Source organism: Xiphophorus couchianus, chromosome 13 (assembly GCF_001444195.1).
Source record: "Xiphophorus couchianus chromosome 13, X_couchianus-1.0, whole genome shotgun sequence".
Taxonomy (NCBI): Eukaryota; Metazoa; Chordata; class Actinopteri; order Cyprinodontiformes; family Poeciliidae; genus Xiphophorus; species Xiphophorus couchianus.
In genome coordinates this window covers 3487754-3602824 of record NC_040240.1, presented here as the reverse complement: position 1 = coordinate 3602824, position 115071 = coordinate 3487754, and the positions used below count along the sequence as shown (strand labels likewise).

The 115071-nt window shown below is 40.5% G+C and overlaps 2 protein-coding genes across 3 annotated transcripts; one reads left to right on the top strand and one right to left on the bottom strand.

The window, feature by feature from the left end:
* The first annotated feature begins 19307 nt into the window (after window positions 1-19307).
* slc66a2 (solute carrier family 66 member 2) lies at window positions 19308-57987 on the top strand. 2 transcript variants are annotated; one of them, XM_028036872.1, is made up of 5 exons: window positions 19308-20392; window positions 20907-21040; window positions 24480-24530; window positions 33013-33229; window positions 52218-57987. In XM_028036872.1, exons 1-5 carry the CDS (start codon window positions 20190-20192, stop codon window positions 52426-52428), a joined length of 816 nt encoding a protein of 271 aa, XP_027892673.1. In that variant the 5' UTR covers window positions 19308-20189; the 3' UTR covers window positions 52429-57987. The 2 variants fall into 2 exon arrangements, with proteins under 2 accessions (XP_027892673.1, XP_027892674.1); XM_028036873.1 differs by lacking the exon at window positions 24480-24530 and having other exon boundaries at window positions 19314-20392.
* Window positions 57988-60626: 2639 nt separating this feature from the next.
* On the bottom strand, window positions 60627-111650 carry kcng2 (potassium voltage-gated channel, subfamily G, member 2). The gene is made up of 3 exons (XM_028036964.1): window positions 111153-111650; window positions 93185-94062; window positions 60627-65734 (listed from the first exon to the last, which is right to left on the bottom strand). The coding sequence occupies exons 2-3, from the start codon at window positions 93965-93967 to the stop codon at window positions 64907-64909; spliced, it is 1611 nt and encodes a 536-aa protein (XP_027892765.1). The 5' UTR covers window positions 93968-94062; window positions 111153-111650; the 3' UTR covers window positions 60627-64906.
* Window positions 111651-115071: the final 3421 nt, after the last annotated feature.

Genomic DNA, 115071 nt, shown 5'->3' with positions numbered 1-115071 from the left:
TAACCTGAGAAAATATTTTAAAAAGAAAAAATAACTGTTTTCAAATTATTTTATTTATTAAATTTGTGAGGAAAACGGTTTAAACCAACCTGACTCCATGTGAAAGAGTAAATACACCTCAAAATATATAATTGTTTGTGTAAAGAATGGCTGCAACCAAGCACCAATAACTGCTTATCAAGGTCTAACATCGCTGTGGAGAGATTTATGTCCACTATTCTTGTAGAATTGATCAAATTAGCAATCTTGGAAGGTTTTTTTAGCACTAACACATGTTCACTAGAGAATGAAGGTCACCTTCAACAAAATGACTGGCAGCTCAATGAGATTTAAGTTCTGACATGGAAGACAAAACCACTGGAAACAGGTGGACTGGTATGGGGTTTCATTTTTGCCAAAAATATGCTTATTTGTCTATGCGAGGTGTGTATGCAGCATGCTTATGTAATGTAACGTGTTTATGTGTAAGATGTACAGTAAGTATGTAGTGGGATTATCTCTATGTGTTCACTGAAAAAAAGAATGGAGCTCCAGCTTAAAAAATAGTTAATTTGCTACATGTAATCAAATTAAGTTTGTCAACTTAATTTATTTACATTTGTTTAGCATTACAACTTAAGAAGTTTGATATATATACTTAGATAAATTTAATTTGATTACTTGTAGCAAATAAATGAAACCATAGTACTTTTTCACGCTATTTTGTCTTTTAAAATTGATTTGATGACCTTAGACATTTAAATGTATCTACAACACAAAACCAGAAGAAATCTAGGAAGGAAAAATATTTCACTCATCTCTGAGCGTCATTAGTAATGCGCAATCTGCCGCATCCACAATTTTCACCAACTTTTCCTGCTGCTTTTTTTTTATTTCAAAAGCAAAAATCGATTTACGAAGTATTACAAGTCATATTTTTTACAGCATTCTTTATTCTTATACAGTAGTATTATTTTACTAGAGAATATTCGTGATCTTGAAGAGACATGCACTTAGTTTTTGTAGGAGAAGGCAACTTTTTTCCTTGCCATCATTCATATACAATCTCATTCAAAGGGCAGAAAGAAGGATATTGAAGACGAGATGTTTAAAAGTGATATTACATTTGTACATGCATATATACAAAGAGACAAAGTAATAAAATGCATATTTAAAACACATTAGCAGCTAATAGTATCTAATAGAAGTCTGGTTACCTGAGGGTTACCCGTCTTGTCATATCTGACAAGACTTTTCAGGAAAGAGTTTCAGTTTCTCAGATGTCAAATGGTTTTTTCTTGTAGTTCGAACTATTGTTAGCATTCCTGACTTTAAAAAGTGTTCTTCTTGTATTTGCAACTGGAAAATCCGACAGTAGCAAGAGCATTTTGGATTTCCTGAAGCCTTGTTGACCCAACCAACCTAAAGCGAATAAACAAAAACACAAAAGTGTTTCGTTTCCATGAAGTGTTATAAAATATCCGACGTCTTTCACTAGACAGATGCCCGCATTTTCCATTTTTGAATTCAAAGATCCATATCAGATTTGATTCGAAACATATTTTGGCGCTAAGGTAAACAGGAAATACACAAGAGGAAATCTACAAGTCTTCATGCTTGACATAAGAAGAAATGTACGGAGGAATAAACTGGGCCACTGGCTGGCACCAGGCCAAGATTAGTAAAAGCTTCTTGTTGGGAATGGTGCAACCTTCAGCACAAGGTTAATGTCCATCACGCTTCAGCAGCACTCCGGTAGTGTGTGTCCTTCGGTCCAAGGTAAGCAACAAATCCCTCTGCAACAGAGTCTGATGATCAGCCACAGCAAACAGTCTCACTAATATGAAATATCAGATGGTAGAAATTAAAAGGACAGTGAACAATATGGAAATATGTGACTTTCTTTGTTTGCATGTGTGCACAGTTATATGAATAAGAGGGACTATTCATTTTTCAGCGTATGTTTGTAATAAAAAAATTGTCCTTAAGAGGAATATAATATATATGCAGGAATGAGTTACAACTGAGTGTGTAAATATTGAATACTGTAAAGCAAAGAAAGTCCAGCTCAGCTTTACTTTAGATTTATCCAAATCTGAATGCAGATCAGATTTAAGTAGGAGTATTAATTTCTTATGTTTTTCTCTTAATTTATTAGTTTCTTTCAGGACAGGATACAAGTTTCTTTGAAGTGTAACTAACACAGTAACCCCCTTGTGAGAGTCTAACCCTCACCCCCGACAAATGTTGAAAAATTCCAGCAAAGTGGACGGAGCAAGGAGACGCAACGAGGCGCGGCTTTATGTGGGGCCGAACAGAGGAGGTAAGCTAGTACTCCTAGTACTCCTAGTGTTAAAGCTTTGTAGCTATGTTTAGCGACTTTTTATCAAAAAACCAACAAGTGACAAATCTAGCATCCCGTCATCTAGCAATCCAAGCAAAGCTCCAGCACGTTTGGTCAGCTGGTATGAGAGCTGTATGCGCTGTACAATGGCTGCTGGAAAAAAACAAATATTTTGTTGTTGACTTACCATCCTGCGACAAACTGGCGACCTGTCCAGAGTGACCTCGCCTCTTGCCCGAAACGTTAGCTGGATATAGGCACCAGTACCCCTCCCGACCTCACTAGGGACAAGGGTGTTAGAAAATGGATGGATGGATTGATTGATTGACCATCCAGGAACCACTTTCTGCACTCTTGTTGGTTGAGCAGGAGGTTCCAATTCTGCCTTTCAAAGACATCTAATTGCGCCTCCATTTGCAGCCGATTTCACGTGCGAGTGTCAGTTTTTAGTTGGGGGCGTGGCCACCAGCAGCTTACCTGGATTTAAAGTGACAAGAGGCCCTGAAATGGTTCAAAACAGGCAGAACTGACCAGACTAACATCTCATCATCTAAGAATGATGTTGTGTAAAAAAATATAAATAAATAAATAACAAATGTGTTTGGCATAATAGGTCACCTTTAAACACATTGGAGAATTCAATTGCTTTGGTACAATTTGAGCTGCATTGAGATGGCTTTAGGCAAAATAATGCATAATTAAACAAATTTGCGCAAAAATGTCAAAATTCGCACAGAAACATAGAGAATGATCCCGAAATGACCCATTAATTCAGTTTATCAGAAAAAAAGCAGTTTATTTTGGGGGTTAGTTAAACCTTTAACAACCATGTGTTCTCCTTTAGCTGTACCTTTGTATTTAGTACATTAACACTGAAACAAATGGCAACAATTTATTCACTAACAGAAAGCAAATTATCCATCTGCATATCCAGATATGCAGATGGAGCTCTGGTTTGTAAGGCCAGAGCTCTAGCCTTATGAACTCTGGCAAGAAACTTTTTTTTTCTTTTTTTTTTTGCAAATATTCCAGAAACCAATCCTTCCTGTTCAATTAGTCTCCATCTGTCTGCCTTTCCCTCCCTTTAATTCAAATATCTATTATTGAAACCCCAGTAATTGATAAAAAATGAACCCCCTCTCTCTCTCTCTCCTTCTCTCTCTCTCTTCATCTAATTAAAATATGCTTCATTGGAAATGGCATGAATATGGCATAGGCCGCTCCCTCTTTTCCTCGTATGAATATTTATGGTATTCAGCAACAGACGGTTACCATGGGAGACAACCCCACTGAGCATGTGCTCGTCCTCTCATCCCTCTGTTCTCTCTTTCATCTCTGCTGTCCTCGGTCACCATCCTGCCATTGATCTCGTCGCTTTGGCAGGGCCCAGCGTTGGTTGGAGTCCTGTTTTTTTTTTCTCCCTCTCTCCTGTTGCCGCATGAAAAGTAGAATACTTTGGTTTTTCAGTTGTTGCTTTTTTTTGTGTGAACAAAATTAGGCTGATATCATCTCATTCGCGCAAACCGACAGGCAGGTTGGCAGCCGAATAATGAAATCCAAGCCTCCATTTGCGTACCAGGCTGTGTGTGTGTGTGCGTGTGTGTGGGGGTGTGTGTGTGGAGTGTGTGATTGTGTTCGGCGGCGGCAGCGGCCTGTAAACTGTCTAATTGACCTTTCCGCACTCCACAAAGGACAGCTACGCTGCCCGTCTCCGTCCGTCCGCCCGCCATTCCCCCCAATCTCTCCTTTCCTCCATCATTCTCCCCTCGTTCCACCCTGACACTTCTAATCTTGTCCTCCGGTTCTTCTCACCAGTTGTTGCCATTCCTCGTTAGTCATTTATTTGCGCTTCTGAAGGTTGGGTGTGTAGCGTCGCATTTTAAACCAGATGTTAAGTCTTCACAGTGCTTCTCCTTTACCACATTTTGCTGTGGAGACATTTTTAATTTTGTCTCATTTCGCCACTTTAAATTCATTGTGCGTTCAAAAGTCTAAGCACAACACCTTGTGATATCAGTAGGAATATTTTTCTGCATCCCCAGAACCAAAAGTTGAGAAGCAAAATTCTGTTTTTATGCTCTACAAATCTGGAATAAACTTCCATATAGCTACAAAACTGCTGAAACATTGACTTCATTTAAGTCGAGGTTAAAACCCCCTGCTGTTAAATGTTGCCTTTGATTAATAACAACTTGATCAACGCATCTCCTTGTTGATTTTTGATGACAGCATTTGACAAAGTTTGATTATATTGCTTGTTTCATAATTGTTGACTGTATTATGACTGCAAAAACACAAAATTCTACCAAGTATTTTTGGTCTAGTGTGCAGTGTAAATACTTTAATGCACCTGAAATGAGACAAAACTAACTCATAAGCAACTTTTCAGCAAGATGTAGGAGCTTTTTTTAAGTCAACAATTCCTTAATGTTGATTTTTTTTTTTTTTTTTTAAAAGCACTAGGTTCCACTGGCAGATTATTTAACTTATAACAAAACATTTTTCCGATATTACAGGTGAAATAATCTGCCAGTGGAACTAGTACTTTTCAAAATCAATACTAAGGAATTAATTACTTAAAACAAGTGCAAATATCTTGCTGAAAAGATACTTGTAGTCCAAAATTACTTGGAAAGAGTTTGTGTTTTTGCAGTGATGTTTTTTTATAGTGTGTAGCACATTTTAAATCTTCTGAGAAATTTAATTAAACATTTTAATCAAAATTACAAGTAATTAAGGCTTAAAATATTTCACTCTATGGTTAATGAATCAATACAAGTTTCACTTTCTGAAAGAAGAGACAGAAATGTTTACTTTTTCACATAATGTATACTTATGAGCTCTATTTGTAGGTGTAATGACATAAAAATGGGTTTTTCCAACAGAATCTCTCCAGAGCAGGTCAACATCTGGCATCTGGTTTGAAACTGTGACTGTGGACAGGTTATTAGTCTGTCTTCAGAGCGTGAGACCAGCTGATAAACCTAAACGCATTATGTGTAAAAGGAACGCTTAATGGATAGAGAATGTCAGAGCTGAGTGGGAAAACTGTTCTTCATGCCAGAAGATCCCATTATTCTGATTGAGTTCAGCCACCTTGTTCAGAATGGGAGGGAGCCATTTTTAATTAGCTGACTGGATGAAGAGTTAATCATCCTTCTGAAGGGACAAACTCAGTCTGTGTGAAATTTGAAAGCGTTTATGACGTCTAGCTTGCCTTTATGTCCCCCCCGTAACATCTGGAGTGGTCTCAGAGAAACCATGAAAATGCTGAATCAGCCTTACAAAGAAGCCAGTCACCAGTGATGCATTTGATGACAAAATGATACACCAGGAAGTACAGTTGGGACGAGTTTTTATGGGCAGCTTTTATGCTGACGTTCAAAGGGGCAGTTTTATGTGAAATTGACTTTTTTTTTAGCTTTACATCATGTTATAATGATGTTAATCTCTCATCGAAAACATACCTGGTGTGTTGATTTGATTTTTTCCTCCATGTTTGAGAAATCATTTAATCTTCTGTATAGCAACCATCCAGCTGTGCAAAACGCCTGGATGGACGTAGCTCCGCCTTCGAGCATGGAGCTCCTCCTCAGAGATGCAGTTTCCAAGCTTCCTATTCACAGAGCAGACCTCCCCCAACTTAACCTTCTGCTTCTACACTTGGCCCTGCTGTTTAACCATGTCTCTCTCCTAGACAAAACTATTGGCTGAGCTTTTGCTGGAACGAAATTCTTTAATCTTGAAAACCGGCCCAGAGCTTGTTTATTAAAGGGACATCAAAAGACATTTGACTTTGTAATTTAACACCTTGAACACCTTTTGGGCTCTGTCTCTTTAAGAACCTCCTGCTCTTTCTGAAACTCCACCTTCAGGAAATCATCACAACATCGCCCCTCTATTAGGCATTTAACAACTTTTTTACCTGTGTAGCACTGAGAAGTAGCTCCTATAATGAGATCAGCAGATGCTCAGCTCCACCAGGTGTTTGCTAATTGCTGTTGGCTAGTCTGTAGGAGCTGAGTGGGGCAGGGCCTCTCTGTGAGGCAGAAGCTTGGAAACTGCAGCTCCAAGAGGAGTTTTGTTCTTGAAGGCGGAGCTAGGTCCAGCCAGGTGTTTTGCACAGCTGAATGGTTGCCACGGGAGCTTAAAGGATTTCTCATGAAAAAAATCAAAGCAACTCTCCAGCTTTGTTTTTGATGAGGGGATAACATTATAGCATGATGTAGAGCTCAAAACAAGTTGATTTTACATATTACTGCTCCTTTAGGTCATATCACGCCTATGAAGGAAGTCGCTAAAGCAGCAACCACTGCTATTACTTCTTACTTTTCTCCAATGTAGAAAGTATTCCTGGGTCAGTACATCTGTTTGTTTTTTGTGTGTACACTCTGTATTCTCAAACCCCCAGCCAGTCGTGACAGACAGACACTCACACTGAGCCAGGTTGTGGTTCTGCTGGAGGTTTTTTTCCTGTTGAAGGGAACTTTTCCTATTTACAAAAAAAAGGCTTTTGAAATGTTATTGGATTTCATTTTGTTGTTTGTGGATGTGAACGTAAACACTGTGGACCCCCGTGGCTCCCATACCAACCTGAACACACATGTTTCTGAGCATAGCATCCATTTCGGATGGGAACACACACGCACGCGCACACACCTGTTGCAGGTGAACGCTAGCCTTTCACTGTCGTGGCTAGCGTTAAACCGGCCCAGTTTCCATAGCGACAGAGACCAGGCCTGTTGCTGTCTGCCAATCCCCAGGGCACGCTTGAGTCTCCCCTGATGGGCAGAGAGGAGAGGGCGCGTGCAGCGAGTAGGAGGAGGTGAGGGGAGCAGGAGGACGGAGGGAAAACACTACAAAAAACCAACTGGTATTATTATCCAGGGGTAGAAAGAACGAAGAGAATGGAAATAACTCACTGATTTTACAAGGTTCTTACTTTTTCGTCCAAAAGTTTGAAATGACCTCTCTTCACCACAGAACTTATTTCTCCGGTATATCTGTTCCCACTATTTCCAATCTTTGCTTCATGCTTGCTACCTCCAGTGTGTGTCCCCCCTCCTTTCCTGTAATCTGCTTTGACCTAGATGTTGGTTCACCTGGGTCTCCCAGTCCCCGTCTGCCGGAAAGAAAAAATAACATTTCAGACTCCATTTCCTTCACTAATTTTACCCACAGAGCTGGCACCTTGCTGTGTTCTGCATCTATGTAACGCTATCTACATCTTGCTAAATAGCAACACTCCAAACTGACGAGGGCACACAAACACACTTTGACCCAAACCACTCCATCATAGTTCTGGCTGTGGGTCAAGGTAGCAGTTGTGCAGGTAGGTGAACGTTCTCGAGAATCTTGTATCTTTTCCAGCTTCTAGCAAGCATAGGCTACCTGTCAAGTTTTGAATATGGGAAATGTTGCCATCCAGTGCGAGGGCAGCAGGGCTGGAAGCAAGGGGGGTGAGACCGCAGTTGGGCATTTCGAAATTAAGTTTACTTAATAGAAGCTTGTAAATTTAAAAACACTCATTTTCCAATAAGCTCTTATTGAAAAAAAAAAAGAGGATTTGGCGCCAGAACGATGTGTGGATTTTTTTTTCCCGCATCACACAAGTCACATGATCAGCAACTGGATGTTGCTACCGGCGCAAACCATGAAGAAGATGACAGGAAGTAGTTGGAGGATGATGGCACAGCATGTTTCTGAATTATTGCGTATTCCCATGTGATTTTGATTGTGAAATTGTGGTTTTTGACATTAGCAGAATATAGGCCAAGTTTTGCACATTTATAATGGAAACGCAGTTAGTCTTAATTGAGTTAATGAAGCAAGTCTAACGTAAGTGGGAGAAATGCCTTGTGGTCTTTTGCCAAAGACAAAATATAAATCCTACATTTGCTAAACTCTGATGCTATTACATTTTAATTTGTATTTTGTGAAGAAGGAAGTTGTGCTCAGTGTCTTCCTCTGAGACCTTTGTGTTGTTTTCTTCAGTGGTTCTTTGGTGCAGCGCCACCACAGGCGAGGAGGTGAACAGCGTCATCAAAGGTTTTGGTTCGTTTGACACAGATCAATGTGAAAGCAAACCCCACCAGCTGAAAATGCAACATATATTGTAACCCTGGTATCCAGTCAAACCAAGACCACCACCATCGGTTCCTCTGGCACCTTGTGCAGTCATCCTAAAAGATCCATGGAGAAATTTCTGAATATGAAGATTTCAGCCCAAACAGTAGCGTCTTCAGTCTCCCCAGATCCGAAACCGCTCTTGCAGCCGCCCAAAGTTGTCTGTTTCTATTTCTGTAGATATAAATGTTTCACAGCAGACAGAGGGTGATATATGTTACAGCGGCTCCAGTTGGGCTGCTGGGATAAATTTAGGCCCCGGCTTGCCTCTGCCGCTGTAAAGTAGAACAGAGTTTATGGATGAGTTTGGTTCTGAGGAGAGCTGGAATTGCTACTGTAAAGCTAACAGGTGGTCAGTAGTGTTTTGTGGTTTGTGTTGACGTGTGTAGGGGTGTGTGTGTGTGTGTGTTTGCAGGGTGAGTTATTGAGATGGAGAGGTGAAAGTGACACAGATTTTCACTTCAAAGGTGGGCCGGAGCAGAGCTCAGATTAAAGCCCACCAGGAATCAAAGAGCTGCAGGCCGTAGGCAGCACACAGGTGTCTCCTGTATGCTCGTGTTTGCGTGAGTGTGAGTGTGCCCACTCTCATTTCTTGTTGTTTTGTAATATAACAGAGGCCTCACGTCTATTTTTACCCACCAGCTCTCATGGGACCTCTCTAGTCTAGGGTTTTTCTTTTTTTTTTTTTTTTTTTGCGGTCTTCGGTTCGTCTGTGGAGTTCAGGTCTTGTGGTCAAAATAAGGACTCTCCACGCTGAGATGTGGGAAGTCTGCTGTGATGTTTGACAGAATTCTACTTCTTGCTCAAAGCCTCTCCTCACTCCCTCACGGTTTTATTCAGACGATAAGAGGTGTTGTCTAACGCTGACGTCAGCTCACCCACCTCCTCCTCGATGAAATCCGGAGGACAGGCCAGGAAACGAAAGCTGTAAACAAAATTTCTGACAGAGCCGACTAACGTCATGGCCAATGAAACAAACTCACGTCCATTGTTTCGTCTGGAGCGGTGCCATAAAGAGTGTACAGTGTACAATCACTGGATCACACTTGCAGTCGGAGCTATAACTGGGAGCCTGCATTCAGAGCTCTCAGAAAGTTTCGTCTTTGCTCGTCGGATGCTCGTCAGACTTAAATGTTTCAGATAATTGGCCAGATTTTAATGTCAGACAAATGTAACCTATCCAAACCAAATCCCACTTCAGTACAATTCAGTTTGAAAAATACTTTTTTTTCCCCAAGGGGAAATTAAGAGTTGTTGTAACTAATGCCAAGTGTCTTAAAAGAGTTGATGTGATGAACTATGTTGCCCTAAAAGTGTCTATCAAATCAACCACCTATGCTTGCGGTCCAGATTTGCTCCCGATTCCCCCACTCAGCTCCTTCAGACTAGCCAGAAGCAATTAGCAAACACCTGGTGGAACTGTACATCTGCTGAGCTCATTATAGGAGCTGCTTCTCAGTGCTATACTGGTACAAAATGTTGTTAAAGGGTTAAAAGAGGAGCAGTGTTGTGATAACTAAAGTCCTTCCACTGGCATCCTGTAGCTCAGAGAATAGAGTTTAAGATACTATCGTTAGTTTATAAATCACAGCTTAGCTCCACAATGCATTAAAGATCTGCTGTTGTTGTATCAACCTTCCACACCTCTCAGGTTTTCTGGTTCTGCTCTGCATCCCCAGAACCAGAACCAAACGAGGAGAAGCGGCATTCAGCTTCTATGCACCACAAATCTGGAACAAAGTTCCGGAAAACCTCAAAACAGCTGAACCACTGAGTTCCTTTTTATCTAGACTGTTTAAAGTTGCTTTTGAACCACAATAAATTAAACACTAACCAAGATTTTGATTTTAATCAAGATTTTAATTGATTGATTAAGTCAAGTCACTTCACTTGTGAAGTGAAGTGACTTGACTGTGCTATAATTTGCCTGGAAAACACATAACACTGCTCCTTCAAAAGCAAATCCGACACATGTATAGGTGTCTACCACTGAGTTGGCATTTTGCTTGTGTTTCACCTTTAAAGTGAAGTGTGTCAAAGCATCAGGATGGAGAAGGGGGGGTGGGTAGAGGACACACTGCTTGAAGTGTGTCCTCTACCCACCCACCTGTGAGGTTCCTCCTCAAAGCCCCCCCCCCCCGATCCAGTGCAGAGTCCTATGGAGGCAGACAAGCCACTAAAACACCCAGCTTCCATCCCAACGTGGGCCGCAGAGCTGAACCTCTCTAGCTCACCTCGCCACCGGCTACAGCTCTCCACACGCCCACTCACCACTCCACGGTGAAGAGAAGGAGAGAGAGGGTGTGTGTGCGTGTGTGTGTGAACTCTCTCATTTACCGCCCTGACTCCTAACGAAGCATCACGTAACGCTGGAACGGCGCCTCGCGCGCCGCTCAGCATCATCATCATCATCATCATCATCCTCTCTCACCCCACCCGCGTGTCTGCTTTTTGCCAACCCGGCGAAGACACACGTGGCTCTCGGTGCACATACGTGCAAAAACACGGTACGCTGGTACTCTGTTGCTGGTTGCCATAGCAACGCGGTCAGCGGCGTTCATGCTCTTTTGGCTTGACCCGAGCATCACAGTGGGGCCAGGTGGTATTTGAAGTGCGCCGAAGCACACAGAGCTCAGCTCACGCGGTGCGGCCACACAGACTGAAGCAAACACGAAGCCAACGCTGCTGTGTGTGTGTGTGTGTGTAGGGGGGTAGAGGGGTGTGTGTGTGTGTTTCACTCTATTACACTGCTACGTTAAAATATTTCTTACAGGTGATGGAAAGCCAGTCAGAGAGCAGAGGTGACGAGAATAAAGGTTTGATAAATACTGACATCTATAGGACAAATTACGCAAGTGCACCAACGAAGAAACTACTGGGGGGGGGTTACTTTCTTTTTACATCACATGGAAAATAGAAAAGTATTGATAACACTTATTTTGTAACACAAACTAAGTTATAGCTGTATTCATTTTTTCCAACATAAAACTTTAATTGGGGCCTGCCATAGCAATGCACAGGAGAGCATTGAAATGCCTTGCAAAGCAACTTCAGGTAACCAAGTGCCTCGAAGTAAACATCTGATTTTTACTTTTGCAAAATTAATCAACTGTAAATTTTATGTGTCTAAGCAGACAAGCAGTATTTGAAAATAGTTTGTGTTTTATAAACAATTAGTTTGGTGTTAAGAGATGAGCGTTTATTTTCTTCTTCTGGTAACGAACTGCCATGAAGTTTAAATCAGATTTTTAGTTTTTGTGTTGAATGTCTGTTTTATAATATATTCTCCACCATTGACAAAAAAAACTTTTACTTCTGAAAATTTCACCAAATGCACAATTCTTGTTATGTAGTAAGTAGTAAGTAATACACTGTAAGTAGTATTTCAAAAGAGCAGAGGAAATATTGTCTTTTGAACAATAACAATATTTGTTGTTAATCTGTTGCTAAGAGACGAGCACGTTTTCTGTTAACCAAGTGCCACTAAGTAAACGTCTGATTTTTACTTTAGCAATAGTAAAAATCAGAAGGCAGTGCATTAACATTAACACCAACATTAGCAGTAACTACTGTCCACATTAGCAGTAGCCTTTTCCCTAAAATAAGCGTTTTAGCTGTTTTATTTATTAGCCATGTTTAGCACATTGAATGGAGGAAGTCAATGTAAGACAACATGCTAGTCATACCCCGCTCCACTGGCAGCATTTAGGCTAACATTAGCATTTTGTGTAATTTTAGCTTATACACAAATTTTAACATAGTGAATGGAGCAGGTCCATGTTGCTCAAGTACTCACTCACATGCTATTGGGTACATTACAACTTACTTTAGCACTGATGCTAATATTTAGCATCAGAACGCTGGGTTCCAACCGACGGGGACACTTTGGCATTCCCCATTTAAATTTCTTCCAAAATGTTCAAGTTCTAGTTAACTATTATTTAAAGACTTCAGCACCACGGTCAGAGTCAAACCTGTAATGACAGGATGCGACCACTAGAGGGAGGTGTTGTACTCTAAGAAACAATCCATTAACTTGGGCACTTAATTGTTTTGACTTTAATGTCTTTCCATCGCTTGCATATGAAATATTCAGCTTCATGTGCTGAATATTTGATTTAGCCCTACCAGGAATCGGTTCTCCGCCCGTAATTGCTTCATAGTTTGTTGCATGTATTGTTTTTTTTATCACTTTACATAAAACTAGCATCACTTTTTCATGAAGATAAACATGCCGTGGCAGATGACACATTCATTTTTAATAAACATTACTGAAATTAGCCCCATAAAAAATGCATTGTTTCACAAAGCACAGTTGCTTAAGCAATGATGAGGTAATCTAAAGAAAAAAGGAATTGGGTAGGTTGGGGTATCAAATGATGTTTGGATGTAAATGGATTTATTTTGGGGGAGTTTGTGACAATAAATTCACAAACTGAGGAAAACATTCCAATAAGTGAGGCTGTGTGAGTGGAAACACTGGCAACAGAAAAAATACCTTAACACACTAAGCAGAACAAAGTAGATTAAATGATGGATCCACATTTTGTTAGGTTCTCTGCACAATCAACATTTTAGACTTCAAAAAAGTGTCATATAAACTTTATTTCACTTAGTAAAGAAAATAATATAGCAATGTACAAGAAAACGCATTCAATATATCTTGAAATATATCCAAATAAAGTGGAAGCAGTAAAAACAAAAGACCTTTTAATGAAAGTCCATTCAAAGCAGGACTGATAGAAAGCACCAGTGTTACTGGAGGTTGGATTAAAAGGATTGAAGCTGATGAATCTCCTAACTTCATCTAGACACAGGAAGTTGGAACAGTAACGGTATACTGCTGGTACATAAACATATACAGAATATATACTTCTGGTTAGTCTAACACATAGATTTGATGCCACATCAGCTAGCTTTAGTTCATTATGAACTACTGATTCTGATAAATCTCCACAATGTTCTTTGGTCTCTCATTTAGCTGCAATCTGATTGGACTAGTTTTGAAAACAGGTGATCACAGTGTGGAAGCGCCTCAAAAAACAATGGTATATCTGGTTCAACTTCAAAGGAGGCTTGAAACAGGTCAAGTCACATGGGGTGGTCTAAGAGCCTGATTCAGGATCTTGAACATCACCAGCAAAATGTTGTAAGAAGTTTGTAAAAGGCTATGTAGGGAAACACAGCAAACATGAGGAACAAGGTGCTCTGGTCAGATGAGAACAATCTACAATCAAAACAGTGTAGGGTGAAAAACAAACGTCATCCCCACTGTGGCACATTGTGGAATGTGGGGATGCTTTTCTTCTTCGGGGATATGGAAGTTGGCAGAGTTCAATTGGAACCATTGGAAGATGGTTGAAAATCAGCCTGGAAGAAAACCTAGGAGCAGAGGTTCACCTTCCAGCACAGCAATGACTTTAAATATCCAGCCCGACTAGAGTCACTTTGGACTGGCCTTGTCCTCCATGCCAGCTTGCGTCATCAGCTCAGTTACGTTCTTCTCCAGGTCGTCGATGCGAGTTCCCATCTGATCCAGTGTAAGAGTTAAAGACATCTGCAAACCTTTATCAGCTGAATGTTACAAGAAATCAGTTCTCAAGACAATTAAATTGGAAAGACTTGAATGACATGATCTAATAAATAATTACCCATAATAAAGGTTTGTACCTACATTAGTTACAAGCATAGTAGTTTGTAACTAGTAGCAGAAGTTTTTTGGGAAGTTCTGCAACCTAAAATTACACCTGATTTCCTTCGAGCAGTGCTGTCCATCCTTGTTTGTCTCTTGTGGTTGGTCATAGCCCAACCAAAATGTTCAATGTCATCTTCAATTCTTAGGAAACAGATGGACGCTGATCCACAATTGCAGGAACAACCCCTGTTTTGCTTTGGGTGCGTGTTGTTCCACACACCATGGTTCTGTCTGGCTTATGCTTGACTCGTCCGCGAGGTCTCTGCGGCACCACGAGGTCAAGTTACGGCATTTCAGCAACCACGTCTCTCTGTGACAAAATTTTCCAAGCTGTACACCTCTAAAACTACATGGAGAGTTCAGTGAAGAAAAACATGGCGGACGAGCAAAAGCTTTTCTTGATGCATTTTTGCAAAGAGAGATATTTTCCCCCTAGAAAATATGCAGAATATGCGCTTCAGGGCAGCCAAACTGCATAGAGTATAAATGTTACAAAAATTCCGTTAGCCTGGTTCCTCACATCAATTTTCCACTTCAATTGTTTTCACCACAAAGTGCATCTATATTCATGAACCCTTTGTAAAATGGATATAAAATGTAAAAGAAAAAAAGCTAATGCACGTCCTTATTAGATTGTATAAATCATCTTAGTTCAAAAAGTTAACCATTTTTCAGGGCGTGCCGTGGTGGCGTAGCGGTTAGCGCGACCTGTATTTGGAGTCCTCGACGCGGCCGTTGCGGGTTCGACTCCCGGACCCGACGACATTTGCCGCATGTCTTCCCCCCTCTCCTTCCCCGTTTCCTGTCAGCCTACTATCATATAAGGGACACTAGAGCCCACAAAAAGACCCCCTGGAGGGGTAAAAAAACAAAAAAAAAGGTTAACCATTTTTCTTTGAAACCACACTTCTTGGCATTACAACTTACACCACTGAAAATTCTGTTTATTTCCTTTTTGCTGGTCAAACACTGCTGTGGGATGGCATCCCATTCTTCCACTATGACAGGTTGTGTTGGCACAAACAGCAAGCCCAACAACAACTCCCTGCCACCTTTGGCAAGCTTATTATGCATCCAACACAAACCTGCATCTTCCCTACAGGTACAGGTTTAGGTGCTAATTATTTAAAACAATGAGTGCTTTTAAATAATATTTTCTGGTCATAATGGCAAAAATAATTAAAAGTTTTTTTTAAGTGCGACTACCCTGTGGTGGTCTTCGAACTTCCTTTAAGTTAATAAAGTAAATAGTAACTTATTTACTTTATTAGTAAATCATTTCAAATGTTCCACTTGAGTGAAAACAACAAGCTGTGTCACCACAACTTTAAAGAAGGAAAACAAAAAGGGGACAAACGAAGGATATTTTTTGACTCCAGCTGTTCAGACATAGCCAGAAACCTCTCCTGAAGTCGCTGCATCGTAGTTTCCATCTGAAGAGACAGAAGAAGTAAAAACCAGCCATTGAAATACAAAGTTAAACATGTTTAACTGAAACTGAAGTTAAGGAATGTTTTCAGAAGATTTATGAGTTCCGGTGAGCAAACTTACCGCCTCTGTCATCTCTTGTGCAGCTTTACAGTCTGTTTTGGACATTTTATTTTCTCCAAGCCGCACAGTCGCGTTTTAACTCAACTGAAACGAGTCAATGTGTACGTATTTAGCTAAACGGAGAGGTTAGCACGACCTTAGAAATGGGTTTCGCCCCTGTAAGGTTGGCAGTGGCTCCCTTAACTTTGCGGCATATCAGCTGGAGCGACGAAAACTCCGACTTCCGTTTTTTGCTATCACTACTTCAAAATAAAAGTTGTTCCCTTATTTAAATCATTTGTTTAACCGAAAGCGGACTCCATTTAATGGTCCGAGCTCAACGGACGGATATCATTTTTACGACGTCGTTTTAGGGCCATTAAAAAAAATAAAAAACACCCATTTGTGAGGACGAGAATCCCTAGTTGAAATCGGAAGGTCAATGAAATGATAAAGAAAACAGTATAAGACAAATCTCTGTGTTTCTACTTTTGTAATGTATGCAAAGTTCTAAAAAGTTTTAGAATACAGTGTTTTTTAAAATAATTTCCAAACGATCCATATATATATATATATATATATATATATATATATATATATATATATATATATATATATATATATGTATATATATATATACTAGAGAAGTGTGGTCGGCTGATCACAAAGAGGGGGAAGGTCATCCGCACAGAAGGGGTCTCACTCCCAGAAGGAACAATAGCAGACATAGAGGACAGTTACAAGTACCTAGGTATACCACAAGCAAATGGCAACCTCGATGAGGTCACAAGGAAAGGAGCCACAGCTAAATACCTCCAACGAATAAGGCAAGTCCTGAGAAGCCAGCTCAATGGCAAGAACAAAATCCGTGCGATAAACAACTATGCCCTGCCAGTAATCAGATACCCTGCTGGAATAATTAGCTGGCCAAAGGAGGAGATAAAAGCCACGGATATTAAGACTAGAAAACTACTAATAATGCATGGAGGGTTCCATCCCAAATCCAGCACCCTGAGACTGTACACGAGCCGCAAGGAAGGAGGCAGAGGACTAGTGAGTGTGAGAACCACAGTCCAGGACAAAACAACTAAGATCCATAAATACATCAGGGACAAAGCCTCAACAGACAATGTGCTCAGTGAATGTCTCAGACAACAGGGAACGGAGGTTGAGGTGCCAGAGATACCATCATGGGAGGACAAGCCCCTACATGGGATGTACCACCAGCAAATAACCCAAGTGGCTGATATCAGTAAATCCTACCAATGGCTGCAAAAAGCTGGACTCAAGGACAGCACAGAGGCCCTCATCCTGGCCGCCCAGGAACAGGCCCTAAACACCAGAGCAATAGAAGCCCAGATATACCACACCAGACAAGACCCAAGGTGTAGGTTGTGCAAGGAGGCCCCTGAGACAGTCCAGCACATAACAGCAGGGTGCAAGATATTGGCAGGGAAAGCGTACATGGAACAACATAACCAAGTTGCAGGCATAGTGTACAGAAACATCTGTGCAGAATATGGACTGGAAACCCTGAGATCAAAGTGGGAAACACCCCCAAAGGTGGCGGAGATCGCCAGAGCTAAGATCCTGTGGGACTTCCAGATCCAGACAGACAAAATGGTAATGGCGAACCAACCAGACATTGTCGTAGTGGATAAACAACAGAGGAAAGCCGTTGTGGTAGATGTAGCAATACCAAGCGACTGCAACATCACGAAAAAGGAGCACGAGAAACTAGAGAAATACCAGGGCCTCAGGGAGGAACTGGAGAGGGCCTGGAAGGTGAAGACCACAGTGGTGCCTGTGGTCATCGGGGCCCTCGGGGCAGTCACCCCCAAACTGGACCAATGGCTACAACAGATCCCAGGAACAACATCAGACATCTCAGTCCAGAAATGTGCAGTCCTTGGCACAGCCAAGATACTGCGCAGGACCCTCAAGCTCCCAGGCCTCTGGTAGAGGACCCGAGTTCAGAGGATAAGAACCACCCGCGGTGGGTGAGAAGGGAATTTTATATATATATATACAGACCAAAAGTTTGGACACACCTTTTAATTCAATGAGTTTCCTAAACATTGTAGATTCACACTGAAGGCATCAAAGCTATGAATAACACATGTGGAAATATGCACTAAACAAAAAAGTGTAAAACAATTGAAAGTACCCCTTATATTCTAGTTTCTTCAAAGTAGCAACCTTTTGCTGTGATTACTGCTTTTCACACACTCTGCATTTTCTTGATGAGCTTCAAGAGGTAGTCACCTGAAATGGTTTTCACTTCATAGGTGTGCCCTGTCAGGTTAATAAGTGGGATTTCCTGCCTTATAAGTAGTCATGAAAATAAAGAAAACCCATTGAATTAGAAGGTGTGTCCAAACTTTTGGTCTGTACTGTATATATATATATATATATTTGAACAAATATAGTAATTTGAACAAATAATTATTTTTTGCCTTTATTTTGAAGTTAGATGTTCTCTCATTTCCCGTTTCATATAGTTTGAGTCTTCCTGGTTTGACTTTGACATCCACAGTGATTTGTGTACATGGGGGACAAAAGAAATGCACTTTATTAACTGTTTGTGAACCGATGCAGTGAGATAGATCAGGTCATGGGGGCTTTTTAAAAAATGTATTTATTTATGTCTTGATCCGTCAGAGCTGTAAAAACTGCTCCTCTCTGTCACTTTGGTTTTTATATAAGACTTTGCCCTTCTTACTCTCACAGATCAAATGTAGTGAACAGACTGCAAACAGGGTTATGTAATTTTCGTTAAACCCTATAAAGCTTCATAATCCAGACTTTGCGTGTCTTTCATCTCCGTTGCTCAATGGGATGAATTTATAATGAGGACCTAAAATAGAAAGAGCAGTGGAAGTGTACTGGAGCACTGAGTATAAATCGAGACGACATGATATGACGAAGAACTACAAAGGAACTAAAATAAACCCTGAAAGATGAATTATTGACGTTACCTCTGCGTTCCATGCTCTTCAATAAAATATTTCTGGTTCTGCTGCAGGGCTGCATAAAAAGTTTCAGGAGACCCAAGGTGAAATCAGGGGTCCTACCTAAATATTTGGTTTCCTTGCCAAAGTAACACCACCAATATTTAACCATTTTTTGTTATTATTACTATTAATTAAAATAAACAGAAATCTGTTTTTAAGAAATGTAAGCTTTCAAGACCTGTGGAAAATGACCTGTTTTAAGAGAAGCATACACTGTCTGTTGCTGTTTTTAAAAACCTGGTGGGCAACAAATCAAAGCAGCGTGTTATGGATTTCAGAGTTTCTATGTGGCAGCAAATCATGAGGTGTCTTAATTATTCCTCACCAGAAACTGTATTCTTTTTACTACATTTGACTCTGTGGTGGCATCAGACTTCTTTTATGGTGTTGTCTGTTGGAGCATCTAAGGTGCACAAAGGAGCGTTACCATAGATTCTTGATTCTTCCTTCCAGCAGATGTTTTTTCCTATGTTGTGATAAATTTGCCTTTGTTGTACACTTGAATTTCCCCAATGTGGGGCAAATCTATTCTAAGAAAGGTACGTAATTATTATAAGAATTTTTTTTCGCATGTTTTTTTCTTTATTGAAGGACTTGTCAGACAACAAGGCAGCAATACAATTAAGTATTCAAATACAGATAAGAAATTAGAGGCATGGGTGCAAACCCACAAAGGAAAAGAATGAAAACAACAAATAAATAAAAAATCTAAAAACACGCTTTCGGGGCACAAAACAACTAAATTATGTTCTACAACAATGTTGAAAAATTTATTTGCTTTAAGACTCGCCATTGCTTTAAAGACTTTTACATAGCATAGAAACACACTGAAGAAAAACACAAAACATAGGCGACATTTTCTTCGGTGATAATGCTTACCTAGCTTTTTTTTGCCAATCGCCAATAAAAAATAAAGTAGAAGACCTTTTCCAGCATTTTTATAATGAGATAGAAGTTATTTTCTTTTCACAGCGAGAAAAGCGCATCATCAATTTGGCGAGTGAAGCATCCTGCCTGAGTTCACCATCTTCGTTCGAGTTTGTGACGTTTCAGGAAGTGCAGAATGAAGGAATAAACTGACTAACCGGTTGAGCTGCACAGCGGAGGAATGCTCGCTATGTCAATGCTGTACTTTTCTCTTTTTTACAGTTAATTTTTAAGATTATTTCACTGGGTTCTTAAAAACCTAGGTTTATCATCATAATTATTTAAATACCGCAACTCTGACTAACCTCTTGCTAGCATCAACACGACAACAAATCACTCCGCTAATCAGATCCTCGCTGATTTCCAATGCTGTAACACAACCTTCCGGTTTATCGTATCGATGTCGTGGCAGTAGAGGTTCCATTGTTTGTACATCCTGTGCGAAAGAGCAACCACAACACGGATGTTACTTCTCGCGCACACTCCCGAGGCATCATCATCATCATCACCAACAACTGTCAGCCCCTAGGAGCTTTACCACCGGGCTGGCTTCACTTCAGAACCGCAACTGAACATGGAGGATGAGGTGTTCCAGCATGTTGTGTCCGTGTTCAGCTCGCTGGTGTCGTGGGTCGCCGCGGGTGCCATCATGTTCGGCGGGGTGGTGCCCTACATCCCGCAGTACAGAGACATCCACCGGACCCAGAACGCGGAGGGCTTCTCCACCTACGTGTGCCTGGTGCTGCTGGTGGCCAACATCCTGAGAATCCTGTTCAGGTACGGCTGGGTCCTCCACAGATCTGTGGTCATGTTTTCTGCCTGTTGAACCTTTTTTACTCTCAAAACTTCAGTATCAAATGGAAGGGAATTATTATTATTATTATTAGAAATTCGTTTCTATTTGTGTTTTTCTATTTCCTAAAAAAAAGTTTGAATGTTTTTTATTTTCAATTATTTAATTTCATGCATTTAAGTTTAGCCCAAACTCTGAAAAGTGTGGCCTGCATTTATGCTGAATTCAAAATCTGAAAAGTGTGAAATGCTTTTATGTTTAGTCCAAAATATGAAAAGAGCAGACATAACACCAGGCGTCCCCTACCATGGGAACAGTTTAGATCAAGGCATACATGTGTACTAGAATGGCCCAGTCAAAGTCTAGACCTAAATCCAGTTGATCATACAATACCCTAAAACAATACACAGAAATCCGGGGATGTAATGTGACGAAATGTAAGAGACAAATTTAGGTCACTGTGTGCTTAATCTTCTCTTCTCCATTTTTCCTTTCCAGATTCGGTCGCTATTACGATGATGCGCTGCTGTGGCAGAGCATCATTATGATCTGCACCATGCTGGTCATGCTCAACCTGTGCACCAACGTCCGCATGGCCGCTGAACTCAGCACCAAGAGGCGCTCCTTCTTAGGTCAGAGGCATCTAGATAACTCAAATACTGTGTGTGTGAGAGAGAAAAAGAAACTGAAACCCAAAGAGAAGGTTCTTCAAATGGATTAAAGGCATTCAGAGAGGAAACAAACCTTTATAGCAAACCTCAATGCCAAGCATTAAACTGGCGCTATTAAAGTTCTGCAACAACCCATTGACATTTAATCCTCCATGTTGTCCTAAAGGTGTGTGAAAGTTATGGCTGCATATTAGAGACATTGTACGCAGAATGGGGGTGGGGGTTGTAAATTTCCACCAAAAAAAAAAAAAAAAAAACTCAGAACAAAAACTTGGAAATTTCTGAGCTCGAAAAGTCAAAAAGTTGCTAGAAAATCCCCCCAGAAATTTTCTTGAAAAAAATATAGAAATTTCTGAGGTTCAGAAGTCAAAAGCTTTCAAATTTGGGAGACTCAACCTTTGAGTTTCAAAGGTTGAAAATTTCAACAAAAGAAATGTCTAGAAAATTTCTGAGAATAATCTCAAAATTTCTAAGTTTTTTTCTAACAATTTGTTAACTTTTGAAAATCAGAAATTTCCAAGATTTTCCTAGAAAATCTCTGAGATTAGTCTAAGTTTCTGAGTTTTCTTGGTGGAAATGTACTCCTTTTTTTGTCCCGCTGTCTACAATTGTCCTAACATGCTGTCGTAGATAGTTACTCAAGACGTATAGAAAACAGAATTTCATATTTTGCTCCTTTTCAACCACAAATTCCAGAGTCTTTAGTTCTGTTTGTGTTGAATTTTTTCTAATAGCAATAATCCCATAATTCCCTTCAGCAGTGATCAGCTTCACTATTTCTGCTCAAGAAAAGCATCACCATACTACACTGTGATGCTGCTACTACCATGTTTCACCATGTGTGAAGTTTTCAGGCCGATGTTCGATGTTAGGTTTCCACCATACATACCATCATTTTTACCATTTTAGGGATTAAAAAAACTTTAACTTTGTTGCATTTGCTATCCCTACCTAGCTAACTGCTAGCAACACCTCACATGACTTTCTTCTTCACACTCTACCATTAAGGCCGTAGAAACGTTCCCTTAAATTTGTGATTTTAAGGCAACAAAATGTGGAAAAGTTCAAGGAGAATTAAAAGCTTTTGCTACACATCCTCATGTAAAAAAATGACTTGGTGACAAAATAACTAAGGCGCTCTGACTTTGTCCTGGTAAATAGAGATAAAAGGCCATAAATCTCCCAGTTGTAACAGGACATAATAGGAGCTGCCTTGAGTTTGTCTGATAAGAACTGCCGCCTATTTACATTCAGCCTTATCTACATTCAACCTCTCATATTACATTCAATAGTGTTTGACTATTAGACACTATTATGTGTCTTATAGTAACTTTACCTTACTTTTAGCTTACTTTCAAAGGGCCTCTCGGTGACACACGCAACTTAACGATCTTGGACATACGTCCACCATTAGACAATCTTTAAATTGATGGCGTTATTCTGCTCTTCTAGAACCATAATCACTTCAGATCAGTTATAAACAGGCAGCTTATCAGAACAGCTTCACAGCGATATGCATTGCATCTGGATATGATTTACAATTGCAGGATGAAACAGTATTTTGAATTTTTTAACAGTCTTGGTGTGTCTACAGTCTAACAGTGTGATACGTCTGTAAAAAGGTCACATTTCGGAGCCTTTTTGTTCCTACAGAAGTTCAGATAAACAGTTTATGACTACATCTAACCGTGTATTTTACACATTTGATAGTCTTGTTGGTTTTTGCAGAGAAACTTTTAGATTTTTTTTTATTGATACCTCCAACTTCATTGTGTGCTCCAGTTGGTTTCTTCAAGTTGGGTCCATTACACCAACAGATAAATGGTACCTTCTACTCAATGTGGCTCAGATGAACCTGAAATACCTTATGTAATAACAAAAATGCTAGCTTTTCTTTGCTCAGATAAATCTATTTTCATAAATGGCCAGTTCATAAAATTAAAAATATTTTATTTCATGAAGACTTTCCTTATGGTCCAGACCATCAAACTGCCAAAACAATTGCTTCCATGCAGGTAGTTACACTTGCTCAATAAATCAAGTGTTGTAATTAGTAGCACCTAGTTGGTAACTAAAGTCACCCTTGAGGAATGGCAACTTTTTATCTGTAATCCTTTAGAGTTTTAGTTTTCTACAGACAGAGATCTTTGTTTGTTCTTCACTTGACTGTGTGTTCCAGTTGATTTCTCCAATGTCGGGTCCTTTCCTATGAGCACCTAGCAGTGTGGCTGGACTCGGCTCTGCTCTACTTTACACAGTTTGAGCGGTTTTCCATTAGAGTTGAGTAACGGCTCCCGTGGGTGTCGTCGTCCTTTAGTCGGCGGCGAAAAGTAGCTCAATGTGGTCCATACGCAACAAAAACACGACAAAACAACGGCGGGAGCTATGTCGAACCTTCTGCTCAGTCTGAGTTTTGTCAGACTTGGTCGCTTTTGGAAGTTGTCGGGTTATTGCATCTTTCACAACATTTCTAAAATATGCTTAGTGTTTAGGTTCATTTCTGAACCTGAAGGCCCCAGACTTGCATCTTTGTGACCCCACGTGGGTCGCTGACCCCAACTACTGATCTAGAAAGATTCAGTGATTACTTGTATAATTGGAAAAAGACATTGGTCATAAATTAGGAACACTAATCTTCACCCTGTGTGTACATAGAGTTCACATAGTTATATACTTGGAGAACCAGTTCAGCACAAATGTTACAGGCATTGTATGGCTTCTGTCTTTCTTAAATCCTCTAAAAGCAACAAGGGTGTCTTTTGCTTTTGCACTGCTTTTCTGTTGGTCCCTCATCTTTGCTTTGAAAATAGTGAAAAGGTGGCATGACTTTATACTTGTAAGGTTGTGTTTAAAAATTTAAGTAAGGCGTTGTTTATTCTTTTCTTAACGTGTGAGTTTCTGATTTAAAGGAAAAAAATTTTGCCTTTTTTTCCCCCTAACACATCATCACTATAATTAATGCTACTTGTTTTGTTTTTTTAATTCCAGGAAGTTACAGTTAACAAAAAAAACACTGATAAAATCTCAAGTCAAATTTGCGTACAAAACCGACTGCATTGAGTTTACAGCATTGACACAATGTCTTAAAAAAAAAAAAAAAGTCATATAAGCAGGAAAGGTTGGCCCGATAGGTTAGGCTGCAAATAATAACAGGATGTCGCATTTTTAATTTAACGAAACAAAGCGAAACCAAATACGTTTTAACTTTGTTTTGTGAAATTTGGTGTCAACACCCAAAAATGCTATAACATCGTATCTGGTTTGGACTCCACTCGGGCAGGGCTAAAACGTAGTTGAGCAGCCGGGAGCTCCGCTGGTCATCTGTTAGTGTTGATGTAAAGACGCACAGAAAACCAAGCTGTTTCTTCTTCTTGTCCCTCTCTTTCCGTTTTGTCCGTAGCGACAGACAGTAAGGACGAGGAGGTCAGAATCCCTAAGAGGCTCTTTCTGGGTACGTACCTTGAAACGTCCGTTGTAGTTCATCCACCTCCGCTCTGTCTCCAACCCCCTCCACTCCTCCACCTCCATGTTTCTCATGCATGACGGCAACCCAGCTAACATTCACTGCTCCCCTTCCCCTCGACTAACAGCAACTCTCTCACCTGCTTGGAGTTTCGTCTGTTTCCTGCGACAGACAATTATGGCCATTGTAGATTGAGGGGAAAAAACCCCCAAAAAGCAAAGAATAAATTTCCGCCAAAAAAACTCACAAATCTTGAGATTAACCTTTGAAGTTTTCTAGAAAAGACGAGAAAAGCTCAGAGATTTTCAGATCAATCTCACAAATGTTCTAGAAAAAAAACTTTGAAAGTTTTTGACTTTTTGGGAACTTTCAGAGTTTCAAAAGTTGAAAATTTGCGACGGTTCAAACTTAGAAATATCCAAGATTTTTTGTTGAATATTTGGGAATTTTCTTGCTGGAAATTTACTCCTTATTTTTGTTTTTCTTCCTATCTACAATGGCCCTAATACGTTGTCGTAGTTTCCGGCTTTGAACGGTGGAAGTTGCTCCCGCATGTCCACCACCACTGCTGCGTCCACTGCATGTTACTGTGTACGCCTTCGTTGCAGTGAAATTATTCTTAAATTATTCTGTGTGGGATTTACATGTTCTGTTAATGTCTGGATTTCACATGGATTCACAATAGAATTTGATGCAGAAACGCAAACGTAGACTGTAGGCTTTGCTGCATGTTTATCTTGTCATGATCCGCTAGGTGAAAGTGACGCACGTTCTTTCTAAAAACTGTTGTGTTTTTTTGTAAGCTTAACTTCTGACATGCTTTGAACTACACAGAGTTTCAGCGTAATTAGTCTGTGGGACGGGATTCGAAACATTTAGCCTGCCCTGAAAGAAATGCAATGAAATCTATAGATCTATGAGATTAGAGGGAGATTTTGTGAATAAAGTACAGATATGTCTCTACAGTGGCTTAGGAAGTATGTGTACCTCTACCTTTTTCTACATTAAGTCTTTTGCAATTAGCAGAAATCGACAATTTGTTTTATTCTAATGCATAATTGTGAGTTCATTGCAAATTTTCCACAAAAACATTGAGGTTAAGTGACCGCCACCTCCAAGTACGTCATTTATTAATTGGTTAATCCAAAAAAAAAAAAAAAAAAATCAACAGATCGGCCCTACGCTGTATTGATTTTAGCTGAAGCAGAAAGAGCTAAGCTTTTACAAACAACGAAGCGTACACTAATGGAATGTTGTTATTGAATATTTTCTTATTGTACTTAGTTTATTTGCATCTTCTACTATACTTCTGATATTGTATAAAAGTTAGTTTACTACTGGGAAAGCAAAGTCTGATCATGCAGAACATACGTCCCCAAAAACACATAAAATTCATAAAACTGATCTCTAAAGAAGGAAAAGTTTAAGGTTTCATGTGTTGGGCTGTGCCTTTCAAACATTTGATCTGCAGTCTAGCAATTTCTTGTATGTTTGTTTATTATTACCACTATTAATTATTAGATTAAGCATTTTAAAAGATGAAGCTGTTGTGCAGCTTCTGCGCTGTGCTTCCAGATATGAACACTAGATGGCGGTAGGAAACAGTAAATAATTAGATTTCATACCCAGAAAAGTCCCAGCGCTCAGTGAACCCCGGTGTAAAACCAAGCAGATTTTTTATACTCCTTCCGTTGGATTATATATGTATATATATATATATATATATTTTTTTTTTTTTCATGTAAATCAGAAAAAACAGCAGAGTTTTTTCATCTCTGCTGTAATTCACTGCCTTCAGGGCCCTGGTATGGTCCTGCTTTCTTAGTCTGCCTTCACATCAGGGGTAGCGTTGCTTGGCCGGTGGTTTCAGCCATCGATTAGCTTGCTCTGCCGAGCATCATTAGGCCTGCTGGACATCATGTACTTGGAGTACAGCGTTGCGCCTGTCAATTGATCTACTCTCACGCAGAGAAATCAAGCTTTAGAGACCACGAATTGATGGCATGAAGTTCAAAAGGAAGGTCTGCGCTAAACTAGCCAGCTCTGGCTTCCCGCAGTCTTGTTGATGATATAGCCATCTTTGATCTCCAGACCTCACTTGTTTGTTCTCATAACAGTGTCATTGTCACACCGGGCCGCTCCATCTAACAGCTGGACATTTGTACTTTGAGAGAAAAAAACAATCACTAACAATTTGATTTCTTTAGACGGCCAAAAAAACCCATCTTTGTAAGAGATATGACTGACTGAACGACTTTCTCAAGAAAGCCAGCGGTATTTTGGTTTTTAATCTCTCCTCTCTTGAAATGGTCCGACAACGGCTCGGTTCGGTAGGATTTATGTGGAAAACCGCCTGCCGCAGTCCTTTATAAGGAGATTAAAAGATCTGATCGTTCAGCGGTGTCGGAAACGGCAGCGTTGGTGATCAGTCACGTGCAGGTAAAGGGATTTGGGGGGGAAAAGATGAGATGGAATATCTCTTAGGAAAAAAAAAGTTATGAAATTGTCACAGGCAAACTCTCCAATTGTTTGAGTGGTGAAAAGTTAGGACCTTAAGGCAAAAAGTGATTGGATTTGTTTTTTCAGGATCTCCAGCTGTATAAAAAATGAATTAGTGTCAGCGAGCAAACCATAAGGCAAGGCTGCACTGTGGAAACTATAGTGGCTCTACATTGTTTGCCCATGTTGTCCCACTGAGCTGCAACTCAAATATTTCTAAACCTCATTCTTATTGGTTTTTTTTAGGTTGCTGTGATGGATATTATGTTGTTTTTGTGGTTTGGATCACTACGAATCCGTCTGAAGAGAAAATATATTTCATAAAGTCACCTAAAAAGGTGAAAATCATATTTAGATTGATTATATGCTACACAGATTCATATTTTGGCTGTTTATTTCCATTATCGTTAATAAAAATCCAAACTTCAAATTAAACTCAAATTTAAAAATTCTGTATTTATCCCAAAAGGAAATAAAATTAAATATTCAGCTTAAATTCTGATTCTTTGGTAATTGTAAATAAATTTTAAAAATAACAAGCGAATAAATTTTTTATTATAAATACATTAGAAATAATATTCTACCCATCCAAAATCGGGTCGTGGGTCTGACCCTACGTGAACGAATTTTATTTTAGGGCTTGTCTCCGGGATCTCATTTTTTTGGCCATGAAATTAAATCATATTTAAATAGAGCTTTTCATCCGTTTGCTGCTGGATTGCAGCCACAGTTGATTTTCAGTTAAATATTTTTTGTTGCGATCCAGCTGCACTTTTAAGCTGGTTTTATAGTTGAACCGGGCGCAAGAGGGCACGTGCCAAACACGACGTCATTGCCCGGGCGCGTTGGCCTCGGAAGGTGCTCTTGCAGAGCAGGCTCACCTGCACTGCCATTTATATAAACCCTCTATTAGTCTATTGTTATCCCTAACCCTTAATGGAAACTTAATTCGCACCGTACCTCTACTACCTCTACTAGTAAAGCACAGTGTATTTTCATTTAAAAAAAAGTGGGGACTGGGAATAGGTCCATAAATGACCTCGATTTATTGGTAAAAACTGTGAAAGTGGTTCGCAATATGTAGTTTACACAAGTACACACACAAATTAGAGCAAAAATAGTCCCCACTGTGTTTCTATCAACATATAGTATATCGTTCCAGGTGAGTCTAACTTTAACACATGACATCCCAGCTGAGGCCTGTAGAGTCTACAATTTATCTCTCAGGCTTTGGTCTAACTTTTTCCAATTGCCATTGATGAAGTTAACACACCTGTGATGAAGTCTGAGAAGTAGATGTAATCACATTTGCTGAATGATAGTTTTTCTTTCACACTCTGGATTTGGTATTTTTGATTTACCATTTATTTGTTTGGTCTGCCATCAAACCTTTCCTTATTGTGTCCTCACAAGTATGACATAAACCTTCACCGAATCCTATCAAATAAAGATCGAATAAAGATGTAAAGACGCAGCTCTTAGATTTTTACACAGATTCACCATGAAAAACATCAACCTAATGACATCACAGCGGCGCAGGACATGGGGAGACTTTCATTACCTTTAGTCTGGGGAAAAAATGTCTGGGCTCATTTTTTCCCCACATAGTTCTGCTACAGTCACACCAGCCTTAGCCTTAGTGGTCGAGAATAGGTCACCTCACCCTGTAGGTGCAGTTATTCTCTCATTAAAGGGCTGGTGGGGATCTAACCCTTCCACAGACCTGAGGATTATTATACATAGGAGTTGCACTCATTTGAGCTGTTCCAACAGTCTCTCATAATAATCTTCTGGCTCTTACGTTTCCTCTTGAGTGACGGGAAGCCATCATTTCAACCCACCAGAGGCTTGCTGAGAAACAAGTAACTGAAATCCCAAACTTGGACCTAGCTGACACAACTCTCACAGCCGCGTGGGACTTTAAACCTCTGAAGCTGACCGACCGCAGGAAGGCGGTTTACTGTTCCGCTCCATTGTCTTCCCCGAATATGGCAGCCGTAGATGCCGTTACCATGCAGTGCGAGGACGAAAGAAGAGGAGCGTCGATCTGGACACTCTGGTGCACAGCAAGAGAGGGTTTTACGGCAAGGTGAACCACTGTGATAAACATCACTTAGGAGTCAGTGTGAAAGAATGACACACTGTTTTTAGTCAAAAAGCTTTTTAGGTTAGCTTGTGCCCAGTTCCCAAAACTGATATGTTGCTATATAGCCCAAGGATTTCCTGTGTCATCTTCTTTTTTTTTCCACTAGTGTTTTTCAGAATTGTCAGATAAAGTTGCAGCATGAAGGAAAAACATGCTGCACAGTAGCTATGTTCTTTTTATTAGTTATATGTGGGGGAGTACAAAGGAAAGCCCTACAGAGAAAACTTGTGTGGTCTGTAATTAGTTCTCACATAAAGAGGAGCTAGAAATATAATTAAAAAGTTGAGTGAATGATTTCCCAAAAACCTCCAGTGAATGTAATGGGAAAACTTCTTTGATGTGTTCTGCTTAGGTGATGATAAACAATATTCAGTTCATTTTAACAAGATGGGACAAGGTTTTACAAATTACAAACAGTGTTTTACAAAAATCTGTATTCAGTATGAAATATTCTAGTCCATATTTTTTTGGTGTCTAGTTCTTAGATTGTCCTAGTGCCAAAACAGCATTAAAATTCTCCCTTTTTGTGTTTTCACAAATGTAATTAAAGTTCCATTAATCTCATGCTGTTTTTAAAGATGTGTTCTGGGTTTGTAGAACAATCCAGTTCAGGTTTTAGCTATCTTAACACTGTTAGCAGTTTGCTACTCTAAATTGTTCGTATTTTATCTTGTGTGTCTGGTAGCGAAAAATACAATCTGTCTTGTTGGGGAAACAAAAACTGTTGACGCACCTCCTGTTGTACCTAGTTGACTTACTAACATTCCTATTCAAGTCAATGAGCAAGTTAGCAAAGCCAATTGAAGTCAGTGTTTTGACACTTCCTGGCTAAGTAAATATAATACTACACATTCCAATTATGTGGCAGAATATCGCATGGCATACCTCTACTACTTTTTAGCAGAGTTGCTAGCTTTAACTCGCAATTTTATTTTTAATACATCAAGCTAATTTTATGGCTAGTTTGTTGGTGATGTATAAGCTGTTTTTTTTTTACAGTCTGACTCAATTCTTCCACAACTGCTGCTAGCTTACTTGCCAAGAGGCTAGCAAAGCAAAACAATACAAACATCTAAGTGGAGTTTTTTTCCCCCACTGCAGCTGTAAAGTATACATGTCAATTAGGTGCCACAGTATGATTTGACTTGAAGGTCCTAGATGATGTATTATCTTTTGTTAGTAGGATTTTTCAGAATGCCTTTAGCGCCCAGATTGGCTCTAAACACAGCTCAATGATGGCCCCCCACTGTGCTGGACTGTTATCAGGCTGCACCAGCATAGTGGTAAGCTGGCTTACCCTGCCATTCTCTGGCTCTGCCGCAAATATGGCTCCACGACCACGTCAAGCATGTGTACCTGCAGGATAAACAGTGGTTAGCATACATTACACAGCCCACAGAGGAGTTTTGATGGCGTTTTGAACAGTTACTGTCCCCAGTGCCCCCTCGTTCAACTGGCTGTTGTTCTCCGTGTTTGCCTTATGTTGCATATTTCATTTGCTTGTAAGATTTTGCTTTGTGAATAGCATGTGGCAGCTTGACAGGAGGATGCGACCTGGTTTGGATGGCTCCTTGAGATTCATTCGATTAAATTTATGGGATTTGTTTAGCCTGTCTTTCAAAGAGGAACAATATGATTGGCTCAGTTTTTGTAAGTCCACTTTTTCTTCAGCTTATGCATGGCTGCCATGCGTATTCATTTAGAAATGCCACCTGAATGTCAAAATCACTCAGCAATAATTCTTGAAAGAAAAAAGAAAGATTTCCCTCCTCATGTCCTCAAGTCTTATAAACATTTGTTGGGTGGGTTTATTTGATTTTATTAGGATTTGATTGATAGGTTTATTCCGTTGAAGCATTTTATTTTAGTAGATACGCTAAGACAAACAGCAGCTGCTGTTCTGCTGTTTTCATTGTGTTTTTATTGGATGGATGTCCCTGGAGATGTGTACAGCGAGCCTGCATGGCACGCTTTCTGCAGAGGTTTCTTTTACTGCATAAGATAAACTTCATTTCAACTTTTACTAGACTCTTCTTCTCTATTATGTTTGTGGACTAAACAAATTCTTTAAAATACATTCGGTGCAGCAGTGCTCTTTTGCTTACAGCCATCATTTCATTTTTAACGTTAACCTTATTGACTCTTGGTAACGTAAAGCCAGCCTTTACAGTCTTCCGGCATAAGCCGCGTCTGCTTTCCTGTGAAGACGACTCACACAAGAAACGATGAGTCAGATAAGAGACAATGCGCTCCCACAAATGTTTTTACAACATTTAATCTTCCTTAAAACCACTGTAAAACAAACATTGCTGTCCTAAAAGAACGTTAAAGGGAACAACAAAGATTTGCTGCTGTGACTTGTCGTTTGTGTGTTTGTGAGATGGGGGTGGTCTGAGTATAAAAAGAGGTTTGTGGGAGTCATGTGAAAATCCTCAGCTTGGTTGTGAATATTGGGTAGCATTCTAACAGGGAAATTGGAGCATTCATCTGATTAAATGACTTGCTTTTACAACTATTCCTGTGTCAGTGTTAACCTACCACCCTGACAGGTAACACCGCACTTCTGAGTGAGGCTGACTACTAGTTCAACTGCAATACTTTACTGCTATAATTCTTTAAAACCATCAAAATATTTGGAGCACAGATATCTACAATTAATTAATCTCAAATTTTTTGTAACATTAAGAGAATAATGTCTTCTCTAGTGTGACAACTAGTGGCTGCATTTGAGATAGCAGTTGTCTTATTTCAAAAAAAGCTTTTTACCATATTTATTAAAACAGTCGCCATGTTGTGACGGTAAAGTATGCAGTAGATAGATTAGGACCTTCCAGAATGGCTCTTAATAACTTTGGCTGATTCTAAGAGGATAAAAAACAACTAGTACTTTCAAATATAGTTTAAAAACAAATGCAGCTTTTAGCAGTTTACAGTTTTTTCTTTGAATAATTTAGTTGAATTTCCACAACAGGATAACACTACAAGTACCAATAACATTTTGAAAAAAATTGGTTTTCCTTTGCCAATATCAACATCCCATGTAAGAATTCTATCTATCTTGTTTTGCTAACATCTTTTGTTTTTCTGTATATTAAAACCTTAAAATAGAAATAAAATGGTGGTTCTTTAAAAATAACATTTCCTGTAGTAGATCAAACATAAAAAATGTTTATCAAAAGGTCATGTAACACTTGTGGCTCTAAATAGGTTTTATGTATCTGGACTGGGGGCAAATATGGTTCTTTGAATTGTAAAGATTGCAGATCCCTGGTCAAAAGCAACCAATCAGAGCCTGGATGAGCATCTTAGTGCTGTTGATCAACCTTATGTATGCTGCTCAATGTGCTAATGGTGTAAAAGAAAAAAAAAAGTTTATCCACCGTTTTCAGTGGTTATGCTAACTAGCGTTGGCGATTGGCTATGTTGTGATGAACCAGCTGTAGCTTAACAAAGAGCAAGCGGGAGAGGGTGAGCACAAGAGTGATTGACAGCGCTAAAACCCACCTCCTCGATCTGATCGGTTGTTTTTGACTGAATGTTGTATTCCTGCAGTTGGCACTGGGAGAAGGCAAAGGAGCTTGATTTGTATTTCTTTATTTTTTAATTATACTCTCAGGACATAATGATAATTTGAACAAATATGTGAAAAAAAACATTTTTTAAAAATAAAAGTTAAATACTGCAGTTTTAATAAAGAAATAAAACAACGATAGCTAATGGGACAAAGAGTTTTAACCGTAACCTTGCTTAACACGCCATCAATACCAAGTTATCTTTTTTGTTTTGATCTCCCTCTTGACTTTCTGACTGTCTGTATGTGCGTAGACTTTGACTGGACCTACTTCTGGTCCTGGAGTCGCTTCGTGGACTACCTTCATTGCGTGCTGGCCTTCACGCTGCTGGCGGCCTACATCACCTACCTCCTCCTGGACTCGGTGCTGTTCGTGGAGACCCTCGGCTTCCTGGCGGTGTTCACCGAGGCAATGCTGGGAACGCCGCAGCTCTACTGCAACTACCAGAACAAATCCACAGAAGGCATGAGGTAGGCACTCAAAAAAAAAAAAAAAAATCAATACACAACTCAGTTTTGAAATGTAGGATAGGAAATAAAAGCTGTGTGTCGTGGAGAAAAATGGAAAGCATTTCCATGTCACATGGCTTGTTACAGTTCCACAATGCTTTCTTAGAGCAAACAAATCACAATGTAAGTGTTTTTTTCCCTTTTTCTGTTAGACATTTTTTATGATGAGCTGAAACTGTGGACATTTCAGTTTAAAAAGAAGGTATCCTGGAAGAAGAAACGTAGTGTGAGGGATAACCGTCTTCCTGTGGCGATGTAAAGAGCTCGTGAATAAATTTGTGTCAGCGTTTAGTCTGAGGCGTCTGAGATTGTCGGACGCTGATTTCTTGTTCCCGTTTGAAAGATTTACTCCATCAAAATCCCAAAACCCCACACTGGGAAGTCAGAGCACCAAAAGTGAACAGTGAGATTCAAACCTTTGCTTTTTCTTCCCAGGTTTTGGCAGATATTTGTTGTTGTGTGGACTAAATCCTCCTCAGCATTGCTTATAACCAGTTTTTTTGCTAATCCGTGGAGAGATGGAAGTATGGACAGACGAAGGGATGCTTTTTTTTTTCTGCTGGAGGTGTTCTGCTGATCCACAGTTCTTTTTAAAGCATCCCTAAGGTGGTTATTAGATTTCTGTCCGGCAATATGCGGGCAGCTTTTGTAGGATAGAAATTTTTATGGTGGAGGTCATCAGCCAAACTTGTTTAAACAAACGCTCAAACGTCTTTCTCGATTCTCTAATTCAAAGTATTTTAAACTTTGGGACAAAATGATCAAAACAGGCAAAAAAAATAAACTTAAATTATAAAAAAATACCTGTTAAATGATAAACCAAACTTGTATTGTTTTAATTTAAGAAATAATGCAGTATATGTATATGCTTCACTGCCTGTTTGACACCTCAAAAAACAAACACACCTCTGACTTCACCACTGCTTCTGTACTTCGATTAAAAACCCCACAATTCATCACGATCACTGTCACATGACCAACCTCTTAAACATCAAGCCACATCACACATACAAATATGCTTGGATGTGCTTGATGTAGCTTCAAAATGAGCTGAGGATCAAAAACAAGTGATTACTAGTGATTACTCTGTCTAGTAATCTAGTGATTACTAGACAGAGGAATGCAGACATTTTTGCTGCTTCCATGCCTTTATCTCCCGTAAACTGTAAGAGGAGAGAATAATGAGGTCTAAGATACATTGCTACCCCAACAGCTGAGTATCATCAGCCTAGCAATGAAATTACGTCCCATAGCTGCTTATAAAGGTGCCATATATAAATGAAAAAGAAGCAGTACCAGAACTGATCCTTGGGACACTCCACAGGAGACAACATGGGTCAGTGATCTGGTATGTCCAATGGAGACAAGTTCACATCTGATCATCAGGTATGACTGGAACCCAATAGGGAAGTGACACTTTTGAATTTTTGGAGAGGGCTGAATTTTCTCCTACTTACTTGTTTTGCCCTATTAAATTGTGCCAAATTGCAACTAATCATTTTTTTTACTTTAACTATAAATAACCCCATTGACTTCAAAAAAAACATATCCATCCATCCATCCATCTTCTTCCGCTTATCCGAGGTCGGGTCGCGGGGGTAGCAGCTTCAGAAGGGAGGCCCAGACTTCCCTCTCCCCAGCCACTTCTTCCAGCTCCTCCGGGGGAATCCCGAGGCGTTCCCAGGCCAGCCGAGAGACATAGTCCCTCCAGCGTGTCCTGGGTCTTCCCCGGGGCCTCCTCCCGGTGGGACGTGCCCGGAACACCTCACCAGGGAGGCGTCCAGGAGGCATCCTGACCAGATGCCCAAGCCACCTCAACTGGCTCCTCTCGATGTGAAGGAGCAGCGGCTCTACTCTGAGTCCCTCCCGGATGACTGAGCTTCTCACCCTATCTCTAAGGGAGAGCCCAGCCACCCTACGGAGAAAACCCATTTCGGCCGCTTGTATCCGCGATCTCGTTCTTTCGGTCATGACCCAAAGCTCATGACCATAGATGAGGGTGGGAACGTAGATCGACCGGTAAATCGAGAGCTTCGCTTTTTGGCTCAGCTCTCTCTTCACCACGACGGACCGGTACAGCGCCCGCTTGACAGCAGACGCTGCGCCAATCCGCCTGTCGATCTCCCGCTCCCTTCTTCCCCCATTCGTGAACAAGATCCCGAGATACTTAAACTCCTCCACTTGGGGCAGGACACCCCCCCTGACCCGGAGAAGGCACTCTACCCTTTTCCGGCTCAAGACCATGGCCTCGGATTTGGAGGCACTGATCCCCATCCCGGCCGCTTCACACTCGGCTGCGAACCGATCCAGCGAGAGCTGCAGATCACGATCTGATGAAGCCAAAAGGACCACATCGTCTGCGAAAAGCAGAGATGAGATCCTGAGGCCACCAAATCGGATCCCCTCAACACCTTGGCTGCGCCTAGAAATTCTGTCCATGAAAGTGATGAACAGAATCGGTGACAAAGGGCAGCCCTGGCGGAGTCCAACTCTCACCGGAAACGAGCCCGACTTACTGCCGGCAATGCGGACCAGACTCTGACACCGGTCATACAGGGACCTGACAGCCCGTATCAAAGGGCCCGGTACCCCATACTCCCGGAGAACCCCCCACAGGGCTCCCCGAGGGACACGGTCGAACGCCTTCTCCAAGTCCACAAAACACATGTAGACTGGTTGGACGAACTCCCATGCACCCTCCAGGACCCTGCTGAGGGTGTAGAGCTGGTCCAGTGTTCCACGACCAGGACGAAAACCACACTGCTCTTCCTGAATCCGAGGTTCGACTATCCGACGGACCCTCCTCTCCAGGACCCCTGAATAGACCTTGCCAGGGAGGCTTAAGAGTGTGACCCCTCTATAATTGGAGCACACCCTCCGGTCCCCCTTTTTGAACAGGGGGACCACCACCCCAGTCTGCCAATCCAGGGGAACTGCCCCCGATGTCCATGCGATATTGCAGAGTCGCGTCAACCAACACAACCCTACAACATCCAGAGCCTTAAGGAACTCCGGGCGGATCTCATCCACCCCCGGGGCCTTGCCACCGAGGAGCTTTTTAACCACCTCGGCAACCTCGCCCCCAGAGATTGGAGAGCCCAACCCAGAGTCCCCAGGCTCCGCTTCCTCAGTGGAAGGCATGTTGGTGGGATTGAGGAGGTCTTCGAAGTACTCTGCCCACCGGCCCACAACGTCCCGAGTAGAGGTCAGCAGCACACCATCCCCACTATAAACAGTGTTGGTGCTGCACCGCTTCCCCCCCCTGAGACGCCGGATGGTGGACCAGAATCGCCTCGAAGCCGTGCGGAAGTCTTTCTCCATGGCCTCTCCAAACTCCTCCCACACCCGAGTTTTTGCCTCAGCAACCGCCCGAGCCGCATGCCGCTTCGCCCGCCGGTACCCATCAGCTGCTTCCGGAGTCCCACAGGCCAAAAAGGCTCGATAGGACTCCTTCTTCAGCCTGACGGCATCCCTCACCGAAGGTGTCCACCAACGGGTTCGAGGGTTGCCGCCGCGACAGGCACCGACAACCTTGCGGCCACAGCTCCGATCGGCCGCCTCGACAATGGAGGCACGGAACACGGTCCACTCAGACTCCATGTCCCCCACCTCCCCCGGGACGTGTTCGAAGTTTTGCCGGAGATGGGAGTTAAAGCTCCGTCTCACAGGGGATTCCGCCAGACGTTCCCAGCAGACCCTCACAACACGTTTGGGCCTGCCAGGTCTGACCGGCTTTCGCCCCCGCCACCGGAGCCAACTCACCACCAGGTAGTGGTCAGTGGACAGCTCCGCACCTCTCTTCACCCGAGTGTCCAAGACATACGGCCGCAGATCCGATGAAACGATGACAAAGTCGATCATCGAACTGCGGCCTAGGGTGTCCTGGTGCCAAGTGCACATATGGACACCCTTATGCTTGAACATGGTGTTCGTTATGGACAATCCATGGTGAGCACAGAAGTCCAGCAACAGAACACCGCTCGAGTTCAGGTCGGGTGGGCCGTTCCTCCCAACCACGCCCCTCCAGGTCTCACTGTCGTTGCCCACGTGAGCGTTGAAGTCCCCCAGCAGAACAAGGGAGTCCCCAGGAGGAGCACTCTCCAGTACCCCCTCTAAGGACTCCAAAAAGGGTGGGTAATCTGAACTGTCGTTCGGCCCGTAAGCACAAACGACAGTCAGAACCCGTCCCCCCACCCGTAGGCGGAGGGATCCTACCCTCTCGTTCACCGGGGTAAACCCCAACGTACAGGCGCCGAGATGGGGAGCAACAAGTATGCCCACTCCTGCCCGACGTCTCTCTCCCTGGGCAACTCCAGAGTGGAAGTATGTCCAGCCCCTCTCAAGGAGACTGGTTCCAGAACCAGAGCCATGCGTCGAGGTGAGACCGACTATTTCTAGCCGGAACCTCTCGACCTCACGCACTAGCTCCGGCTCCTTCCCCACCAGAGAGGTGACATTCCACGTCCCAAGAGCCAGTTTCTGCAACTGAGGATCGGACCGCCAGGGTCCCCTCCCTTGGCCGCCACCCATCACACAGTGCACCCGACCCCTTTGGCCCCTCCCACGGGTGGTGGGCCCATGGGAGGGGGGGCCCATGTTTCCTCTTCGGGCTGAGCCCGGCCGGGCTCCATGGGTAAAAGCCCGGCCACCAGACGCTCGCCATCGTGCCCCCCCTCCAGGCCTGGCTCCAGAGTGGGGCCCCGGTGACCCGCGTCCGGGCGAGGGAACACCAAGTCCAAGGTTTTCCTTCATCATTGGGGTCTTCGGGCTGCACTTTGTCTGGTCCCTCACCTAGGACCTGTCTGCCTTGGGTGACCCTACCAGGGGCATGAAGCCCCAGACAGCATAGCTCCTAGGATCATTGGGGCACTCAAACCCCTCCACCACAATAAGGTGGCAGCCCATGGAGGAGAAAAAACATATCAAGTATGGTATTTATTATTTTTCTTAGCATCAAGTTTGAATTTTTAGCATTGTGACAACCCTGGTAGAAAACAATTAGCGATGATCACAGGTCTTGATTTCTTGACAGGCATGGGACAGAAGACTATATGACTGTCATTGGGTCTTTCTTCCAATGTTCAGAGTTGCAGGCCAATCTGAGGCACAACTAAACAACATCAGCTCTGTCTGTGATTACTGATGAAGTCATCCGGTTGATGAGAAAATGTTTTATTTATGAATGTAACTTCCAGTACCGGCAGCTCTTTGGGGTTTTGTGCTGTCACTCCCACTGAGCAGTGCCTTGCTAATGAGTATATTGTCTTTCAATTGATCATTAACTCCGACGCGTGTTTTTGAGCTTAGTGGAGCCTGGTGATCTAGAAGTAAGACAGGGAACCCTTACGGTTTGGCAGGCTTTTGTAAATTGGACCTCTTAATGGTATTCCCTAAGACTAATGCTTCATTTAGGCTTCTTAAGTTTCAGGCTGTAATTAGCTGCTTTGATGTACCGTTGATTTTATTTATTATTTTTTAAAAGCATGTGGGTATATTTGTACAATCTACAGTAATGACTCCTGGAGACGTTTGAAACTTTGAATGTGGCGCACTTTCAAATCATCGGTGAAAACTCATTATAATTATCGGATTCAAAGACTATTATTAAACCCAATCTGATTTAAATGTTGAATTTAAATCAGATTGAAATTGACTTGATCAAAGAGACGATGTTTGAACTTCCCTATGAGCTCACGGTCCTAATGAAAAGCTTTCTTTTTTTTTTTTGCTCTACATGAATGCCTCGCGCCCTTTTCCCGCCTCTCTGCTGGTTGGCTTTCAGGATCAGACGGATTACTGGGCTCCAGCAGGGCTGCCTGTCCACTTAATGGGCCACGACGGCTCCCACGCTGGGCCTATCCATGCTCTCTCTGTCCTTAGCCTGATTTTTCGTCTTCGTCTTGCATCTACAGCGCCCAGCAAAGCCCTCTGAAATCTGCTCGTCCTTGGTTTCTCAAACTCCAAAAACTGTAGCTGTTATATACAATCTGAAATGAAAATATTAGTCTCTTAGCTCATCTATAGCACACAGTGTAGTCGCAGCCCAGGCCTGGCAGGCCTAGATCTGGGTGTCGGTGGCACCGTAATAGTGTTCTAAAAACATGTTCTGCGACTTGCCCTGAGAAACTGAAAACTATTCCTGCAGACATGAATTTGTTGATGTTCCGCTAATTAAAAAAAAAAAAAACTACACACACACAATATATTGCAATTACGGTGTTTCCATTAAGTAAGAAATACAGTTAAAATCATGTCAATAAGTCATTAAGAAACATTCCACGCCATGATCTGCCTACCACTTCCTGTTGTTGTCTTTGTTGCCGGTAGTAACATCCGGTTGTTCATCACTTGAGTCGTGTGATTGCTTTGAAAATCTAAGTGCATGCAACATTTTTCTTCTCATACTTTCTTAGTTACAAAATTGACTTTGTAATGTTTTTTTTAATCTTTTCTTTTTTTAAATAAACGTGTCACAATTTAATATTTCAATCAATGGTTAAGCCTTCCAGCCATGAAAAGCCCATCTAAAAAAAAAAAAAAACATCAATGAGATTATCCAAACCTCACACAAAACCTCAAACATTACTTAGACCTTTTTTATATCGAACAAATGGTTGAAATGAAAGCAATCAAACAAAACAAATAATCTCTCTGGTGCATTGGTACTTTAAAGCCATTGTTGTGTTGAAAGGGTAAACATACAATCATTTGTACAATTCATCATTTCAACTGTTTATGTAAAAGTTATATTGATTTGAGAAGTCTTTTTATGTTTATTGTTTTTATTAAAGTAGGATTTAGTAAAGGGGAAATAATATGCAGAATGTTTCTGAATTGTGGCGTCACACTGACCGAATCCAGACAACTTTATGAGCCAAAAAGAAGCCAATGTTAGCGATTCATTCTGATTTTATAAGGTCAATATTTTTAATGATTTGTTCAGCAAGGAGGTAAAGTCAGGAGAAAGGTGAATAGAGACTTAAAGGACTGACATTATCAAAGTATGTAAAAAGAGTGTGTGGTCGTCCTTCAATTAGCCAGAGAGGTGACTGACTATTTGGGACAAAAATTGTCATTTAAAAATCAAGACTGCTGTTCAGAAAGAGCAGGAGTTTCTTAAAGAGACGGTGGCCCAATTTCAAGGCGTTAAATTATGAAGTGAAATTTCTTTTTTGGTCATATTTGATATATATACAGCATTTTTATAACAACTATATTTACATGGATACTTGATTATAAATGCCACTGTGTGCCTGGAAAATACATAATTCTGCCTCTTTAACTAGGATATGTCAGCATGCATATATGAAAGTAGCTTTAAGATTTAAAGAGACTTCAAGGTTTCCCCCAGAAAATTTGCTAAGCCCAGTGGTTGGGTGCTAGGGCAGTCATTCATTGTGTTTTTGATTGACAGTAAATTTTAAAATATCACTTGATGATGCATTATTGAAAGACTGGAGGATTAATACCTGAACACCAACTATAAAGTCTTAAAAAATGCAAACATTTTGAAAAGACTTAAATAATTAAGCAACACTTAGTCTGGTGGGGGCACTGGTGGCCCGCCAGGCTTATAGCACACTGGGGGAAATTCTGGACTTAAACGTTTTCAATCAGAAAACTTCCTTTGGAAATTACTTGAAAGGCAGGTTGTGATTTATCGGTTTCAAATCTCCAATGTTTTTAGCATTTCTATTTTTTTTTTAAATAGGATAATATTAACTCTTTAAGCATTAATGCATTATTACTGTCGTTGTTATGTTCTGCATGGCCCAATTCAAGACAACTTAAAACGATCCTGTGAAAGCCGCCCAGCTAGAGGCCTGAAGTTGAGTGCTTGTTATGCTCTGTTCCCTGCTGTTCTCTCCTTCCAGCCATCAGCTGCTGCAGCCGCACAAGGCGTACTGCAGGACACTGTCATTTCCACTTCTGTTTGTTGTTTGTGTGCGCGCAACCTGTTGAGTCTGACAGGCTGTTGCTAGGTTACTTTACCTCGCCATTATGTTCCAAGCGTCTGAGAAAGAATGTGAAAAAACCTACAAAGCGAGGATGTTTTTACCTTCCTATTACATATCCTTTTTATTATTTAAAGGTTAGAGCGTAGTTGGGAGTTAAGACTAGGCTTGTTTTGCGTTCCAACTACAATGAAGGTAGATTAGTTCAAAGCAAGAGGTGAGTTCCAAAGAAATAATAAGCAGGTTCAGTTTTTGAGCAAAAGTGCAGATGGATTTGTGCAGAAGCAAAACAGAAATGTGAGGAAAACGAAACAAAAATGACGAGATTAAATAATTTTTCTCTTCGCTGTCCATATGCAGGAAATGAATGATATAAGTAAGTTTCAACATGTCACTTTCTTAATAAAAACAGATGGACAGTTCTAAAAATAAGATTGGTTTCACATCCAAGTACCGGACAATCACCCATAATTAAGAAAATTGGGGCCGGTTTACCCCTGAAATAAATCGTTCCTAAGTCATAACTGCAAGATCAGACCGTTGTCATGGTTTAATCTGTGGAATGAGAGATTGTTTTGGGTCAACTTGTTGTAATGACAAAGGCATTTTAGAAATGTGACACACGAGTGTGCATATGCAAGCAAATGTCAGATTTGGGAGGTTTGATGTCGCTACCCTGGAGAGACATTTCACGTGTTCATCATCGTTCCAGTGTTTGTATCTTTTTGGAAGCTTTTCCACTTTCCCGGTGGCAGGGAATGAAGTCCAGGGAGGACAGGAGTAAGAATGACTTATGCTGGACGTCGGCAGTGTGTACACGCTCTGGTGCTTTGCCATAACACCTTGTCAGACAGTCAACAAGCAGAGCCGTTTTTAATCATGAAATATGAGTTTGTTTCAGGTGGGAGGGTGATGGGCCCTGCTCTGTCCCTGGAGCTTGGCGCCGGAGGCATTTGGTATTTATCTGAAATTAATTCACAAGCCACAGGTTCTCTGTTCTTCTCAATGGTGCCGTTTGACAAAGGTGACTTCTCTGTTACTGTAACGGGTCCTTAGAGGTTTGCAGTGATGCCACTCATGCATTGTGTATGTGGGGACAGAATCAATACTCTGGTAACCCCCAGGGTTGTTATCCCAGTCTCCTTTCATTGTTTGGATGGTTCTGTTTGTCTCGGTTCAGTCTCCTGCTGAATAAGACTGAGATAGACTTCAACTACAGTCTGGATCTTTCTACCTGTGCAGTCTGTGCTTAGTTGCTATATGTTTCTAATTTGGTCATTGCTGGCCTTTCTTCTCAGCTAAAGCTAACTTTCAACTGATAGCAGTTTGACATGGATATACAATTGAAACATACTGTATGTCTTGTTAGCTGGCAGAATGCATGGAATGTTTGCTGAGTTCACTGAATAACCTCAACTTCTCACTATGATAATGGTGCAGAACGCATCTAAGCAGAACAGTGTTTAGCTAGTTAGTTAGTCTCTACATATTTGTTAAAACTGTCACAGTGTCGTGGGGCGTGCTGTGGTGGCGTAGGGGATAGCGCGATCCATGTTTGGAGGCCTTGAGTCCTCGACGCGGCCTTCGCGGGTTCGATTCCCAGCAACATTTGCCGCATGAAAAAAAAAAAAAAAACTTGTCGTGACAGTATGTTATGAGACAGATGATCTATGAAAACGTGGATCTCCTCCAACTCCACCCCGAGTTGCTATTGCCGTCTGGAGAAATGCACCGACCAGAATCAACCAATCAGAGCCAGGAGGAGGTTCTTAGCGCTGTCAATCAACCTCATGTACCTTCTGCTAAATGTACTAATGATTGAGAAACAACTCACTATTTATCTGTAGTCATGCTAAGTACTCAACAGGATCTGCTAGCTGCAGTGTAGCAGGGGGGAGTGGAGTGGAGTGGGGATGAGCAACGCCACAGGAGATTGTGACTGACAGCACTAAGACCTCTGAGCTCTGATTGGTTGTTACATAATGCAGTTAGAGCTGCATTATTTAACATTTCTGACCTTTTTTTTTTTTTTTTACATATTGTTAACATTATCATTATGTTGTGACAGTATAACATAAGACTGATAATTAGCGCATACATGAGGGTGATTGACAGCGCTAGGACCCGCCTCCTGGCTCTGATTGGTTGTTTTTGACCAGGTGCATTTCTTTATGGTAATAGAAGCTCAAGGAGATAAAAAAAATTTCATAGATTTTCTGTCTCCTAATATAATATTGCTACAAGGAAGTAATTTTAACAAATGAGAAAAAAAAATATTTGCGTAAAAGTTACATCCTGCAGCTTTAATCAGTTTTTAATGCATGAACTACTCTCCCTATGCCTGGCTCTTTATCCCTTGTTACTCAATTAAAATAAATCCTTTCTGACCAAGTTGGAGAACTTAATGATCATACATTATTCAACAAAGTAAAATACAATATAAGAGCTCAGTGGTGCCACTCAGCTTCTTTGTAACATGCTCCTTTGCTTACAGCAATTAGAAAAATCTTAATTAGCAATTAATTTTGAGTTCCCTAATAAGTTCCCTTAAGGCCGCACCCAAACACCGGCTTTTTTTGTCATGAGGGATGAGCAGCATTCAGGAGTTGTCACCAGTCTCTTGAAGCTCAGGAGTGCACATAAAGCCAAAGCGAGACTATCTGAGCCAGCGCTCCAGTAAATATTTGTGAAGGCTGATGTTTTATGGGCGACATTAGGTCAGGTGGAGGGTTGTTTGTATGGCTTTGCTGGGATGTGGTCATGTTTTCAAGCTGCTGCTATAATTACCTGGTCCCGACACACCGAGATGGGCCATAAATAAAACACGACCAACACTGGCACACGAACGCAACACAGAGAGCCTGCCGGGACGTCCAGTGAGCCAGCCGCAGCCTTATAAGGACCACGGTGTTGAGCCGCATCCCAGGTTTACCAGATAACAGAGCCAGAGCCTTATTTAGGCCCGCAGGCTGCTCTCCTCCACACACAGCAATGTGCTGCAATAGATGTGAATTGACTGGCATTGCTGTCGGCCAGTAGCTCCCACTCCCTGCTTTCCAACCAAATGACCCGGTCTGCGGCGAAGCCCTGCAGTTCTGCGTGGAGAAACTCTTCAGATCATCTGTCCAACCCATCATTCCTCCATCTGTTCTGATCACTCATGGCTCTGACGGATGAAAGGGAAAGTTGCTTCTGTTCCTTCGGGGGTGAAAGTCCAGCTGGGCGAAGCAACAACAAAGTCCAAAGTCATTTGCGAGGGAAGGTTTCGGGCTGTTGTGTGGCGTGCAGTTCTTCCTCTAAACGAAGAAAACACAGCCATGTGATAACAAGTCGCAGCTGTGATTGTTTCATATTTCAGAACAAAAATTTATCTCATAACTCGCCTAAATTATTAAAGATTGGCGACGAATATTCCGGTCTCTTTTTTTTTCTAGCGGCCTGTTCCCTGTTTAATATGCACAAGAAAAGTTCCAGCTTCAATGTGTTCGAACTGTTGCTGCTGTTAAAGCTACAGAGGACTAGCATGAAAGGATGTCACTTAAACTATACAACTGGAAATGGGATTCGTCAGCAATTTGCTACTTCTTCAGCCAACATATTTTGCTTACAGGGTCAGTATGATGTATTTTCCTGGTATATAGTGCCATTTTATCAAATAATCAAGTAACTTGAAATTGGGCCTGTGCCTCTTTAAGAAACCCCTGCTCTTTCTGAAACTCCGACTTCTGGAAGTCAACCCAACATGGCTCCTCTATTAACCCTTTCACAACGTTTTTACCAGCGTTACACTGAGAAGTAGCTCGTATAGTGATCTCTGCAGATGTTCACTTTCACCAATTTTTGCTAGTTGTTCCTGGCTAGTCTGAAGGAGCTGAGTGGGGAAATTATGGGGGAGGGCTGTTCTGTGAAACTGCAGCTCCGACAACACTCAGTCCCATGCAGGCGTTTTGCACAGCTGAATGGTTGCCATGGAGATTAAAGGATTTCTCTAACATGCATGAAAGAATCAAAGTAACACTCCAGGTGTGTTTTTGATGAGGGAATAACATTATAACATGATGTAAAGTTCAAAAAAGCCGATTTTACGTTATACTGCCCCTTTAAAAAGCTACCCGACACCCTCCACTAAAAGTCCTAGCACTCTCTCTGTTAATACTAGTATTTTACGCATCAAAAAATTTTAAAAATCTAATCCCAAGTACAAAAGTAATTTACTTTAATTGGTAATGCAGAAAACATGTAATACCATTGATTGAGATGGCAACAAAAAGTAACTATAGAAGTCTTTGGTTTTACAGTGGGTGGTGTTGAGCCACCCAGCAACGACAACACACCACTCACAAAACATTTCACTCACCAGATGTCAGACGGGAAACTGCGCAAAACCTCTCGAGACCAAACAGACATGGCCGACGAGGAAGAAGAAACGATGATGGTTTGTGGAAAAGAGAAAAAAAACAAAAACACCAGCGTCCACCGAACGTCCCGGTGCACCGTGCACGCTGTATTTCTGTCTCCTCGCTTTCCGACTGGCTAAACGTCACATTCAACGGGCTGCGTTCTCGTTTGTTTTTCGGAAAGACCACACACACTGCGATTTTGGGCCAAGACAACTCACCAAATATTAGATCTGACCAGTCCTGATGTGCTTCTGAGAAGACTATATCACTCCTAGCACACCACACACAGAAGATCTCATAAGATTATCTTTAGAGCCACCACAATAATCGGAGGGAGAAGGGAAAATCGTTTCAAAAATCTACATAAATATCTTGATGTGTGAATTAGACATAAGTCGGCCTCTGAGCATAATCCAGAACATAATGTGGCAAATAAGTAGCCAGACATGAATTGATCAAATGCCAAACCAAACAGCAGGTACACAACGCCATAACTGAGAGAGCAGGCGCTAGGGAGCAGTGGGTGGGGGGATGTAGGTGCTGTTTCCACGGAGCTAACAAGCTCCATACCGAGAGACGGGAGCATGAGGGAGGTATCTTAGGTAGGCAGAGGGAAAGAAGAAAAAGCAAGCAGGAATGAAGAGGCGGGTTGAATGGATGGAAGGGAAGGGAGACATGCTGTGGAGAGTAGGCTCATGATGAAAGGCCAGGCAAAAAAAATAAAACAACTCCAGGATAGATTGCCAGTGGGAAAAGAGTTGGAGAGAAATGAGTGAGTCTGAAGAAAGTGGCAAGATTGGCAGAGGCAGACGGTTGGGGTTACAGTCAGTCCAACTGTGAGGAGAGACGCTAGATTACTTCTTATCCCTCCTCCGGATATGCTAAGAAGCTTATAGGAAGGCATGGAATTTCCTGACACAAAGCTTACCTTTTTTATTATTATTATCATCAGCGGTGGTTGGGATCAGAACTTCCCTCCTGACTTATTTATTTCAGGGCTTTCTGTTAGACAATTAAAGGAAATCAGGGCAACACAGAAATTTTTGTGACTTTGTGTACAATTTGATCAAAGGTTTTGACCTTACTACAGGATTTAATGTTCATCTGCAACATTCAGAAAACAGCTGAAGAAAAAACCCCTGCTGTCTGACCACATGAGTTTTCACAGGACTTTCAAGGCCAACGTACTAAATTTTGTATAAAATGGACCAAACGGCAGCGGTGTGAATGCATCCCAAAATTGATCATCTAGGGTGGATTCACGCCAGCCCTGTTTAGTCTGCTTTAATCAAGCTAGTTTATTTGTCTAGAACAGTGGTGGGGAATCCCAGTGCTCGTGGTCTGGTGTCCTGCATCTCTTAGATGTCTCCCTGATCCAGTACACTTCAACCAAATAGGTGAATCACCGAATAAGTAAAGTCAAGTTCTCCAAAGTCCTGCTATTGACCTCACTATTTGAGTCAGGTGTGTTGAAGTAGAGACACAACTAAAAGTTGCAGAACGCCTCTCGAGGCCTGTAGTTGTCCAACCCTGGTCTAGAAAGTGCTGTTCATTTTGGGATGTGTGAACGCGTAATCGAACTCTGATCCGGACCAAAAAAGTCAAACTCTGTTCTGCCTACAAACCACAAACCCACCAGATTTGACTGACTTTCTGGAAATGTGAATCACAAAGGTCTACCAATACATTAAGTTTGCGGGACAAGAAAATACACAATATTGGGTTCAAAATAAAGTTACGGGACGGCATTTTAGAAAGGTGTTTGCAAAACTTTGTCAGGTAATCATAAAATAATCCATTCCAGGTTCTTCTAAAACAAGAAACAAAACTGTGAAATGGATCTTTATTGCAGCTCAAAATGAAACTGTAAAACAAATGCGAACAAGATGCCTCTAACAGTCTCTAAGACTGAAAACAGGGTAACTCGGGAACTTCTTCCTTTTTGTACAGCATTATCTGAGCCCAGCAGGATCTATTGACGTTTCCTTTGGATTTGGTCAACATAATCTCCATTTATCCGCCTGATGGTTCTTTAAGTAAGTTTCCGCAGGTTGGAAAGCGACAGGAGCTTAGGAATTGTGGAGTCAGGTAATTGTTTAAACCTTTAATCGGTGCTGGTACTGAGAGGGGATCTGTCAGGCTCTTTCTGATTCAACTCAGTAGGGGACACTGATTGAGCGACCACGCTGTGCGCTCACTCCGCAGTAATCACCCGCCGCAATTTGTAACCTCAAGAAAGTGAGAGATGCTACAAGCAGGTAAGAGAGGAGACAAACGACACAATCAGCTGCCGGGAGGTGCTGAGCTGGAGGGCCGATATCGAGGCTAAATTAGGTTTCTAATCACTGGACACGAGTTTTAGCCGAGAGTATACGTCAAGTTGTGGTTTAATCACAGCTCTCTCTGCCGGGCTACCCAGGGTCTCCGGAGACTCAGGAGTCTGAGGCAGATATCTTTGGATCTGAGCAAATAAAGCTGGATCACGGGGGGATAAACCAAGCCATTAAATTCCCACTCTGTGACACAAAAAGTGTCCCAGCAAAGCTCATTCAAATAGCGGTGACCAAGCAAAGCGACAGGGCCCGGGCGAAGAGCTTTGAAACGCCTCAGCGTGAGTTCGTATTGTCGCAGGCAGGTTGCTTTAGGAAACACATCTGAGGACCGCAGACAATGATGACTTAGTCCTGCCTTTGTCAGCATGCAGCCATGACTCAAACTGAAGTGTCTTTTCAAAGCACTTTAGACAAACAGCGGAACACAAGTGAGTTCAGCAGAACTTTCAGATTGCTTCTGCAATATCTAGAGCTCACTTCCACAGAAGGTCCATTAAATGTGTCCTTCTGTCGGCACATTATGGTGAAATTTAGATCAAATGTCCAAAATACTTTGTTCAAATACAATAGCATTGCAGCACCAGAGCTCTTATGTACTCTGTCTTCAAAGCTACTGTCTTTAAAGAGAATTATAAGTGACTGTATTCACCAAATCCTCAGTGACCAGTTTATCTCTCAAGTCCTACAGTCATGTTCAAACATGTTTTGTTTTACAAAACTAGATATTGCAGTACTTTTGTAGTTTCTGCGATACATAAGAGAACCACTAAAACAGGGCATGCTGAAGAATAAAAATGTAATGTCACAGTTGCTGGTTGCTGTTTATACTGTTATTGACACCAGCTTTTTTACTCTTTTTCACTGGCTCCATTTCTCTCTCCGCATCAATAGACCCTGTTGTTGCGCAACACCCTCCCCCCTCCTTTCTGTCTCTACTCTCTCACTCTCGTACTTCCTCTTCTGAGAGGGGAGATGTGCTACCAGCTCTCCGTCTAACGGGTACGTTGAGTTTCCTAAATCTGCTGGGATTTACCCTGTCCAGAACTGAAGTAAACTCTGTTTAAGCTGGTTTCGAGAAACGATTCGCCTGGTTATCTGACGGCCTACATCCAGGTGTCCCACCCTTCTTCCCCCTGTGAATTAGCCAGACTGAGCAGCCTACAGCCAACTAGTTTCACAGAGCACACCTGTTAACGGTCGCTCGTTCTCTATTTTACAACTTGCATTTGTTATTGAACCAGGTAGGTTTTAGTAACTCGGGCGAGTCCCAAGGATGATGTTTTAAATATGGGCTACCAGCAACCTAAAAACATTTTCCACTTTTTCCTCTCCAGAATCAAACATCATAGCTATTTTACAACCATCAAAGAACTTTAAGGTGGCTCATTAACTGAATGTCCACAGCATCTTTTAGATTTTCTTTATGCTAAATATTTTATTAGTAAGGCATTTTTGCAAGGGTCAGTACAGCTTAATTCAGTAGCAGAAATAATCAAATAAGTAAAATCAATCATCTAGTCTATCTTTCCCTACTGCTGATACTGAGAACTAAAAAAGGGAACCTTTGAGAGAGACGGACGGAGTTTGGCGTCTCGAACCCCAGACCTGGCACGACGACGAAGAAGGTGCGGCAGCAGGAGGAGGACGCCGATCGATGAAGGCCAGGATCTCCGCAGGTCTGATGAGCCTCCTCTCCGCATGGATGCTGAGGTCACACAGGACTTGGTGCTGGCAGGAAAAAAGGCACCAGTTCTTCTTCCTTGTCTTTGTCTTCATCTTTGTCTTTGGGGTCAGAACCCAGCCGATGAGAGAAGTGCGATTCGAAGCCACAGATTGTGGGGCTGACGGGTTGGTCTCCATGTGCAGGACAGTCTCCGGCTCCGTGGCCCCGGCTCTTCTTCAGCTGCAGAGTTCTTTGTCCATCTCGATCTTGGCTCGAAGCTGCCCGGAGGATCCAACGAACGGTTCCTCTTTTGCACCCACCTTTTATAGGGTTTATCTGTCTGCTTAGACAGATGATCTCATATCCGTCACTGTCTTAAGAGACATCATGTCATGATGTCTGTGCTAATGTCTCAGGGTTGCTCAACCTCCTATGTCCCTTGCCTGCACAACCTTTCACCTACTCTCTACCTCCAACATATCAGTGATGTTTAATTGCAGTTACACCTTTTTACACCATTTCAAGTTTAATGTCAAAATCACATTTATATCACATTTATTTTCTTTAGCTTCTCTGATTTAGCATTCATTTATAATTTTATAACCATAACTTATATCACATTTATTTTCTTCAGCTTCTCTGATCTATCATTCATTTATGATTTTATAACCATAACTTATTAGTTACTCTTATTATGATCTTAATGTGAGTTATTACAGATGTTTTTCTGAAAAGAAACCAAGAATAATACATGATTCTAATTATTTACTACTAAAGTTACAGTTACTTGTTTTTCTTGTAAGTGTTCCCACAAATATAAGTGTAAGTATTATTACAAGTAAACCAATATTCATATAAGTATTTTACTTTGAATCTTATCCAATTACTGATAATGTTTAGATTTCATTCTTTAAAACTTTACCTTTAAACTAAGGAATAGTCTCAGCTATTTTTATAAATCTGCAGGCTGGAAACTTCCTCTTTTTCCAGGAAACCTGCTTTTCTTGTTTCATGAATCTCTCTGACTGACTATGATTTCTTATGATTAGATAGAAAAAAGTAGAATTAAAGCAAAGTTTGCATGAGACAAAAACAACACACACAACCAGATTTATTTTATTGACACTTAAGTCTACTGTTGGGCCTTGATGTCACTTGAGTGATTCATTTTAAAGATAACTTTATTTATTATTACTGTTAAACTAACTTTATTGACACTTAAGTCTACTGTTAGGCCCTGATGTCACTTGAGTGATTCATTTTAAAGATAACTTTATTTATTATTACTGTTAAACTAAAATCTCCAGCATGGGGAAGTGGGATGAGCTCGGATTTTCTTGACAACCCCATTGCATTTCTGATGGGGAATACTGTAGTAGACGTTTGCATGAACTCTGTCCCACCAAATTACACAACTGTTCTGTTCTTCTGTAACAGTAAAAGTTTGTATTTTGCCTATAAACATGACCTCCAGTTGCGTACATGGCTGTTAGTGTTTACTGAAAGCTCCTTTATGAGTTTTATAGTCACAAATGTGCCACAGGATGTGGAGCTAATAGCCAACCAGAGCTCTGAGTATTACAATCATTATTTCAATTTCCTATCGTTTTTACTCTGCTCCAATTGCTATTTCCTTCATGGCTGAACTAATAACTTTCCTCTGACCACCCATTTTCACTGTGATAAGCATTCATTCTCTGTTGCTAAATTGAATTTGGACAAAACGAATCGAACACCGTAGAAAAACCTGAACAGGAAAATGAACTCAGCTAGGGTTTCATTAAAAAGAAAAATGGGAAAAAATATATTTTGCGGGTGAAATTAAAACTGTTTTACCAAACATTTTTGTTCTCAAGTCAAAAGCAAATATTTGCAAGTGAACTACTTGCTGAATAATTTTATATTACACAATGCATGGTTAAAAAATGTTCATAGTTTATAGTTGTAAACTGTGCATGATTATGAAGTGGAAGGAAGAACATTTTAGCTAGTGAGAGTTTCTGCTTTAATAATAAATTTTTTCACCTCCGCGTCTAAGTTCTTTCACATTTTAGAACAGGACGTTAAGAGGGAAGCAACGTTTAGCACATCCTGCAGGCTAATCATAGTCAGTAGATTAAAAACCTGCTTTTAAATGGGCAGTATTACGTAAACACAAGTTTTTTGAGCTTTCCATCATGTTATAATATTATTCACTCTTGAATAACTTACCTGGAGTGTTGCTTTGATTCTTTTATGCACGTTTAAGAAATCCTTTAATCTCCATGGCAACCATTCAGTTGTGGAACTGCTGATTATACGAGCTACTTCTCAGTGTAAAGCGGGTAAAAACATTGTTAAACGCCGCTAAACGAAGAGGAGCGATATTGTGATGACTTCCTGAAGGCGGAGTTTCAGAAAGAGCAAGAGCTTCTTAAAGAGACAGAGGCCCAATTTCAAGGCATTAGATTAAAAAGTCAAACTTCTTTTAAGTAATATTTGATATTTGAGCAACTGAAGGTACTTCATTGTGCTTTATTGTCAGCTCTTTTAGATGAAGGATTTCTACTATAATACCTGCCATATTTGACCACACCTTCTCTTTGTCTTCCCTTTAAGCATCAAGATGGTGCTGATGTGGACCAGCGGCGACACCTTCAAAACAGGCTACTTTCTGCTCACGGAGGCCCCCATGCAGTTCTGGACGTGCGGATTGCTGCAGGTTTTTGTGGACATCGCCATCCTGTTCCAGGTCTACTACTACAGCCGCTACCCGCAGAAACCTGTGTCCCACACCGTCTCCCACACCACCAGTGCCAAAGCTCTCTGAGGTGTTGCCACGTGTCCCGAGGAAACTCCGAAAGGCGAGCGGCGAGGAAGGAGGGGGGGGGGGACGCCCAAAAACACGCACCAAAGGAGTTGCTGCTTCTGCACCTCGGCGGTCGCAGCAATACCTTGAGGAACGCTGAACAATCATGAAGACTTCTTTCTTTCCCGGCGCTGAAAATGCATGCATCGTGCAATCGCACCCCACTCAACAAATCAGCATGTGGAGGATTTTTTTTAAAAATTCTATATGCGTATATTTTTTGTTCCAAGAGCAAAAACGCAACATATGAGAATTATTGATATGTTCGGAGCTCAGAGGAAGGTGGATGAGTTTTTGGCACATGCTGATGAATGTTGCACGGAACCTCTGCCTTAAGACTCGTAATCAAACACGGCTCAACGCATTGCCAGCAATCCGAGTGGTGTGTTCAAAACCCGTAGAAATCCACGTTACTGAATGTGCAAACAGGCATGTCTGGTCTAGTTGGACAGAAGTTCAAAATCATTGTTTTGTTTTCTTTTGGGGTTTTTTTTTTTTTTTTTTCATAAGACCAAATCAGGAAGGAATTCTCTGAGAATTTTTTCTCTGACTCTCCAGGACGTTACACTGGCCTGAAAATGCATCATTTAGAAAAAACAATATTAGTGGCCTTGAGATAGAGATAAGAAACTCAAGTTCCCTATGGCAACATATGTTTTCTATCTGCCGTTGATAAAAAATTTTCTATGATTATTTTTATTATTACTCTGATGCCACAGATTTCAGCCTAAGCTTTGCTTTTTTTGCCTCCACTCGACTGCTGGGTTGTGTCATCAGAAGCTGGGCTGATTCATTGAAGCACATGGGTTTTATAATTTGGGTTACTGATATTGTGTTCATTGTTGATGCTAAAAAGTGTCTTGTATATGTAAAAAAAATAATAAAAAATTCAGCGCAGTTTTAGGACGCCCTCCTAACGGAGCTGGTCAGATTTTCTGCATATTCAGACTTTGTTCCCGATTCATTGCTGTGGACCGATTGCAAAAATGTAACCAAATTAATGCATTATTTAATAATCCACATGTGACATCGTCCATATTTTCTGGGTGAGGCACGATGTATCGCTGTTTCTTCTGTTCTATTTCTTCCCCTCAAATTTAAATCTTTCAAATCGTTAAGCAAATTTTAATACAAAACTTCCAAGATTTAATTTATGAAAAGGACAAAAAGTGACCAGACCAGCCTGGTTCTGTGTGAAAATGACATGAACACCAGCCGGACCCATGTCCGATTGGTCCTTATGTAGAACCTGCTTGACAACATGAAGTAGGCTAAAAGATCTCAAAAAGCTACACATCATATTTGAAATCAAATCGGAATAAATGTAATTATATTTATCAGGTTGGAAACAAACCCCTTTAGAAGTTTGTTTTCAGATTTTACACTAGAGTACACAGGTACAAAACACAACAAGTCCACCTCTGAAAGGTTTTAGGGTGGTGTAGTCAAAGTCTTGACTTCGAGATGCCATTATATGACAGGCATTTCATGCTCGTAGACCCTCCTAAGTGACCGTATTGATTGTACAAAGAGTGGGTTAAAAATTCTCTGCAGTAAAATACTTATTTCCAGTTACTGATTGTTTACGTTTTCACATGGGGTCAGTTTGGTTTGGATATCATTTTTCGTTGTTGTGTTGCCTTTTGCATTCATTTTTATTTGGTTGTGTTTAGTTGCGTGTTTGATAAACTGAAACAAAAGCCAAAAACAGAAGAAATCTGTAAATGGACAAATCCTTAATGCCACAGACCGTTTTTGTTTTTTTTTAAGTATTGCAAAATTTCATTCGCACTGAATTCTTTAATCCAGTTCAGGTCTTTCTCAGCATTCAGTTACCCTGGAAATTTAGATTGACAAATCTTAAACGGACAAAACCCCTTTTGTCAATTTAAGAACTGTTGTTCTTTTCTTTCCTGGATTCATTTGTAATTTCTCTTTTACAAACTTTGCGTTCTGTATTACTCTGTCCTAAAAGCCATGTAACAGACTGAAAGCACTTTGTTTTGAAAACGGTGTTGTGCAAGTTTAAATGTGAGAAAACGAACCACATATTTTGTTGTGTACAGACTGGGTCCAGTCAAATGAACCCATTTGACTGGGTTCATTTGACTCACAAGATCTTAATATCTTGTGAGAGAAAAAAAATTTCGCCGAATTGATTCGATTTGTGTAAATGGAAGTGTTTATATTCTCAATTTTTGTACCTCCCTTTTTTGTTTTGTTTGCTTTTGTTAGTAAGCAGAATTTTATACCTTTCAAATGAAAGGTATAAAATTCAAACTGTGCTACTGTGTCAGAATGAGGTATGTTACTCTGGCCATTGTGTCACTGTCTTTATTTTTATTTTTTTTACTGTTTTCCCCAATATTATTATATTATCAACCAAATATTTGGTCTTGAAAGGTTAATGCTAAGAACCTTAAGAGATCAAACTGTGTTTTCTGCCTGATCAACTAGAAAAGTAGGTTTGGCTGCTGTCAGTTGAGTCGCTCCATGTATTTTGTATTAAAACCTGAGGGAATCTTCATCAGCGCAGACAGAGAATCTGCATAAAGTCTTATGAGATTAGGTAATGTTTATATTAGGTCATTGGTGCAGTTTGTGATTTTTCAGCTCATCCTCTTTCATTTCTGTTGCTCACAGCATCAACAACTAAGGGATAATTAGAACTGCATTTTCTCACCTAGCTGTTAGCCATTGCCTGTGCATCAGCACCCAAAATATCTCCTCAATGTGAGCTAGCCTTTAGGAGTAATGGCTAGCTCACCTCAAAGCAAGTAACATGGATGTTGGGGTGATGTCAAGCTGACACCATTTTCAGTTGTAATTTTGAAAGCCAATTGGATTTGCCAAGTTTTAAAAATAAAGGTTTACAAAGCCTACTGACCAAACCTGCTGCTTTAGTCAATGCAAATTGAAAATGGTGTGTTTATCAGCATTTTCTACATACAATGAGAGGTTAAAAAAATAAGCATTTTGTTACCAAAACTGTAGCTATGATATGATATTGGATTTTGAAGTTGGGGCTTGTTAGAAAACTTTGACTCCTCACACTTATGACTTGAAGAGACATTCCAGTTGATATTCTACAACCTGGAACTTGGAAATTCAAAATCTACCAACTTATTGGACGGGTTTGACATTCCGAAGGTAATAGAACCACGATTAAAAATACCACTATCTCAGTAATAACACAAATCTAAAGCAACAATGTGTAGTATAATTTCACTGCTGTTATTAGAACAGCCTTCCAACAAGCTCAGTTTGCCAACTTTAGTTTTAAAATGCCATCGTCTTACCAAAGTGTTTTTCTTTGCAACTTGAAATACTTCCTAACAGTTTTTTTATTGTTTGATTTGTAAATGAACTAAGTTCAGCGTAGAAAACCATTTTCCCAGTCCCAACAATGCTTAGCAACAGGTCAGTACTGCATTACTACTGCATGTTCCACTTTTTTGTGGCATTTCATGGACAATAAACAGCAGAAATAATAAGAAAAATGTGGTTGATTTCAACATAATTTTTTACTGTACGAAGTCTGTTTACACAGCACTCTTCTAGTAAAGAGATTATGTAGCTGTTTCTCCAACCAGCTAGCAACATTACCTCATTATCATAACAACATTATCTCCTCGTCAGTATAGTGGCAGTATCCCTGACTGTCACGTGGGAGACCGGGGTTCGATTCCCCGATGGGGAGTGAAGTTTGTTTCAGGTCCCTCTTGAAAATGAGATCTAGATCTCAACGGGGTTTACCTGATTAAATAAAGGAATTAACAAATTAACATATTGGCTACTTTCTGTCTTACAGTTCTGCCTTTGTGGTCTGAAGTTGGATTTCTTTCTTTATCTTTTTGAGGTACAAGGCAGAAATACAATTAGAATTAAAACTGAAAAAAAGCTTGACTAGCAGCTTTAAGTTTGCTTTCCAACATAGCTGTGTGTATGTAAAATGCAGTGTAGATGGCTGGTGCTAAGCTATTTATTAGCACTTCTGTTCCTTATGTGTTTTAACTCTCAAATAAAGAGACAAACATTATTCATTACCGTACAGCTAGTAGTTTTCAATACAACAATTAGCACGTCCCTTGTTTTCTTACTAGCTAGATTTATTTTTTCTAATCAGAAAAACTAGTTTTCTAGTAGAAGCTAGCTTTTAGCCTTAGTAGCTAGGAGCTAGTAAGAAAACAACAGAATACTTCTAACTTGGGAGACATGTCTAATCAAGCTAACGTCTTAGCTAGAAAATTGGCATTGGCTTTGTAGCTCTGTTAGCATAACTACGCTTTAGTAACCTGCTGTAAAGATTGATGACTGTCCTTTTTTGATGTTGATACATATTACATCGTAACAGATCTTGTAGAAGATGACTTTATTCATAGCGTAAATTTCACAGGAATAAAAAAAATTATTGAAAAGCAAAGTGGTTAAAATCATAATTATATAAACATTAGTATGAAAAGAAGAATTCTTTTGGATTAAAAAGCGTATTAATAAAAAAATAATATGGCCTGTTGGCAGATTAGACCTAACACTCTCCAGCTTTATAGTGGCATGTTAATGATTATAAGGGCACAAAGGAGTACGACTCCTGTAATACTGCTTGGCAATGTTATTGCCTAACAGGACCATCGCATTGGTCCTGTTAGGCTACAGAGATTCAGATTCCATGTTTCAAAAATACAATTATTTATGATAAATGATTACCAAAGCTTGAGTTGTTATAAAATGTAACTACTTTTGTATTATGTCAACCTTCAGTATGTTCAACAAAAACTTCATGTTTTCCTCTGTCAGTGAACAGCACTATTGCTTACTTCAAATCTATTATATCCTCCTCCATGGCTCCATAGTGCAGCATATTGCTGTGCTCATCGTTGGCCAAATGAAAATAATTTCCTTTTTAGGGACTGACTGGAGAGCACTGATTTTAAGTTTCTTCTCTGTTTGTATTTTGGAGGAGGAGCACAGGCTGTCAGGCCTTCAGTGAGACCTGATTCTGTCCTCTTTTGCAGCAGAAACGTCTCTTCGTTTACACACGGACCGGCAAAACGCTGCTCTGAATATTTTTAGGTGGTAGAAGAAGAAAAAAGAAAAAAAATTTATCCACCTTGAGTGACTCTGTGGCAGGAGCTGAAGTGTACATTTTGTACGACTATTTTATTACATGCTTTTTGTACTATCTTTTAATGCCAATGTGAAGCGGTGAACGGCTGTTATTTAAAGTCTGTCGTCTGGATCAGATCAAGTTGAGCTCAGAGTGGGACTGTTTTTGACTGTTTCAATGCATCACCTTTTTTCTGTTTTCTCTCTAAACCTAGAAACCATTGGCTTTTTTTCCTTTTTCTTTTTGTATGTACCAAAAATATCAGTACCAACTGTTTGTTTTTATTGATCCTCCTGCTGTTGCTTCGTTTTTCCATGAAACTTTCGGTCCAGTTCGACGGCTCACGGACACTCTGGGCTGTTTACAGAGTGTTATCAAATGCATTACCACCCAATAAAGAAGACACTGCTGAACCTTGACTTTATTTTTTCCCCTCAACATGACGGAGATGCTTTTATTGTTTGTTTGTTTTCTGCCAGACATGCACAGTTACTCTGGGAACCATCAGCTGTCAAAGGTCGGAAGGAGCCCACCAGCTTTGGGTATCTGAAGCAGTGAGCAGCACAGAGATTACAACGAACACAGCGGAGACGATAACAGGAAAATAACACAGCAGAGTCACCAGACATAAAAGGGTTTTGAAAGGACGTTTTCCAAATAGAGAGACAATTTTTTCATATACTGAATTCTTTTCAAAACTTTCAGGCTCCATTTACCGAGATGCATTGGCTCTTTATGCGAGCACACATTAACTACTCAATCTGAGTTGGTTGTTGACTCCATTATTCTGTCAGTTATTTAATGTAAAAAAAAAACAACAAAAAAAGAAGTGTCAGTCAAAAACTGTCTATGACTGACATAAAAGTGGAGGAGAAACTAAATTACAGGCTGAGGGGAAAATTCATAAAAAATGTAATTCATAAAATAGTTCTGATCTATCTGCTCTTCAGTGCCATGTTTGTGATAAAAAAAAAAACACCTCGTCTGTCTCATTACTAATTTGTAGAGCTGAAACGATTAACCCAACTAATCTGATTAATCGCAATAATTTGATTATTGAATTAATTGTCAACTAATATAATCGATTAATCGTTTGTGACAAAGCGTTTTTTTTTTTTGCCTTATTTAAAACAGAAATTGAGTTAATTATTGGTGTCATTTAATTTATTTCTAGTGTTGCTTAAAAAAAGTTGAGTGGTTAATTGAAAAATCAGTAGAATGTCAAAAGACATTATTTGATTAATCATCAAAATAATTACTAAAAAGAACATTAGCTACAGTTCTACTGTTTTGTCTTTTTTTTGTTTCTTTTTTTTTTGCCCCCTGATTCTTAAAAGGATGCTTTGTTTTTTGGAAACTTTGTGTTGTTTCTCTTGTTTGTTTGTTTTTTTGGATTGGTTTTCTCTCAGGCTGGCAGCTGGCAGCTTTTATTTACTGAAGTCATAAAATCACTATTCCTTACAGTGGAGGTCGAGTAGGAAATGGAAATAACTTTAAATCTCCGTCTGCCAGAGCAGCAGGTACAAACTGGACCTGCACACGGTCGGTATAAACGGTCTCCTGACGTTTGGCTCTTTCTTTCTCAATCAGTTACAAAATGACCTGACCCCCTTTGTGAGGGGACAGGTGGTTCTGATGTTAACTCTGACTTGGATTGCTTGTGAGCTGCATGTGAGAATTTGCTCCGATGTTCACATGCCATCAACATCCTGTCAGGAGAAAATGAACAACCCAATCCTGGAAGTACACAAGATTTTCTTATTTTCTATTTTAATAAGTATAATTCATTATTCTCCTTCCACTTCAACCACTTTGTGTTGGTCTGTCACATAAAATCCTAATCGAATTTATTGAAGTAAGGGTGCACTGATCACAGTTTTCTGGAAAACCGTTGATTACCAATCTTTAAAAAACCTGACCTGCTGGTACCACTTTTTGTCTGAAATGTTGCTAACTATAAAGAAAGTCACTGAGTTGGTAGCAGTAGAGTGACTATTGTTAACTGCTAATGTCCAGACATGACCTGGTGGGCCAGTCTGTCAGTCAAACCTCTCTCACTGGAGAGCAGAAGAAGACAGTGGTTGATTTTTAGACCTTTGCTGAGGTAGAAAAGATCGGCTTCACATGTATCACCGATCTCCCAAAGTTAGGTAAATTGGCCCCAATAAATTGTCTGGCCGATAAATCGGTGCACTCCTCGTATGAACACCTTCATGGGACAGGATTAGCAAGAAAATATATTTAATAAACCAGACGCTCTGAAAACGTCTTCAAACGACTCGGACCACGTAGCCCCATGTTTATGTAGCTTAATAAAACGAAAACCTTTTATCTGCTACATCTGTGATGCCGGATGATCAAATTTACTGCGGCAACTTTTCACATGAAACGCTGCGACCGCAGAGACTCTTTGTGAGACAGCAGCGATTTGCTGGTAGCAAATGAGAGGAATTCACTGGACCCCGTTCGGTCCGTTGGATCCCTGGTGAACTCCTCATCCCTGTCGTCCTCTGAACTGTTGAGACGTTTCTGACAGAACGGAGCACGGAGGTCTCACTCTGCTTGGAAAGTCGTGCAATAATCCTGTCGCTGTTATTTTTTATGACTTATAAAAATCCAGGAGACAGAATATATTCATTATTGATGACGTTCGCTTTAAAAGAAGCATGAAGCTCGTGCCGATTTCAGAAGCTCATAATGGAGAAGTACGGCGCGTAATCTCCTGACAGTTTGAGTGCATCCTTGTGTATAATACATTGCTAAATCAAAGCCCCATTCACACAGGAATGTGTTTATTATAGTCTTTATTACATTTTCCAATAGAAGAAAAAAAAAAACGCACACCACTGTTCCTCAGGCTGGTGGATTTATGATGCAAACTGCAAATTCATTTCAGTTTAATGTTCATTCCAACACCTCCTCATCCCAGCTTAAAACGTTTCATGTTGTACAGAACAGTTTCTGGAGGGTAATGTGTTCAAGCTATTTTCCCTTTGGTCCTGCATTTAATCCAGAGATTCAGTCTGCAAGTGCAACATGTTGGGGGTTTTGTTCCCCCTCCCCCCCCCCAACAGCCTACAAAGTGGTGCTTTGGACGGTTTCACCATCAACAGTTTTTGGAGAGGTTTTGATTCGGTTATGCATTCGCTCGAAGTTGAAGATGCTGGAGAACGAGATTTATGTGAAGATTCTGGGAATTACTTTGAATCTTTGAGACCGTTTTAGAGAGCAGAGCACTTTGATTCACAGGCTGCAGTATAAACTGTCAGCCGCTTACAAAGCAAAACATTTACAAGACAAGATTTTGTTTGTCTGACTGATGTCATTTAAGTACTTATAAAAATCTAATATAGATAAAACCTCACCTATAGACAGGTTAAAAACATAAATAAAGAAAAGTTACCATAATAGAAAAGCTATATTATTATTTTATTATTTATTATTATTATTATCGGGGGAGGAAATCAAAGATTTAGACAAATGAGTTTTCTGGTCTCAACCAGGAAAGAACTCCCCTGGTGGGCAGGACAGTTACTGCAAGACAAGAGGTGAAGTTTGTTTTTTTTAGTGGGGTTGTCAGCAGATCAGCAGTAGAGTATCAGCAGCAGAAAAAGAGTAACATAAAATATGTTACTCTTTTACCATAATAACTTTGATAAAATACAATTCATTTTCTGTCTTTTCTATGTGAATGCCAAGGTTTTCCACTAATGTCACTGTTGGATTAAATTATTTTGTTGTGATCTGTTGTCTCACGGTAAGTAAGTGTGAATTATGTCTGGTGTCCCAAGTTGCGTTTGCATTCTCCACCTGTTCAGGTGTGGGTTCAAAAACCAAGCATCAAGAAAAATCCAAACTATCCCTCTGAGGGAATCAACAAATAAATATTTCTTATAAACAGATCTGTAAGTCATTGCTGTTCAAATTCAAGTAATTAAAGAGAATTATTTATATCTATTTTTGGTGAACTTTAACATTTTCTATGTAGCCCATCTGATGCAGAATTGGACAAAAAGGATCAATGAAAGTCATACGTAGCTGATAATATCATGTCTTCTTAGTCTAAAAACGAGTTACCAGGAAGAATCTGTTGAGATAGAGGTTTGCTTCCTTTCGGTTGTTTTCTCCCATTGTAAAAATGTCTGCATTACAACAGGTTGTCTAGTCCACCGCTCTGTTTTATTACAAATAGTAAAATAAGTAAAAATTGTGTAAAACAAAAACCTGTTGGTGAGCATTTCCAAAATGCTGCAAAATTAGCTGTTTATATCACATTCTTAAAATATTTATGCTGCTGCTTTTTTTTTTTTTTTAAAGGAAGATACCTCTATTTGTTTTTATTACCATCCCATAATTTCTAGTGCTCTACTTGAAACCCATGCGACATAAAAATTGTAATGAGCAAAGTCTAGACTCTCTGTGTTCATCCAAGTGCAGCCCAGACTTTTGGTCACAAAATGGTGGCTGTGTACCAGCAGGGACAATGTTACTCCAAGTCAACAGGTGTTAAACAGCAGTTACAGCAAAAAAAAAAAAAGGGTCAGATCAAAACATCAATCAACTTTGTTACATTCCCCCCCCCCCCGAAGAAGTCATGTTGAAAACGTAACATCTATGAGCAGAACAGGGTAAGAACAGTCGAATATTAAGCCCTTTGAACTTCATGTTTGAGATCTGATTATGCTAAATTAAAAAGTAGCAGGTGGGTTTATACTAATGTCTTCAAAAAATATTTGTGCTCTTAGTGCGAACAGTCTAAACTTTCATTATATTAAATTTGATCTTCCTTCAGCCATACTCAAATTTGTTTAGAGATCATACTTTAAACCCATTCTGGAAGATGCTAACAGCTCCTCTGATATTTAGCTAGGTGCTACCATGCTATGAAATATTTTGTTGTGAATTTTGTACCAGTAGAGGAAACTAGTCAGTTGTTAGGTCAGAGCTCAGTGCAGTTTTCTCCACATGAAAACAATATTGTACCAAGAAGGTTTGACATGCCATAGAGGAGCAGCAACGTGGCTAATCAATGTTAGCATAAATATTCTCAGTGATGTAACAGGGTTTGGTGAAACATGAAATAGGCACAAGTTGATTTAGAGGAAATGTGCTGGATACATTATACATCATGCAGCTGGAGAGGTAAAAACCTGGAATAAAGTCCCATCAAGTTTTCAGCTTAGCTTTGAGTTTTTTAAGGGTTACCACCTGAAAGGCCACTGTTATTTTAACTCTAAAACTGAACAATGTTGAAATTAAATTAGGGACACAGATGAACAACTTCAGGCTGAGTTTTACGGTCTGACAGTAAGTTTATCGGAAAGGTCAGAATTTTTTATTTTTTTTTTTTTGCAATTTCACGAAATACAGTTTTCCAAAAATAAAAGTTTTTCCTTTGCATCATAGTTTGCATTTTGTAACGCGCTTACAAAGTAAAGTTCAAGGGGTGTAAATATTTTTGGAAACTCTTAACTGTATTTTTTAAAATGATTATTTTAATACACACCCTCACACTGACTAATGTAATAAAATATCATTTGGTTTATCTGTCGAGTCTCAATTTTGAAAATGTCACGTTTGCAGATTTGTCTGCTTGGTGGTTGGGATGTAATTAACTCATTCAGCCAGAACTTTATGAGAACACTGCAGTGGATCTGACCTCATTTCTGTGCCTAATAAACAACGACTGTTTTAGCTACGATGTATTTAAGGGAACAGGAAAGTGGCATCTTTAAAAAGGGTCTGCATGAGGTTCAGTCATCCCATCGTTCTCTATAATAAATTACATTTTTTAACACCACTTTTTAGATGTAAATTGTGTTTCTTTGTTTTACGTGCGCATGATTTATTCCAACCTCGCCTCTAACAACTGGTTTAGTCAAAGACCAAAATGAAAATGTGAAGTCGAAACCAGATATTTACATGCACTCTATGTACGACGTCAAATCCAACCAAACAAAATATTTCTATTTTCTCTATGCCAAAATTATGAGAGGATTGTTTTAGACAATCATTTTCTTTAAAGCTGCCTCTCCATTTCATATTTGGTATAATTTTTTTTTTTTTGAAAGCTTCCCTCTTTTTCCCACCAAATGTCCTGAATATGGCCAAACATACAGAAAATTTAAGAAGACATTGGAATGTGTCTACAAACACGAAGGTCTATGTCAATTTCATTGCATTTGTAGACTTTTTTTTTTTTGGCTTCTTCCATGTCAACTGGTCAGAATCTTTCCCTTTGCCTTTGGTGTCGATACACATTTAGCAGCAAAACACATGAATCTCTGGTATACATCCATCCATAAGTGTGTATCCAGGTAACTCAAATGGGTTACAATCAGATGACATCTAAGGCTTTCTAATACTGTTCAAAGGATGTTAGTGGAGATTTCAGTAATTCTAACTCAGTGGTTCCCAAACTTTTTCTTGTCAGGGTGCCCCAAACAGCGTTAGCTTCTAGGTGGTGAACTCTATAAGCTAACGCTACAGGAAATGCTACAAAATATTTAAAGAAGCATCAACTTTTAGAATGTTTTTTCTCACATTTATTCTTCAGGGTGTTTCTTCTGTCTAGGTTTTATTCAGAATCTACCAGACTATGCTAGTTATGCTAGCAAAGCTATGCTTAAGGACCTAAGGCTTAAGGACCAAAGCAGCTTGACAAAGTTGACTGGCAGCAAATCAGAAAGATACACATGGAAAATAACATTTCAATAAAATATTTTAATTTATATTTTATAATAACAAAAAACTATGTTATGATTTTAAAAAAGTGATTAAAAATTTTATTTTAAAAAAATAGATTTTTTTTTTTTTTTCCAGTTTCGATTTTCTGAAGATTCTCAGCCGCCACCTGGTGGCCCCCACTTTAAACAACACTCTGCCAACTGACATCAAACTGGAAACGTTTGTCTAAGAAATAGATGCATGTACATATCTGGTTTCTGCTGTATGCATCTTCACATAATGCACGACTGACAAATGAGCAAACACCATCACTTCAGAATAAAAACACCGTGTACGTTTCAGTCCAGGTTCTGAAGAACAGAATGTGATGCTGTGGTGTTAGATTTCCTTTTCACAAGCTTCCCGGCCATCAGTCTTATGTTGCTAAAGGTGTTTCATCTAGGATATTGTGCTGTTTCTGAAAAGTTGAAGTAAGATTTGTGCAAAGAAAAAAAAGATTTCTGGCGACCCGCAGATATAATCTGATGCACAGGGACGTCCTGCAGTCAAAGCAGGGAAATCTCCCCCTTCTCTTCAGCTTGTCGTCTTTGAATTCTCATGACGGGTGTCACAGCTTCCACAGAATAGTCACTCAACCGTCGGCGTCTAAGTCTTCATGGACGCTCTAATCTCGGCTGCCCTCTGAGCAGCCATGGACTTCCTCCTGTGTGCTGCCGCCGCAGTGGCCTCCGCCATGCCACGGTAGCTGTCCGTCTCCTGCGAGTCCTCGCTGTTCTGCGACTTGGTGCTGTCCTGCGAGTCGGGCTTCTGCCTCAGTGCCCGGTTCTGCTCCTCTTTCAGCTCCACGTAGGAGCGGGAGAAGGTGTGAAAGATGGAGGTGACGGGGAAGGCCATGAGCAGGATGCCGCTCAGGATGCTGCTGAGTGCCACCACCTGCCCCGGGATGCTCCTGGGGACCATGTCGCCGTAGCCGACGGTGGTCATGGAGATGACGGCCCACCAGTAGCTGCCGGGGATGCTGGTGAACTCCTGCTTGGCGCCCATCTCGCTCTCGGCGAGGAACACCAGTGGCGCGAAGAGGGCCATGGCCACGCAGAGGAAGAGCAGCAGCAGGCCGAACTCGCGCGTGCACCTCTTCACCGTCAGGCCCAGTGTCTGCAGGCCCAGCGAGTGGCGGGCCAGCCTCATCACGTAGAAGATCCGCAGGGCCCGCAGGACCCGGAGGACCAAGCCCACCTTCTCCAGGTAGTTGTTCCCCGAGCCAGCGGGCTTGTCCCCCACAGACAGAGAGTCCACGATCAGGGTGATGTAGTAGGGGAGGATGGCCACCACGTCGATGACGTTGAGCGGCGTGCGCAGGAACGTGCACTTGCTCTGAGTCTGAATGAAGCGCAGCAGGAACTCCAGGGAGAACCAGGCGACGCAGACCGTTTCCAGGACGAAGATGTTGTAGCACCTCTGGAAGCACTCACCCTGCAGGCGGAGAGAGCAAAAGAAGACCAATGTTAGGGTTCGACGTAAGGACGTACACCGCTTTGCTAAAGTAGAGAGAAGAAACAGAAGAAAGTAGGCTGGTCCAAGAACAGACTAATGGTAAATGGGCTATACTTGAATGGGCACTTTATCAAATCCAGAGGACTCCAAAGCACTTCACTCGTTCACGCACACATTCCCATGCAGATGGCTGTGAGCTACCATAAATAACACATTTCCTAAAGCAGACATTATTCAAAAATGAGACGTTGTCTTTTTCAATAGAAAAAGTTTTCTTGTTTTTTTTTACTGAAATGAAGGGAAAATGACTCTTTGGGCTGTAACAGTTCCAGACCCTTGACATAACATGACAAGAGTCATGTTATGTTATTTGCTATATTACTATATTATTTCCTTCTAAACTCACCAACAGGTGGTACAACAATAATTCTTTCCATTGTTATCTGTAAAGGACAAATTTAGAGAATGCGACATATTTCATATCAGAAGCCAGATTTAAACGCCTCCACAGTTTTCTGCTGGTGTTCATGATGCTGTTAGTTCACTAATGTGCTCTAACAACCTATGAGGCCTTCCCAGTACAGATGGATTTGTACAGACAGGTGTTCTTATTATGAAAGTGACTTCTAAAAACAAGCTGCTAAACTGGATTTTATTTAAGGGGAGTGCAGTAAAGAACATGCCACATTTTTTTTTATTTTCCTTTAGAAAAACCTGACCATGTATATTCCTTTGTGCTCTATCACATAATCCACATCAGATACACTTCCCGGTTGCAGCATGACAAATGGGGGGAAAAGGAACCACAAGGAGTTTCCAAGCTTTTGATCCGATTCTTGAATTCATTCGTAGACAAAGAAGATTAGACGTCGCAACAAAGACGGGGAGCCGGTTCTCTCGCGCACAACAAAGAAGGTGCTGAAAGATTCATGAAATGTAAAAGCAAAAGGCTTTGATTGCCAAGACTTGAAACCCGGCCTGACCCACACATCAAAACCTGGGTGATCCAGAGGTGAGAGCTGGGAAAGGTGTAAAATGTGCAGATGTTGGAAGTTAACTGTCAAATGAGGCCAAGCACTGCTTCCCCCCGCGCCCTTATCGCTCTCTCCTCTTTGCGGTGACTGACCGCAAAGAGGTTCGTGGATGTTCGTGGATATTTGAGTTTGTGATAAGGGATTTATTGTGCGTAAAAGTCACACTGCAGATTGAAAGTGAACGTATTTCTTTTGTCTCAATCATTAATCATATTAAAGGCTAAACACATTTTTTTTCCTGTTAATATTAATGGACTAGACTAAGATTTGTGGAACCCGATGAGCCAATGAAACTTCCTGTGATTTTGAAGCATTGTTAATTTTGCAAACAGATGCAGTTGTGACTCATACAGCTGCTTCTACAACAATTTTTATGCTAATTTGATTAATCCAAGAAGATTTCAAAACACAAAACATTCGTACAAAGTCAGAGGGGCACCAGCCTGAAATTTGGACCAATATTAATATTGCCGCAATGGCCGATAACCAATGGTGACCATTTTTTTGATACCTTAGGGGGGAAAAACGACCGGAAACAGACGGCAACAAGATGGAAATAAAGTTCAGTTATTGATTTCTGTCCAGTTTAATCTTTCGGGCTGATACCGATATATTAAAAAAATGACTAATATCGGCCGAAAGCGATGCTAGCGTGCATGCCTACGATGTGGTATTATGACTATGCTGAGAAAAATAAAAAAATAGAAGAATTTAGTCTATGACTTTCTTCTCTAAATATTATGATTTTATTCACGTATTAGTTTGACTTTATTTTTGTAATTTAATGACTTTATTCTCATCATTTTGTTTTCTTTTATCTTTTAGTAAGAAGTGTGGCACCTATGAAGGAACAGATGCTTCCAGGGACTTACTCTTTTGGGGGGACAAAAAAACAACAAAAAACATTAGCCACTGACAAACTCAAGATGGTCGTCCAGTAAAGTGTATTTTTGCACAAAATTTGCAAATATTTATCACAGCTGACTCCTTCTAGTGTCAAATCATACACAATTGGAACCACAGAAATCATATTTACTAATAAGTTTTCGATTGTTCTAGATCGCGACTGTGGTTGTCATGGACAATTTATTTTTTGAGCTAAAATCGCCAGTTAGATGAACTGGTGGTGTTTGCTGCGTATCATGAGCCGTAGAAATCACATAGATTTTCTTGATCTTGTGCTTCCCTTTTTGGTGGACTTTTTTTTTTTAAATGGCCGCCATTGCTGTTATGGAGAATATACGTATGTGTGCAGTGAAATTGGCTGTGGTTGCTGCTGGTGGTGGGCACATAATAGTTGGTGCGGCTAAGAGAAAAACAGGAGGTCAATTCAAGTTAAAAAAGAGATAGAAACAAAAATACTTGCTTTCTGAAAAATGAGTAGTTTAAACAAAACATGTGGCACCTACTCCCATTTAGGTTCTTTCACTGAAATATTTAATTATCTGCTGCACTATATTGGTTTAAACCAACACATCAACGCAATTGGTTTGCACAAAACAGCATACCAACATCAATTCTTGCACATAAACCATTTTCTCATGAACTTGCTCAGTCAGCCTCATGCAGTTTTCAAAAGCAGACACTCAGCTCAGCATATGGCATGTGTTCCTTTTTCTCTTTTTTGCCCCCAGAGACCTGGAACTTGCAAAACCCATTAAGGAGCATGTAAATGACTGATCGGCAGAGCCAGAGCTGCAGTTTTCTCCTGCAGTCACGGCGGCGGCAATAAACTACTTAAGTGACAAGTTCGCACCAAAAGTAAGACGAGGCAGAATTGAGTTGAATTTAGAGAAATGAGGGAGTAGCAGCTCTAATAAAATGTGGCACAGGCTAATTTATCAAACGGTGGATATTCCGCCTCAACCGAAAACGTCCAGGTTTCAATATTTGGATGGATATTAGCTGGAATGGAGGTAATTTCACGCCCTCACTTCAGGGAGCGCTTGTAGTCTTAGGAAGTTTGCCTAATGTTGCTTCTGACACAAGATGGACGAAAACACAATAAAATGTGGCACTTTTCATTCGGCCTGGATACATTAGCATCACACTCCCACTTTTCCTTGAAAACTTAATGGCCTTTCAAGCCAAAATTGTCGACTGCAGGCGCAGAAATAACATATTTAATTGATCGCATTAAGTTTTGGCAATTGAATCGCGGCTGTCGCGCGTCGAGCTGAGTGCAGAACAGTGGCAGTAAACGCCGGTGACTTTGTGAACGTTTCCTTCTGCTTTTCCTGCCGACATTGTTCAGTTGTCAAACGAGGCAGCCCTGATGATATGGAGCATCCGTCTTTGTGTTCTCTACACCCGTTAACAGTCTGAATCCTGTCCCAGCAGGTGATGTACGCCCTGGACAGGCCGTCAGTCCATCACAAAGCTAACACAAACCCTTCACTGGTAAGGGCAATCAGGAGAAAGCAACCAGGCCAACAGGCCACAAGAATCCCTGGAAGAAAGTCACTAATATAGAGATCAAGCAGAGAGGCTTTGACAGAGATCTGAACCCTTGACCCACAGCAGACTTTACAGAGAAAGATACAATGCCAAGATGTCAGTATCTGGTAAAACAAAGAAATGTTAGAAACCTGAAAGGCCTTCCACCGTTAGCCACGTGGTTCTGTGGGTGGCAGAAAAATCTCAAAAGAGGGTTAGTCCTTCAAATGTACAATTATATAAAAATACTTATTTTCTCTCACTGGCTGACAAATTTGATCTTCTAAGTGCCAGGAAGATGAAAGAGAGAAAGATAAGATGATTTTTAAAATTCATTTTCCCTTTAGAATTTGTTTGTTTCCAGATCCTCTCCATTTAAAAAAATAACAAAAAATAAAAACTATTTCTAAACACCATTAATCCAAGATGGCTGGCAGCTTCTCCTCTTTCAGCTGTCACCAATTTCCATCAATTGTACAACCTGCCATCTCTACAGATCCAGTCACATCACATGCAGCTCCAGCCTGTAGCATCAGAATTAGCTCTACTTAGCTCTGATGCTAATTCTGGCGCTACAGGAGTGTAGTCAATGACATTCCTGTCCTAACAATATTTACTTTTGTTTTGTCGCTGTGCAAATCGGATTAAATGTGACATGACAAGACGTGTCTGATTTGGTAGCGCCTGTGGAAGTGGCACAGATCTGATATTTTCTTTAGGTGAAAATATCAGAATCTGGTCATTCAGTTGACCGTGAAAATGTTGGATTTGGCCCGCATTTGTCTGCGCCAAAAAAATCTCTGAAAACACACGGAAATTTCAGAGTTTCGAAAGTCAAAAGATTTTGCACTTTTGAAATTCAAAAATGTTGTAGTTCTTTTCTCGAAAAGTTTTGAGTTCAATCTCAAATTTTCAGATTTCTTTCTTGTAAATCTTCGAACTTTTCATACTCAAAAATGTCCTTTTTTCCTGTTTTTTGTTTTTTTGAGGAAATTCACATTTTTCTTTTTCTAAATACAATGACCGTTATTTGCCATTGATGTATGGAAAAATAAAAGTAAATAAAGTGCAATCCAAATAAAGTGCATAATCCGACAATGTGTTGGATTATGTGTTGGATATGCAAAATTCATTTTAGGATGTTTTGAAAGTTACATATAATTTTTTTACCCACTTCACAATTTCTCATACAATGAAAAATTGTATGAAATCTTTCATACAAAAAAAATTCATTCAAACAAACAAGCAAAAAAACAATCAAAACATTTTTGCAATTCCAATAAAAAATAGCAACTTTTTTTGTTTTCTCTTTTTGTGATGTAGTAAAAAGAGTTAAAGCCTAGGCTTTCTACCTTGCGAAAGTGTGAATACTTTCACAAGTCACTGTATGCCGTCAGCGTTTGCTTCCCTTTCGTTGCACAGCGCAGACAAAAGAAACTGTGACTTCTGCAGAGACGCTCATGGATGTCCCTGAATAAATGCACACTGTTGAGTCATAAACACGGGTTGCACAGAGGAGTCAAGGTGCAGGCTTTTAAACGTCTGAGCTGGTGATGGAACATCCCCACTGCGGCTGTAAAGGTTGCACGAAAGCTGAAAAGCAACTTTAGCAAAACATGGAAATAGTTCTCTCCAGATGTAGACCCTACATTAGAGCTAAAAGATGTACAAACCCTGAACTTGGAAAACAGATTTGACGGGAATTCAAGCGACAAACTCTCACGTCAAAAGTCAACAGATAACGTTGCCTCCGAGGCCAGAGAGTCTATATTTGGATGCTTGACTATAAATCAGAAAGGTCCTGCACAGTGACACCACATCACAGAAGGCAGAGCATTTTATCACCCATTAGTCAGCTTTACCACAGACTATCTACTGGCCAAAATCCACACTTGAATTAAAATGACCAGTCCTGTGCAGCTGCTGGCAGGCTGCAGGCTCGGCTCTCTCGTGTACAAATGTGGGGAAGCTCTGTTACTACGAGGTTAAAAGCAAACAATCTGCTTTATTCGGAGGGAATGTTCTGCCAAATTGGATCAGAAATCTCAAAACAAAAGCAATCTTTGTTCACGCTCCCGCTACTGAAACATTTGGACACCTTACAAATTCCAAAAACTCCAGCAACATAAATACACTCTCTCTCAAAAAAAAAAAGTTAAACACCCAGAAGGAGGAGTGTAATTTGGATATTATTTGGTGAAAAACATGCAGTAATTCATGCAAGGGGAGACATGACCAAGCAATCACAATCAGAATCAATCTTCTACAGAAGCACAACGACTTTCGTTTCAGTGCAGCCCCTCCTCAGAAAACAGAAACAATCAACATGAGACGTGTCGACAGGTGCCTCTCTTCATCTCACCCCACAAGTTTATTATCAACTTTAGGTCTGGTGGTTGAATGTTTGAATGTTTGTTTGCTGAATCATTTCCATGTTGAAATATACAATCAGACTGAAAGAACCACTTTTGAATGTTGCTTTCTGAGCCCCCCGCAGCACAGATCCACCACCATCCTTGACAGAGTCCTTTTTCATTTGTTCATCCTTTGTGTCACACCAAATCATAGAAATCTCAGTATTAGTCCCACATAAAACACATAGGGGCTGATCTGCTGTTCACTGACCGAAATTAAACTGAAGGTCGAGCAAAATTATGCAAAGAAAGATTTAGATAGATAGATAGATAGATAGATAGATAGATAGATAGATAGATAGATAGATAGATAGATAGATAGATCTTTATTGTCATTGTCACAAGAACAACGAAATTTAAAAATGCCATCAGTCAGTGCATATGCTACAAAACAAACAATCAAAAAAAAAACTGTCTCACAATTCATACACAATGTGAGAAATAACAAATAACTTGAAAAAAACAAAAAAAAACAAAAAAAACCTAGTAAATAAGAGTAGCCACATTCTCACATACATCATTCATGATGATTAATGGTTGTTTTTGATTGCATTTTTGCCCTAGTTAAAGTCCGAACTCAAATCAGATGTTGTTGCGTGACCTTAATGAAACGATTCTTGCTCGAAAACCCTCCAGGGTGGCTGAGTAAAAGAGACGGATTTAAATTAGTTTGATGATGTGAGACATAAGTGTGACAAACAAGGAAATACATAAGAAGTCACAACATATCAGGTTTTATTAGTGGGATGTAAATATCACAAAGAAGTGCTCAGATTGCAATAAATATTTGATTATTATGTAAATGATATGCTATATGGGTACTATAACTACAATAAACCCAAAGCCGGCCAACAGTAACACTGTTAAACGAACTGTTTGCTGAGGGAGGTATTTATCGTATTTTTTTATCATTTATACGTTTCTTATAAGAGTTTTGATTTATTTGTCACATAAAATTCCAATGAATGATGTTTAAAACTCCTCTAAAACTGTGTAATTTATCAGGATTTTACTATTTTCTTTGTTCAATGAAAGCATGAATAGTTACCAATAAGATTGAAAATACGGATACCATGGGCAGGTTAGTGATACCAGTCTGTGACTGGTGTCCTCAAAAAATCACATTACAAGTAAGAATGTTTTTCAGAGGAATGCCTTTTGAAAAACATTCCAGTTATTTGTGTCTGTGGGGCTATAATTGTTGTGCCACATAGTCACAGTCATAAAGTTACCTAAAAATATTTGTTAGTCACATTTATCGTTATCACAACAGTATTGCCAAATATTATGATACAACTTGAAGTCCATATCCCTCACCCCTACTGTTTTCCTATTAATTTTAAGTCATGTTGTCAATAAGAAACATTCATCAACAAAAATATTCCCTTTCTGGCACATTTTCCAAGTATAGGCAACATTTGCACCTTTTCTATACACTGCCAGCAAATGTCGACTAATAAGCCATTTAAATAACATTTCAATAGCTTCATGTGGCGTTTAAAGCTAAATAATTCAAATTTGAGATCCACCCTCTAACCACATGCTGCCATTTCAGATCCAAAATAATACGAGTCTGGCGCCGAAACAAGTCCAAGTTCTGAACAAATTCCCCGGTCTTCACACTCCGAGCAATATGCTTTCACACTTCCTCCGTTACCGGCCGTCCTCCAGGGAATCTGTCTGTTTGTAACACAAATGCAACTCGTAGCGTCCCCGCCTTTCATCCACTCTGACCGGAGTATTTGTTTTTGTTGGGTTTTTTTGTTTTCTGGCTGAGTGCGTTCCCCCCCCGCTCCCTTTAGTATGCACATTTACCACAGAGGATCAAATTAAAAACGCGCAATTATCCATCTGAGCAATGGAGGGACTCTGACCCCGTCACAATGGAAGACAAGCGTGGAAAACAAACAGTCCAGGAAGGGAAACGCCCCTTTCTCCGATTCAACGAGTGGCAAGCTGTTTGTGACTTTGGCACACCCATGCTTTTAATGGATCTTTATGTTTATTCACCCCATTGAGCTTCGCTGAGTGTGTGTGTCTGTGGGCGTGTTTGCGTGTGTGTGTGTGTATTTGCCCTCGGATTGAGTTTTCACTTTCCACTGCTCTTCCAGGAACTGTCTTAATAAGCTTTTTCACGAATCAAATCTCAGGCCAGAAGGATTTTATGACTGCGTACAAACAGACAAATAAACAAAAAAAAACAACCAAAACATTTTTGGCTGCTTGTTTCTTATTCCTTTTGTGACGAACAACCAAAGCTCAGAACAACACTGGAGGATTTTGAATGCAAAAAAATATACTTGGAGGATGAAAAGTATAAATAAGCTTGTTTGTTATTGATCACTGTTTCCAGCATAAGTTACAACACAAAGAAATGTCTCGTTAAAGTAAAGTAGGGCTGCAACTAACGATTATTTTAGTCATCAATTAATCAATCCCTTGATGTGACAATTAATCAATTAATTGGATTTTAAAAAATTGGCACATTCTGCAAAATTTTCACTTAACCACATTAGCCTTTTTAATATAAAATATTAGAAATACATTCAAAGATGCAAGTGAACAAATAATTCAATTCCTTTTTTCAAAAAAGGAAAATGAACATTTTATTGTGTAAAATGCAATTACAGCATTTCCTTCGTGAACCTTTCATCATTTATAGTAAAGGATGTATCTGCAGCTAAGAAATACTTTAACATCAAAACGGGAAAAGCTCTGCTTTTTCTGACCGACTTAACGTCAATACAGCGTAGGCAGGATAATCTGTTGATTATTTTTCGATCAACCGATCAATAATTAGACAGCATAACGTGATTAATAAAGAGATTTTTTTTTAAATGAAATTTGAACCAGGTGAAACTAAACCTATACCACTTGAGGAGTTCTGGGTAGAACAAGCTCAGAGAAGAAAACACTTTACATTTGTTTAACTCAAATGCAAAATGTTTACTTTTTTTGTACAGTTTTAGCTTAATTGCTGCTCTGACTGTGTTGTTCTTTCAGCAGATGGCCTCTTTTTTTAAGACTGTATAGTCCAAGTAATGATTAATCGGTTGCTTAATTAGTTGTCGATTATTTCAGTAATCGATTAATCACCCAGTTTCTTTATGACTTTGTCTGATAAAGTAATTTAACCCTTGAAAATGGCCAACTGGACCACCATGCAGAACCCTGTTCTGAACCAGCTAAATTTTATCTGCCTCTTGTATTATATTATATACATATATAATCCATTCCCTAACATTCTTGTATATTCTGTATAATCTGTGCATATACTGTAGCTCCCATATTTATATTTATACACAATATCTATATCTCTTTGCTATAACCCCTTATAGTCCATACATACATAGTCTTGTACATCTGTAAATAAATATTTATATCTCATAGAGCACTTTTGGATAGATGCTAACTACATCTCGTTGCTTGTACTTGTGACAATATGTGCAATGACAATAAAGTTGAATTGTATTCTATTCTAAAATCTGATCACAAACTCATAACTGCTGCCGGCGCGTCGGGGAACAAACACTGCATATTTATTTCCTTCGTAAGCTGAGCTGTGGATGCTCACGGACCATTTCCAGTCCGGGTGGGATGTGAACAACATGACACGAAGAGTGGAATATTTTCATTTGTCTATTTTTAGTTTTGACTGACAACCTGACCAACTGCACTTTCAGTGTGTTCTGGCGAGAGAACACTGCAATGGGAAAATGTGTCACCGTGTAACAAACATCAGCGCTCATTTAATCTGCTACATCTCCCTGACACAGAAGCCATCTGTATGTTGTGAGGATACGTTTTTTTTTTAACCTCATCTCTATTCCTCCACAACCTATAAACAACTTTCATGTCGCTGAGTGCACAGTTTGAGATTATTGCTGGTAACCAGGTTGGCTGAAGAGTTGCAGGCAGAAATTGAGAAGCTGGATGATACGAAAGCACCTGCTCACACTGCAGAAACACGACGTCTTACCAAGAGTTTTTGGTTTCTAGTTTCTAGTTCAAATATCTGGAATAGACTTGAAATCAGACAAAACTAACTTACAAGCAACTTTTCAGGACAATATAGGAGCTTGTTTATGGCAATAATTTCTTTAACACTAGAATGGCTAGGTTTTCGATTTCTCGCCAAACTGGCTGAAACATGGCCACAAGACCCTGTCCAAACTGATGACTCTGATGGCTCAAATTAGCCTCCATTCATCTCTTCTATTGTCCAATTTACAAGGTCATTACCGGGGTTTTCAACCTCCCCCCTGAAAGTCCTGATAGAGGGTCAAAAGACCCTGATTACAAAAACTGAGATTAGCATCCATTCTTCAATTGTGAATGTGGCCATTGACCGTCACACCAGAAGGTGGGGGTGTGAATAGTCCATGTTGGGGGTGGGTATCTATGATACCTACAACTCGTCCGTTTAGTTTCGAAGCATACATGAAGTGTTTTTGGAGAGATGTGACCTTTTGCAGCTGATCCATGATGTTGTGCTGCATTATCCAGGTCATTTTGCCAAATGTACATAGAGTTTGCAAAACATACAATCTGTTTCAAGAAATGTGCAAAGGTTTTTCTAAAAGAAATTAGTAATGTTTTTCTTTGAAATAAAGCTAAGAGGGTATAAAATGACCGTCGTCATCTTGCGGGGTTGAACAAAGTACCATCACTAGGTGACAGCTGGTCAGCAAACCTGGGAAACCCAAGGATCATTGCAACTATGGCCCGATGCCGCTTCCAAAACATCATGCGACACCTGCGTTTTGATGACATGCTTACACGCAGAGAGCGAGCGGAGACCGATAAGTTTGCTGCAATCTCCGATGTTTGGGGATCGTTTGTCACCAACTGCATCGCATCCTTCAACCCTGGTCGACACATCACTATTGATGAACAGCTTTATCCATCAAAGACTCGCTGCTGTTTCCTGCAATACATAGCAACAAAACCGGACAAGTTTGGCATCAAGTTTTGGGTGGCTTGTTACTTGAAGTCAAAGTATATCTGCAATGTCTTCCCATATCTCGGCAAGGACCCCAGTCGTCCCAGCGGGGAGAGACTGTCCGAGTCTGTAGTGATGAGGCTGATGGAACCGTTCATGGACAAGGGCAGAACTGTAACCACGGACAATTTCTTCACATCACTGTCACTTGCACAACGACTGCTTAGCCGGAAAACCACTATCCTCGGCACAGTCAACAAGAGACGCCGGGAAATTCCTCAATCCACTTCACAGACGGATCGCACTGCATTCACCACTCAGGTGTTTTCAACCACTGGTGCCACGCTGACGGTGTATGCGCCCAAAAGGAAGAAGGCCGTTTACATTCTCAGCAGCATGCACAGCGTGGTTGAGACTGAGGATACCACCAAAAGGAAGCCAAACACGGTCACGGACTACAACAAAACAAAGTGTGGTGTGGATGTCATGGACCAAATGGTGCGGGAGTACAGCGTGCGTGCAGGAACACGGAGATGGCCAGTTGCGGTGTTCTACAACATGGTTGACATGGCAGCACTGAATGCACATGTGCTGTATCAGGCATGCATTGGGGTGAAGGAGAGACGGGTAGACTTCCTTGTTGAACTTGCTAAAGAGTTGGGTAACTTTCATGTGAATGAGAAGAAGGCACACAAGGAAAAACTGCTTCGGGAACAACCTTCCACACCCAGCCCAGGCAAAAGGGCGAAGTGTCAAGTCAACCATCGATGCAAGACCAATAATGCGACTGTGAGATGCGTTGACTGCTACAGGTACACATGTGGCAAATGCACCAGGGCCATACCCTGGCAGTGCCAGGTATGTTCTGACAGTGCAGACGGACTGTGAGTGCTGAAATGCCAGTCACACAAGGACATGCCACTCAGCCCCCCATGTGCCTAGTGTAAATATGTGTGGAATTGTTTTATTTCTTGTATTTTTTGTGTCGTTTTTAATGACAAGAATAAAACGCATTTAACCAAATAACAGTTGTTCTTTTGTATATTTCTCATGCTGGAATTTCAGTCCTCTTGACTTAGACACAAATACTTCTGGTCATTGCTCACAGCTGTACCTGGCTGTAAAATTTCTAATTCTCCATTTAAAATATTATAATGAATTCATTGTGCTTGGGTGCGCCAGTAATGGCCTTATTTACAGAACAAAAGCGCCTGTTGAAAACAGCTAATAGGATGATAGCTTAAATCCTTCAGGCCAGTTGGACTATCTCCAGACTGAATAGGTATATGTCACAATGGACTACCTTCAGAAAATTGTGCAACTGTGAGATGCGTTGAGGCCATTACCAAGGTACTTAAGGGTACTTAGGCCATTTGGCCATCTCTAGCCTAAATATGAGTGTTGTCTACGTGGACTACCTTCAGCCGTTCTAGGGGCAGTATTATGTGTTTTCCAGGTACAATCAAATAACTGTTACCTTCAGTTGTTAAATAAAAATCTACATGATATATATATAATATGACTTAAAAGAATTTTGACTTTGTAATTTAACACTTTGAAATTGGGTCACTGTCTATTTAAGAAGATTCTGCTCATTCTGAAACTCCTGATAACTTCAGGAAGTCATCACAACATGGTTCCTCTATTAACCCTTTAACAACGTTTTTAATCAGCACTCCATTGAGAAGCAGCTCCTATAATGAGATCAGCTGATTCACAGTTCCACCAGGTGTTTGTTAATTGCCACTGACTAGCAGTGGTGGGAAGTAACGAAGTACTTACTTAAGTACAATTTTCATGTATCTGTACTTAAGTAGATTTAATCATGGATACTTTCTACTTTTACTCCACTACATTTTACAGTAAGTATCTGTACTTTCTACTTCACTACATTTCTACAAGTTACTCGTTACATCCGAAGACGCATTGCGCTTTTTTTTTTAAATGTATAGTTCAGAGACTTGACGTGTAAAATCAAAGCAATGATGTGACTTACTAATTATGTGTGTCTGTTGTCACCCATCGACTCCCCCTTTCACTCGCATGAGGAGCTCCAAGACACGCGCACTGGTTTTCTCTGAGAGGGAGATGATGTTGGTCTAATCGTCAGAAATAGAATCCCGCTACGTAATTCATAAGAAATCCAATGGCGACAGCTAATTCAGCAGCGCTTCGCTTTCAGAGATGGTGGGGACTTTGGCTAAATTTTATCGGCACTTGGAAAGGAAGCTTAAAGAAAGGTATTCTCTGTGGACGTGATGTCAGCAAAGCTAGCTGTACAGGGATAAATATCGTCGCTCATGTGCTGAATTATTGTGTTGAGGTGTCGCACATATGGGACAACACTGTGACCAAATATTATATCGTTCGTGATACGAACAATCCGATTCTTCTGGACGGATCTTTACTAAGTCCTATAGGACTGAAGCCTCACTGAGAGCCGATCTTTGTTCTTGTGATGCTCTGCATACACTGTAGTCGCTATTATTATTTTATTTAATAATAAAAAAAATATAAATTTATTTAATTGTCGAATAAACAAAACAAGAATGTAAGAACGCAGAGCTCATTGCTCTTTGTTGTCACCTGTAATGGTGGCAGACAGTCATGGTGCTCCTTCTGCTTGGTTACTTCTTACTCCTTGGTCAGTGTTCATAGTTGAGCGTTGTTTATTGTTAATGCATTGCCTTAATTGCTGTTTAATAGTGCAGACAGTTGTGGTTTCTGACATGGGCAATATGGGCAGCCGCCCAGGGCGTTTTCTTTTTAGGGATGGATGGCAGGAGACCTCTGCGGATTGTAGCACAGAGATGGAAGCAAAGCAGAATGAAGAAGAGTTTGAATTGATAATGATTCTGGTTAAAGTTATTTCAGCTCTAAGTATTTAATATCTTGGTGTTTTTATGGGAATGTGGATTTTTCAGATCAATTTGAGAAGCAATTTTGATCATATTCTACATTTTATTGTGTCATGTAGTGCGGGGCGCTGGTCTTGACTTGGTCTTGGGTTAGGTGGTCTTGACTACAACACTGCTACATGGCTGTCCTAATGCCTCTTCCTTGGTTGCATGTCCTCCCCCTCCCACCTTCTTTCCATCCCCTTTCTGTTGGATTCTTTCAAAATAAATGCCACTATTTATTCTGTGAAGTTCATGCTATGTTAGGACAGGAGATAAAATGTTTCCGTCCCTGAAATTATGATGCATAGAATCACATTTCTAAGTCTAAACTGTGTCACAGAGAGCAAACACAATGAAAACATGCTTTATCTGCGGCATTGTTCATTAAAATAGCACACTACTAATGTATTAAAATAAATACGATAGGTACACTTAATGATATTGTATTAGCAATTAGGTAATGCATTCAGCAAGTACTTTTACTTTTCATATTTAAGTATTTTTAAAAGCCAGTACTTTTTTACTTTTACTCAAGTAAAATGTTGATGTGGTACTTTTACTTTTACTAGATTACATATTTGTCTGTGTATTTGTACTTTTTCTTAAGTACATTGTTTGAGTACTTTCTCCATCACTGCTGACTAGTCTGGAGGAGATGATTGGGGGAGTCAAAGGAGAGAATGAAAGAATTCAAAACAACAGTCCAGGTATGTTTTTGACAAGCAAATAACATAACATGATACAAAGATCAAAAAAGTTAATTTTACATGATACTGCCCCTTTAATATTGATGGAAAAGTTCTCGATATAATTGAATTAATCTGTCCATGGAACAAGATGCTTTAACTTACATGGGGGAAAAGTCTTGTTACTTGGACAGATTATTGTACTTATAAGTACTAAGTAATTATTTAATTACAGAAGCTCCTATATTTTGCTTAAAAGTTGCTTGTAAGACATTTGTCTTATTTTAAGTGTATTAATGATATCTGCACTATGTTTTTGCAATGCAATGCTCTTATTGTAATAAGTAAATTTACAGCTACTGTGTTTCCCCAAGCTGTTAACCTACTGCATGTTTAATATGATCTCACACTGACTAAATATTAATGTGTCGTCCGTCATTTCCGCTCTTCTCCCCCCACAAGGCAAAACCAAATACGTTTTGGTTTGGCTCAGTTCCTCAATTGTTTTGATTTTCAATTTGTAAAGCAATTACTCAGACTGAACTCATATCCAGTAATAACAGAATTTGGATTGCATTGCCATAATCTTTTTCAATGTTTTTAAATGTGTGGAACCAAGCTCAGCGACGTCACAAGTAAATTAGTTTTTCATCGCCTGAAACACTAAAAATCACGTCTTAGCTCTGCATCGCAAAGCGAACACTGCCACTTTACTAATAGGATGTAAATCTCACTTGATATTTATGAGGGTTGATTCTGTCCTAGAACAACAAATGAAAACTTGATTAAAATTATATTTCCTCTTTACACCCTAAATAGTGGCTCACTTTATGTTAGTTTTAAGCTAATTACATCCCCTGTAATATCACCTACTTGGACCTACAGGGTGAATGATATGCACTTCAAGTTTTATCAAAATATTTATTATGATAAGGAGAAAAGTGATGATAGCCGCTATTTATTACCTCTTTTTTAGGTAACTGTTTTGCTGTGACTGAATGATATGACACACCGATCCCACAAACACAAATCCTGCTCTTGAAAAACATATATGTAATACGGTTCTTTAGCTCTACGGTAATATAAAGAAGTGTGATTTGTGTCACTAAGCTGCACACGGTAACTGTATTTAATTATATTTTCAAATTCCATGACATGTATTCATACTTTTATTGAATAAACAGTGAAAATAAAACGGTAAAGCCAACAATGCGGACAATTTTAAGGGATTTTAAACATCATTAATTGGAATTTATTGTGACAATAGTAAACAAAAAATTCTTATAATAAATTTATTGCGATATGATAAATGCCCAACTGTGCAGTAAACACTTTATACATTTAAACCAAATTTGTCCCTATTGGGTATTATGTTCTTTTAAGGAAAAGCTAATTAAGCCCATTAGAGAATAAAAGTGGAACAAAACAAAATGTAAATGGTGTATTTACTCTGTGCAGCTAATGCTAGCAGCTAGCAATAAGTCTTTGCACTTGCACACATCAAGCCACTCGTTCTTATTTACATCGGCTTAAGGGTTAGCTAAATGGCTGTCCATCTGCTTCAGTCTGCAGCAATAAGTGGACTGTGTCTGCACACTGCATGCACTTGGACTGTTATTTATATGTTTATCTGCTGCTGGAACAAACTTAATTCCCTATGAGCATCATTATGGTTACATCTAATCTACCCTAACCTGATGGAGGTTTCCAATCAAATGCTCCGCCATCACTGATGGGCTAAAAACACAGGAAATCAAGCAATAAAAAAGGCATACAGGCTTTACTTTACTGTATTTTGAAAGTTGTGCACTTTTTTTTTTTTTTACATACTTTACTCATGTGTACACAGAGTGATACAGAGTACCATGAGGGTCTAGAATAATGTAAAGAAACATTGGTGTGTTTTATGGTCTAGAGGTCCTAATGCCACATTGGTGACACCATCAATGGTGGTGGAGAATGACATGCCAAAGATCCCGTAGGGCAGGGGTGGGCAACTCCAGGCCTCGAGGGCCGGTCTCCTGCAACTTTTAGATGTATCCCTACTTCAACACACCTGAGTCAAATAATGAGGTCATTAGCAGGACTCTGGAGAACTTGACTCCACTTAGGAGGTGATTCAGCTGTTGGATTCAAGTGTGTTGGACCAGGGAGACATCTAAGAGTTGCAGGACACCCGCCCTCGAGGACTGGGATTCCCCACCCCTGCTGTAGGGTGAACCAAATCGATAGAAAGTACACGACTAGCCACTGTGGTTTTGGATAAATTGGCAGAAGTAATACAGATAATGATCCCAACTCTTAAAAACATCAAGAAGGAAGAAGACGGAAAAGTAAAGAAATTCCAAGGGATAAAAGAGGAAATGTAGAAATCTTGGAAAATCTAGGCAAACATTTTGGACTGTGATTCCTAAATTTGGGGGAAAGGCTGCAGCAGATTTCGGGAATAAAATTGAAATATAAGAAAACACCAATTTCAACAGCATTAAACACTGATGGTGTTTGGCCGTATTTTCTTACACTGTTTACACCAGTGATCTCAAACTGCATTCCTCAAGATCCAGAGTCCTGCAACTTTTAGATGTGTCCCTTGTCCTACACAATTGATCAGATAGCAAAACTGTCTCACCAGCAAACAGTCAAGCTCTACCGAGCTCTGCTAATGAGCTAATAAAAGAGCCAGGTGTGACATAGCAGACAAGTATCTAAAGCCCTTGAGGGCTGCATTTTGAGACCACTGGCCTACACTGTGCAATGGAAATGGGATTCGACTCCCTTCTGACCAGACTGAATCCATGGTCTGGGACACAGCCTGGATATCACACTCTGGAATAATCAGTCAATGGCCAGGCAGCAAAGTGTTTCCTTTATGGGAAACAGCCGATAAGACCACTTTACCTGAAAGTGTTTACAAAAGCAAAAGATTCTATGGTAACAGCAGAAGCATTTTGACAACACTTAACAAAGTCAATGGCTTTTCTGGCACAAGCGTAGAGAGACTGTTCAGCCGGGCATGCTTGAAGCTCCGCAGGGAAGAGCAATTAAAGAGACGGGCAGCTGGAGAATCCGCATCGCAAAATGTAACCAAAGGAGAAGATAACTATATTTTTCTCCTTCCTTCTGTTTGGTCCTGTTGCTTCCCGAATTCAAATGACGAATGCCCGGTTGGATGAAGGTATGGACTGTTTTTAGGCTACAAGTAATAAAAGATGCTTGTTTACCCAGTTAAAACAGTCTGACAAAGCTCCTTGTTGGTGATGGAGTGAGACTCACCAGGCGCAGTGGGTGAAACGAGTGGAGCGCCTCCTTGATTAAAATGCTCATTTTAACCAACACGGTCAATAAAACCCATCATGAAAAATACAGGGAGTTTACCAGATTCTACCATGATTCCTGAACACAAAGATACATGCAATGATCCTGCATAACATTATGACCACCAGTCTTGTGTGTTTGTCCCCCTTTTGTAGTCAAACCAGCAATGACACATCCAGGCATAAACTTCCATTACACCACTGAAGATATGCAGAGGTACCAGATACCAAGAAATTACAGATCCTCTAAGTCGGTGGTGTCCGATTTTTTTTTTTTTTTTTTTGCACCAAGGGCCAAAATCCCAAAGTTGAATGCCCATAAGGCCAAAATGTGCTTTTCTTCCCCAATTAAAAATGCAAAAATGTAATTATTGTGAAAGTCAAAGAAAATGTGAGTACTCGATGTTGCTTTTGCTGTCAGACGGGCCAGCGTCTGAACTCTCCTCAGTTACGTAGCAGATTCAGAGCACTTCTTAGTGGTCATAATATTATGCCTGATTTGTGTATAATAATAACAAAGCTGCATCTGAACACAACATTCTGCAGCCTACAGTGGCATGATTTGCTGAAGAAAGTTCTAAACAAAAACTTTTCAGTTAAGCAAAAATTATTTGCCATCCCGTCTATGATGGATCGTACGTTTCTCCAAGCCGGAACAGCAGTACGTCTAACTCACAGTCAGCAGGAATGAGTAATGCCTTCCTCCGTTATCCAGCTTTTGACTAAAGCTAAAGAAGAAGAAAAAAAGAGATCTGTTTTCCTGCAGCAGTTCCACACATTCCCACTCTATGCAGTCCAACCGTGAGCTGCCCGCTCCCCGGTAATATGTGGCCCTGGTAAGAGTGCGCTTTAAAGTGCCACGGATTTACATTACAATGAGGGCATGAGGGGCATGAGCGGAGTCACTCTCACTGGAGAAACAGGTGTTTTTAAAGATGCTTTATGAGAATAGTCAGAAAAACTGAAAGAAATCTTTTTGTGTGATGGCTCAAACACAATCCATCGGCTACTGATGTCCTAATCCAATCCCAGCCGTCTACAGTGGTAATTCTCTAATTAATTTCCAAAAATGGGCTCAATTTGTAGGTGAAAGAAAGATTATACTGTATTTTGCGGGGATGAATTTGGATCATTTTGTGTAAAAAATAGCTGCAACAATTTTCTATTAAGGAGAGCTTAATGACAGAGTGTGGGTGTGTGTGTGTGTTCTGGTTTTCACACAGTCTTAGGAACGTCAATCCGTTTACACACTCATGTCATGAGGACCTCTTTTGTGTGTGTGTGTGGGGGGGGGTGCATGTGTGTGTATTTGGCTCAGCTGTGACAAACACACACACTTTACCAGCTTTGTGGGGACCTGATGTTGATTCTTATTCCCTCACTTTAAACAAAATAAATCCTTAAGCTTTGCTTTCAAACACAAGAATATTAACTTACGACTAATGTCCTAACCATCAAAACTAAAAGATAATGTTTTTGTTAATGAGTATGAGATACAGCAGAGATGAGCTGAAAAAGATCCAGCTTAAAACCTCAGTTATGTTTTCTCAGTAGCCAAAATAACAGCAAAGATATTGTGCTTAAAACTCAGATTGTCCCCGTATGACAATTGTTGATAATTGTTGACATCATAAACCTGACGTTTTAGATGGAAAAAATGGTCGAGGAACAAGAACTATTGTAGTTTAGATCTTTAAAATTATGGTGCGTTCCATTTGTAGGTGAAACTCGATCTGCCCCCAAAGACTGAATGCAAAATTAAATTTAGCTTTTATTCAAAAGAAAAGTGTACAGAAGTCGTAGAAAGTGGCTCTCTTTTCTTTCAGCTGGAACGCTACTACTTAATGCTTTAGGCCTATTTGTCTGGAGGATTTTTGAGGATGAAGTTCAATCTAGAGCTACTGAAATTTATCTCAAAGCTTTAGTGAGAATTTCTTTTTTGTTATGGTTCCAGGACGGGGTAGTTGCTTTCAAACATGCACTAATTGATTTGTCTGACTGCGAAGTTGGAATTTCCCAATTCCAACTACAAAAGACAGTGTTTGTAAAATTGACTTTTTTGAGCTTTACATCACGCTATAATGTCATCAAAAACATTTCAATCTGGAGAGACTCAGACGGAGATGAGAAGACAATTAGAAGAGTTTATTGACAAACAGAATTTAAAGTCTTTGGCGCTCGGGCCCCGGCTGGGGATAACGGTTATCGCAGCGTTAGCGATAGGCTTCAGATGAGCATCCCCGATGCTGTTAGGAACGTCATCCCCCAGGGCCCGGCACTGGTGGTGGAGGTTGAAGAAGGGTGCCGGCCTCAGGACCGGGCGAATGGAGGAGAAGGGGTGGTGGTGGGTTGAGCTCGGCTGGAGAGCGAAGGACGCCATGAATGAAGGTCCTTATCAGCTGGGACTTGGTCGATGATTGGACGTGACGTGGCTTGGTCCGGCGTTGATAGGTCGACGATTGTGGGCGGGTCGCTTCAATTAACGGGTCCCGGTGGGGATAAAAGAGTCTTCCAGTTTGAATTTGCGCCTAGGCTTCATAACCCTAACCCCTGCCCCACTACTCACCCACACAGTTCCTTCAGACTAGCCAGCAGCAATTAGCAAACACCTGGTGGAACTGTTCATCAGCTGAGCCCATTATATGAGCTACTGCTCAGTGAAACATTGGTAAAAACATTGCTAAAGGGTTGATAGAGGAGCCATGTTGTGGTGACTTTCTGAAGGTGGAGTTTTTTTAAGAGCAAGAGCTTTTAAAGAAACAGAGGCCCAATTTCAAGGCGTTAAATTGCTAAGTCAAATATCTTTTAAGACATGTTTGTTATTTATAGCTATGAAGTTAACATAGTTACTTGATTGTGACATAAAATGGCACAATGTGCCTGGAACACACACAATACTGCCTCTTTAAGGACCTGGGAAATGCAGTGCAGCAAAAATGTCTCTTAGTGAGGCAATTGTGTTCATGCTCACAGCTTCCACATATTAAACGAAAATGTTGACCTAAACACATTTTGGTGGAAGAAGGAGTGGGGAAGAAGTAAACGTGTGACTTTTGAAGCTAACAAATACAAGGAGTCTGTGTCACAGATTAAATTAGCAGATGAAATAGAGCTGATGGTTAGCAAAAAAACAATGGGCCGAGATATTAGAACTCGTTGAAAAATACTTAGTGAGTGAATACTTCCCTGATTGTTGCTGTGAATAAAAATTAAGCAGGAACAAACACACTGAATAATGACAGACACACAGGTCAGTTTGAAACTTTTACAAACAAGAAAGGTCTGTTTGATGTCCTCATTTCTGGGTTATAGGTCATTTATTTAATATTGTGGTCACCATCAGATGTGTGTAGCCCAACAAAGATCATTGGACATCAGCTCAATTCAAATCACTGTCGTTACTTATCACTGCCATAAAGTAGCAGGGGTTTCTGAATGTTTTCAATGTTTGCCTGGTTCAATAACCCTAAATCAAATGAAAATGTAATTACCAGACCTCTGCAGAATGTGTTGTGATGTTGACAGGGTAATTCAACCATTAATTCAGTTTTAATTTGTTCTACAACTCTGGTGTAGATAATTCATCCATGTTTTTAAAGCCAAGACGGTAGAAGTTTGAGTTAGGCACCAAGGCTACATAGCCATTTTCCCCAACATTTCATGAAGTCATGAGCTCATCTCAAACCCTGAGCATGTCTTCCACATGTCAGGAACTGAGGAGAGGGTCTCTGACCTGGGAGTCCACGGGGGAGGACGGGGTGGCAGAGGGGCAGAAGAGAACAAAACAGAAGCTGGAAGCTGGAAGCAGTGCCAGGAGGCTGACTGCTCACACCACTATACACTATATGCCACGCTTGAAATATTCGGCAGAGTGTGAGAACAATCACATAGAAATAAGTTTGAACAAGTTTGTTTTTATGCGCTTAATACATGCTTCCACTCAACTCCTCTTCTGCTGCCATTATTATTATTAAGTACGATTGCTCTCTCAATACAGACATCTTGAGTTTAATTAAGTGACTGTACTAACTATGGGAGCATTCAAACCAGCCCTGTTTAGTCCGCTTTAATCTAGTTCATTTGTCTATTAAATCCGGTTTGTTTGGGGAGGTGTGAACGGACAATCGAACTGTGATTCGAACCAAAAAAGGAAACTCTGCTCCATCTAAAAACGTAAAATTGGGTTTTATTGAAGTGAACTCTGGTGCAGTTTAAATCCATATGCAAACGGCGAGAGGACTGGAGACCGCTCCTAAAGCAGGAAGTGGATTACAGTGTAGGGCATTCGGGGTAAATACAACCACTGCTAGCGGGAGAAATGCCTCGTTGTCTTTTAACAAAGACAAAAGAGAAGCTCGTTGTCTTTGTGTTGTTTCCTTTAACGGTTCTTGATCCACCTCAGACAAAGGGGGTAACCAGGTTATTCAAATGGTTTGCTTCGTTTGACACAGTGCAGTGTGAAAGCAAACCGCAGCGGATGAAAATGTAACAAATGCTAGAATTTTGATCCCCAATCGAACCGAGTCTACTGGACTATTTCCCAGCCACTCTTCCATGTTGATGCTATAATTTGCCACTGTTCTACAGTAAAGCGCAACAGTGTTCTAACAATAACCTGCATATTTTTGGTGAAAATGAAAGAAAGTTGATTTAATTGACAAGTATATGTTGTTGGATTTACAGCCCTTGCAAAGTGAAGAGCAGAAGGAAATGGCTCTACATAAAAACACAGCAAACATAAACAGGAAGCAGCTGGCAGGTGAATACTTTAATGGCAGCAGAAGGACAAAGAACAAGAATGACAAGATGTTGGTGAGTGTAAGTGTACTATCACTTTGTGACTTTCTTTTTTTCAGTGCTCATCTATCTAGCTATTGTTCTTTATTTGCTAAAAAAAAACCAGTTATTTTTTTCTTTAGTCTAAGAAAGTAATATTAAAATGTATCAAAAGCCTAGGAGGAATGTAACAGAAAGCCCCAAGGATGTTAAAACAGATGTGACATAACTTGATTAATGACTTGAAAGGCTGTGATTTAAATATTTTCTAGTGTCTTTAACGGCTACAAATACGTGAAAAAAAGGCCACCTCATTATTCTACTAACACTTTCCTTTTTGGTTTGATTTCCACCTAAAGTTTCCAGTCCTAATGACCCACAGCCATAATTCACACAGTGGAAGATCTGGAGCTCTCACCGATCTTTGGGAGGCTAATTGGCACTTCAGTGAAATAAGTCTGGCCGTCTTTGCATTTGAAATATGAATTTTCCAAATTAAATATTGCTATCTTTGGAGGGGTTGTTGCTGCCACATTGGGAGAGGTAATGTTTAGTTGTAGGTAAAACAGAAAACATCTTCATCACTGTCTGTATTTTTATTTCCTCCCTCGACTTCATTGATTTCTCTTTTTTGAAGCTAACACTCTTCAAGCTCGCTGATGAAAACCATAACTTTGACAGAGGGAGGAACTGCAGGGCTCTGCTGTGATTATACTCCAGTCCACTGATGCCAATCAAAAGATGAATTAGAGTGATACATGCACACCCTGCAGCCAGATCTCTGAGGCTTTCTGAAACCTTGTGGGCCGAGGCGGAACATGAAAAGTCTCAGGAATGAAACATTCCAAGCTTTAATGTGTCTTTTTGCTGTTCTTGTCATGGGCAACCGCAACACAACTAGTTAGTAGGAACAAAAACCCGAGATTGCAATGCTTCTCTTTCTGCGAGATGAAAGCCAAACTCGGCAACAAGTGGATGTGGCTCTACTGTGACTTTCAGGCCTAATTAAAGAGCAGAGTGTGATAGATGTGAGCGTCACAAAACATGAGCCTGGCAGAATCCAACCTTTGATTATTATCAGCTGAGGATTGTTTTAAACATTTTCCTAATTACCTCTTAGACGTCACAGAGGAACCAACAGATTATGGGATCACTCTTTCGACAGGGAGTAGACCTTTCTGCAATTTGAATTGTTAAAACCTTTGTCGTAAAATAAATAAGAAATGAAGAGATGGGCTGTGGTTGTTTTGTGTACTATACAAATACATTACAATATACTATAGTTGAATGGTTCATTAGAAAACTAATTCAGAAAACTAGTTCAGCACAAGCGCACAATAACAAGTTGCCAGTTAGAGCCAGAGTCTTCCAGCTAGGAAAAGTTAGAAAGACAGAACAACAGAGGTCCAGAAGTAGAGGATAAACCAGAACCAGCAGTAGCACTGACATCTTTCAATAGCACTTTGAGCTATAATTGGTAAATAGCTGTGGTAAATTGGTGGGTGTTGATCATTTGAGAAAATACAGGCATTTTTGACTTGTAAAAGCTAGGTTTGTAACCTCAGTACACTAACAAGTTGTATCATTTTTCGTCAAGGTAAATTCCATATCTGAAGATGAGTGCTTGAAGCACTTAATAAATAAAGATGTTCTTGAATTGTTGTTTTGTGTTGCTTAAAAAAAGCTAATTTGCAAGTACTATACGTTTCTAAATTCTTAAGGTAAAAAAAATTCCTTTATTTTTAAGTTTTCGTCTGTTTTACTGTTTTGTTTAGTAATGTCTGCCGCTTAGCGCAACATTTTGATTTGCTAGTTATGATTGGTTGTCTAGTTGTCTGATTGGATGAAAAAGAGCTGTCTGTGATTGGCTGGTGGTGTGGCTCACTGACCAAGAGTCTGGCAAAGCCGCAGAACAAAAAGCTTGCCTGAATGCACACCGAGCGAGCGTGTGTGAGATGGAAATGGAGACGCCATATATTATTCTTTGTTCAGGATATATGCGCTCACATCAGTCTCACTGAACACCAACCTTATGTGTATATAACGTCATGCACAGAGGGTTGCTTTTACGACGTACTAACATCTATGATAGCTAGCTTTATCTTTATACGTGACTCGTCCCTTTATTTGATGAAGGCGTTCGCTTGTAGACAGGCAGAGGTTATGGATTTTTGGCAATAAACAACAATAACAAAAAACACCAGACTTCAAAAACTCTTTATGCCTGACCTGGCAGCCTGCCAGGCTAATAATGCGCTGAGGGAAACCCTGCTGGTGTCTTAATAATCCCTTCAAGGGTTATTAAGAGGAACATTAACCTCATTGTGCTGTCAAAGTGATCTTGATTACAAACATAACCTTCATATACTGCTTTTTAGTGTAAGAGCAAACTCTGTCTCCATGTGCCTGCAATGAAAGCAGCTTTTTTTTGGGTCTATGGCCGTACAACATACAGTTTATGTGAGCAAAGAGAAAAGAAGAAAATTAAAGACGATACAGCGCAATGACATCCTTGACACGCTAATTAATGAATGACATCATGACCCATAAGTTGATGAATTAATGAGAACTACTGCATGTCGGAGCTCAGAACTTCATTTTGAATGTTTGGGTAGTGAACTATGAACATAAATTATTTCCACTAAAGATGGATGGACTGAATTTAGAAGTAGTGAACTGGCACAGCAACGGGCAAATATGGGCAATATATAGACAGATGAATTTGGGTCCTCTGGCATCCCTGGAGATTAGGTTATTTATGATAAAGGTTAAAATTCACAACAAAACAATGGTGGCTTATTGTTCATCCAAGGCACGTTTTTACATGGTTGACATGAAGTAATAGCTTGATGGGGGGATTAGTGTGGAAGTCCCAAAGCAATTAATTAAGAAATATTTACTCATAGCTTCATTTTTAGTGGTCATCTGCTTTTGGGAGGATTTGCATAAACAAGCTTTTACATGGTTATAATTTTTATAATCACACAGTTACATAATTATAATGAGCTCACTCTGTATTTCATCGCAGCTTTTATTATTTTCATTTGTGAAAGCAGGTCAAGTAAAATGTGCGGTATGTGAAACATATCTGAGGCTTTTTTGCAAAGACAGCGTACAAAACCAATTCCACCTGTCGTTTAAAGCTGTGGGAAAAACATAGCTGGTGTTTGCTGTCCTCAATCTCATGTATGGAGGAAAAAGCAAAAACAAAAAAAGTTGGAATTTGTGTTGCTGCAGAAGACAGACTGCAGAAACAGGAGGAAGTGTCGCACAATAATCTGGCACTCAAGTGAAGGGTGAGTAGGCCTGTTGCTCCTGAGCCGTCGCCTTGGTTTATTTCACAGTGATTTACAATAAAGCCCGGAAAGTCTCTGTATGTGGGCCGCTGCATCAACATATTCTGAATGCCTGCTGTAGATGCTCCACTGCACACACAGCCCAAAGGCGATGAGAAAGAAATAAAAAACAGAAGGAGGCCTGAGAACGGATTCCCTGTCCCCTCTGTGAGCTGTTTAAAGGCCATCATGGGGTTCCCTCTGAACGTCTGTTTTGTATTTAACTCTTCAAATACACAAGTGAGGCCATTTATAAGACGCAATACTGTTTTTTATGCACAAAAAATAATATGAGTATCCACAAAATGGGATTACTGTCTGCTTCCACACTTCACTGAAATTAGAAAATCAATGTGCTCTAATCTAATTTCTATTTGAGAAATCTCAGGTTGTGTTGGAACGCCAAGGGCTGGGGGAAAAAGAAAGTTATTTTAAATAACTGTATGCATAGGAAGCGTACAAGAAGCTTAAATCTTCTGAGGAAAACTTCAGTGGCATAGAGCGCCTCATAAAAGTAATTATACTTTGAAGTCTTGCTTATTTTGTTACACCACGACCACAGTCTTAAAAGTATTCAAATTGGATTTGGTGTGATACGCCGACACAAAACAAAGAATGTTGGTGAAGTGAAATGAAGAGAAATGGTTTTCAAAACAGTTCTGAAAATATGAAAAGTATGATTACTAGTTGTTTCTTTATGAGTCAACTTTTGTTGTAATTCCAGAAGCAAATCTTTTTTATGTCTCAGTTGCTGTGATTCACTTTCACACTGAACTCTGTCAAACGAAGCAAACACTTTAAAAAACCTGCTCCCCTCCTCGCCTGTGGTGGCGCCACAAACCACTGAAGGAAATAATAGAAACATCTGAAGAAAACGCTTCAGATGTTTCTTCAGGAAAATGTTAACAAAAATGGAGTAGAATCAGATTTTAGCGGTAGTAGGATTTCCTCTTTAAAAGATTACGAGCCATTTCTCCTGCTAGAATTAGACAAGCCTTTGGTTAGGTCGGATTTACCCAGAATGCCCTACGCTATAGTCCGTTTTTCCTGCAGACCAACTTTACGTTCACATATTCAATCAAACTGCATCGGAGTTCGCTTTAACCAAACTGAGAGCTACGTTTGTAGGCGGACCAGTTAACTTTTTTGTTTTGCATCAGAGTTAAATTGCATGTTCACACTCCCTCAAATGAACCAGACTTTTAGAGCAATTCAACAAGAGTTTGATGAAAGCAAACTAAACAGGGTTAGTGTGAATGCACTCAAAGACATTTGCACCTATCCTATCAGAGACAGGTAGCATCTCTGAACATCCATTTTCAACAGGTTCTCAGTTGGATTCAGGTCTGAACTTTGGCTGGGTCACCACTTAAATCGTGGTTCTATAGGTTTATGGCTGAACCTCTGCCCTAGTCTCTAATCATTTACAGCCTCCAACATATTTCTTCCAGGACTTGCTCTGTGTTTAACATCATCGATCTAAGTCTGAATAAATCTATAGGGAACCAGTTCTTTTCTTGCTGTGTCTCACAGGTGCTAAATTAATTTAGAACTAGAATCTGTGGAAAAAAATCGTGTGGACGTGAACTCACCCTCTCCTCCTCCTCTCTGAGGTCCGGCATGGTGCTTACGCACAGCGTCACCGCGGTGATGGCTACAAACAGCACAGACAGGCAAGCGAAGATCTTGCCAGGAAGGCCCGAGTGCGGGTTCTCCACCATGTCCCTGAGCCTCCGCATGCAGCCCCCCGAGAGGGTCTCCTCCGGCCCGCCCGGAGGCTGCTGGCTCTCCTCGCAGGACTGCGGGGAGGTGAGCTCGGCCTCCTCCTCCTCCAGCCTTTGCAGCTCCTTGTACTCCTCCTGCCTGAGGCGCAGCTTGCGGAGGCAGCACCACTCCAGGTTGTCATCCTCCAGGCCCCAGTAGAGCAGCTCCTCCTGGAAGGAAAGGGCGCACATCTCCCTCAGCAGCCTCAGCTTCCCTGCCGCCAGGAAGGTCACTATGATGCGGAAGGCAGACGGGTTCCGGTCGAAAAAGTACTCGTTGCGGCTGACGTCGTAGTCGTCGCACACGTCCATGATCTCGGCCTCGTTGCTGCAGCTGCGCAGCTTGCCCAGTCGGGTCAGCGGGAACTCATCCAGCGTGGACCAGGGGATGTGATACTTGATCCCCCCGACGTTGATAATGGCCGCTCTGTCGGCCACGCCCGCCTCGTCTCTGTCCTGCTGGTTCGGCTGAGGCTGGAGCAGAACCTGGGCTCTCTTGTAGAACAAGCCCTTCTTGGATGTGACTTCCTGTGGATTTTCCACATGGTTAAAGCGGAAAGGGGTGAACTGGTGGTCAGTGTTGCCTGCCAAGAAGGCCACCTCCTGGTACATCACTGCGACACGGCTGGGGGAACCTGTCCTGCACAATGCGTCGAGTGTATGAAGCGACTGGAAGCTCGTCACCCATTCAGCAACAAAGATTGCATCTGTGAAATAATAATAATAAAACAAAACAAAGTAAATAGTTTTCTTTAAACAAACTTATTTTTTTTAAAAAATTATGAAAATCCCTTAAAATGTTTGCTATTGCTAATCTTTAAATCCTTTAAAGCATCACCGGTCCAAGAATGGAACCCTGGGGAACTCCACACCAGAGATAAGGGCAAAAAAGGATACAGAAGTAAGGAAAGCAACAAAGCATGGTCTTAACCGACGGGGTGGCACTGACCCAGAGTGCGCTTTTATGGGTGGGGGCTGTGTGTGTGTGTGTTTGCGGTTTGATGGTCTGATAGGACATCCATATCACTTCCCCAATGTCCGACCGTGACGTCTGATGCGCTCCTCCTGAGCGTCGTGCTAAGACCATGAGAGTCTTAGCACGACGCTTTAAGAGAGTCTAAAGCTTCTCTTAAAGCGTTAAGATCTGAATTGCCCTGTTGACAGGCTTAGAATATCCACATTGCCTCAGATGGGCAATCAGAATATTGTGGTCTACAGTATAAAAAGCAACCATGAGGTCAAAATCACAAAGAATGGCAGAATATGAAGCTAAAACCATATCATTCTTTGTGTTTTTTTGTCTGACAAAGAGTTTTACAACCAGACTGAAAGAAGATTCATAGACTTAAAAATTAAAATGTTAACTAACAAAGGATTGGAACGTTACCATATTTAAAGTTTTAAAATACACCATTGGTACGAACAAAATACAGCCTTTTTTCTAATTGAGTTTACATATGAGGAGGTAATAAAAATGATTTGTTCTTTGTATCAGGTTCTCAAATTATTCAAATCTGACTTCAAATGTACATAAACACACACATTGCTGCCGTCTATTAATGTGTAAATGGTTATCAGATCTTTTCCAATCTGTTTGACGTTCATCATTTTATGGTGAAAAGAGAAAAAACACTGCCAGCTTTCACAGGAATGAAAATCCAAGCAAATTCAACACAACCTTCAATAATAACAATATTAATGATATTGAAAAGCTCCATGGTTCTTCTTCATCAGAGGAGTGAAGTGAACAGACATGAGAGCCAAGGTAAGACTGTATATTCATCCATCCATCCGTTTTCTGTTCACCCTTGTCCCTAATGGGATCGGGAGGGTTGCCGGTGTCTATCTCCAGCTACGTTCTGGGCAAGAGGCAGGGTCACCCTGGACAGGTCGCCAGTCTGTCGCAGGGCAACACAGAGACAAACAACCATTCACACACACACTCACACCTAGGAAGAATTTTAGATAGACCAATTAACCTAACAGTCATGTTTTTGGACTGTAGGAGGACGCCGGAGAGAACCCACGCATGCACAGGGAGAACATGCAAACTCCATGCAGAAAATCCCCGGGCCGGGAATCGAACCCACCACCTTCTTGCTGCAAGGCAACAGTGCTACCAACTGTGCAGCCCTCCTGTATATTCATGTCATAACTGTAAAAAAAAAATCCAGTTAGCGTGTTAACTCAATGTTCATCAATAAAAATTGGATCGATGAGCTGGAAGCAGACATGTTTACCCACAACCCACAGCAAATTAAAACCCATAATGTCAGCGCAAACATTCATCACTAACCGCCAAACACGATCATACGATGGTAGAGTGATGATTTGTGCTTTTATTGTTGCAGCCATTCCATAAGCTCCTGATTAATGGGTTGTACTTAGTTTTTTATACTCTTTTTTTTTTTTTTTGCCTGATTTGTGTTCATTCAACAATGACACATTGCCTCTTATTGTGTTTCTTGATGTGAGACCTTGAAAAGCTTTTTTTTTTTAAAGTTGGACCAACCTGTGCTATTTTGAAAAGCCATTTGATCTTAACTTATGTAAGACATAGTCTGACTCATCAGCTGACATGTAAATTTCAGACTCTGAATGTCTGACTTTCCCCCCCATGCTGTGACAGGAAAGTGAGTAATCGGACTATGGTTTTTTCTCGACAGAAAAAAAGAAGAGCAAAGTTTTGTTTTAAGACGACATGATGACTTTTCTTTTTACATCCAAAAAGAGCATGTTTCCTGTGCTTAAATTGCAACAACGCCTCAAAGCGCAGCATGCGGACGCCATGCTGCGCTTTGAACTCACTCGGCTTTAATTAAATTTGTTGCTTTTCCATTTTACCGCATCGACGGCCTGTTCTGTTGAACATACCGCAGGAAATGCACTTCATCGCGTCGACCTCGCCGCCGCACACCGAGGCGAATGTGAAAACAAAAGAGCCTCTGCTGCCGCATTTAACAAATAATGCTTGAACACTGGATGCTCAATGTTTAATCTTGTGCAGCAGGGGTATATGCATTTTTTAGAATTACACTGATGCACAATCTATGATTTGATGCTGACTTTTTTCTGTGATTAACAGTAACTTGTGTAGATGCGGTTTTTCTGAAATGACGTAGGCATTTCACAAGGTATAAACAATGTACGTTTATAATGACAGATTTGGGAGCCATATCCTTATCTAATACCTGGAAAAAAAAGGATGGGAATTTTGTTTCAAGTCGTAAAAAGAGTTTTAGGCACAAAAGGAACTTGGAGGTGCGGGGGAGGAGTAAAAAATAGAAGAATTAACTACACAAAATCACAAACAAGCTCTTCAAAATGATTTTGGCCCAATATATATTTAAAGAGAGTGCCAAGACTATTTTTTTCATGGACACACACAATGAGTTATTTGTCTTTCTGGGTGGAAAATTACTTTTGATCTTCCAAAACATTTGTAAGAAAGGCAGATTTTATTTTGAAAGTCTATTTTCAGTGCTTTAATTGAGAAATGTTAAAGTGTTTTCCACGCACATATTGCGAGTTTGCTCCTCTGTCATGAGGCCGATAGTTTGGAAACGGCTCGTTTTGCTCCGGGGCAGAGGGTCAGAGGGTCAGAGAGCGCCACCTTTACAGCAAGTCTGCAAAGTGCTTCTGACAAGAGCGGCTTATTGAGCATGACGCGCAGCCCTGGGGGGGGAATAAACTGAATCCAACCCAAAACAGAGAAAAGAAGAGTCATGGAGGGCTTGTTAGGTCATGGGAATGTCTGGTTTTTTTTTAAATGACTTAGAGTGTTTATAGAAAGATTATGTTTTATCTACAGTTAGATCCAAAATGAATCACAGATTTAGATTTTTTGTTTTCAATCAACCATGAAACTTGAAACGAGAAAGTTTTGTTGTGAAAAATGAGTAATGATTTTTTTCAAATCTGTCTGTGTGTATTTACTCGCCTTTTTTTCATTTACCACTTAGTGCATTCAAAACAAACAATGCAGACAGGTATTGATCTACAAAATAACCAATTTGATAAGCAAAGAGGACAAACAACAATAACAGAGTATACTCTGTTATTGTTGTTTGTCCTCTTTGCTTATCTTGTATAAACAAGTTTGCTTATACAAACAAGTTTGTATAAACAGTTTTTTTTTTGAGTAAATAATTCCTTAATATGGATTTTTAAAAAGTACTACTTGAATTGGTAGATTATTTCACTACTTATAACATGGGAAAAGGGTCATTGACATATAAGGATTTCAGCCAGGCTAAATAAAAAAAATTGTAAAATATGTATATCCATTGTAATTATTAAAACATTTGAAATGTTGTGCAAACAAAAATCATAATTTAAAATTAAAATGAGACCTTTTCAGAAGTTTTCTATGAATATGTGTGGTTGTGGTCTTAAAAAATGCCATGTGGTGTGATTGTGATTTATCTTAAAATAAGATATTTCCGGACTTCCGGTTTGGCGATGTAGGAGAGGGAAGCAGGGTGAAGGAGCTCCCGGCCAACTTTCTTTAAATTACTTTAGAACAGGAGTTATACACTTCCATTAAGCACCGGACCGATAGAAGCACCGTCTCTGAACCTGGCGACGTTATAATGGCCAGTGATAATACTAAACAAAAGCTTTCTACTTCAACCAGGCGAACGACTAGCCTTGCTAGCAAGGTAGCCTCAATGGCCGCGGCCTCCTCCGACGGCGAACCACCTGGCGATAGTAAATGCGGAGATCCCGTTTCCATGTCCCAATTGGTCACGGAACTATCCAAGCAGCGGAACAACTTTAAAGAGGATGTGGCCACATTAATTCAAGAGTCAATTCGGCCTCTGCAAACATCGGTGGACGGGCTGCGGGACGAAGTGAATTCTTTTCAGAGCCGCCTTGTAGCTGCGGAAAGCCTGGCAGGCGACAACTTTCAACGCATATTTGAAGCTGAAGCTGCTGTTAAGTCTCTTCAGTCCCAAAACGCTGCCTTGTTGGAACGCCTGGAAAACCTGGAAAATCGATCTCGCAGGTCCAATCTACGCATACTTAACATACCTGAAGGCAGTGAAGACGGACAGGATCCAACTAAGTTCATCTCCAAGTTGCTAAAGGATGCTATGGGGGACGACATATTCCCTTCTCCCCCGGAATTGGAGCGAGCACACCGCACAGCTGGACCTAAGCCCGTAGTAGGACGACCACCACGGCCCTTCATCCTTGAATTTCACCGATACCGGGAGAAGGAAGCCGCTTTAAGATGGTCCAGGCAGCATGAAGTAAAGCACCAGGGAACCACCCTGAGGATATATCCAGATCTCAGCATCGCTCTTGCAAAGAAAAGATCGACATTCAACGGTGTCAAAGGTGCTCTTTACCAGAAGGGTGTGTCATTTCGTCTTCTTTTCCCTGCCCGTCTTAAAGTTACGTTTAAGGGAGAAAGCCACTTATTTGAAACGCCGGAGGAGGCCCAGGCGTTTTATGACCGCTGCGTTGCAAAAATAAACAAACATCTGTCGGAGTGAGACGGGATACCCACGATACAGCAGGGTCTGGTAACAAATTACTGCGTTATGTGTTACACCTGCGTGTTCTGCATTGAATGACTGGATAAAAAATTAATGCTGCTTCAAGTGGACGCATCGTTTTTCTCATAAGGGACATAATTCCATACATTTGTGAGTATGTTTGTACCATGTATGCACGTACACGAATATGCCCCCTATTATTACAAATCTATGTTGCCACTATCACTGTTTTTGTTGTTCTCTGTTCTTACGTAAATTTAGTGCATTTTAGCACAAAAATCCACGTTCATAATCTAGCTGGTTATTGTACAATTGCCCTGTGGAGTTTACACTATCCACCGTTTATAGTTGCTGGTGCTGTTTTAACTTATTGTTTAAAGAGTATAACTCCTTAATACCAAGTTTATTGGGAACCTTCCAAAGTTAGTTTGGGGATGTGTATGGCCTATCGGAAGACCTATGAGGTGTTTATGGGACAGCAGTTGGCTTCGACAAGAGAAGCAAGGATACAACCGGGGTGGGTTCTAATAAGGGCTGGGTTCAGGGCTGCCTTTTTCATTCATACAGCTGATTTGTGTTGTTTTTTTTACTTTATTTTTCTTAAAAATTTGAACATGCATAGGAAGACATGCACCCGTGGGGGTGCCAGGTGGAGCTGCTGGGCCGGGACAGGTATAAAATTGGATTATCATGGCTAACATATGTAGCAACAGTGTAAGAGTGGACGCCTCAGCAGTTCGCTTTACTAGTTGGAATGTAAAGGGCATGAGAGGACCAGTGAAACGGGCCAAAATTTTTTCCCACCTTAAAAAACTTAAAACAGAAATAGCATTTCTACAGGAAACTCATTTGGTCTCTGCAGACCATATAAAACTTAAGAAGCCTTGGGTGGGACAAGTTTACCATTCACAATTTAATACTAAAGCGAGGGGAACAGCAATATTGATTCATAAAAATATACAGTTTACTTTAAGCTCGTCCATATCAGATCCACAGGGCCGATATGTTATAGTTTCTGGTTCCCTATATAATACTCAAGTTACACTTGCTTGCATATATGCTCCCAACTGGGATGACCCCTCTTTCATATCCAGATTAATCTCTGCTCTACCTAACATGAATTCTCACCGTTTGATACTGGGTGGTGACATGAACTGTGTTATGGATCCGACCCTAGACCGTTCCAGCTCTAGATTGTCATCTCCATCAAAGATGGCTCAGGCCTTAGCAGCATTCATGAAGGAAGCGGGTTGTATAGATCCTTGGCGCTTTTTGTTTCAAAATCGTAGGGAATTCTCTTTTTTTTCACATGTCCACCAGTCGTATTCAAGGATTGATTGTTTTTTTGTAGACAAAACTCTGCTACCCTTTGTCAAGAAAAGTGAATATTCTGCTATTGTAGTGTCTGATCATTCACCAGTAATACTGGACTTAGCCTTTCCACTTAATCAGGCTCAGCGGCCCATCTGGAGATTTGACTCAACTTTGTTAGCAGATGACAATTTTTGTGAATCGATGTCTACTGCCATAGATAATTTTTTGTTTGAAAACAAATCAGATTCTGTGTCGCCATCCATCCTGTGGGAAACATTAAAAGTGGTAATTAGAGGTGAGATAATATCTTACACGGCAACACGTAACAAAATTAGAAGATTAAGGCAGGAACAGCTTATCAGTTCTATGCTGGAGTTGGACCGTAGACATTCAATGTCACCCTCCCCCGAGCTGTACAAAGAGAGACTTTGTTTGCAAATGCAATATAATCTTATATCAACGCAGGATGTGGAACAATCCTTGCTTAGATCCCGTGGATTTATATATGAACATGGTGAGAGGGCGGGCCGCCTTCTGGCCCACCAACTCAAGAGCCGGTCAGCGGCGCAGCTCATATCACAGATCCAAAAGACCCCTGACGAGCAAACTATTGATCCAGCTGAAATAAACCAAGTCTTTGAGAAATTTTATTCTGACCTATATACGTCACAATTCCCAGAGGACAACTCGGATATGAATAATTTCTTAATCAGCTTGGATATCCCTGTTATTGGTCCTGATAGGAAGAGGGATTTGGATAAGCCCCTTACACTTAGTGAGGTTATCAATTCTATTTCAGCAATGCAGAGTGGCAAGGCCCCTGGACCAGATGGCTATCCAATCGAATTCTATAAAAAATTCTCATCCAAGTTAGCACCTCTTTTACTTGAAATGTTTAACTACTCACTGGAGTGGGGAACCTTGCCACAGACTCTTACAGAAGCTAACATCATACTCTTACTAAAACATGGTAAAAATCCAACAGACTGCACTTCATACAGGCCCATATCACTTCTAAACGGTGACGTTAAAATCTTAGCTAAACTTTTGGCTATGAGACTGGACGCAGCCATGGCTGACATAATCTCCTCAGATCAAACTGGGTTTATGAGGGGTCGTCACTCTTTCTCTAATATACGTAGGCTTATTGGTGTTGTCCATTCTCCTGAATCGGGGGAGTCTCCTGAGGTTGTGGTCTCCCTCGATGCGGAGAAGGCATTCGACCGGGTTGAGTGGCCTTACCTATTTGCAGTACTAGCTAGGTTTGGGTTTGGGCCCAAATTTACATCATGGGTACAACTGTTGTATACCTCACCCAAAGCGAGTATAATCACTAACAAAACAAGGTCTGGGCTCTTTTCTTTATCCAGGGGTACCCGGCAGGGTTGTCCCCTCAGCCCACTCCTCTTCGTTTTAGCTATTGAGCCACTCTCAATTATGCTCAAGACTTCACAGAGTTTTAAGGGAATTTGTAGAAAACAGCTGGAACATCGGCTGTCCCTGTATGCGGACGACTTATTACTTTACATCTCGGACCCAGTATCATCTATCTCCAACATTGTGAGTTTGCTAAACCGTTTTGGTAAATTCTCAGGATACAAGTTGAACTTCTCAAAGAGTGAATGTTTTCCAATTAATAATTCTGCGCTCCAAATTACAGAAACTGACCTGCCCTTCCCTCTTGCTAGAGCAGGATTCAAATATTTGGGAATTAACGTGACACGTTCTTTTTCTGATCTGTTTGAAAAAAATCTCCCCCCTCTGCTTAATAATCTCAAACGTGACCTGCAGAAGTGGAGTGTCCTAAATTTATCTTTAGCGGGTAAAGTAGCATGCATTAAAATGAACGTCTTGCCAAGATTTATGTATTTCTTTCAGAGTGTCCCAGTTTTTCTCCCAAAATCATTCTTCAGACTTATTGATAAACAGCTATCCTCATTCATGTGGGGTAATAAACATCCTAGAATCAGCAGGCGCTTCCTTCAGAGACATAAGGATGAGGGGGGTATGGCTCTACCTAACCTGTTGTATTATTACTGGGCAGCAAACCTACAAAAAATAGTCTGTTTACTCCATCAACCAGATGTTGACTGGTGTCAATTAGAACTGAATGCATGTAAGCCATCATCATTCCCTGCATTAGTTACCTCAAAGCTTCCTCTCTCTCCGAGGCAGCATTCGTCATGCCCAGTTGTAATCTCAACTCTAAAAATATGGTCACAATTTAGACAACACTTCAATAAGATAAACTTCTCTATCTACAGTCCCATATGTGATAACCATGTTTTCCCGCCATCCTTATTAGATCCTGTCTTTGCCCATTGGCGGAGAGCAGGCTTAAATAAATTTAGTGACCTATATATAGATGGAATTTTCGCTACCTTTGATGCTATTTCCTCTAAATTTAGCCTACAGCGTTCCTCCCTATTTCGATACCTCCAGATCCGTGACTGTGTTCGTAACAATAGTCCCTGCTTTCCTAATTTACCCCCAAAGGGAGGTATGGACATAATCTTGCAAACTCCAACACAAGATAGGGGCTTAATCTCCAAAATTTATAATAGCATCTCATCATTCAATACTGTGAAGCTCAATGAGATCAGAGCAGAATGGTCAGAGGAAATTGGAATACACATCTCTGATGAAACTTGGAACCAAGCACTACGTAGAGTAAATGGGTCAACATCATGCGCTCGACTTGGACTAATTCAGTTCAAGGTCCTTGATAGGATCCATTACAGTAGAGCCAGACTCTCAAGGATTTATTCTACAGTGAGTGAAACCTGTGCTCGGTGCCACATAGCTAAGGCAAACCTAACTCACATGTTCTGGACCTGTAACAAACTGTGTAACTTCTGGTCCACAATTTTTCAGATCCTTTCTGAAGCTTTCGAAATAAGTATCCAACCCAGTGCTGAATTGGCAATATTTGGAACTCCAGGGGAGGGGATATCATTAACACATGATTTTAAAAATGTACTAGCTTTTTCAACTCTCCTCGCCCGAAGAAGAATATTATTAGCGTGGAAATCAGAACACCCACCCAAGGCTTCTCTTTGGTTGAAAGATCTGTCCATGTTCCTTAAGTTAGAGAAGATCAAATTTTGTCTTAGAGGTTCGATCCAAAAATTTTATAAAACTTGGGCCCCTCTATTATCTTATTTTGAAAGACTGGATACCCTCCCTCGAGCCTGAAAATCACATAGGAGCCAGCTCTGCTGTAGTTGCCTGTCCCCCCAGCCCGGCGGCTCCTTGTGAATCTGGCTATCGATAGTGATTGTCAACCTGTGCAGTTTTAAATATCCATGTTCTGTCTTGATCTGTGTACCTACGCTTGCGCGGACGCCTGTTTTACATGCTGTCCATGTTTCTGTACTCTGTCTTAGTCCCCTGGGTTTTTCATGATTGTGATTCCATAGCTGTATAATTATTAATTTTTTTTTTTTTTTTTTTTTTTTTTATTACTTTATTTTGCTGTTTCTTTTGTTTGCAGCCGGGTATGGATGGATGGGGAGGGGTAGGGGACAGAATAAACAGAAGGTAAAGGAAGAGACCACAGGATGGGGGGTGGGAAGGAGGGGAGAAGGGGGAAAAAAAAAAAAAAAAAAAATGTCATGTTTACTTTGTCCCTGTGTTCAATGTACTGTTGTGGATAGTTGACTAAATAAAAAAAATAAAAAAAGATATTTCCCATGATGTACTAAACATTATTTTCATAAGTTTTCCATTTATTTATTTTCCATTTATTTAGTGTGTTTAGAATTTTTTTAATTTGTATGTAACTGTCTGACAGCTCCCCCCCCCCCCCAAAAAAAATGAACCAGTTCCATTTATAATTGTCTTGTATTTTTCTTCACCATTTCATCAAACTGATAGACACCAGTCACTTGATGATACCAACAACCAGACATTTTTAAATGTCTGGTTGTCTTATTTCATGTGTACTAAGACATTAGCACCAGAAACTAGACCAAAACTAAAGGGTGAGATTTTGTGTTTTTGCGGCGTAGAGACTGAGGTCATACGTCTTTTTATTATCCACTGAAACTCTGTAAGCACTGCCTGTCTTTACTGGTTTACACACCAACAACAAAGACAACAAAATGACAAGTCATGGAAAAATGGTCAACAAATTTTGGATGCTTTAATTAGGACAAAACAACTGAAGTGCAAAATTGTACTTTTTATGTTTGCCTTTTGTAAAACTTTACAGTTGGTGTTTAGGTATTGTTTAGAATGTCTTCCAATAATACATAATTACTTAGTCAAAGTTTTAAATTTACTGTAATTCTTTTATGTCAGAAAATCTCAGGATGTGTCTTTTCAACATGCAAACTGCTTCTGATTATAGAAATTTGCACAAGCTGCCTATAAGTTACATAGCTACTCATTGTTTTTTACATTTCCAATTGACTTGTGTGTTTGGTTTATGTGGAACTATGTGGCGACAGAGTCAGATAGAATATAAAACCCAAAGTTTCCCTCTTTTTCTTTTTCTCTACTTTATTATACATGACCCTGTACCTGCAGCTCAGGGGACACTTTAAATGCAGGATTGTTCTTTTGCCACCAGTTGCTCGTGCAAACCAAATTTGCATGACTCTTTGTATAAATCAGCAATCTGCAAACCACTGATGCCCTCCCACATCCACTCCATCTTCATCTCTGCAAGAGGCCTGAAGGACTCATACAACGAGAGCTTAAATGACACTGAACCATTTCTGACTGGTCACTTAAGGCCGTTCCTTTTTATTCATACTCCACTCCACATATATTAGGGCATTTAAGTCCTTTGCCTTCAAAACCATGGCAGGAAATGAGACAATAGAAATGTGTCTTGTAATCTAGAAAGATTGAAAATGTCATAGTATGAATTAACAGAGTATGTTTCACAGAATAATGATTCTTAATATGTACGGCTTATCCGCATTGGGAAATGACAGAGGCTCCATCCATCCATCCATCCATCCATTTTCTGTTCACCCTTGTCCCTAATGGGGTCGGGAGGGTTGCTGGTGCCTATCTACAGCTACGTTCCAGGCGAGAGGCGGGGTACACCCCGGACAGGTCGCCAGTCTGTCGCAGGGCAACACAGAGACATACAGGACAAACAACCATGCACACACACACTCACACCTAGGGAGAATTTAGAGAAACCAATTGACCTGACAGTCATGTTTTTGGACTGTGGGAGGAAGCCGGAGTACCCGGAGAGAACCCACGCATGCACAGGGAGAACATGCAAACTCCATGCAGAAAGACCCCGGCCGGGAATCGAACCCAGGACCTTCTTGCTGCAAGGCAACAGTGCTACCAACTGCGCCACTGTGCAGCCCTTGACAGAGGCTCGCCGTTTCATAATGAGTCACAGAGGCTGATGGCAATGTTCAGAAAGTAGCTCGATTATTGATTCGACGTCCAATGTTCGTAGCTGGAAATGGAAAAGCAGCACAGCCGGCTTTTCTCGTATAAATTATAAATGCGCCGAATGGGTTGACGGTCTTTAACCCAATGCTCGTTATTAATGGACTCTGAAAGCCCAACAATGCGGCAGCACTTCTGTGCAGAGTGGAGCCGTCGAACAGAACGAAGACTTGGAGCATGTCCAGCAATGTGTCCGAGTGGGACAGCTTTCTGCAGGAACAAAGAGCCTGGAGAGGGTGAGGAGTTTCAGTAATACGTGTGGTTACTTCCACAGAGGAGCTGTAAGGCCAGGGAAGTTTTATGGGACGAGTTCCAAGGCTGATGTGCAGTTTCTCTTCTCTTACGGCGTCTTCACACCTGATTGTAAAGTAGACTCGGCTTGATTGGGGACCAAAATTGCAACATCCATTATATTTTCAGCTGGTGCCGCTCACTTTCACACTGCTCTGTGTCAAACACACCGAAACCTTTGACAAAGTTGTTTATCTCCTCGCCTGTGGGGGCGCTGCGCCAAGAACCACTGAAGGAAATGACACAAAAACCTCTGAAGAAGACATGAATGCAACGGAATGTCAGCAAAAATGGGTGTAGCGTCAGATTTCAGTTATAGGATTTCTATTTTGTCTTTGGTAAAGGACCACAAGCCACTTCTACTACTAGCGCTAGACTCTCACGTTTGTTTTGGTTGCATTTACCCAGAATTCCCTGCGCTACAGTTCGCAGAGCATCCACATATGCATTCACACCACACCAGAGTTCACTTCAACAGAACCAAGAGCTATGTTTTTAAGCGTACCAGAGTTCACTTTTTGGTTCGCATCAAAGTTTGATTATGAATTCACACCTCCCCAAACAAACCGGACTTTCTAGGCAAACAAACTAGAGAAGTGTGGACTCGAGTCACATGACTTGGAATGGAGATTAATCGACTTTACACTCAATCCGACTCATGACCTCACTTGGACTAGAGCCGTTTGACTTCTATCTTCTAACACCAAAAATAAAGTGTGTGACAGCAGAACTGTGCCTGCTGAACAATCCAGCCCACTGTGTGCCTCTGGCTATTTGCCAATGTTTCCTCCTCATGTTGCTGCAACAACCACAATGACTCTCCCGTGTTGTTTACCTGCTTTTTCTTCTGCTTCCTCCAATGAAAGCAAAACATAGCCGACAGAGGGGGAGAGGAGCTGTCATCTGCTGCCATCAAAAAGGAGCACAAAGTTGAGAAAAGAAGGAAGAAAGCCGTGCCTGGTATCACCCAGGATGCAACGCAACATCAGTCTGATCAACTGTAACGGTAAGACACTGTTGGGAACATTTTCAATCCAGCAAGCGAGTGTCTCAGGATGGATTCTTAATTGTGAGACTGGAGACAGGTTGGGCTGCCAGCGGTTGTATCAACATGTTGGCTGAACTGAAATCTACCAGACTTTAAACTCAAATGGCAACATTGCCAGTATTTCAAGTATCCAGATTGCAAGATATCCTCTTATTATGTATTCACAGCAGATCTCTGTGTTTTCTGAACCTCAAGACAAGTCATTTCATCCAAGCTGGCCAACAGCAGAACCATGTTCAACAAAGCCATTTAATTGGAAAGTTCACTATTATACCGTTGGTTATTTTTTCTTTATAATACTATTAAAAAAAAGTTGCTCAGAATGGAAATAACAAGGACCGTCTGTCACCTCATTGCACGCCTCCTTCTATCTGGCAGGGTTCGAGCACCAGACAGTTTTATTTGTCAAATTCAAATAAACTTTTTAATAACTACTTTCTCTGTGTGTTAGTCTTTCCAAGTTGAAATGCAGTTATTTTACAGTTTTTTTTGTATCCTGGATTAGTTTGTTCATTCTTGTCATTCTTGTTTGCAAACGCTGGCAGTGTTTTTGGTCATTTCTGAAAAATTAAGCTAAAGTGATTCCTCTCTCTCTCTTTCTCGCTCTCTCTCACATGGCTCTCCTCAAGTAACATTTACTCAAATCTATACCAAAATCAGAAATAATAAAAGAACAATGTTTTTTGCATATCCACTATAATATTTTGTGTCTCCAATGCCAGTGAGGTTTAGTGGTAGAAACACACCATGGAGGAAATCAATCAGTTTATCTGCACTGGAATCGTCAACTTGCTCATTCACTCAGCTAATCGGAACATTGATGTAGCTTTACCGTAAGTATTTTTTGATATTTTGTTTGTTGCTAACCGCTTTTATCTTTTCACTTCAGCATGTGTGAACAGTGCTATTATTTATTTTTCCATCATTCTGATTACATAAATTAGACGATTAGAAACCTCCAATGTTCCCTGTAACGGGTTTGTAAAGTTTCAAGCAGCACTAAATCCACTCGATCTGATTTCAGAGTTTTCCGGTTTATGCTGACATAAAGGATAAAACTGTCCTGATATTGTCACAAATGAACTAGGTTAGTAAAAAAATAAAATAATGCATAGGCAAGTTTCTGCATATAACCTGCACACTCAGGTTTTTAATAACAGCATCATGCTGCTGAGTCATGAGTAAAGGTGATACTTCATGTTTTGAGCGGCTTTAGAGGCATTTTGCACTGTATGCTCTATTATTCCTGCGTTGTATGCATCTCCAGCCCTCTTTCTGCTTTGACTTCTTCTAATCTGAGACAAAATGTGCAATGTTAAACTTTTCCTTCAGGCCAAGGCTCCTGGAAAACAACCCTGCATGAACTGAGCCATTTGCTTCTATCTTTTTTTTTCTTTCCAGTGCATTTATGCCACTGTATATGTCCTTCACTTTATGGCAGCTCCCTTGTGATCTCTGTGTCTGACTCTCTCTCTGCAGGCGTGTTTGCATCCAAGGCTGTCTGTCTCAGTCTTGCTGTTGATCATCTCACAGACCTGTTTGTGTTTTTCATTCCCTTCTTGTTTCCCAGGTCGTTTTAGAGAGGCACCAATCAAGATGTTTTTGTTTTTATCAATTTCAGATTTACGATTTTTGCAACCCCCTGCTCTGCCAATATTGATTATAGCCAATTCTCTTTAAGATTTGTCAATAAAAGAATTCAAAATAGATTGTAGCTTTGCTGGCTTTGGGGTCAGTAGGAGCAGAGGCGACGTCACACTGTGTGTGACAGAACAGAAAAACTCAGAATTCCAAGACTACATTTTAATGTTCTGAATAAAAAGACACAAATCATTACAGTGACACTTTAAACATTAGCATAGTTAGCATTCCTAACTGTAAACAGAAGTGTCTATGTATAATCACTAGAGAATGTAGATCCTAACCTACATCCCCATATTTTTCTGCATATTCTACTACTAACAAGTGAAACAATTATTTTTGCGGTAACAGTTCAACCTACCTGTTATCTCCTGCAGCATGAAGCATTTAAATATCATTTTACATATTTTATGTGTAAGAAATGTTTTCAGTAATACTGAAAGCCAATCTGGGGTAGTGTTTCCTCAGTAACCATGACCACACTGAAGAGTGTTGCTGTTAGCGCTCTCTGATAGCACTAAAGATGGGGACGGGGTTTGATGTTTGAGTTTCTGACCCACCAGTGTCCAGTAAGGGCTGGTCAAATTAAAAGTTTCTGATTCTAAATTGACCGCTGCGTTTCTCCTTTCTTTAAGGACAAGGGCACCTTACCCGATTAATCGGATGAAAAAAATCTCCCACGTTCTGCAGATTCTTTTCATTTAACCACTTAAGATTTTTTTATATAATATTAGAAATACATTAAAAGATGGAAATCAATTATTCAATTCCTTTCTTAAATAAGGAAATAAGCATTTTATTGCTTAAAATGCAGTAACACAGCATCAATTTAGTGAGGGCTTGGTCATTTGTACTGCAGGATGAATCTGGAGTTTTAAAAAAAGGAGTGTAGGAGTGATAGATAGCGTTACAGAGGAGAGTTTTAGAAAGCTCTTTATGTTTAAAACCATATCCGAATTCAAGCGTACATTTGTTCACGCTTGGGCTCTTAGGATTTCTGAAGCCTCCTTTAGATTTTTAAACCCTACAGAACTCACAATATGCAGTAGTAAAACTAAACATTTAAAATCTAAACAGACCAAGACTACAGAGATGCATTGTGAGTCTCCAAAAATGCAGGAAGACAAACCAGATATGTTCCTTGTCTCCTTCCGCTAAAGGCTTCCAAATACTCACTAAACGAGCAACAAAGTTGCTAAGCAGGCAGCAGTGTGCAACATTCACACTCTGCCCAGCAACTAGTCCAAAAGACAATATTTTCAATATAATATGTTATATTTATTTAAATGTTTCCTTGCAGTTCACTTTCAGTATCTGTTCATCAGACTTTAGGTTCTTTGATTGATTTGCATTTCTAATGCTTTTAATATTTGTTATTTTCTCCATCGAGTTGCTGAATGGACAAGAAGTCCATGTTTCATCTTTGTTTATTTGACTTATGTTCATAGTGATTGTATTGGTTCAGAATGTCAGCTTTTTAATGTCTTTATGCTGTTCATATCTGTCTGTGCCGTTTCCTCACTTAATTCCACATTTTTTTATGTTTTATTCTGGATATTAATCTAAGCATTTGGCCACATATTTGTTCAAGTTTTTTTTTGTCAGTTCACTGCCTGGTCGTTGCTGAAACTTCTATAAACCATAAAAGAATAAAGAATAAAACTTTGTCTTGGATTTGAAAGCCTGGAAAATCATCTATTAATAGAAGCGTTCTATTTCAGATCGATATAGACAGCAAGTCATACAGTGTCATGAATTGAATCTGATTGAGGTTTGTCGTGTTTTCAAATCATTTTTGATGTAGAATTAAACCCAAAATGAATATTATTCAGTAAGTTTTTTTTCTCAAATATTAATAGTTTAGTTCTTTTCTTCCCTCTTTAGTTGTCTTACCAACAGCCATTAAATACTTCAACCATTTTTGGGGGGAGAGTTAAAAACCTTACGGACTCAAAACTCAACTCTGCCCATTTCTGCCTCTAGTTCAGCTAAATAAAACTCATGCAGAGCTGAAAATGTTTTGAACAAAAGCCAACTTATAATTTTTGATTATAATTTTTGAAATGGAGAATTTGTTGTCTTTTTTATTAAAAGAAGCACAATATTATTTCTTTCTCAATTTTAGGTTTGAAAATAAAGCAAAATAGAAAACTTTAGCATTTTTTTTCTTTTATTTATGGCATGTACACATTTCAGGAAATTTGTGAAACGCGCGCAGTTTCCAACCTAATGACGAGAAAACTCGACCAAAAAATGTTAAGAGTTATTCTGTAATGGAATTTCTATTCATTAAAAAACTGTTTATTGTTTTAGACTAACAAGAGCCGCGGGTTGCAAACCTCTGCTCTACTGGAACATACACGGCAAAACAAAAAGAAGAGAAACAATGTAATAAATTTTGACAAATCAGTAAATGGACAGACGGACACAACAGAGAGGAAGATGGCTGTTACAAAGAGCGGCACCTCTGGGAACTTTTGATCATATTACGAATAACTATATATTCAAATATAGACTATCTTATGATTCCAAACTCTTTCGACAGTTCTGCTGGGTCTAAGCCAACAAGACTCACCAGGTGTGCTGCGGGGCGGGAGTCCATCTGCTCCGGCTTGCTTGCACGAACGCGTCCCTCGCCACGCAGCATGCCTTTAAGTTTTCCACGCAGACGGTGCGGGACATCGTAGCGAAGATTTCACGCGGAGCTCTCCAGACTTCCTGCTCTTCCTGAAAGTCCCGCTTTCAGCAGAAGGCGATTGATCAATCTGGAAGTCCGCTTCAGCGACGACCCGCCGGGGGGGGTTCGGCCCCTCTCTCCATCGGAGGCGACGTGGCAGATGTTCCACGAGAGGGTGTGTGTGTGTGTGTGCGTGAGAGAGAGAGAGAGACCGTCGTGGGGGTCACACTGCTTCGCGCGGACCGCTCAGGTGCGTCCGGAGCTGCGCGCGCTCCGCTGCGCTCTGACAAACACAGGCTGATCTCAGAGCAGTTTGAGCGCGTCAGAGGGAGGGTCTGTCATCCGCTGCTGCACGCCGAGCTGCGACTTTTGATTCTGACTGAGTGGACCGTCGATGGATGCCCGGGTGAGGATTAGGACCACTGAGAGAGAAAAAGAGAAAGAATTCGGACCTTTTGACAAAAAGTCAAAATTCTGAGAAAAATGTTTAGAATTCTGAAAAAAGTCACAATTCTGAGGATAAAGTCAGAATTCTGAGTATTTGTTTTCTTTTCAGTGGTCCTAATCCCATTATCTTGCAATGGTAAACCAAAAATATTTACACCAATTTAACTTTTCTGCCTTTTATCACTTCACATACACAAACTTATGTGAATTTTATTGGCATCTTTTACTCCCAATAAAATTTGCAAGGTGTTAGATGCAAAGTTACATGTATTTTATGTTCTGACATACGTGCAGCATTTTCTTGACAACTGAAAGGAACAGAGTTACTTGACTGTACTATGCAATTGCACTGTGTGCCTGATAAATACACTATATCAACCCATTCCTGGGTACATAAGGACTGGATAGGCAACAAATTCATTTCGGGGCATTCATTTCTCTCTTCATTTTTGAAATCAATCCTCTTAAAACCTTGGAAACCCTTTATGGAGCGACCAGCAGTGTGTGCTCCATCATATTTGCATTGCAGTTGAGCTTCTCATTAGGCAACAGACACACCCAGACTCCCACCACAGAAAGCAGCCATCCGCCAGCTCAGACTCACAGCTAGTCGGGGGTTTATCATCTGAGACAACAGCCTCCAGACCCTGATGACTGCTAAAGTAAAACAAGTGATGATGGCAGCAGAAGCATCCATCATGCCTTGTTAAACGCCCGCTAGCAGCGCAGGGATAAAACTACTGATACAACAACGAGTTCCACCAAGAACCACACTGAAGGAAAAGACACAAAAACCTCCTAACGAGACACAGAGCGCAACTTCCTCCTTCACAAAATGTAAACAAATGCAATAGCATCAGCTTTTAGCGGTTGTTGTAAAAATCCTACAGAGACCTGTAATCCTACAGTGAGTCATTTCGACTGCTAGACACAAGGGTTTGTTTCGGTTGTATTCGCCCAGAATGCCCTGCGTTGCAGTCCGCTTCCTGCTTTTGGAGCGGTCTCTGGTCCACTTGGCGTCCACGTAGGTATTAGAAACACACCAGAGTTCACTTCAGCCAAACCGAACCGAGGCGGACCAGATAATACCAGAGATCAATTCAAACCTCGCCAAAGTCGGAACCGTTCCTGCATTACACGGAGGTGCTTCCGAGGTTTGATGAGGTCAGAGTCAACTGATTGTGTGCTTCGTCTTGTACAACCACCTATTACCTATTGGAGTAAGAACAGATGACATGACATCTGACAGCAGCCAGCCCGCTGACCCTCACTGATGCCATAAGTCTATTATTGATCCCTCTTGTGCCTCATCTGTTTGCTTCCTCGGTTGTCACTCTCAGTACATCTCTCGGTGTCATATTTAAATACTCTGCCTCTGGTATCTTTATTTATTCATTCTAACAGCTTCAGGTTGTAAATTTTATTCAGTGGTTGTTGTATTCTGTTAGTGACTCTAAAAGTTTTCTCTCTGTAGGGCTGGGAGGTGTGGAGATGATAAATGTGAAATTTTTGCTTCCCTGGAAAAAAGGGACAACCAAACAGTTGAGAATAAATTGAGAGATAAAATAACAACAGCAGCAACAAAATTGGACTGGAATAGTCTGTCATTAATCTGTCAGACAGGCAATGCATTCAATTTTACAATTTTAGCAGCTATTATTTGAGCTGTCCATCACAATCAGTGTTTCAGCTTTGATTCCTTTGGGACCATTGCAATTTCTTTTATGACAAAAAGAGAAATCTTGGTTTTAGCTCATTTTTATTTGCTTATTTAACTGAGTCAAATTTCTTATTTGTTTTGTTGCTGTGTTGTATTTTATTATTATTATTATAATTATAATTTGGTTTTGTTTAAACGGGTCACTGAAATCTTAAACGGCACTTTCTTGTGGAGTACCTCAGAGTTCTATCCTCAGTCCTATTCTGTTTTTGTTGTAAAAATCCTGCGACTTGGTCAAATTGTCATATTTCAATAACATTTTTTCATTTGCATGATTTTCACCCCGTATGATTTTATGAAAAACAAATCAGAGAGCCAAAGTATTCCACTAATTTTGTTGTCAGTGGTCCTGGATCCACAGATGCACTAGACTAACATTTTGGATTGGTTGCACCAGTGTCCCTGACTTTTTTTTTGTAGGTGCCGACGTAAAAAAAATTCTGTAAAGCACATTTGATTCTGCTGTTTGGCTGTTTGAAATCTTTTCTTTGTTTTAGTTGTTTTTGGGTGATACTGTCAACAGAACCTCAAAATATTGATTGCCAGACTTTAAAGAAGAGTGTAGTTATTGCAACGGAGTTGCTTGTGGGAAACAATTTACTGGGTCTCAGGCAACTTCTACCACATCTTAGCACAAATACCCAACTAAACTATAACCATCTGCTAAGCCAGAATTTTTACAGTGCGAAGTAGAAATATATACTCAGAAATAATGAGATCAAACAACTTTATAGTCACATAATGTGTGGCAAACGTAATATTGGCCTTTAAAAGGTTTCTTACCTATTCTGTGTTCTGCGACATGCAATGAAATGCAACATCATGCAACAGCTTCCACCCTGTACCTTCCCTGCTGAATAATTCACTGCCCAGCAAATCCAACATCTTTAAGTCGTCGTATTTTGAGAAGCAGCATTCCGATTTTCATATGCAGTCAAAACTTGTAGTGGGCTGACACCAAACTATTAAAATTCATGAGGAGTTCCACAGATTTTACAGCCTGGCCTCCATGTTGGTGCAGCTGCTTAATTCAATTCAAAAAGGCTTTATTTATCCCATAGGAACAGTGAATGTTGAGTAACTCATATTGTTCAAAGAGTTGTTGCAGATGCTGATGTGTATGGGCTATTTTAGTGGTTTTTAAAACTAATAGTGTTTTTAAAACCACTATTAGCCCTCAGCACCCTAATATATGAGGGTGCTGAGGGTTATTAATTATGTTCATTGTTTTATGAATCTCCAGGTGTTCCAGAAGAGTCTCCAAATCAGAACCAGCCTTCTTTATCAGGTTGTTTAGCTCTTTAAAGTCAGTTAGAGAGGATATGCTGCATCTTGCTTCAAACACTGAAAGACCTGCAGAGTATTTCTGTAGATGCAGACGTCTGTATTGGGCCTGAAGTTAGAGGAATACAGAAGGAAATAAATTGGTGCAAATACAGTACCCTGTGGTTACTGTATTCGCACAGTATACAGTGATACACTGATTAGACACACAGTCCTTCAGTCTCACTAACAAGAGTCTGTTTGACAAGTAGTCATTGATTCAGGTGACTGTTGACTGTCTTCTGGGGGTGGGGGATTAACGTTTGTATTTACTCAAGATGTCTTACTCTGATATTTTGAACTTGGTATCTTGTGGCTGACTCTATG

What these genes read in the sequence shown, in the direction of transcription:
- kcng2 (XM_028036964.1), bottom strand. Translation starts at nt 93,967, where the DNA reads ATGTACCAGGAGGTGGCCTTCTTGGCAGGCAACACTGACCACCAGTTC. An exon ending in TCAGAGAGGAGGAGGAGAGG is followed by an intron (nt 65,735 to 93,184) that starts GTGAGTTCACGT and finishes CTCCGCCTGCAG; the next exon opens with GGTGAGTGCTTCCAGAGGTG.
- slc66a2 (XM_028036872.1), top strand. Translation starts at nt 20,190, where the DNA reads ATGGAGGATGAGGTGTTCCAGCATGTTGTGTCCGTGTTCAGCTCGCTG. An exon ending in CAAGAGGCGCTCCTTCTTAG is followed by an intron (nt 21,041 to 24,479) that starts GTCAGAGGCATC and finishes TTTTGTCCGTAG; the next exon opens with CGACAGACAGTAAGGACGAG. An exon ending in CCCTAAGAGGCTCTTTCTGG is followed by an intron (nt 24,531 to 33,012) that starts GTACGTACCTTG and finishes GTATGTGCGTAG; the next exon opens with ACTTTGACTGGACCTACTTC.